This window comes from Hyla sarda, chromosome 1 (assembly GCF_029499605.1).
Source record: "Hyla sarda isolate aHylSar1 chromosome 1, aHylSar1.hap1, whole genome shotgun sequence".
Classification (NCBI taxonomy): Eukaryota; Metazoa; Chordata; class Amphibia; order Anura; family Hylidae; genus Hyla; species Hyla sarda.
The window spans coordinates 441,668,248-441,812,426 of NC_079189.1; the positions used below are offsets into that span (position 1 = coordinate 441,668,248).

Consider the following 144,179-nt stretch of genomic DNA (forward strand, 5'->3'; position numbering starts at 1 on the left):
GTATATATATATATATATATATATATATATATATATATATATATAATATTTTCCATATTTTCATGCACACACTGACCACTTTATTAGGTACACCTGTTTAATGGCTTGCTAACACAAATAGCTAATCAGCCAATCACATTTAAGTAACTCAATGTATTTAGGCATGTAGATGTGGTCAAGACAGCTTGCTGACATTTAATTTGAACATCAGAATGGAGACTTAATGGCAGACTTGCTAATCTAATTATTTTACAAATTGCTGATCTGCTAAAATTTTCACGCACTACCATCTTTGGGGTTTACAGAAAAAGAGAAAATTTCCAGTGAGCGGCAGTTGCATGGCCAAAAATGCCTTGTTGATGTCAGAGGTAAGATGAAGGGGCAGACTGGTTGGAGATGACAGAAAGACAACAGTAAGTCAGATCACCACTTGTTACAACCAAGGTATGCAGGATACAAGCTCTGAATGCACAATACATGTAGAGCCTTGAAGCAGCAGAAGACCATACCGGGTGCCACCCCTGTCAGTTAAGAACAGGAAACAATTCGCACAGGCTCACCAAAACTGGGAAATTTAAGACTGGATAAATGTTGCTTGGTCTTATTTTATTTTTTACGGTAATTTTTCATTGAGAAATTTTAGACAAGATTAATAAAGAACAAAACAAATAGACTGGTGTCCAGAGAATGTGTGGGAGCATCAGTCAGGCAGAGCATAAGGGAAAACATACCAAAAAACTAAAACTGACATAGTGCTACAGAGTCCCACAAGCGAATAAATTGTATAGGTTACAATGCCAAGGTTGCTAGGTCGTATGAGTCTCAATTTTAGCTGTGACGTTCAGATAGCAGGGTCAGAATTTGGTTAAACAACATGAAAGCATGGATCCATCCGGCTCTTCATGAAAGGTTTAGGCTGGTGTTGTTTTGTAATGGTGTGGGGCATATTATGGGCCCCTAAGTACCAACTGAGCATTGTTTAAATGCAACAGCCTACCTGAGTGCACCATGTCACTAAGCTCACATAATCTCAAACTGGTTTCTTGAACATGACAATAAATTCACTGTACTCCAGTGGCCTCCACACTCACTAGATCTCAATCCAATTGATCACCTTTAGGATGTGATAGAATTGGAGACTTACATCATACATGTGCAGCCAATAAATTTGCAGAAACTGCCATCATGTCCATATGGACAAGAATCTATGAGGACTGTTTCTAGCACTTTGTAGAAAATGTGCCACAAAGAATGAAGGCAGTGCTGGAAGCAAAAGGGGTCCAAAAAGTGGCACTAGCAAGATGTACCTAACATATGTATGTATGTATATGAAACTTTGGCCATATTTCACACTATTCCTACTGGCTGATGGACATGCTGGGTTGCCAAAGACTAAAAACAGCTGCCAAAATGTTAATGCATGTATGTGAGGCTGGGTACACACATACAGTTGTATAAATGAATTAATTATAAAAGAAAATCATGAAAATTGTCAGGGGTGCCTAAACATTTGCATACGACTGTATGCAAATGTTTTTGTAAATCTATAGAGTGTTTAAAGAGTACCTAAAGAGTCACCAAGCTAAACTTGTAATATATTGTTCCTTATGTAATTATAAGACACTTTGCTATTTACTTGCTTTTAAAATTCTCAACCTTTATATGTTTTTAATATGATTTAATGAGAAAAAAAAACAGCCACTAGGTGGCTCTATTCTGTTCCCTGTGCAAGTCAAACAGTTAGTTTGGGCTCCACCCTGACTTGCAAAAGTCCAAACTCAGGAAGTGCATGCGGGGCATGGTGAGGCACAGCTCTCGCAGGCTTCAGTGACGTTGCGCATGCTGGGGAACACCTACTTTCTCCTGCCGGGAGCTCAGACAATGTGAGCAAGGGGAAAAGTATGATACACAGCTTTTTAGAGCTTGGAACTTTTTTTTAGGGCAGGAGGGGGTGTTAGGAGTAGTTAGGGAATAAAATCTTAGTTAGTTTAGAAAATATGGTTTGATGACACGTACTCTTTAACTTACAACCCCAACATTCCAGAAGATATATTCTGTGGATTTACTTTCCTAAGCCACTATAACATTATTACTATTCTAGTTTTTTTTGTTATCCAGCCACCAGTGTTTAGAAAAATATCATGAACTCAATAGTATTTATGGTGGATAAATGGAGGAGCCCAAAGAAGAAACACCACATGGTGTTCATAGATCATGGTTTTCAAGATTATACATCATGGACATTGATAATGGATCATGGATATTTAATAATCATATTTATCGTGGATGAGACTAGTAAACATTGTGTGTGATACTTAAAAATTCCTGAGAAGGAATACCCATAGTTGAAAAAGGCCAGATTTACTGGTTACTGGGTACAAAGTCAGGTAGGGGTGCATGCACACCACGTTTTTGCAATACAGTTCCTGTATCAGGTTTTTGATGAAAAACGGATTCCTCAAAACCGGACTAAACTGTATCAAAACGTGTGTACAAATTTCAACCCGTATACAGTTAAAAACCGTATATGGTTACAAAAATGATGTTCGTTGCATCTGTTTATTAAGAAAAAACTTTTCACTCCATTTTGAATAAAGTTTCACTTGTTTGATTGAAATTGCAAGAAAAAAAACTGTGTAAAGTCAAAAACCGTATGGTGAAAACCGTATGGAACCGTACGCACATACGGTTCATTCTTGGCAGCACAAGGTCTTCGGCCGGCCCTGCTTCTATTAATATGGAGGGTAGCTGCTTAGTGTTATAATTGCACACAGATAAGGCAATATACAGGGTGCCTGTAACATGATAACGTGTAGTGCACCATGCTGGCTTACAACCTATACGCCCATACTATTCCATCAGGCGGACTGTTGAGCATCTTTTATTGCACCCTACAAAGTACTGACAACCCGGGCTCCCCCATCATCGCTAGGCAAGACCACATGATAAAAATATATACTCCAAATGATAAACATTAGGTATTAGTTACTATTATGGCCAAAATACGCAAGCTCACAACCCACGCCAAGGGACCTCAGTCTCTTGCGAGTCCCTACACTAACATTATAGAAAATACCCATAGTTGGCAAATACATATATATATATATATATATATATATATATATTTATATATATAATTTGCACAAATATGAGTAAAGTTGTGGTTCCTCTGGATGACATCTCTGTATCTCTGTTTATTTTGGACTGTTTATTCCTATTGTGTGTTTTGTCTCTGGATGCTAGGTTAACAGTACTTGACAGACAAGAAATATAAAATGAGGGCGTCATTCAGTACATGTAAGTGAGATTTAATACAGGAGATTGTACATACTTTGCTTAGTTAATCATTTAGATTGAGGAAAAGGTTATTTCAGGGCTCCCACTTCTGTTATTGAGTCCCTATGAATCCTCTTCATGGTGCTTAGCTATTTTATATTCTCTATATTTCAGGAGGCGGGGCTGTTCCCTGCAATACACACAACTTCCTTTACCTTACTTCTCTGACCAATGACAGGACAGTATCTACTCCTCTGCCATCACATAGTTCTGGAGAAAGTGTGCTGCACAGTTCTACAGCAGGGGAGAGAGGGGATTACAGTAGGATAAGGGTTACATCACAAAAGCAGCACTGGTCTAAGCAACGAACTGCTGCTGTTTATGATGATGATTATAACAAGTTACACAAGCGACAACTGCCCATAACTTTATATGTGGTCAAAAAATTGGGATGCCTTGATTTATCCCTCAGCCTGAGTAAAGACCCAGAGGATGAGGCATTTCCATAGTCTGGGCACTCTCCTATACATAAAAATATCTAAGCCCCACCCACACAAAACACGGGGAAACACAGCTCCATTAGTTAACTGCCGGTATTCACTAGAGTCACTCATCTCTAGAAGGGACTCTAACCTGCTGGCACTAAGACCACTCGGAAATGCCCCATCTGTGCATTTCTGTGCGGAGTACGCAGAAATAAAAGACACGTGTATCTTTCTGCGGACACCGGAATATGAATCTCCGCGCCAGATGTTTCCAACACAGAAATTCTGCTATGTAAACAGTGCAGCAGAATCCTATTGAAATCAATGAGACTCTGCTGCTATGGAATCTCCGCATTGGAATTCCGCACAGAAATTCCATCATGTAAACATAGCCTAAGGCCTGCTATAAGGCTAGCGTATTTTGCATCTGTAGTACATTCATTTTTATGGTTAAAAATATAGAGCTAATGTTAATTTGTGCTACTTTTATTTGTGTTGCATATGGAGAAAACTTACTGATGTCTGTGGAGAGGAATTAAAATACAGATGCATCCACATGTACCATATTTGATTCATATTGGATTAGTATGTCATCAGTATTTTATCTATTTTTCATATTTACTTCCCCCACATTTATCAAAAAGGTGCACATTCTTCATGAAAGTAGCTTAGATGTAGACAAATTTGTAAGTGTGGTCTAGGCTGGCATGGCACAAAGAATTTGAGTGTTTGAACACAAATTTTGCATCAATGGAAAGAAAAATCACATTTCATAAATGACTGTCCACTGTAAAAAGCTAAAAATGCCACACAACATTTAAGTTGTATTCTTGAATGAGTCTAAAAGAGTTACCCAAAAATGTGTGTTTAATACCAAAATAAGCAGGGTAATCCAATGGTAAATTCCTCTTATTATCTGTATTATGGATGTATACAAACACATTGGTAAGAAACAGTTCTATGGCTGGAATTCCACTTGGCAGTTTTTTGGAATACTATCACTGCAATTTTTGACCCATAGTCAGAAGTGGATGCAGCACGAAGAGAAGTGTAAGTCCTTCCGTTATACTTCCCATCCCTTTAGGATACACTGCTGGCTTCGGTTCAAAAACTGCAGTGGCAGTATTCCAAAAACTGCCAAGTGGAATTCCAGCCTATGGCTAAGTTTCCACTTGTTTATTTTTTCTGGCAATTTTTGGAAAACTGCCACTGCAGTTTTTGAACCGAAGCCAGAAGTGTATTCAATAGGAATAGGACATATAAATGAAAGACTTACACTTCTCCTCCCTTATGGATCCACTTCTGACTTTGGCTCAAAAACTGCAGTGACAGATTTCCAAAAACTGCCAGAAAAAAACCAAGTGGACACTTAGCCTTTGACTGTTCTTATACTGTGCAGGCTTGTTGCAGTTTAGCAGCAGCTTTAAAGCCAAAACTAGGCTCGTATCATGAATTAAATAGTATAACAGATGCTACTTCTATTTTTGTTTTCTTTTTGAATCCATTCCACACAAGGAGTGGATTAAAAAAGAGTAAAAGTGGCATCTGTTCTTAAAGGGGTATTATGGTGGAAATTTTTTTTTTTTTTTATCAACTGGTGCCAGAAAGTTAAACAGATTTGTAAATTACTTCTATTAAAAATCGTAATCCTTCCAGTACTTATCAGCTGCTGTATGCTGCAGAGGAAGTTAAGTTATTCTTTTTAGTCTAACCACAGTGCTCTCTGCTGACACCTCTGTCCATGTTAGGAACTGTCCGGAGCAGGAGAGGTTTGCTATGGGGATTTGCTTCTACTCTGGGCAGTTCCTGATACGGACAGAGGTGTCAGCAGAGAGCACTGTGGTCAGACTAAAAAGAACAACTCAACTTTCTCTGGAGCATACAGCAACTGATAAGTACTGGAAGGATTAAGATTTTTTAATGGAAGAATTTACAAATCTGTTAAACTTTATAGAACCAGTTGATTTGAAAAAAAAAAAAAAATTCCATAGAAGTATCCCTTTAATATTATCAAATTTATTATAATCCACACCTGGTTTTGGTTTCACAGCTGCAGCAAAAAACATGAAATCTGCAGCAAGTTTTGTTATTATTCACTCCAATGGGTCTGCCAGCAATCTGTAAATCTGCCACTATTGCAGATTTTACCCGAACCCAGTGAAGTGAATGATAGCGAAACTTGCAGTGGAGTTACATTCACCGCTGCGGATTTGAAGTTGCAGTTCTGCAACTGTAAAATCATCAGTTGCAGCTTTATCAAGGTAATCACTTTACTGAAATAAAAAATACGTAAGAATTACAATGTAAAATTTGAAGTTGCGGATCAGCTACTACGAATTTTGCAACTTCAAATCCGCAGCAGATCCGGTGTGTGGGAATGCACCCTAAGGGTATGTTCACACGTGCGGATTTTGTAATGGATTTTCTGCTGCGGATTGGGGCGGAAATCCGTTGTTATGTTGCTGACTTGTTTCTGCGTGTTTTAACCCCTTAAGGACTCAGGGTTTTTCCGTTTTTGCACTTTCGTTTTTTCCTCCTTACCTTTTAAAAATCATAACCCTTTCAATTTTCCACCTAAAAATCCATATTATGGCTTATTTTTTGCATCGCCAATTCTACTTTGCAGTGACATTAGTCATTTTACCCAAAAATGCACGGCGAAACGGAAAAAAAATCATTGTGCGACAAAATCGAAGAAAAAACGCCATTTTGTAAATTTTGGGGGCTTCCGTTTCTACGCAGTGCATATTTAGGTAAAAATGACACCTTATCATTATTCTGTAGGTCCATACGGTTAAAATGATACCCTACTTATATAGGTTTGATTTTGTCGCACTTCTGGAAAAAATCATAACTACATGCAGGAAAATTTATACGTTTAAAAATGTCATCTTCTGACCCCTATAACTTTTTTAGTTTTCCACGTACAGGGCGGTATGAGGACTCATTTTTTGCGCCGTGGTCTGAAGTTTTTATCGGTATGATTTTTGTTTTGATCGGATTTTTTGATCACTTTTTATTCATTTTTTAATGGTATAAAAAGTGACCAAAAATGCGCTTTTTTAGAATTTGGAATTTTTTTGCGCGTACGCCATTGACCGTGCGGTTTAATTAATGATATATTTTTATAGTTCGGACATTTACGCACGCGGTGATACCCCATATGTTTATTTTTTTTTTTTTTTACACGGTTTTATTTTTTTTATGGGAAAAGGGGGGTGATTCAAACTTTTATTAGGGAAGGGGTTAAATGACCTTTATTAACACTTTTTTTTAACATTTTTTTTTGCAGTGTTATAGCTCCCATAGGGACCTATAACACTGCACACACTGATCTTTTACACAGATCACAGGCGTGTATTAACACGCCTGTGATCAGTGTTATCGGCGCTTGACTGCTCCTGCCTGGATCTCAGGCACGGAGCAGTAATTCGCCGATCGGACACCAAGGAGGCAGGTAAGGGCCCTCCCGGTGTCCTGTCAGCTGTTCCCGACGCCGCGATTTCACCGCGGCGGTCCCGAACAGCCCGACTGAGCAGCGGGGTCACTTTCACTTTCACTTTAGAAGCGGCGGTCAACTTTTTTTATATGAGAAAAGGGGGGTGATTCAAACTTTTATTAGGGAAGGGGTTAAATGACCTTTGTTAACTTTTTTTTTTGCAGTGCTATAGCTCCCGCAGGGCCGGCAGCGTGTGACGTCACGCCTCCGCGTGACGTCACGCTTCGCCCCTCAATGCAAGCCTACGGGAGGGGGCGTGACAGCTATCACACCCCCTCCCGTAGGCTTGCATTGAGGGGCGGAGCGTGACGTCACACGGGGGCGGAGGCGTGACGTCACACGCCGCCGGCCCTGCGGTTGACCATAATCAGACCCCTATAAGATGTGTAAGCACCGGAGCACCCCTTTAAATGTCGCAATGGTTTTGCAGCTCCCAGTTTTTTTTTTTCTTCGGAAATGGGTCCAAGTGGCTCTTTTTGTCTGAAAGGTTGCAGACCCCTGGTTTAAGCAAACAGATTTTTTTGAATTCACACACAAACACTATGTTCATATCTAGGTCAGGGGGGCATGAAGGCAAGGTGAAGAACTCAACACACCCTACCTTGCCCATTAATTGAATGGTCAGGGTGCAAAAGCCTTATCCAAAAAGATCAAAAGACAAATGAGTAATAGTAAATATGTGAGCCCAAAAAAACAACATTCTTACTCACATAACACTCTGCTGGTATTTAGGAACTTCAATTGGTCAATTCTCCTTTTTGATGGAGAGGAACCACTTTTCTCAGCCTCATTTTGTTGCTTACAAAACTGGTCCCTTACCGAGCGCCAGCGACTTTTCACATCTTTCACTATGGGCAAAGTAAAAAAGGGACATACAAGAAAAGATAAGCAAACTTTAAGTTTATATACAAGGAAACAAGACCAAAACCCCAAACAAAATATATATAAACCTTTACCAAACCAAAAAAAAAAAAAGGTAAAGCATTGTCTACAACATAATTGAAAACACAATAAAAAAAATGCACATAAAGATAAAACATAGAACCAACATACACAAATCATCACAAACTTACTAATCTGAATCTGTAACTTTTCGGATAATTCATCCCATTCTGGATAGAGGGTGCAACAGATCCGGGTCCATATCTCAGCCTTTACATTCCGATTACGGAAGCCATCAGCAACTGGATCCCACAATGCAGGATTGGCTTCAATCTGGACACATCACAATAAAGATAGACACAATTTTAGAAACACAGTAGGTGTTTAACATACTTTATTTAACAAAAAAGGTTTTTCGAAGTGTTTCAAAAGATAAAACATGCACAAAAACAAAAAATATGTAAAAAAAAAAAAGTGCAGTACTCCAAAGTTATTGAAATCAAACACACAGTTAAATGTCACCATGTGTGTATACATCAATACTGGTAACTAATAACCAGTTACAAACAAAAAAAATTGGCTAATTAAGCAAATATAAAAATTAAAAACAAGCTGGAATGACAACCCTAAAATATAAAAAAAAAAAATACACACATTGCCACAAATGTGCCCCAAAGATACTCCTAATATAACATAGAAAGCTCTTATACACATTTAAATCACTCACCAACAAGATTAATTTGGGGACATTCAGGCTTATCCGACTGTAACCCCCATCATCTTAACAACAAGTTGTGAGGTAAACTTCTCCACAGATGCTGTGATCTTGTCTGTGAAGAAATGTGAAAAAAAACACTTCCTGCCCCAGCCAATGCAATAAACTTTATTTAAAATATTACAGAAATTACACAGCGGAAAATCTGCATTATAAAACACGCAAATAAAAGTTAAAGATCTTGCCCCATAGAAATGAACAGGGAAAATCTGCAATAAAAAACGCAGGAAACACGCAGCAAACTGGACGGAAAAAATGCAACAGCGTTTGAAAATACGCAACAACAGACAAATCAGCTGCGTATTTTACGTAACAAAACACGCTGGGTGTGAACAACCAAAAGTAAAAACACATTGACTTGGCTGGAAAACTCATCCGCAACGGATTTGACCCCGCCCATTCCGCAGCAGAAAATCCGCTACAAAATCTGCATGTGTGAACGTACCCTAAGGGTACGTTCACACGAGCGGACCCACAGAGTATTTTATGCTGCAGATTCGCCACTGAAGGGCCCCTGCATGGTGGCTTTACATGTGCCTGCTCAGAGCTGCAATATGCTGCTACGAGCAGACACACTGCGATGCGCGAGTCACAGCGCGCATGCACAGTATACTCGCACGTCGCGGCAGCTCTCGGCCTAGCTCATGGAGCAGGGGGAGTGGCCATGATGTGTGCGAGTACACCGCGCATGCGCGGCAACTCGCACATCGCATTGTGTTTGCTCGTAGCGGCGTTTTGCTGCACCAAGCAGGTACATGTAAAGCCACCATGCAGCGGTCCTTCATCGCCGGATCTGCAGCGTAAAATACGCTTTGAGTGTGCTCATGTGAACGTACCCTAAGGCTAGGTTCACACTGTGTTACCACCTCTCATTTGACGTATCGGTCAGCATATACCACCAGAATATACTGTAATGCAGGGCAGCTGATGCCATTTATTTCAATGTCATGTCGTATGCGCTACAGACAACGCAGCGCAGCAGTACACGCTTTTGACTCTGCTGTAAAAAGATCATACGGCCTGAACGTGACTCTGTTTGGGACATATGCGCTATTTTAAGCATGATCTGCTGCATTGTATGGTCTCCTTAAAATAGTTCAATTGCCCCTTATGGAGTCACGTTCAGGCCATTGAAACAGTCATGGCCGTAAATGTCGGCACCCCAGAAATTTTTCAAGAAAATGAAGTATTTCTCACAGAAAAGGATTGCAGTAACACGTGTTTTGCTATACACATGTTTATTCCCTTTGTGTGTATTGGAATTAAACTAAAAAAGGGAGGGAAAAAGCTAATTGGACATATTGTCACATCAAACTCCAAACTCCAACTTAAGCTATGTTCCCTAACTACATCTAACACCTTCCCTGCCCTTAAAATCTTTTTAAAGAGCTTTAAAAAGCTCTGTAACTTACCTATCTTCTTGCTCACTTAGTGTGAGCACCCGGCAGGAGGATGTGGGCATGCCCCTGCAGGCTCCGCGTCACTGAAGCCTGCTGGGGGGGACTGCTTCCGCCCTCACTTGGGGGGGGGGGCATGGGAATAGTATCTGCTTGTCCTCAGTGTACGGGGCGCCGCTTGTCCTCAGTGTACGGGGCGCCGCTTGTCCTCACTGCCCAGATGCCTGCTTGTCCCCAGTGTTCAGAGCGCCGCTTATCCTCGGTGTTCAGTGCCCTGCATGTGAGCACAGCACTCCCGCCTGTCTGATTGACAGGCGGAGAGCTGCGCTGAGCTGGTCACGTGCTCAGCCAGCACTGCGATTTCGGACTCACTGCCAGGCCCGCGTGAGTCCAAAATCAATGAAAAGATTGCGGCTAGGGAGACCCCTAGTGGCCACATTTTCAAAACTAAAAAACACATAAAAGGAAGCATTTTTTTAAATTAAATCTAATTACAAAGTTGTTCTATATACAATCAGCTCTAACATATCAAAAACATTTTTGATGATAGGTACTCTTTAACTTAATATTTGGTTGCACACCCTTTGGTAAAAATAACTGAAATCAGTCGCTTCCAATAAGCATCAATAAGCTTCTTACACCTCTCAGCCGGAATGTTGGACCACTCTTCCTATGCAAACTGCTCCAGGTCTCTCTTATTGGAAGGGTGCCTTTTCCCAACAGCAATATTACGATCTCTCCACAGGTGTACAATGGGATTTAGATGCGGACTCATTGCTGGCCACTTCAGAACTCTCCAGCCATTTGTTGCCATCCATTTCTGGGTGCTTTTTGACATATGTTTGGGGTCATTGTCCTGCTGGAAGACCCAAGATCTTAGATGCAAATCCAGCTTTCTGACACTGGGCTGTACAGTGCGACCCAAAATCCGTTGGTAATCCTCAGATTTCATGATGCCAAAAAAATGACACCTGTCAAACTTGGAAGAAAAAAAAAAGAGAGTTTGACGACTGTTTTTGACGAGGTGCAATGGCAGTGTGAAATAAGCCTAAGCCTGAAGCCTGTAATTTTAGGAAAGCCAGAAAAAAAATTGTGTTTTTCTCCGGCTTTTCCCTCCGAAAATAATGGCGGCTATAGAATACAATGGGGTCCATCAGGACCCATTATTTACGGGTATGCTCCGGCAAAATTGCCCAAAAAAAAAAAAAGGGAGTTTGACGACCGAATTTACTGGAGCATACCGGCAGTGTAAAAGGCGCCTTACACTGGGAAACGGATGACAAGACAACTCAACATACTGACGCAACATTTAAACAGTCCTATAGATTGACATCATCACAGGACCACAAAAAAGCGGATCTAATATGGATTTAAAGAGGTTATCCAGGAAAAAACTTTTTTTTTTTTTATATATATATATCAACGGACTCCAGAAAGTTAAACACATTTGTAAATTACCTTTATTAAAAAATCTTATTCCTTTCAGTACTTATGAGCTGCTGATATTGAGTTGTTCTTTTCTGTCTGGGAACCGCCCAGTTTAGAAGCAAATCCCCATAGCAAACCTCTTCTACTCTGTGCAGTTCCCGAGACAAGCAGAGATGTCAGCAGAGAGCACTGTTGTCAGACAGAAAACAACAACTCAACTTCAGCAGCTGATAATTATTGATTTTTTAATAGAAGTAATTTACAAATCTGTTTAACTTTCTGGAGCCAGTTGATATATATATATATATATATATATATATATAAACGTTTTTTCCTGGAATACCCCTTTAAGATAAGCTTGTGGGAAAATTCACACTGCATAAAATGTTATTTTTACATATTTTATGGCATAATTGTAATTCTTTGCTGAAGAAAATGAGCAAGGTAAAAGAAAATATGTCGGGAAACGCATCGTGGTGTGAACTTAGCCTATGGGAGGAGTTGGTCTGATAAAAAAATAAAAACACCTCTGCACATTCCGTTCCACATCTTGATACACTTGTGTGCCACCCCTGAAATACGGATGGTGAAGCCGCTCGTGTGTATGAGGCTTTTAATCATCCAGTGCCCTGTCACACATGCCCGCTGCCGCCTGTACCGGGAGGATCTCTGCGGATCCACCTTAAGCCGTCGGCAGGCGGAGGGCTGGGCTCGGTGGGGTGGGATTTCCTGTGCGAGCAGGTCAGCTGTTCTCATGTCTGTCTGCTCCCCCTCCCCATTCAGTGTGTGTGTCTCCCTCCTCCGTGAGTCGTGCGGTCAGTGCCCCTCTCTCCCCCCTGGTGCCTCTCTCTTGGGATCTGACTAGTGATGTGTAACCTACAGAATGCCCAGCAGCACTGGAAAAAGGTTTAAGCCTACGAAATACATCCCTGTGTCCACTGCCGCTGCCTTACTAGTGGGGTCCACCACTTTGTTTTTTGTTTTCACGTAAGTACAAGCTGGATGGGACCGGGGCTGCCGGCTGGGAGGGCAGCGCTGTGCCGCGGGTGGGGCATGGCATCTGGGCTGCAGGCTGGAGGACCACAGGCCTGGATGTGGGAGCTGCTGCCAGTCCTCCGGTGCTAGGCCTTAGACTAGGCACCAGGGCTCTGCTCCTGTCACTGGATGGATGTGGGGCTGCTAGGCTATATATATGGCCTATTGTTCCTGCAGGGTACTGAAGGGCCCTGTGGTGGGGGGAGGGTATGCCTGGCACTGCTTATTCCAGGAGTATGGATTCCCTGCTGGGATGGATACAGATGCCCTCACCTTCAGAGGCAGGGCTATAGCACTTTGGCCAGGCTGGCATGAACTCCAGATAAGATGGTGCCTTCAGGATAATATGGCTTGTGCTATGACTATAGATCTATTATAACACTATTCTCCTTTATTTGTGGTAGATGGAGCCATTGGCATTACATGCTATGTATACTATGATATCCGTATTCAGAGCGTCCACCTGATCCAATGTCACCGGTTTTCTTGATATGGCTCGAATCCTTTAGTGTTTCCCAGTGTGCCTCCAGCTGTCTGTTGCAAAACTACAACTCCCAGCATGCCCGGACAGCCTTCGGCTGGAGGCACACTGGTTGGGAAACACTGCTTAGTGACAAGTACCTCTTGGGGTTGATAACTTTTACCGGTTTGCTATACGAGACCAGGGTTCACGTGAAAAATGGCGCTTTTTGCAGGCATTGAAGAGCGTTGTGTTGATGAATTTATAGATAAAGTGTACGTAGGTGTATTTTATGACTAGCGCTACGGCCGCATGCACAAGACGTTTTTGCAATACAGTTCCCGTATCAGGTTTTTGATGAAAAACGGATTCTTCAAAACCTGACTAAACTGTATCAAAACGCGAGTACAAACTAAAACCCGTATACAGTTAAAAAACATATACGGTTGGAAAAATGATGTCAGTTTGCATCCGTTTGTTAAGAAAAAAACGTATACGTTTTTAACTTTTCACTCCATTTTGAATAAAGTTTTACTTGTTTGTTTGAAATTCCTAGAAAAAAAACTGTGCAAAGTCAAAAACCATACGGTGAAAACCGGATGGAACCGTACCCACATATGGTTCTTTACGGTTCCCATTGACTCCCATGTTTAAAAAAAACTGTATACGGTTTAATATGGTTTTTCACCCGGACCAAAAAAACGTGGTAGACTACAGTTTTGGGTACGGGTAAAAAAAACGGACAAAACTGTATAAGATGCAAAACGGACTAAACCAGATGATGCGTTTGACATACGGTTTACAATGTTAAGTCAATGCATACAGTTTTCTATACGGTTCCTTACGGTTTTTAACTTGAAACCGTATACGGGAACTGTATAGCAAAAACGTGGTGTGCATGCACCCTACCATAGCTCCACAGCCTAACACTAGAGATGAGCGAACTTACAGTAAATTCGATTCGTCACGAACATCTCGGCTTGGCAGTTGATGACTTTTCCTGCATAAATTAGTTCAGCTTTCCGGTGCTCCGGTGGGCTGGAAAAGGTGGATACAGTCCTAAGAGACTCTTTCCTAGGAATGTATCCACCTTTTCCAGCCCATCGGAGCACCAGAAGGCTGAACTAATTTACGCAGGAAAAGTCATCAACTGCCGAGCCGAGAAGTTTGTGACGAATCGAATTTACTGTAAGTTCGCTCATCTCTACCTCACACCTAGATCACATGTATTTCAGTATGTGTTTTATATAAAATGTTGTAGTCGCAGACTAGAGACTGGGGGCAGCTGGTCAGGTGACCAGAAGCAATGTTGTGCAAGGAAAAATGCAGAAGGGGATGGAACACTATACCAGCACTGCATTAGCTTCATTTTCACCATTATTGGGCATCCCAGAGATCACACCTCCACGGATCATGAAATCAAGGGCATATCCTAGCTATAGAGATGGGAAAACCACTTTTTTAAGGGTACGTTCACACGGGCGGATTACCTGCAGAATTTCCGCAGCGTATTTCCTGCAGAAAATCTGCTACGGATTTTGCTACCATTGACTTTAATGGGTCCGAAGGAAAAATCTGCAAAATCTACCTCTATTGCGGATTTTCAGCTGACCCATTGAAGTCAGTGGTAGCAAAATCCGCTACGGATTGTCCGCAGCCAAAATGCTGCGGAAATTCTGCAGGTGATCCGCCCATGTGAACGTACCCTAAAGGTAGGGTCACACATGCCGCATTTTGCTGCGTATTTTCTGCAGCTGATTTTGCTACCTATTGCGAAACTATTGAATGTCTAGAAAAATAAGTAGCAATATACGGAACATGTGACCCTACCCTAAGGGTACATTCACACATACTGTATCTGCTGCATATTTTTTCTGTTCTCAACTATTTATATTGATTTAACAGCATGAAATCGGCAACAGTGGATACGGTATGTGTGTATGTAGTCTAAAGGTGGAATAAACCTATAATAGCTGTCAGCGACAGTTATGTCACCTGATGTCCCTCATACACAATGGGAGAGGGGAGGTAAGCTGCTGACAGAGCTCCGGCGACAGCCTAATACACCCCCAACACCTGTCCCCGTCCCCCCACATACACACACACAGGGGGAGATTTATCAAAACCTGTCCAGAGGAAAAGTTAAGTTGCCCATAGCAACCAATCGGATCATTTGTTTCATTTCTGAAAAGGCCTCTGAGAAATGAAAGAAGGGATCTCATTGGTTGCTATGGGCAACTTTGCTCAGCAACGTTTTCTTTGGACTGGTTTTGATGAATCTCCCCCATAATCTGTATAAACAATAGTAATTCAGCAATGATGTTTGGCCACTGTGTTCTTCCATACCTGTTAAAGGGGTACTATCCAAAGGAAACGGGATAAGATGTCTAATCGCGGGGGTCCCGCCACTGGGAACCCCCACAATCTCTCTTGTAGCACCATGTGTCATCTGCTGCACAGAGAGAAGTTCGCTCCGTGCCTGATGACTGGCGATACAGGGGCCGGAGTATTGTGACGTCACGGCCCTGCCACCTCAATGCAAGTCTATGGGAGGGGGCTTGGTGGCCATCATGCCCACTCCCATAGACTTGTATTTATAGGGGAAAAGATGTCTATGGGTGGAGTACCCCTTTAAGACATTTAGGCCCAGATTTATCAACGTGACTGGAACAAAAACTGTCCACTTTTGCCTGTAGCAACCAATCACAGCTCAGCTTTCATTTTACCAGAACTCGTAATGATATGAAAGCTGGGCCGTGATTGGTTGCTACAGCCAAAACCTGACAGATTTGGTTCCACTCACATTGCTAAATCTAGGCCTAAATGCCTTATCGGGTATGTAAAAACACAGTGGCTAAATATCATTTCTAATAAATCTGGACCATTGCGTGTTTTCATATGTCATTGTTTTTACCGAGATTTTCCCAAAAAGACTACATTTTGGAAAAGAATGACTAAAACCCACACAATTACTGAGCTGTATAAATAAACCTGGTGATCTGTAGTTTCTGGGTTTAATATTTATTTCAAAGGGGAGAGAGTCCAGTTTACATCAAACATTTCACACCAGCTTTATGATAGTGTAGAAATCACAGAAATGGTTGTAGTTTTGTTTTTGTATGTTTTATTCTTAGTTTTTTTTTTTTTTGGGGGGTGGGGAGGTGTTTAAGTAATTTAGAAAAGAAATAATAATTATTGAAAAAATTTACAAAAAATATATATATTTGTGTATGTATGTATGTATGTATATATATATATATATATATATATTATAAAAATTATTCATTTTTTTTCTTGGTCACTGCACCTGCACTCACATTTAAGCTCAGACATTTTTTTATTTATACAGTAATCTCTTGTCTGGACACTAGTAACCATGGAGTATTTCATGATATGTTTCCACCAGAATTTTCTGGGATGTAAAATTTGGCGCAAAGAGCTGCAATTTTGGGGCCAAACTCTGCAATTTTGGTGCAAAAAAAAATCCAATATGGCTGCAACAAGAAACAAATTGGCACGAAAAAAACAAAAGTGGCACGAAAAAGAATTTTCATATTTTCAAAGCAGCACAAAAGACCTTTGAAAATGTGAGGAGAAAAAAAAAGGTGTGAATAATATCACTGGAACAGAAATGGCAGTAGTTTTTAAGAATCTCCCCCACAGGACCTTACCTACAACACAGTAACTCCACATGTAGTCAGTCCAAAATCTCCTCATAACAGGTCTCATAGCAACCCCCTTAGCTCCAGTAGTTCCAGAGTATAAGTCTAGATACAAAGTGAATGCTGACAATATACCACTACCAAACGTATTTAAACACTTGCAAGTTCAAAAGCCTAAAGAAAGGATCTTACCCTCACTCCTGAGTATGGATATCGCACTGCAGCTGCCGATCCAGGCTGCAGGTGCCCAATGCTCCTCATGCCCTCTCTTAAATATCCCCTAAATGCGTCACTTCCGGACGAGATGTATCACATGATCATTATGAAATCATGTGATCACTATTTAATCTACTAAGATGCCAATCGCGTAACCAAGGAAAAGAGCGCATCACGTGAGCGCTATAAGCTCCCGCAATCTCTGCACATTCTCTAACCAAATAACCATTGCACCCATTTAGGCTAGTTATGTGATCATATACCTGTCCCCATAATGGATGCAAACCAGGTTGTTTCCAATGCAGAGAGCGTCTACACATAGCTAATGATCTCCCAATTTTGAGTGAAAAAACAGGACGGGGGGAAAAAAACTATAAAATATTACAAGGAAAATATTAAGCTTGCCAATCAGGAAAACAAAATGCACATCATTTAAATATACAAAAATTCCAAAAAAGAAAAATTATACATGAAGGGAAAATCAATACAAAACAATATAACCAAAAATACATACGTGCCAATATAACATCATAGTAGTCAAATTACATATATAGGTGTTCAAAGAGAAGAGAAGCACACTTAGTGTGCGAAACAGGAGCTCGGTCGCACATCACTATCCCCCCACTACCCTCTCCCTCTGTTATATTGTAACGTGAGTATGCTTCAATAAAGAAGAACATACCAGCTGAGATGGTGAGTTGCCGATTTCTTCTCTTTGAATACCATATGAAAATCTCATTGTGTCAGAGCAGCACCCAGCTACACCGACGCATATCCAACACGTTAGTTTCCTCCATAAGCGCTGTGCCGTGCTACTTCTTGTATGAACTGTTACATATATAGGTGTGCAGCGAGATATAGGCTGACCAGGCGCTAGCAGGACTAAGGCGGTGATGTCAGTGATGCGAGGCAATGGTGGAGTGCGTGTGTAATCCCACAGGAATGCCGTTCACAGGTGGTGCAAAGTCCAAACATAGAACAGATGCAGAATATATCAAGAAAAGACAAAGACTGCACTCACCAACGGCAACGGAGCGTTTATTTCAGCATGTGAAGTAACAAACAGGTAGGTAGAGGGAGGCGGGGGACGTACGTCCCCCGCCTCCCTCTACCTACCTGTTTGTTACTTCACATGCTGAAATAAACGCTCCGTTGCCGTTGGTGAGTGCAGTCTTTGTCTTGATATAAATTACATATATACAGTGCTCATCAGAGCCGATATGTGCAAGGTTTTCTCACCTATTTTAATAAACATAAGGGTCAAAACGAAATAATGCCACAGACTCCATGATTCAACATATCAGTGAATGCGGCCATTGTTGGATAACTTGAAATATAAACATTTTGAATGAGAACAGTAGGAGGAGTAATGGTAGGGATGACTATACAAAACAGCCATATGTCAAACGTTCATTTAAGCCTAGTGGTGTTACAGACCCCATTCTGAAAATCCATTCCGACTCCTTTTGTAGGATACGTCTATCCCACGCACCTCCCCTCGGGGATCTCCGAACAACTTCCATTTCACAAAGAGAGATTTACTGGGGGGGAATTTATCAAAACCTTTCCAGAGGAAAAGTTGCCCATAGCAACCAATCAGATTGCTTCTTTCATTTTGCAGAGGCCTTGTTAAAAATGAAAGAAGCGATCTGGTTGGTTGCTATGGGCAACTGGGTAACTTTTCCTCTGGACAGGTTTTGATAAATCTCCCCCACGATCTCCCCCATGCATTTCCCATATGTGCTGTGATACAGGGGTGGCTCTTCTGTTCTGTATATCACATATATGTTCGCGGACCCTTTTCTTGAGGGCCCTCTTTGTCTTCCATACATATTGTAATGGACGGCTACATGTGCAAACATAGATTACACCTTCTGTATCACAGTTTACGAAATCACGGATCCAATATTCTCTCCCTGTTACCACACTGCAAAAGGTCTTGTTGGATATTGTTGCATGCCCTACACCTACCGCAGCGAAAACTGCCAACAGGTTTCCTCTCCAGCCAGGTGCCCTCTCTTTTCGGTCCTTGGAAGGTATACCCTTTTTATGGTGATGGGGATGAAAACTATCCCATCTTAGTAAACTGTTCGCCACTGTGGGCTTTCTGAAAGTGGTGGTTTCCAAAAAACCTGCATCCGCTCTTCTGATGAACACACCCAAAAATGGCAGTTCATGACTGTCAATCTCAAATGTGTATCTCAGACCCAATGGGTTGTGATTAAAGGGGTACTCCGGTGGAAAACTTTTTTATTTTTTTTAAATCACCTGGTGCCAGAAAGTTAAACAGATATGTAAATTACTTCTATTTAAAAACAAAACAAAAATGTTAATCCTTCCAGTACTTATTAGCGTCTGTATACTACAGAGGAAATTCTTTTCTTTTTGGATTTCTTTTCTGTCACGAACACAGTGCTCTCTGCTGACAACTCGTGTTCATTTCAGGAACTGTCCAGAGCAGCATATGTTTGCTATGGGGATTTTCTCCTGCTATGGACAGAGGTGTCAGCAGAGAGCACTGTGTTCGTAACAGAAAAGAAATCCAAAAAGAAAAGAATTTCCTCTGTAGTATACAGACGCTAATAAGTACTAGAAGGATTAAGATTGTTTAATAGAAGTAATTTACAAATCTTTTTAACTTTCTGGCACCAGTTGATTTAAAAAAAAAAAAGAAAAAAAAAAGTTTTCCACTGAAGTACCCCTTTATGGCCATCTACAAAGCAGGCTTCTTGTGAATCAGCCTGCTGTGTGAGCTGGGAGTGTATTAGGCTGGGTTGACACTACGGTTTGTAATTACGGTTCCCGTATACGGCTGGGAGGAGGGGTGGGCGGGGCTTAATCGCGCCGCCCGCACTCAGCCGTATAGGGAACTGTAGTTAATGTATGTCTATGAGCCGACCGGAGTGAACCGCAGCCTCCGGTCGGCTGCTTTTTCGGCCGTATGCGGTTTCCCGACCGCAGGCAAAAACGTGGCACAGGGTATAAAAGGGGGAATTAAATTATATTAGGGGGAGATAAGTGAAGATTAACCCCTTAATGACGCAGGACGTATATTTACGTCCTGCGCCGGCTCCCGCTATATGAAGCGGGATGGCGCCGCGATCCCGCATCATATCGCGTCGGTCCCGGCGCTCATCAACGGCCGGGACCCGCGGCTAATATCACACATCGCCGATCGCGGCGATGTGCGGTATTAACCCTTTAGAAGCGGCGGTCAAAGCTGACCGCCGCTTCTAAAGTGAAAGTGACCCGGCTGCTCAGTCGGGCTGTTTGGGACCGCCGCGGTGAAATCGAGGTGTCCCGAACAGCTTGCAGGACACCGGGAGGGCCCTTACCTGCCTCCTCGGTGTCCGATCGGCGAATGACTGCTCCGTGCCTGAGATCCAGGCAGGAGCAGTCAAGCGCCGATAACACTGATCACAGGCGTGTTAATACACGCCAGTGATCAGCATAGGAGATCAGTGTGTGCAGTGTTATAGGTCCCTATGGGACCTATAACACTGCAAAAAAAAAGTGTTAATAAAGGTCATTTAACCCCTTCCCTAATAAAAGTTTGAATCACCCCCCTTTTCCCATAAAAAAAATAAAACAGTGTAAAAAAAAAATAAACATATGTGGTATCGCCGCGTGCGTAAATGTCCGAACTAAAAAAATATATCATTAATTAAACCGCACGGTGAATGGCGTACGCGCAAAAAAATTCCAAAGTCCAAAAAAAACTATTTTGGTCACTTTTTATACCATTAAAAAAATGAATAAAAAGTGATCAAAAAGTCCGATCAAAACAAAAATCATACCGTTAAAAACTTCAGATCACGGCGCAAAAAATGAGTCCTCAAACCGCCCTGTACGTGGAAAAATAAAAAAATTATAGGGGTCAAAAGATGACATTTTTAAACGTATACATTTTCCTGCATGTAGTTATGATTTTTTCCAGAAGTCCGACAAAATCAAACCTATATAAGTAGGGTATCATTTTAACCATATGGACCTACAGAATAATAAGGTGTCATTTTTACCGAAATATGCACTGCGTAGAAACGGAAGCCCCCAAAAGTTACAAAATGGCGTTTTTTTGTCGATTTTGTCGCACAATGATTTTTTTTTTCCGTTTCGCCGTGCATTTTTGGGTAAAATGACTAATGTCACTGCAAAGTAGAATTGGCGACGCAAAAAATAAGCCATAATATGGATTTTTTGGTGGAAAATTGAAAGGGTTATGATTTTTAAAAGGTAAGGAGGAAAAAACGAAAGTGCAAAAACTGAAAAACCCTTAAGGGGTTAAACGACATTAGGAGATTCTACTGTAATATTGCTTTTTACTGTGTTTTATAGGTAATTAAACTCTGGAGTGAGTACAGTACAGTATTCTGTGTTAGGAAGATTTTTAAGCCTTTTTTTTCCCCCAATAAGGGACATCTCTCAATAGTGGACCCTTCTTTTATTCCCTGTGTCCGCTATTGGGAGATTCTACTGTAGTACTAAGAAATTTTAGTTTTGCAACAGCTGGATTCACCCTGGTCAGGAAACACTGGCTTATTGCATGGATGTGAGCACATGTGTGTTTCAATCGGTGAGGTGGCTAATGTGTGGGAGGGAGAAAAGTTACCTCATGCTTACAAACAAGGAATCATGGAACTTGAAGTTTAAGGGAATGAACTCTAACAGGAAATAGTCAGTTCACAATGAGAAAGCAGCAACGTTATGGTAATCTCACAACATAGCCAATTACCCCACAGATCTTTCCTAAGCATGTCCATTACTGTTTAGCAGGTACCGGTAGGTACTAAAATCACCTTCTGGTGGATAACCTCTTTTAATACCATCATTTATACAACAATGGAGACAGTCAAGATTGCAGCTTCTGCGCTTTCTATAGATTCAGTCAAGTGCATAGAAGTAAAACTTGTAATATACTTCTTTTTTGCATTTACCTTCTTTTATAAACAATGAAATAGACATACGTTTTACCAGTTTGCACTGTGCAGGTCTTGGCGTTTTCTACCCTCCAACAATTATGTTATTTTTAAGCCATTATCACTTTGTGTCTCTCTGTGGGATGTATCTGGATGATACATTGTGGTTGAATCACAGTAGTTTTTAAAAACTGTTTCTTGGTCCTTATGAAAGACTTGATTCCATTTTCTGAGCTCTATTCTGTACAACCACTAATTTAAGCCTGGCAAGACTAGAATACTTCATGGAGCAAAATGTTAGTACAGACAGTGACGTGTGAGGCCTCATACACACAGCTGTATTACCGTTTAGAAAGCCGGAATGGGGTTTCTTATTCTTGTACATGGGGCCTCTACTGTTCCTCTCGTTTTGTAAGTAGGGACAAAAAAGTTGACTGTGTACAGCCTTCTGGGTTGAAGTGACATGTTTTAGTAGCTTAATTTTAACACTGTAATCCTATTCTTGACAAGGAAGTTGACTTGAAAAGTGATTCCATACATCAAGAATGGACTATACTGTAATTTAGATGCCTTGTTCATGAATCCTGTCTGAACCTATTGATCGGTGCTGGTATAGCTTGGTAATTATCATGGTCATAACATGAAGACACCGGTCCTAGATTAGTCTGGCATACGCCATCCAGCCAGGAGTATTCAGTGAAGAGCATTTTCATGAGCCTTTTTAAACAAAAATAATTTAGATTAAAACCCTACTCTATTTTTATAAATTTTTGCTGTGATTTTAAAGAGGAAAATATCAAACCACTTGCAGTTTTTAGACTTGTATATATTCTTGTATATTGCCATGTGTGGTACAAACAGTCATAGCAAAAGCCAACTTAAGGGTTCACCTATAAAGTGTTTATTTTAAATTTAAAAAAAAAAAAAATTTCGTTGTTTTTCTTACGTTCCCCTGATCTGATCCATTTCCAAATCTGGCAGGAAAAAGGTCCTTGTTATATCAATCCAAGTGTGCTCCCTTAAGCCTCATCCTTAAAATACCCTATTCAAATTAGACATGTGTCAGTCAAACCCAACTCACCTCTGACAGACGATGATGTCAGAAAGAGGCTCAGCCATGTTAGATTTCAGCTGTCCAGACCTTTTTTAAGCCACCACCAGAGCGGTCTGGCAGAGGTGTACCCCTCTTCTTCTCATTCCAAGCACATATACACTTGGCCAAGCATAGAATTCATTTTTAGGAGGTGGTATGGCCATTTGTTTCCCAGGCCATTTGTTTTCCTGAAACCTGAAGCAATTGTGAGTTCTAAGCTGGTGAAATCCACGGCAGCCTACTCCACGGCCAGGCTGGACACCAGGTTTGACCCTTTTAATCCACATATGTAAGCATTGAAAGGATAGAATTTAACTGACAGCCGGAGAGTGAGGAGCGAGCTGCACTTCACCCGGCTGTAGCTCACTATCACAGCAGGTCTCAGGAGTGAGGTGAGATCTAAACATTTGACCTGTCTGGACAACATGCTATCAGGGAAATTCCAGTATTGTGAAGGAGGGAGCTTATATTACTGCTCAATAGATTTTAAGGTACATTAGTTTCGCTCAGAACAGGTTCACTGCAGTCTTTTCTGAGAGAGGCTTCCTGCTGTCTTAAAATCTTATGAGCAGTAATATGAGCTCCCCTCTCCATATTGCTGGTCTCTACCTGAGCAAACAGAATAGGGATGGAGCTCTTTTCTAACAGAAGTCACAGCTACAAGCCAGACAGCTTAACTCATGATGGAAGATTTGTGTAGTATGGCTAATAAAGCAATTTATACTTTTTGACACCATACACAGCATTTTAAACCTGTAGGTTCATAGTCCAGGCTAAACAAATGAATCACACTAGTCAGAATAAATACACTCATGGGGAAACCTCCCATGTTGATGTCATATCCTATTTTCAACACAAAATATGTTGTAACATTTTAAGAACCCCATATAGTGATTCACATATTGTTAAAAAAAATTCAGTGTTAGTTCAATAATTTAAGCCCTTGGGTATGCAAGTTTCCAGTAAGCCTCCCTCAGTAATAGTTGGTAAATATCTCCACCATCTTTTGTATGCTTCGGATTTTATACAGACTGGTCTCATTTTAAACTTTTACAACTTTTGCTGCATTAAAAAAACATTGTGGTCAAAGGTGTTTATTTTTTGTCAATTTGTTCCTCTTTAACAGGAATTGTAGTTTGTAAAGCTGCATTCTATTTCTAACATTATATAATGAATTATGCTGTTCAAGAAATTGGAACATTTGCTAGTTTTTCATCAACATATTCTAAAATGATCCTTATGAAATTATCTGGATCTATAATGATGAATGCTGCGGCCCCCTCCATTCTGGAATGGTAGGGGTCCCAGAAGGTAAACCCTAACATTGCTGTCATATCCTATCCAAGACATCCATGTTTTTTCTTGTAAACCCATTTAAGGCCATTTTCCTGTGCACATTACTTTCTGTGTTTTGGACCACCAGAACATAAACAAAACACAAAGCATGTGTTTTGAGTATAAAAAAAACACCACGGACTACAAGAATACCAAGAGCAAAAACTCTCTGGGCATTCTGCTATTTTAATGTAGACTTTAAACTGACATTTGGCTGCAGTGTTTTGGGCAAAGAAATACACAGATCAAGTCCACCAAATACACAGAAAACATGGCATGCTTGGTTCTAGCCTATAAAGTGTTTTTATTTTATTTTTATTTTTTTGTGAATAAAATCTAGTTTACTTTTATGTTTTATGTCTAATCCCGGTCAGTTTTATAGAATGAAAAAGAGTTGAGAATGTTGTTTGCCATAGGAGGGTCCCCAATGATAAGCAGGCAGCAGATATACTGGCAGAAACACCTCATGATAAAACCTTTTATAGTACCTGTTAACCCCTTAAATGGTCACTCTCATTAAAACTAATTTTTGCTATTGCACTCCTTATGGTAAATGAAAAAGATTTCTAATATACTTTGTTTAAAAAAAATTAAGTTTTCTATGTTTTATTTGTGCTTAAAAAAGCTCAAGAGCACATTTTCCCCATCTTATACACAGACTTAGGACCGAGGTCCAAACACAGGAAGTGCAGCCTGGAGTGCTGAGGGGGGGGGGGGTGTCCAACCAACAGCATATGGCAGTTAAGTGTGAGAGGAGCTATGATTGGATGAGACTGGACACGCCCCTCCCCCTCAGCACTCCAGACTGCACTTCCTGTGTTTGGACTTCGGTCCTAAGTCTGTGTATAAGATGGGGGAAAATGTGCTCTTGAGCTTTTTTAAGCACAAATAAAACATAGAAAACTTCATTTTTTTTTAAACAAAGTATATTAGAAATATTTTTATTTACCATAAGGAGTGCAATAGCAAAAATTAGTTTTAATGAGAGTTACCCTTTAACACAAATTGATATGGCTGGTGATGGGTTAACATGGCAGCCTGGTGCTTAATGGCGGCACCACTGCATTCAAACTATGGAGCTGTGGAAGATAGTCAAGTAAATGTTTACTAAATTATATTCAACAGTCTCTTAGCGTTTAAATGGAATGACAGCATACGTACTTGACTGCTGCTCCATTCAAACACGGCATGGTGGACCCCCTAGCTCGTTATTGGTGGAGTTCCAGCTCTCCGACCCCACTGGTCAGACGCTTATCAACTATTCTGTGGATAGGTGATATGTTTTTTTGATCAGGAAAACTCCTGTAAGACCCCATATAGGGTGTTCCTTAGGTTAGAGTACATGGCAACTTTGGCTGTGACAAGGGTCGTATCGCCAAAGATTGCCATGTTGCGCTTCAAGATTGCTGTCTGGCTGGGGTGTTGTGACCCTCCTCTACTTACATTAGCTGTGATGTAGCATAATTCTGAAGCAAATTACGGTGATAATTACTGGGGCCAAAGTTTCTGTGTAGCCCTAGAGTTATTGGGTTAAAATCAATATATGGTCTATGCTTTGCCTATTACACCAGCTCCCACCAGCCTGTAAATCCATAATATAGTTTCTAGACAACCCCTTAAGCTTATTAACAATCCTAGAAAAATGAAGTGTGGATTATGATTCCTATGGTCTACAACTGCTCTTTCTCTGTTTGTTTGGGGTACAGTTTAGTCTGGCTCCTTAATGTTTCTGTCAGATGAACAATGGACTGAACTCAGCTTGTTGTGTTATGGCTGCTTTGTTCTTCCCCCTGGGATACCCTTTGACCTAATGCATTGCAGGGAATGTTATCGACTGTCCTGGTTTACCATCGCAGCATGTCAGCTCTGTTCTAAGTATATTCATGTAGATAAGGCAGCATTCTGGTAAATTGTAAAATGCTGCATTGTTCGTACTGTACAGGCCATAGTATATTTTGCATCAGTTTAGGTAGGGAACAATGTGAAAGGATGCTAGTGTTTAGAATTCTATTCCTGTGACTGCAATCCCTGCTGCTTCATTGTCTTGATCTTCTAATTGTATAAACATCTCCCCACACATTAAACTAATAAGTAGTTAATCCTAAGTCTCAGGAAGATAAGAAGATCGCTCTGCCTTTTATAGCAAAGTAGACTGCCCAATACCCATGTAGTGGTTGGATTATACTTCATAGCTGAGGATTCTTGGGTTTATACTATAATGACTTAGAATAAGCCTAGTGGATGCACAGTGGAACATGCGCAAGGATTTAGAATGAGTTCATCCTAGATGCTATAAAGACATTTTTTGGATCTTCTTGAAGGAACCAATGGTGCTCCAGTTATAAAATTCCCATATGGTAAGGGCTTCCTGGAAAGACTTCTGTCTAGGGCAGCGAGGGCCATCATTACATTTAAAGGGGTTGTCCAGGAGAAGGTATTTTCCTGTCTTGCTCCCTGGCGCTCACTTCAGTCTTCCGCATGCCATGGAAGTTTACAATGCTGCCACATCCTGCAACTATTGGGCATTGCATACAGCCATGATTTTGCGTGCACAACATAATGGTCCCTTTAGACTAGTTGCACATTGGAAGGCTATACTTGGGATTTTCAGCTAAAAATAGCCAGCGTTTTCACATGTGCTTTCACAATGGCAAATGAACACAGTTGTGTGGAATTCATAAGGATTTATTGCAGAATTGCTGCTGTGGAAGTAGGTGCGGATTAAGCAAATGTGAAAACAAAAAAAAAATATTCATAGTTCTGCTGCTGCAACTATAGAGAAAGGGAGAGGGGGGGCTCAATCCACACACAAAACCCATACGGTATAAGTACGGGTGCTGACAAACTTCAAAAACAGCACTGAAATAGCAGAACACCAGAATTATAGTAATAAATAAATCTCTTTCAAATATATTACTGCGCTTCATTACAAAGAATTGCACAATCTCCAAATTGTGTAGCATTGGATTTTCTTCTGCAGCACTTACTGTACATCCCCGTGGGATGAAAAGCCTTGTACCGACATCAACGCTCTTCATGATCACATTCCAACTACTGGCCAGTCTCCAGTAAGGAAGACGACAGTCTAGTCTAATACACCTCTCTTACTGCCCTTTTCACGGAGACAGCTTTACTTTATGTGATCAGTTTATCATACAATCAGCAAGCGCTTCCCTAGAAACATTTCTACTATGAGCTATAATTCCTGCTAGGACATGCATATTGCCTTTTTATAGAATGCCTTAATATATGACATTTCTATGGTTAAAAGATGAACAAAAGTGTCTGCAAAAGTATAAAAGGCATTCGAATACGGAAAATGATTGAGTTTACAAGCCCAAAACCTACAACAACTCTGCTGTGTTCCCATGACAAAACTTCTGCTTATGCTAAGTTTCCACTTTTTTGGGGGCCCCAATGGCTTTTTTTAGTTGAAAAAACGCTGTGTACAGATGTTAGCTGTAAATCAACGAAAAGACGCAAAATTCTTTTTCCACTTTGCATTTTCAGTTTGGCGTTTTTTTTAAATCCTTTTGGCGTTTTTTTCACTTTTTTATTTTTTCGTTTTTCAGCATGTTGACCCTATGGCGTTTTTTTCCCCCATGAAATCGTGACTTATTTCTCCCATAGAAGTCTGGGAGTAAAAAAAAAAGCCAAGAAAAACACCATGTGGGTTTTAACTTTGGCATTTTGGAAGGTGGTTTTTATTCTTTTTTTGGACTTTAGTGACTTTTTTTTTTAGTGATGGAGATATCTTTTTTATTTTTTATTTTTTGTTATAAAATTTTGTAGGTTACCATTAAAAGAAGAGAAAAAAATACAGTAGTGATGGAAAAATAGTATTTAACGAAATGTAATCTTTTTTATAACATTTTTATTTTTAACCTCTGTACGCCCTGAGCCCGGTCCCGGTGTTTAAAACGAGGTCAGGCCGTGGTCGGTCCCGGCTGCTATTTGTAGCCGGGACCCTGGGCTAACAGCGCGTGGTACCGATCGGTGTACCGTGCCCTGTTAACCATTCAGATGCGGCGATCAAAGTGAAAGTAAACGCTTCCCGGCAGCTCAGTCGGGCTGATCGGGACATCGCGATAAAATCGTGATGTCCCAATCAGCTACGATGCAAGCGGAGGTCTCCTTGCCTGTCTCCGCGGCGTCTGATCGGGGTTTGATTGCTCCAAGCCTGAGCTACAGGCTTGAGCAATCGAGCCCCTATCTCGCTGATCCATGCAAAGCTATGGCTTTGCAGGGATCAGCATAAGAGATCAGTGTGTGCAGTGCTATAGGTCCCTATAGGAGCTATAACACTGCAAAAAAAAGTGAAGAAAAAAAAAGTTAACAAAGGTCATTTAACCCCTTCCCTAATAAGTTTGAATCACCCCCCTTTTCCCATGGGAAAAAAAACCCAGTGTAAATAAAAATAAACGTGGTATCGCCGCGTGCGGAAATGTCCAAACTATAAAAATATATTGTGAATTCGCACGGTCAATGGCGTATGCACAAAAAAATTCCAAAGTCCAAAATAGCGTATTTTTGGTCACTTTTTATATAATTAAAAAATGAATAAAAAGCAATCAAAAAGTCAGATCAATACAAAAATGGTACCGATAAAAACTTCAGAACACGGCGCAAAAAAGGAGTCCTCATACCGGCCCATACGCGGAAAAATAAAAAAGTAATAGGGGTTAGAAGATAATTTTTTACATATAAATTTTCCTGCATGTAGTTATGATTTTTTTTTCAGAAGTACGTCAATTTCCAACCTATATAAGTAGGGAATCTTTTTAACCGTATGGACTTACAGAATAAAAATAAGGTGTTATTTTTACCGAAAAATGCACTGCGTAGAAACGGAAGCCCCCAAAAGTTACAAAATGAAACTTTTTTTTCTTCAATTTTGTCACACAATTAATTTTTTTTTCCGTTTCGCCGTGGATTTTTGGGTGAAATGACTGTCACTGCAAAGTAGAATTGGTGGCGCAAAAAAATGAGCCATCATATAGAATTTTATGTGCAAAATTGAAAGTGTTATGATTTTAAGAAGGTGATGCGGAAAAAATGAAAATGCAAAATCGGAAAAACGCTGAGTCCTTAAGGGGTTAAACAGGGATCAATTTATGTGTGCAGGCAGGGCACTGAAAATGTAGCCAACAATTAGGGATGTCCCGATACCGATACTGGTATCGGGGCTGATACTACCCATTTGTATGGTATCGGGGACTCATTTAATGTCCCCGATACCATGTCCGATACCTGTTGCCACTCCGCTGCCCTGTTCTCCCATCCGCATCATGGTGTTCCATGGAGATGCATGTGACACACGCGTCACTCCAACTCCTCCCCTGCGCCCAGCGTGATGCTACGGAGGAAGCAAAGTGACGTTTATGTTGCATGCTCCTCCATAGGACGCCATGATGCGGACGGTAGAACGGGGCAGTGGAGCAGCAGCATCTGACAGAGCACAGCTGCTGGTGAACTGTCTGCAAGGAGGGGGCTGCTACGGGGGGACCTGCTGTCATCTAAACGGGGGGGGCCCTGCTGCTTAAATGGGGCCCACTGTCTACAGGGGCGCTTCTACTAATGTCGACAGGGGGGCTGCTCTTTACAAGGGGGGCTGCTGTCTACAGGGGGGCTGCTACTAATGACTACCAGGGGGCTGCTGGTAATGTCTGCAAGGGGATACTACCTACTATTCAAGGCAATCTTACAGCAGAGTCACCTGCACTAACTTGAATTTATATGTAGATAGTGCAGGTGACCTGGTTTCTACTGCTGCTCACCATGTGAACATCAGCGCAATGGCTCCGGAGACATTGGTCTCGCCGTCAATGAGAATTCCCTGTTCTGCCCAATGGAGGAGAGAGATCTTGGCTCATACTACAGCAGCCGTCTCCATTGTACACAACAAGGAACCCACATATCAGTACGGTAAGCAGCGCCAGAGACCGGGTCACCCCGGTGTCAGATTTAAATCGTAAGTACTCGTACTTGGTATTAGCGAGTACTAGAATTCAAGTATCGGCACTCGTACTCGGTCACCCGTGTCACTTCTGGGGTCCGTTGTGATCCTCCTGTATAATGTATAGATGCGGCTGGCCGCTCTTCTATGGTCCCCTGCACTGCCTTATATATACACCTATTCCTATTTCCCGCAGAGAGCTGTGATTGGCCAGATGTTCCAGCCAATCACAGCTCTCTGTGGGAAATATGAATGTGTGTGTATATATACGTCAGTGCACGGGACCATATGAGAAAGGCCGGCCGCATCTATACATTATACAGGAGGATCACAGTGCTCAATGCTGGGAGCTGTAGTACCTGCATTAATAGACAGATCACAACAGATGTCAGAAGTTACACTTGCTGCGATCTGTCTATTAATGCAGGTACTACAACTCTCAGCATGGAGCAGAGTGTGCTCCATGATGGGAGTAGTAGTATCTGCAGTAGAGGACAGATCACAGGGGATCTCACTCTTGACACCTGATGCGATCGTCCTTTCTATTGCAGAGATGCAGAGTGGCTTTCTACAGCGCTCGCATCTCTGCCCTATACTCTGGCAGGCCAGTGATATGAATAGAATATCACTCATTCATATTTCCCGCTGAGAGCGGGGATTGGCTGCAACCATCCGGCCAATCCCCACTCTGGGCGGAAAATATGAATGATGTTCTGTTCACATCAATGGCAGGTCCGGAGTACAGAGCAGAGATGCGAGCACTGTATAGAGCCGCTCCGCATCACTGCAATAGATAGGACGATCGCATTGGGAGTCAGTCGATATGTCTATTAGTACAGGTACTACTACTCCCATCATGGAACAGTCTGTTCCATGCTGGGAGTAGTAGTACTACCTAAAAAAGTGTAAAGAAAAAAAAATTGTGACACATACACACACTTTATTAAAAATGTATTACAATTTTGTTAGAAAAATTTCGTTAAATAAATTTTTTCCCATCCCTACTGCATTTTTTTTTTTTTTTGTATTTAACAAATTTTTTAAAAAAAATCGCCAAAGGGGCCAAAAATGCAATTTCCACTCAAGTGCAAAAACGCCAGGAAATTGCACTGGCGTTTTTTTTCTGGCATTTTTTTCCCTTACAAAACGCAGGGGAAAAAAAAAGTGGAAACTTTGTTTTAAAGGGGTACTCCGCACCCCTAGACATCTTATCCCCGCTGCTGGGGACCTCCGGGATCTCGGCAGCAGCACCCACCTGTACGGCTTTCACCTCGCATCGGCAACGCTGCAGGCTTTGGATCCCGTCCACAATGACGGACGTGCGTGACGTCACGACTCCGCCCCGGGTGATGTCACGCTCCGCCCCCTCAATGCAAGTCTATGGGAGGGGGCATGACGGACCTCCCATAGACTTGCATTGAGGGGGCGGGGTGTGATGTCACAGGGGGCGGAGTCGTGAGGTCACACTTGTCTGCCATTGTGGTTGGGATCCAAAGCCTCCAGCGTTGCCGGTGTGAGGTGAAAGCCGTACAGGTGGGTGCTGCTGCCGAGATCCCGGGGGTCCCCAGCAGCGGGACCCCGGTGATCTGACATCTTATCCCTTATCCTTTGGATCGGGGATAAGATGTCTAGGGGTGTGGAGTACCCCTTTAAGGACATTTGGGGGAATTTATCAATGCTTGCACAAGAAAATTGGTGTGAAAAAGTTGCAAGTTTTTTGTGCAAAACGCAGGAAAAGTAGCAAAATGAGGCCTGCACAAAAACGTGTGCCTATATGATGTCCGTTAACTGGTATGCATGCCTTAAAGGGGTACTCTGCTGGAAAACTTTTTTTTTTTTTTATATATATTTTTTTTTAATTAATTGATGCCAGCAAGTTAAACAGAACAGATTGGTAAATGACTTCTATTTAAAAATCTTAATCCTTCCAGTACTTATCAGCTGCTATTTGCTCCACAGGAAATTCTCTTCTTTTTGTATTTCCTTTCTGTCTGACCACAGTGCTCTCTGCTGACACCTCTGTCCATGTCAGGGACTGTCCAGAGCAGTATAGGTTTGCTATGGGGATTTGTTCCTGCTCTGGACTGTTCCTAAAATGGACACAGGTGTCAGCAGAGAACACTGTGGTCAGACAGAAAGGTAATCCAAAAAGAGAGCTTCCTGTGGAGCAAATGGCAGCTGATAAGTACTGGAAGGATTAAGATTTAACATTGTGGCACCAGTTGATTTAAAGAAAAATGTTTTCCAGCGGAGTTGCCCTTTAATAAATTCCCACTATTGTGTGGCATTCAATTTCTATATGATATATACTCTTGGGCTGCATTATTTATATGGGTATAAGACAATTACTGTAGCCTAGCACACACAAAAGTTTTTTTATTTTTTTATTTTTTTTTTTACTTGTGCCAGTCAACAGTATTCCTTTGTCTGTGTCCATGTTATGCTTAGTAAACTGTTGGCTGGCACTTGTAAAAAAAGAACCTTTTATGTCTGCTAGAGTACAGTAATTGTGTTATGCCCCTATAAATAATGCAGGTTAGGAGTATGTATGATATTGAGTTTTGAATGCTTTAGCTGTCAGATCCCACTTACTTTGTTTATTTTAGAAACTGTACATATGTGTATATTTATAGAAACTGTACATATGTGTATATTTATAACCTGTAGCAGAATGAACTGTCAATTTTAATGTCTACATCCAAAAATAATGTTTTATCTGAGCAGCTGTAGTTCCCTGCAGCCTAAAGCATTGTAATCATAAGTATGATCAGTGATCATTCTCTATCACATCCACCACTAATTTTAACCTTTTAGTAGATGTATACATTTTAAATTATGTGTGTACATGTGTCCTTTCCTGTTATGGGCATCTTTAGACTTGTTTCACACGAGCATATTACATGTGTGTTTTTGGGTCAGTTTTACAGCCACAAGTCCTGTTCTGGCCACTGGTCTGATGACCCAAACTGCTAGCTGTCACTTCAGATCATTATACCAGCAGTCAGGTCAGGACTTGCAGCCATAATACAAATGTTAAAATGTATTTGTAATATGCCTGTGAAATATGTTTTTTTCTGGGGAGGGTCACATGTAGTGCATCCGCAGTGTGAAATATGCTGCGGATGTGCTGATGCCAGTCACTAGAACAAGCTCTCTGTTGCGGCTGCATGTCTGCATGTAGCAGCTGGTTTCCCGCTGCAGATCTGCTACGAGCAGACATACAGGGCTACATGCCCGCAACAGGGAGCTTGCTCCAGTGACTGGCATTGGAGCATACGTAGTGTGTAATATGCTGTAGGTGTGCTGTGTGTGACCCTTAGGGTGTATTTACACACACCAGATCCGTTGCAGATTTGCAGTTGTAAAATCCACAGTTGCAAATTTTGCAAGGCAATGACTTTATTAACATGGCAGTCAAACATACATAAGAATCGCATTGTAAAATCGGCAGTTGTGGATCGTGTGTGTGTGTGATGCATCCTCAGAGTAAGTCCACATATAGCCTATTTGCAGCACAAATCTGGACCTAATATGGATTTGTAGTGAATTGTCTGCTGCAGATTTTCTAGGAAATTTATGACGAAAATTTGTCTATTTTAACCTCCATGTTAAAATCAGTATGAAATATCCCAATGAATCCACATAAATGGATATACCATGGCACTGCAGGTCAATATCCATGCGGAAAAGTGAAATATCATTCATTTTACCATTGTTGTATTACACTACAGATTTTCCATCCACTGGAAATCCAAAGCAAATCTGCTACATGTGAACTTAACCTTACAGTGAGGCCTTTGTAGTAATGTGTAGGCTTTTGGCACTGGCGACAGTAAAAGCCAGCTACTGTTGCCTAGACAAGGGCATGCTGTGTTCTGACTCTCTATGATGGATTGTCCTCATCTGGTTTAGGTTGACTTTGTTGAATTTGATTCCACCCCGGGCAGTCCCTTTATATATAGTAGCTGCATTGCTGAAGAAGTCTCAAAATAACCTGTTAGAAATGGGCATGAGGAAGACATGCTGCACCCATTCTCCGTTGTCTCTCCTCCGCCATGTAGGACGCAGGAATGGTTTAATCTCCACTCTCTTTATAGTTACAACAGGTGCTTGTTTTGCGACAAGGAATTTCCCTTATCCATTGTGGTAATTCTCCCTTCTAATTGAAGGCCTTTTTATTGCCATGTTTTGGTTCATGGCAACTGGTATGGGCATAGCCACCCACTTGACTTATTACTGCGTGCTTCATCCTGATGGGGCTGTAATAAAAAGATATAACTGGCTTCCACGGCAAATGCTTCTGAACACAGGATCACTCCTGCTCCGAATATAGAACACCATTGGGAGTGAGGTGCTTTTCTTATCTATTTACTATGTGGACTGATATTTTGTATGTGGGGTGGAGCTATAGCCTTGCATTGCGTTGTTTTGTTTACAAAAATTATTTTCTTATTATATTTAAGGGGGGTTCTGTGGTTGTGTACATGAAGCTTATTTATTCAAGAATGTAAAAAAATAAATATTGAAAGTAATGAATAGTCGGCGACTCACCGCTTCTTCTCCGTCTTCTTTATTGTAGAAAATACTCACAATACTCACATAACATACACGGTGGGGAGGGACACAATAGGGGGGGGGGTAGGTAGAAGGAGACAGCAGCCGTTGTTTCGCACGGGTTACGTGCTTCGTCTGGCCCTCGGCCAGACGAAGCACGTAACCCGTGCGAAACAACGGCTGCTGACGCCGTCTACATACCCCCCCCTATTGTCCCTCCCCACAATGTATGTTATGTGAGTATTTTCTACAATAAAGAAGACTGAGAAGAAGCGGTGAGTCGCCGACTATTCATTACTTTCAATATTTCTGCTTTATATCACTGTGCCCAGCCAGAGCACCACCGCTACTCTAGATGCAACCACCAACTCTACACCTGCACACCTAGATCCCTTATACTCGGACCCAAGCACACTTCTTGGGACTGTGTACAGTGATCCCTCAACTTACAATGGCCTCAACATACAATAGTTTCAGCATACAATGGTCTTTTCTGGACCATTGTAAGTTGAAAACAGACTCAACATACAATGCTACAGACAGACCAGATCTGTGAAACTTGTCAATGAACTGACCAATCAGAATGGGCATTCACTGGTAAAACTCCTGTATTACTGAAGCGTATGCACTGACTGGTGTCTGGTAGCGCCCCCTACAGTACAGGGAGGTATTACATGTTCTGTACTACTCTTTGGGCCAGGGTTACCTGCTCCTTTGGACACCAGGTGAGGGCGGCTCCATGTTACTTTTTTTTAGGACATTGCGTGTACTGTACAGGACCCCGAAGAAGCTCTTGTCCTCTACATAGACCAGTGCTTCCCAAGCAGGGTGCCCCCAGCTGTTGCAAAACTACAACTCCCAGCATCTGGGAGTTGTAGTTTTGCAACAGCTGGAGGCTCCCTGCTTGGGAAACACTGACATAGATAGTGATTTACAGCTCCCAGCAGCTCTTTCTTACTTTTATATGTAAGGACTTGCTTTATCTATATTAGTTATCTACTTATTTTTCTATAATTCTCACTTTTTCCTATTTTTGGATGACATTTAGAACCAATTACCAGGTTTCCATAGAGTTATGGTCTCAACATACAATGGTTTCAACATACAATGGTCGCCCTGGAACCAATTAATATTGTAACTTGAGGGAACACTGTATAAGGGATCTAGGTGTGCAGGTGTCAAGTTGGTGGTTGCATCTAGAGTAGCGGTGGTGCTCTGGCTAGGCACAGTACTCTATATATGTCTGTTTGCTGTCAGTGTATAGAAGCATTGTTTTTTAGCCAGGGAACCTGTGCAGACATCCAGTCTAGACAATCCTCTGTGAGCTAAACTGTATCGCCTACTAATGATTTGCTTGATTGTATCAGGGTAGATGTAGTACATCAGCCAGGCTGTCCTTTCCATGTAGTGAGGAGGAGAACCAGCTTTATATCAATGCACTGGTGACAAAGTACCATTTTTTTTGAGAGGAGAGGATTTTGTAAGCGACTCATTGATGATCATTGATGTTTTACCATTTTGCCTTTTGTTTTCCCCTAGAGACAATAGCTCGCATGCAAAAGATAAGATGGAAGAACTGGGTTCCATTAACCACATGCAAATTCAGAGCATCTGTCACCTTTGGCTAAAAATAGACTCTTGTAGCAGTGCCTGCACTCTGTCAGAGGCCATCACATGGGACTCCTGTTTGTCCACACAGAGGGTCACCATACATTGTATTCTTAGTTAATAGCCCTTTAGACCTCATTCACACAGGGATGTTGGGTGTGTTTAAGAAACACCTCAATTAGCACTTTTTTTTTGTTCTTGTTGTTTTTGTTGCATTAGAAAACAGTACTGCCAAAAATATCCCCTAAGTCTTATTTCAATGTAACTTAAGGAACCTCTTTTACTACAATTATTAGTGATATCCTGCAACTGAACATGTTTTTTTTTTTTCTGTCCCTGCCTATTGGCCACCTATCCCTAACCCCCTCCCTGCCTTTAAATTTTTTTTTTCTCCACTATATTAAAAAGGCCTTTTTGTCTGCCTGGTAGTGTCCTCACTACCAGGCAGACTTTCCCAGCAGGCACGACGTCACTGATGCAGTGTGCCTCCAGCTGTTTCACCACTACAATTACCAGCTTGCCCTGACATCTATTGGCTGTCAGGGCATGCTGGGAGTTGTAGTGAGGAACTAACTGGAGGCACCCTGTGGTGAAAACCGCTGCCACACATCCCGCTCCCCCGAACCCCGCCACGCAACCCGCTGTTTCACCACTACAACTCCCAGCTTGCCCTGACATCTGTTGGCTGTCAGGGCATGCTGGGAGTTGTAGTGGGGAAACAACTGGAGGCACACTGTGGTGAAAACATCTGCCGCACATCCCGCTCCCCCGAACCCCGCAACGCAACCCGCTGCCACGCAACCCGCTTCCCACCCCGAAAAAGAATAAAGAGAAGTACAGGGCAGTCCTACCTCACTCCGGGAGCCGGGGCCGGCGTACCAGGCCAGGGAGCTTGCGCACATCCTCTAAGTTCAAAGCGCTTGCTCCCGCCTGTCTGATTGACAGGCTGGGAGCGAGCACAGGCTGAATGAATTGGGGAGCAATGCCCGGCCGGCATCGGTTCCGAATTCATGCGTGCCGTCACGCCAGGCTGCAGCCGGCCACTAGGAGGGAGACCCCCTAGTGGCCGGTTTTCAAATGTAAATGAAACAATTTTAATGAAGAAAAAAAATTATTAATGTATATTAGAGATATGTTGTAGTACATAAGTACTACAACATATCAAAAAAAAAAGTTTGGTGACAGTGCCCATTTAAATCTACTGTTGTCACCTTTCATTGTAAGAGTTTGTTCAACATGTACATGATCTAAGCGGAATTTAAACCCCCTAATACTGTACATGAATACACTTTCCAGCAGCCTGTTGCTGATCAGACAGTACAGAAATTCTCGGCTTAGTTTTAGGGTGCGTTTTTTACCCCTAGAGAAAGCAGTTAAAGGGGTTATCCACCATAAGGTGATTTTAATACGTACCTGGCAGACAGTAATGGACTTGCTTAGGAAGGATCTGCACTTGTCTTGGGGCTAAATGGCTATATTGTGAGATGACCATAACACTGTGGCTAGCTTTTTGTGAATTGTGAACTGGTATTTCCTGTTTGACTTTTCTTTTTTTGACTACAAATCCCACAATTCGATTTTCCTCCCTCCCAAACATCAGCCACCTCACCCAATGAAACATAAATGAGCTGCATCCATTCAAATCAGTGTGGTTTTCAATCAGGGTGCCTACAGCTGTTGCAGATTGATCTCTCTCCCACCAAGTGATCCCTCCACCCATTAAAGCAGACAGGCTCCCTGTCATCAGCTGACTAGTGAGTCAGGTCTCGGCCGCATTGCAACCTGGGTAAAATCTGAGACAAGTCATTTTGTAAAAATAAATATTGGAGTGAAAATCACAGAAGAATTGTGAGAAAACCGTTGCACACAGGTACAGACACAATATTATGAACTACACTAACTTTACAGCCCCTGTAGCATAGTCAAATAAAAAAATTCTGGAATACCCCTTTAACCACTTAACCCCTTAAGGACTCAGCCCATTTTGGCCTTAAGGACTCAGACAATTAAATTTTTACGTTTTCATTTTTTCCTCCTCGCCTTCTAAAAATCATAACTCTTTTATATTTTCATCGCCAGACTAGTATGAGGGCTTGTTTTTTGCGCGACCAGTTGTCCTTTGTAATGACATAACTCATTATATCATAAAATGTATGGCGCAACGAAAAAACACTATTTTTGTGGGGAAATTAAAACGAAAAACGCAATTTTGCTAATTTTGGAAGGTTTCGTTTTCACGCCGTACAATTTATGGTAAAAATGACGTGTGTTCTTTATTCTGAGGGTCAATACAATTAAAATGATACCCATTATTACATACTTTTATATTATTGTTGCGCTTAAAAAAAATCACAAACTTTTTAACCAAATTAGTACGTTTATAATCCCTTTATTTTGATGACCTATAACTTTTTTATTTTTCCGTATAAGCGGCGGTATGGGGGCTCATTTTTTGCGCCATGATCTGTACTTTTTTTGATACCACATTTGCATATAAAAAACTTTTAATACATTTTTTATAATTTTTTTTTTAATAAAATGTATTAAAAAAGTAGGAATTTTGGACTTTTTTTTTCGTTCACGCCGTTAACCGTACGGGATCATTAACATTTTATTTTAATAGTTCGGACATTTACGCACGCGGCGATACCAAATATGTCTATAAAAAAATTTTTTTACGCTTTTTGGGGGTAAAATAGGAAAAAACGGACGTTTTACTTTTTTATTGGGGGAGGGGATTTTTCACTTTTTTTTTTACTTTTACATTTTTTTTACATTTTTATTTTTACACTTGAATAGTCCCCATAGGGGACTATTCATAGCAATACCATGATTGCTAATACTGATCTGTTCTATGTATAGGACATAGAACAGATCAGTGTTTTCGGTCATCTTCTGCTCTGGTCTGCTCGATCACAGACCAGAGCAGGAGACGCCGGGAGCCGCATGGAGGAAGGAGAGGGGACCTCCGTGCGGCGTTATGAATAAACGGATCCCCGCAGCAGCGCTGCGGGCGATCCGATCATTCATTCAAATCGCGCACTGCCGCAGATGCCGGGATCTGTATTGATCCCGGCACCTGAGGGGTTAATGGCGGACGCCGGCGGGTCCCTGGCTGCGATTAGCAGCCGGGATCAGCCGCGCATGACACGGGCATCGCTCCAATGCCCGCGGTTATGCTTAGGACGTAAATGTACGTCCTGGTGCGTTAAGTACCACCGCACCAGGACGTACATTTACGTCCTGCATCCTTAAGGGGTTAAAGGAGTACTCCAGCGCAAAATAACTTATCCCCTATCCAAAGGATAGAAAATAAGTTATAGATTGCGGGGGGTCCGAGCGCTGGGGCCCCCCGGGATCTCCTGGACGGGGCCGCGGCAGTCTGCCGGAAGTGAAGTTTCGTCCCCAGCAGAAAGCCGCGGCATACACTCCCCCTCCATGTATCTCTATGGGATTCATGGAGGGGGCGTGTCGGCCGCCGCGTTATGCGGGGACGAAACACCCCCTTTCCTGTATATTGCCGCGGCCCCGTACCGAAGATCGTGGGGGGCCCCAGCGCTCGGACCCCCCACGATCTATAACTTATCCCCTATCCTTCGGATAGGGGATAAATTATTTTGCATTATAGATGTCCTTTAAGGACCAAGGACGTACCGGTACGTCCTGAGTCCTTTCCCTTTCTATAACGCGGGGCCACAGCCTCTAACAACGGCCGGGACCCGTAGCTAATAGCTCGCAGCACTGATCGCGGTGCCGAGCACTATTAACCCTTTAGACGCGGCGTTCAAAGTTGAACGCCTCCTCTAAGGTGAAAGTAAAACCATGCCGGGTAGCTCAGGGAGCTGTTCGGGATCGCCACGGCGAAATCGCGGCATACCGAACAGCTTACAAGACAGCCGGAGGATCCCTACCTGCCTCCATGCTGTCCGATCGCCAAATGACTGCTCAGTGCCTGAGATCCAAGCATGAGCAGTCAAGCGGCAGAATCATTGATCACTGGTTTCCTATGAGAAACCATTGATCAATGTAAAAGATCAGTGTGCGCAGTGTTATAGATCCCTACGGGAGCTATAACATTGCAAAAAAATAAGTGGAAAAAAAAAGTGAATAAAGATCATTTAACCCCTCCCCTATTAAAAGTTTGAATCACCCCCATTTTCCCATTTAAAAAAAAATAACAGTGTCAATAAAAATAACCATATGTGGTAACGCCGCATGCGGAGATGTCCGAATTATAAAAATATATAATTAATTAAACCGCACGGTCAATGGCGTACGTGCAAAAAAATTCAAAAGTCCAAAACAGTGCATTTTTGGTCACTTTTTATATAATCAAAAAAATGAATAAAGAGTGATCAATAAGTCCGATCAATACAAAAAATGGTACCGCTAAAAACTTCAGATCGCGGCGCAAAAAATTAGCCCTCATACCGCCCCATACACGGAAAAATTAAAAAGTTATATGGGTTAGAAGATGACAATTTTAAACGTATACATTTTCCTGCATGTAGTTATGATTTTTTTTCCAGAAGTACGACAAAATCAAACCTATATAAGTAGGGAATTATTTTAATCGTATGGACCTACAGAATAACTATAGTGTCATTTTTACCGAAAAATGTACGGCGTAGAAACAGAAGCCCCCAAAAGTTACAAAATGGCGTTTTTTTTATTTTTTTTTTTATTTTGTCTCACAATTCTTTTTTTACTGTTTCACCTTAGATTTTTGGGTAAAATGACTGATGTCATTACAAAGTAGAATTGGTGGCGCAAAAATTAAGCAATCATATGGATTTTTCCCCCTTTTAGGTGCAGAATTGAAAGAGTTATGTTTTTTTTTTTTAAATGTAAGGAGGAAAAAATTTATTTGCAAAAAACGGAAAAAACCCTGGTCCTTAAGGGGTTAATTTACACCCTGGCCGTCTGGTAAGTGGCACACCAGGGAGTACATTTATGCCCTGCGACAAGCCCAGGAGCTGCGTTCACTTTATAGATTGCAGGTCTCGCCACTTATGTTGGACATAAGATGCCAGTCATTAACCCTTTAGATGCTGTGATCAATACTGATCAAGGCATCCAATGTAGTTGTAGTTCTTAGATACACTCATGAGTGAAAAAGGCAGTTGGAGGTTCTTACCTGCCCCATGTCGCTCTGCTGCCATCCACATCTATGGTCAGTATTCTGGCATGATATGCAAGTTGATATTACTGATCAGTGAATAAGTCCTTCCTCCAATAAAAAATTTAATCTCCCCCTTTTCCTTCTTTACAAAAAAAAGGATCTTAATGATGCCGTAAGAAGAATGGCATAAACATAAAAAAAATTGATGAATATTTATTTTTGTTTTGTTATATGACATCCCAGAAAAATTGAAATAAAAATTGATCAAAAAGTCACATAAAAGTGTTGCCAATAAAAACAGATCATGGCATGAAGAAGAAAGAGCTCTCGCACAGCTCCAAATCTGGAATAATAAGATAGTTATAGGGGTCAGAAAAGGGAATTGCCGCGGAATTTCCGGGCGGAATTCCGCAGTGTGAACTTTAACATTAGTGTGGACGGGTCTCCGCGAGACCCGTTCACACTGCGGAATTTCAGAGGCGGACATTTCCGCCGCTGAAAGTGTTCCCCGCAAAGAAAGAACATGTTCATTCTTAGAGCGGATTCCGCGAGCGGACCATAGCCGTCAATGGTGACGGCTTGGTGCCCCGCGGCCCTAGCGCCGAAATATCCCCGGCAGCGGCCGCCAGGCGGAATCTCCGCTCGTGGAATTCAGCCACGAGAATTCCGTAGTGTGAACGGGGCCTTATTTATTTTGTTTAAAGCTTGACAGTACAATAATAGAAAAGCATGTAAACATGGGTATAATTTTAATCATATTGAGGGACATTTATCAATCTTTGCTTATGTATTCTTTTTTTTTTTGTAATTTTTTCCTTACTTTTTTTTTGCTTATGTGTGACTTATTTATCATTTGCTTTCAGCCTGTTGATAATTTTCTTTCACGTAAGCAATTTTTCCTTTTTTACTTTGGTAGTAGCTTTTTCTGCTCCATGTTTGAGCTGGAGTAAATTTAGTCAATTTTTAACGCTGTTGCGACTTTTTTTTGCGCAGTTGCGACTGTCGCAGTTAATAAATACCAGACTACCCGTAGTCCATTTTAAAATTATTACTACGTTGTTAATTTTTGGAAAACTTGCTTTTCTCGCTTTCCAGTCAAAATGTCGCACGGAAAATATCGTAGTCGCAGTTGCGACAATTTTGCAACAATTAAAATAAAGAAAACCTGATTAAACCCATTGATAAATGTCCATAATTGACCCTCAACAAAATGTAAACATGTAAGTTTTACAGTAAAGTGCACTGCACCACCTAACCGCCCCCCCCCCCCGCCAATAAAGAAAAAATAGAAAAAACTTTTTTTTTTTTTTTATTCCCCCCACAAATAATATAAATAAAAAGAAAGCTAAAAGGTGTCCCTACAGAGTACACCTGATTGCACAAAGGAGGCCTAAGCATGGGATATTAGTTTTCATACCTTGGAAAACACCCTTTAGTAACAAACAGTCTGTAGATAGTCTTGGGATTGTATTATCCCCCATCAAACTATATGTAACATTTTATTGTGTTATTTTGTATCATAAATTATGATGTTTGATGCAAAGACTTCCTGTATACAGAAGGCCTCGATCTAGAGCCGTATTCACATGCGCTGAATGATCTATGTCTGGCTCTCTGCACATGTGCACACTGTACATGCTTGGCGCATAATAATGGGAGGAGGTCCCGGGGAACATGGATTGTGGGAATATAAATACAAAAATTTCATATATGACAGGGTGAAGGAGTCATTTATTTTACTAATGTAGTGTTCTAAATTATCAGATGACATCCTGAGCTGTTTGCTTACTATAATACACAATTACATTTTTTTATACACTTGCAGCAATGACAGGGTTAATAACTGTAATGGTTAGTCCATTTCTATTTAACAAGCTGTGAAATATTCCAGACAGTCTAGGATTGGGTTACAATGAGATCACAGCAGCTGCTAAGTAAAATTAACCCCTTCATTGCTGCTACAATTGTTTCTACCCATTGGGTGGCTGTCCACATGCAGTAAATTAGCAAAATCATACCAGAATTTTTTTTTTTTTATGATAAAAACTATGCAGTACGTGAATGAGATTGGAGAATTTTATCCACTTGGCTGGGACTGTAATCTGCTGCAGATTTTACCTGTGATAATCTGCAGTGAATCTCATGGATAGCAGGGTGTAACGGGTATTAAAGGGGTACTCCGGTGCTTAGACATCTTATCCCCTATCCAAAGGATAGGGGATAAGATGCCTGATTGAGGGAGTCCCGCCACTGGGGACCCCCGTGATCTTGCACGTGGCACCCCGTTTGTAATCAGTCCCCAGAGCGTGTTCGCTCTGGGTCTGATTACCGGCGACTACAGGGCGGGCAGCTTGTGACGTCACGCCCTCGTGTGATGTCACGCTCCGCCCCTCAATGCAAGCCTACGGGAGGGGGCATGATAGCGGGGGCGTGACGTCACACGCCGCCTGCCCTGTAGTCGCCGGTAATCAGTCTCGTAGCGAACACGCTCCGGGGTCTGATTACAAACGGGGTGCCGCGTGCATGATCCCGGGTGTCCCCAGCGGCAGATCCCGGCATCTGCGGCAGTGCGCGATTTGAATGAATGATCGGATCGCCCGCAGCGCTGCTGCGGGGATCCGATCATTCACAACGCCGCACGGAGGTCCCCTCACCTGCCTCCTTGCGGCTCCCGGCATCTCCTGCTCTGGTCTGAGATGGAGCAGACCAGAGCAGAAGATCGCCGATAACACTGATCTGTTCTATGTCCTATACATAGAACAGATCAGTATTAGCAATCATGGTATTGCTATGAATAGTCCCCTAAAAATGTAAAAAAATGTAAAAGTTAAAGTTAAAAAAAAGTAAAAAAAAAAGTGAAAAATCCCCTCCCCCAATAAAAAAGTAAAACGTCCGTTTTTTCCTATTTTACCCCCAAAAAGCGTCATTTTTTTTTTATAGACATTTTTGGTATCGCTGCGTGCGTAAATGTCCGAACTATTAAAATAAAATGTTAATGATCCTGTACGGTGAACGGCGTGAACGGAAAAAAAAAAAAAGTCCAAAATTCCTACTTTTTTAATACATTTTATTTAAAAAAAAAATTATAAAAAATTAATAAAAAGTTTTTTATATGCAAATGTGGTATCAAAAAAAAGTACAGATCATGGTGCAAAAAATGAGCCCCCATACCGCCGCTTATACGGAAAAATAAAAAAGTTAGAGGTCATCAAAATAAAGGGATTATAAACGTACTAATTTGGTTAAAAAGTTTGTGATTTTTTTTAAGCGCAACAATAATATAAAAGTATGTAATAATGGGTATCATTTTAATCGTATTGACCCTCAGAATAAAGAACACATAATTTTTACCATAAATTGTACGGCGTGAAAACGAAACCTTCCAAAATTAGCAAAATTGCGTTTTTCGTTTTAATTTCCCCACAAAAATAGTGTTTTTTGGTTGTGCCATACATTTTATGATATAATGAGTTATGTCATTACAAAGGACAACTGGTCACGCAAAAAACAAGCCCTCATACTAGTCTGTGGATGAAAATATAAAAGTTATGATTTTTAGAAGGCGAGGAGGAAAAAATGAAAACGTAAAAATTAAATTGTCTGAGTCCTTAAGGCCAAAATGGGCTGAGTCCTTAAGGGGTTAAACATCTTAATCCTTACAGTACTTGTCAGCTGCTGAATGCTCCACTGGAAGTTCTTTTTTCTTCTTGAATTTCTTTTTTGTCCGACCACAGTACTCTCTGCTGACACTTTTTTTTTTATTTTTTTTTTAAGTTTAAACGATACACATTAACCCCTTCCATATTAAAAGTTCAAATTACACCCTTTTCCTATATAAAAACATTTAAACATATAAAAAATAAACATATTTGGTATCGCTGTGTGCGTAATTGTGCGAATTATTCAAATATAACATTATGTATCCCGTACAGTAAATGATGTAAATGTAAAAAAAATACCGAACCACAGAATTAACTATTTTTCTGGGATTATTATGGAAATAGCAAAAGCTATTAAAGTCGGATCAATAACAATATGGTACCGATACAAAAACAGTTTATGGCGCAAAAAATGAGCCCTCATACAGCCTGGTATGCTTAAATAAAAATAAAAGCTACAGAAAATTGCAATTAAAAAAAAATCGAAAGTTCAGAATTATTTTTTTTTTAATTAGTAAAACATGACAGAAACTATGCAAATCTGATATTGCTGTAATTGGTCTAAAGTATCAAAATAACACGTTATCTCAACCACAAGGTAAATGGCGTAGGAAAGAAAACCAAAAGAAATCTGCAAAATAATCTTTTACTATTTCAATTTCACTTCACCAATATTTTTGTTTTTGTTTCGGAGAATGTATTATGGAAAAATTAAAAGGTATCTTTATAGTAGTTATTTATGGGCTATTATAGGGCAAGGAGGAAAAAAAGAGTGTAAAAGTGAAAATTGGCCCGTACAAGTAATTCGTCATGAGGGACAAGTAGATTTTGCTCCGTTTTAGTCCCGTGGACAAGTAGTTCTTTATTAAATTTCCACACCCCTGAAACTATAATGCAAAGTTTTGTGCGGTCTTTAATTCGTTCTCCATGGCACACTTTCTACAAGGTGCTGGAAACATTAATCTGAGATTCTGGTCCATATAGACATGATGGCAGTTACTTCAGATTTGTTGGCCGCACATCCATGATGCAAATCTCCCATTCCATCACATCCCAAAATTTTTCTATTGGATTGAGATCTGGTGACGGTGGAGCCCATTGGACGACTGTAAACTCGTCATGAACCCAATGTGAGTTGTTGTGAGTAGAGATGAGCGAACTTACAGTAAATTCGATTTGTCACAAACTTCTCGGCTTGGCAGTTGATGACTTTTCCTGCATAAATTAGTTCAGCTTTCAGGTGCTCCGGTGGGCTGGAAAAGGTGGATACAGTCCTAGGAGAGAGTGTCCAGCCCACCGGAGCACCTGAAAGCTGAACTAATTTATGCAGGATTAGTCATCAACTGCCGAGCCGAGAAGTTCGTGACTAATCAAATTTACTGTAAGTTCGCTCATCTCTAGTTGTGAGCTGCGTGACATGGTCCATTATCCTGCTGGAATTAGCCATCAGAAGATGGGTACACTGTTGCTTTAAATCTCAATTGGTATTAAGGGGCCCACATTGTGTCAAGAAAATATCCCCCACACCATACCTCCAACAGCAGCCTGAACAGTTGACCCAAGACAAGATGGATCCATGCTTTTATGTTGTGTACCCTACTATTTGAATGTCACAGCAAGAATCGAGACTCATCACACCAAGAAACATTCTTCCAGTCTTTCATTGTCCAATTGAGCCTCTGGTCAACTAAGAACAGAAATCTGGGCCTACGATTCACAGTGGCACCCTGTATGATCCTTCTGCTTCAACGTTCTGATATGGTATTCTTTACCAGCCTATTCTTTGTCTTTCTGCCCATTCTTCTTTATATCTACAAGGCATTTTATTCCACACAACTGCCATTCACTGAATATTTTCTTTTTAGACCATTCTCTGTAAACCCTAGCGATGCTTATAGGTAAAAATCCAAGTAGATCACCAGTTTCTGAAATACTCAGACCAGCCCGCCTGGCACCAACATCCATGCCGCATTCAAAGTCACTGGAATCCCCCCTTTCCATGTGATTGGCTGATAAGCTATTTGTGTTAACAAACAAATGAGCAAGTGTTCTAATAGAGTGGTGAGTGAGTGTATAGTCACAAAATATCTCACATATACAGTGGTCCCTCAAGTTACAATATTAATTGGTTCTAGGACGACCATTGTATGTTGAAACCATTGTAAACTCATCGTCATGAACCCAATTTGAGATGTTGAGACTAGAGATGAGCGAACTTACAGTAAATTCGATTCGTCACAAACTTCTCGGCTCGGCAGTTGATTACTTTTCCTGCGTAAATTAGTTCAGCCTTCAGGTGCTCCGGTGGGCTGGAAAAGGTGGATACATTCCTAGGAAAGAGTCACCTAGGACTGTATCCACCTTTTCCAGCACACCGGAGCACCGGAAAGCTGAACTAATTTATGCAGGAAAAGTCATCAACTGCCGAGCCGAGAAGTTCGTGACAAATCGAATTTACTGTAAGTTCGCTCATCTCTAGTTGAGACCATAACTATATGGAAACCTGGTAATGGGTTCTGAAGCCACCAAAATGTCATCCAAAAATAGGAAAAAGTGAGGATTAAAGAAAAATAAGTAGATAAATAATATAGATAAAGCAAGTCCTTAAATATAAAAGTAAGAAAGAGCTGCTGGGAGCTGTAAAGCACTGTCTAGGTCAGTGTTTCCCAACCAGGGTGCCTCCAGCTGTTGCAAAACTACAACTCCCAGCATGCCCGGACAGCCGTTGGCTGTCCGGGCATGCTGGGAGTTGTAGTTTTGCAACAGCTGGAGGCACCCTGGTTGGGAAACAATGGTTTATGTAGAGGACAGGAGCTTCTTCAGGGTCCTGTACAGTACACAGTGTCCCAAATGGAGCCGCCCTTACTTGGTGTCCAAAAGAGCAACTAACCCTGGCACAGGTAAGGAATAGTACAGAACTTGTAGTTCCTCCCTGTACTGTAGGGGGCGCTACCAGACACCAGTCCGTGCATACGCTTCATTAATAGAGGTGATTTACCAGTGAATGCCCATTCTCATTGGTCAGTTCCTCCAGTTGTGTCAAGTTTCACAGATCTGTACTGTCTGTACATTGTATGTTGAGTCTGGTTTCAAGTTACGATGGTCCAGAAAAGACCATTGTATGTTGAAACTATTGTATGTTGAGGCCATTGTAATTTGAGGGATCACTGTATTGTGGAAGCTAGATAAGTTCTTCCTGCAGCAGATAAAATCCATAGCAATTCCGTTCTGTGTGAATTTATCCCTAGTATTCCACTGAGTCTGCTGCCCTTTCGAGAACTTTTTATTCTGTCTGTGTTTTTATAAACTGATGAATGCAGAATCGGTCATGTGGGCCGGAGTCAACTTATTTCTTAACCCTTCCATAGGAAGTGGATACTTTTAAGAAAAGGCTTGTTTTTCTGCATATTTTCCTTCATATTCAACAGATGTACAGACAGGAAAATTGCTTCCATTAACTGTATCAAGGCAAATTAATTCAAGTACTCTGAGAATTACAAAGGAAAGGCCTAGGGTCAAAATGGTGGTGTTAACCCCTTAAGGACCAAGCCCATTTTCACCTAAAGGAGCAGAGCGTTTTTTGCACATCTGACCACTGTCACTTTAAGCATTAATAACTCTTGGATGCTTTTACTTATTAATTTGATTCAGAGACTATTTTTTTCGGGACATATTCTACTTTAACATAGTGGTAAATTTTTGCCGATACTTGCATCATTTCTTGGTGAAAAATTCCAAAATTTTATGAGAAAATTGGAAATTTTGCATTTTTTTTTTACTTTGAAGCTCTCTGCTTTATAAGGAAAATGGACATTCCAAATAAATGTATATATTGATTCACATATACAATATGTCTACTATTTGTTTGCATCATAAAGTTGACATGTTTTTTTACTTTTGGAAGACAGGGACCAGTTTAGTTTTGAAGTGGATTTGAAGGGCCTTCATATTAAAAAAAAATACCCAACAAATGACCCCATTATAAAACTGCACCCCTCAAAGTATTCAAAATGACATTCAGTAAGTGTGTTAACCCTTTAGGTGTTTCACAGGAATAGCAACAAAGTGAAGGAGAAAATTCAAAATCTTAATTTTTGACACTCTCGTGTTCTTGTAGACCCAGTTTTTGAATTTTTACAAGGGGTAAAAGGAGAGAAATCTTCCTAAAATTTGTGACCCAATTTCTCTCGAGTAAGGAAATACCTCATGTGGATATTAGTGTTCGGCGGCCACAGTAGAGGGCTCAGAAGGGAAGGAGCGACAACAGGATTTTGGAGAAGAGTGAGTTTTTCTGAAACGGTTTTTAGGGGGCATATCACATTTAAGAAGCGCCCATGGTGCCAGAACAGCAAAAAAAAAACACATGGCATACTATTTTGGAAACTACACCCCTAAAGGAACGTAACAAAGGGGTACAGTGATCCTTAACACCCCACAATGCTCAGAAGAGAAGGAGTCACATTTGGCTTTTGGAAAGCAAATTTAGCGGAAATGTTTTTCGGGGGGCATTTCCCATTTAGGAAGCCCCTATGGTGCCAGGACAGCAAAAAACAAATGGCATACTATTTTGGAAACTACACCCCTCAAGGAACGTAACAAGGGGTACAGTGAGCCTTAACACCCCACAGGTGTTTGACGACTTTAGATATGTAAATGAAGAGTAGGAGCACAGTCAGGGGCCTTGAGTTTCTACATAGCTGCCTATGGAGCCAGAACTGTGGTACCCCCCCCCTCTCCCCCCCTTCAAAGAGCGTTACATGGGGTAAATTACTAAAATGGGGTACAGTGGGACGTAAAATTATAAAACAGGTTATGTTTCCAGAATGATGACCCAGAGCAAAACCAAAACAAAAAAATATGCCCACCCCAAACCCTATACTCTAAATCCTCATTCTGGGAATGTTATGTGTGTGGCCGTACCTAACCTGTTGCCTCAAATGCACACCCCACTCAGGTGGAGAGAGAGGCAACATAAAAAAGTCCCCGATAATAGTGACTCGGTGACTTATGACCCAGAGAAACAAAATACCCCCAGAGGTCTTATCAGGTTTTTTTTGTTTTTTTAATGAGTTTTTTGGGCAATTTAGTGGTTTATGGGGTTAAAACTTGGACTGGACTTGGTACATTGGGGTAAAATTATGGAAAATTAAAATGAAAAGGGAAAATTTTGTACTGCATGGAAATGTGATACTCCCTGAAGCAGTTTTTAAGGTAGAGGCCCGGATGATCGGGGCAAGTGTCACATTGAGTGGTGGTGTACTTCCATATCCCCCTCTTGTGACACACACTGCATTTTTTCTGGGATCGTCCCTCTTCTTTCCAGTGTGGGGGACTTCACCTGGAAAGTCCTGGCCTGGGATGATCCTGGCACCTATATTTCCAGTTCTTGGGAACACCGGCCTGTTCTTTCCCGGTCGCCAAAAATCAGGTCCTTTAGGATGAATTCTTGGAACTGGAGGAATGTTCCTGTGTTGCCAGCATACTGGTACAGTACAAAAGAGTTGTACATGGCAACCTGTACCATGTAGACCGCAACTTTTTTGTACCATATTAGTGTTTTCTGCATGGCCATGTATGGCTTGAGGACATGATGAGAGAGATCAACTCCCCCCTCCCCCATATACCCATTGCAGTCCAGAATACAATCGGGCTTGAGGACCATTGTTGTGGTACCTCGCACAGGGACAGGTGAGCTGCCGTTACCATGAATTGTGGTCAGCATAAGGACATCCCTCTTATCCTTATACCTGACCAGCAACCGGTTTTCATGGGTAAGGGCATGGGACTCGCTCTTAGGCATAGGTGTCTGGATAAAATTTAGAGGGAGGCCTCTCTGGTTTTTCTGCACGGTCCCACAAGCGGACGTGGATCTGACGGCAAGGCATGTGAACAGAGGGATGCTGGTATAAAAGTTTTCCACGTAAAGGTGGTAACCCTTATCCAGCAATGCACAAGCTCCCAAACTATTTTCCAGCTAACACTCAGAGTGGGGGGAAATTCTGGGGTTTCAATACGGGAATCTCGTCCCTCATATACTCTAAACTTGCAAGTGTACCCGGAGGTACTCTCACAAAGTTTGTAGAGTTTCACGCCATACCTCGCCCGCTTCGAGGGAATATACTGGCTGAAGATGAGTCTCCCTTTTAAAACTATTAAGAGACTCATCTACTGAGAGCTCCCTGAGGGGTACATACGGCTGCCAAAATTTGGCCCCAAAGTGATTGTAAAGCCGGTCATAGGCGGGATCACCTCGGGGGCATAATGCAGGCATTTCCGAATGTCCTCAAACCATACCGTAGAGTGGGGTCTGATGGAGGATTTACCCACTCCAGTACTGCCTCGCACTTGGTTTTTTGACCAGGCCCATATGCAGCACGAGGCCCCAAAATGTGCTCATTTTGGCTGGATCAATGGCGTACCATCCATTGGGCCTAGCCTAAAAAGAATCAGGGTGGTGGGCGATAACTGTTGGGCATACAGATGTCTTCTCCCCCATTAGATTGACAAAGCTGTCACTGAAAAAAATAACTAAAATTGTCAATTGCAGTGTATCCGGCTGTGTCAATCCGGATTCCTGAAGGGGGGTGTCCCTGGCTCCTTCTCACAGCCTTGCCCGCTGACTTGAACTCAGTGGGCTAGCAGAGATGCGAGGAGGGGGATGTTGACCCCTCCTCTGCCGGCTGCTATTGGTCGGACTATTGGTCCGGCCAAAAGCAGCGCTCCGGGGGGGTTGACAAAATCCCCACCTCCCCATAGATACAGGAGGTGATTTGGGGTGTATTCTACACCCCCGATCACCATGTATTTCCTGCTCTGGACAGTTCCCGACAAGGATAGATATGTTAGCACAGAGCACTGTGGTCAGACTGAAAGGAAATTCAAAAAGAAAAGAACTTGCTTTGTAGTATACAGCAGCTGAGAAATACTGGAAGGATTAAACATTTTTAATAAAAGTAATTTACATCTGTTTAACTTTTTGGCACCAGTTGATTTAAAAAAGGTTTTCCAGCGCAGTATCCCTTTAAAGATTTGTTACAGTGGAGGAATGTGTTACTATAGGGCTACATGGTGACTTAGGAAGCGAAAAATGTTGCACTGCCAAAGATCTCCATGTCACACTTCCTTAGTCATGCTGTATTGCACCACAACTAATGCAAATTAATCCTGGATGGATTTCGGGCATTTGTTGGGCCATGGTTGTACCCAATTGCAGGTCAGCAATGCAATGTCGTTTATTTACACTGGCTAATAAAGAAGTTTTAGTCTTATTGGCTTACCCACTGGGACAGGCATTGTTCTTGTTGCACAGATGAATTGCTGTTACAGGGGAGTATTATCCTAACCAGGAGAATCCAGCATGGTAAACCAATCTTAACATTAGACTAGTACCACACTGGGATGGTGATTCCTTTAGATGTAGCTTTGGCATCCTGGCAAAAAAATAAAAAAAATTCATTGGACATATGCGCTATTTTAAGCAGTATGGACAGCGCAGAAGACATTACTTTTGAATCAGCTTAAAATAGCGTAAATGTGACGAATGAAGTCACCAAATTAAATGAATGGCATCCGTTCATTACAGTGTACATGGGCAACCTGTTTTCAGAGGAAATGTTAATAAATAAATAAATCTGATGGAAGCACTAATGCAGTGTGGATCTAAAAGTATGTTCAGACCTGCTCTTAGCATTTATTTCTTTTAAACAATGAGAGTCTCTGACATCTCTAACGCATTTCAGACCTGGCTAGGCCTTTATTCATAAACATTACGCGGTTCCTATTCAATTAAAGGGATTGTCTTAAATAATGAGATGCTCATTGTATTTGTTTTGACTTTGCCAAAAGTTGAGGGAAGGGGGAATTAATTAAAGGGATTATCCACCATAAGTAACTTTAGTACTTCTCTGCGAGACAGTAATGTACATGCTTGTCTTGGGGCTAAATGGCTGTGTTGAGTCCACCATAACGCAGCTGCTTTCTTTTTGTGAACTGATCATTTCCTGTTGGAGTTTCCTCCCTCCAACTACAAGTTCCAAGGTCCCTTGTTTATAAGTGTGAGGTCACTCTTCTCCCACCCACACATCAGTCACCCCACCCTTTTCCAGCACACCTAAGCTATGCATGTTTTTCGTGAAACTACAATTCCCTACAGCCCTGTGGAGCATGATCTCCTTCCCACCCAGCGGTCGGTCCACCCATACAGGCTCCTCTCAACATTTGACTAGTGATGTAATGTTTAGGACAGCACTGCAACCTGGGAAAACCTGAGACAACACTGCCACAAACAGCATAAAAAAATCAAAGATCATATAATAATTGCATCAAACACAGGTACATACAGTGATCCCTCAACTTACAATAGCCTCAACATACAATAGTTTCAACATACAATGGTCTTTTCTGGACCATTGTAACTTGAAACCAGACTCAACATACAAGGCTACAGACAGTCCAGATCTGTGAAACATGTCAACGGCGAAAGAACTGACCAATCAGAATGGGCATTTTACTTGTAAAACACCTGTATTACTGAAGTTTATGCACTGACTGGTGTCTGGTAGCGCCCCCTACAGTACAGGGAGGTATTACATGTTCTGTACTACTCTTTACCTTTGCCAGGGTTAGCTGCTCCTTTGGACACCACGCGAGGGCGGCTCCATGTTACTTTTTTAGGACATTGTGTATTCTGTACAGAACCCTGAAGAAGCTCCTGTCCTTTACATAGACCAGCATTTCCCATCCAGGGTGCCTCCAGCTGTTGCAAAACTACAACTCTCAGCATGCCCGGACAGCCTTTGTCCGGGCATGCTGAGAGTTGTAGTTTTGCAACAGCTGGAGGCACCCTGGTTGGGAAACACTGACGGTGATTTACAGCTCCCAGCAGCTCTTTTTTACTTTTATATGTACGATTATATGTACTCTCTTTCTTACTTTTATATGTACTTTATCTGTATCAGTTATCTACTTATTTTTCTTTAATCCTCCACGTTTTCCTATTTTTGGATGACATTTGATGCATGTTTGTTTCTTGGGGAAAAAGGTAGTAATTTTTTTTTTCTTTTTACACTGCTGATGAGGAGTTAGCTGGTTGGGAAGTGGCCTTCTGTGGCATGGCTTATTTACTATAATTTCTTTGCAAAAGTGGTGTAAATTGAAGCTTAAATCTATATCAGCTAATAGAAATTGGTGGTATTGCAGCTTGGGACAAGGCACAGCTCCAACTGTGTGTGTTTGGTTATTTTTTTTTTTTTTTTCAAATGTATTACAATGATTTATAAAAATGAGAGAATGAAAACATCATAAATAGAGGCAAATGAAATAGAATACATCCTTATCACATGACTTTGTGCACCTGACAGCTTTCAACAGTATAGGGAAAAACTATTAAAGGGTGCCAGAAAGTTTAACTCATTTGTAAATTCTATAAAAAAAAATCTTAATCCTTCCAGTACTTATCAGCTGCTGTATTCTCCACAGGAAGTCCTTTTCTTTTTGAATTTCCTTTCTGTCTGACTACAGTGCTCTCTGCTGGCACCTCTGTCCATGTCAGGAACTGTCCAGAGTAGTAGCAAATCCAATAGCAAACTTATCCTGCTCTGGACAGTTCCTGACATGGACACAGGAGTCAGCAGAGTGCACTGTAGTCAGACAGATAGGAAATTTAAAAAGAAAAGTACTTCCTCTGGAGCATACAGCAGCTGATTTTTTAATAGAAGTAATTTACTAATCTGTTTAACTTTCTGGCATCCGTTAATTAGTAAAAAATAAAAAAAAGTTTTCCAGTGGAGTACCCCTTTAACATTATAGCTTCACAAAGCTTTGTATTGAGGAAAAAAAATGTCATGGACATAAGCTACAATGTATACATTACAGATATAGCTGAACACAGATCACAAAGAATACAAAGTTGGTATTGTTGGAAGGCTAGAGAACAGAAGCATAGCCTGCTTTATGGTTGTTATTTCAAAAATATCTAAACAGATGGAAAAATGCCTGTTTATAAGCGAATAGAAACTGCATAAAATACTGTATGCTTTAGACTTTAAAAACCCATAGGAATTTTACATTCAAAAAAAGTTTACTTTTACATTCTTGTTTGAATAGTTTTTCTTCATATTTAAAAAATATGTGGTGGGTTCACACCAATACAGTTCCCGTATACATTTTTAATTTGGGAACCGTATTTAAAACCGTATGCATTGACTCTCCATTGAAAACCTTATTCCAAAATATGCATCAGGTTGTGTCCGTTTTGCATCCTGTACGGTTTAAATTATTATTATTATTTTTTTAACATGGGAGTCAATGGGAACCGTACAGAACCGTATGTGCTTATGGTTCCTTCGGGTTTCACCATACGGTTTTTGACTTTGCACAGTTTTTTTTCTTGGAATTTCAATCAAACAAGTGAAACTTTATTGATAATGGAGTGAAAAGTTAAAAACGTATACATTATTTTTTCTTAAAAATTGGATGCAACCGGACATCATTTTTCAAACCGTATACGGATTAAAATTTGTACACACGTTTTGATACAGTTTAGTCAGGTTTTGAGGAATCTGTTTTTGTATCAAAAACTTGATATAGGAACTGTATTGCAAAAATGTGGTGTGAACCCAGCCTAAGGCTGCATTTACACCATAACAGTCACTTGCATAATGTTAGTGAGTAGGAATTTCGGATTTACCCGTAATAGTATGTGATTTTATGGAATGACTTTATTCTATTCATGTATTTTATTTATTAATTTATTTTTTAAACATTTTCTACATTTGCTACAGCCCCCCAGTGTGGCATGGTGTCTGAATTGATGTTGCAAGATTACATAAAAGGTCCCAATAAATCTTTTGCGATTATGAGAATACATACAGTATTAGGTTCTGCTCACACTTGGCATCACAGCATTTGTTTTTAACGGAGCCATGACAGCTGTGACAGGGATCAGTTTTCAGACAGATCCCAGAGAATCCACTGATGTATAATGGGCTCTGATAGGTTTCCATAAGGGTACTGTTTAACAGCAAGAATAGCTCTGCAGACTAAATTATTCTTGCTGTCAGAAAGCAACAGGACCCTGATGGAACAGGAAAATACCACGGTGAACCGAGCTTTACCAGTAATTTCGTGACCTGAGGATAAAGGAAAGGGATATACACGCCAGACTGGGATTATTTTAACCTGTAGACTGCAAGATTCCTTTGGATTAGTACTGTTTGCAGAAAATCATTTAGAAAAGCCAATGTGTGTTCATAGTGAGACTATAGAGGTTAATGAAAGGATATGCCTGGTTACTCAATCTCCCTTTAGGGTGACCGCTCAGTATTAATCCGTTAGGCCTTGTAATGTAGCGAGACAGTGTGTAGGATCCGCCTGCACATGTATTGTCTGCTCTGTGTGTGGGTTGCTGGCCTTTCATAGGAGGGCTTTGCTGTTCTGTTCTCAGAGTCCTTAACTCATTCAGCACTTTGCACAGTACATTACATTTATAACAAATATGATAGCGGGACTGTTTATGTATCTGACATGGGTTTTTCTTTGGCCGACAGAAGTTTTCAATTTGCTAGATCAAGCAAACAATTTTCCAGTCTTCTATAAATAAAAGTGAACCTGTCACAGGTTATGCTGCCATTACTGAGGGCGGGATAACCTGGGGACAGACGTGCCGTTTCTAGTATATAGTCCATTACACCGTGATGTTTTTCAGGTTTAAAAGGGGGAGAGGAATTTACACTGCTCCAAAAAATAAAGGGAACACTTAAACAACACAATGTAACTCCAAGTCAATCACACTTCTGTGAAACCACACTGTCCACTCAGGAAGCAACACTGATTGACAATCAATTTCTCATGCTGTTGGGCCAATGGAACAGACAACAGGTGGAAATTATAGGCAATTAGCAAGACATGCCTAATAAAGGAGTGGTTATGCAGGTCGTGACCACGGACCGCTTCTCAGTTCCTATGCTTCCTGGCTGATGTTTTGGTCACTTTTGAATGCTGGCGGTGCTTTCACTCTAGTGGTAGCATCAGACAGAGCCTACAACCCACACAAGTTGCTCAGGTAGTTAAGCTCATCCAGGATGGCACATCAATGCGAGCTGTGGCAAGAAGGTTTGCTTTGTCAGTGTAGTGTCCAGAGAATGGAGGCACTACCAGAATACAGGCCAGTACATCAGGAGAGGTGGAAGAGGTCATAGGAAGGCAACAACCCAGCAGCAGGACCACTTCCTCTGCTTTTGTGCAAGGAGGATCACTGCCAGAGCCCTGCAAAATGACCTCCAGCAGGCCACAAATGTGCATGTGTCCAGTCAGTCAGAAATGGACTCCATGAGGGTGGTATGAGGGCCCGACATCCATAGCTGGGGGTTGTGCTTACAGCCCAACACCGTGCAGGACATTTGCCAATCTTTGTGATCTCTGGCAAATGCCAAATTTGCCACTGGCTCCCTGTGCTCTTCACAGATGAAAGCAGGTTCACACTGTGAGCACGTGACAGTCTGGAGACTCCGTGGAGAACGTTTTGCTGCATGAAACATCCTCCAGCATGATCAGTCTGGTGGTTGGTCAGTAATGATTTCGGGTGGCATTTCTTTGGGGGGCTGCACAGCCCTCCATGTGCTTGCCAGAGGTAGCCTGACTGCCATTAGGTATGGAGATGAGATCCTCAGACCCCTTGTGAAACCATATGCTGGTGCGGTTGGCCCTGGGTTCCTCCTAGTGCAAGACAATGCTAGACCTCATGTGGCTGGAGTGTGTCAGCAGTTACTGCAAGAGGAAGTCATTGATGCTATGAACTGGCCCGCCCGTTCCCTAGACCTGAATCCAATTGAGCACATCTGGGACACCATGTCTCGCTCCATCCACCATGCAGTTGCACCACAGACTGTCCAGGAGTTGGCGAATGCTTTAGTGAAGGTTTGGGAGGACATCCCTCAGGAGACCATCTGCCACCTCATCAGGACATTGCCCAGGCATTGTAGGGAGGTCATACGGGCACGTGGAGGCCACACACACTACTGAGCCTCCATTTTGACTTTCTTTAAGGACATTACCTCAAAGTTGGATCAGCCTGTAGTGTGGTTTTCCACTTTGATTTTGAGTGTGACTCCATATCCAGACCTCCATGGGTTGATAAATTTGATTTCCATTGATAATTTTTGTGTGATTTTGTTGTCCGCACATCCAACTACGTAAAGATGAAAGTATTTCATACGATTAGTTCATTCATTCTGATCTAGGATGTGTTATCTTAGTGTTCCCTTTATTTTTTTGAGTAGTGTATTAAAATTCATGCAGAGAAAAGTTCACTTATTGCCCATAATAACCAATCAGATTGCTAATTTGCTTCTTTTTTTCCAGAGGTCTTTTAAAAAAATGAATCTGGTTGTTATGGGCAACTGCACCACTTTTCCTCTGTATGGGTTTTGATAAATCTCCCCCAAAGAACCTACATCCGACAGAAGGTGGCGCACAGAATCACTACAGAGTCACTACTGCCCCACTCACTGATGATTGACAGATTTCTCCCTATGCATAGTGATGGAGCAGGTGCAACAGTGTCTTTTTATTTTATTTTTCTGTTTTTTCTTTCTTTTTTTTTTTTTTTTTGCCGGTTCTGCCTTCTTTTGGGTTTAGGTTCTCCAAAGCTATAGTACATCCCAGTGTAATGGATAGATGGATAAACATAATTTGACAGCCCCTGTGTTATGCAGGTTTCCTTTAGGGTAGGGTGACACGTGTCATATTTAGCTGTGGCTTCAGAAAATACTTAGCAAAATTTAGCTAGTGTGACCCTACCCTAAGGGTAGGGTCACATGTAATGCATCCGCAGCGTATTTTACGCTATGGATCTGCCAGTGACCCGACCCATATTGTTCCTCCAGCTGTTACATGCGCAGTGTACTTAGACATCGTGGCTCCTCCGTGATTTCTGAATGCACTCGGCGACCCGCGGGCCCCAAGTGTGGCTGCTCGGAGTGGCAGATTGGCACTGCGAGCAGGCCAGGGGCGATTGGTTTCGGCAACAGCTGGAGGCACAATATGGGTCTGGTCACCGGCAGATTCTGCAGCGTAATATAGGCTGCAGATCAGTTACGTGTGACCTTTTTTAAGTGCATCGCCTACATTTCCTTTTATTAAAAGCAGATACTGATACATCCTCTATCGTTTTATATTATCTAGGTGTTGCGTCTTTTTTGCTGACATTGTTTACCTGTCCTCGTCACACATTAGACTATGGTCTCTGCACTTTTCATAAAGTATTTCATTTCAGTAACCAGTACAGATTTACATGGAGGCAAAATAAAACCCAGGTTTTACTTTTGGTAAACGTAAGTGCTGAAAATGAATCCTCAAGATAGACCATAAATATTTAACTGGTGGGGTGCTGACACAGGGCACCCCCAGTGATCACCTGTTCTGAAGAGCTGCTGTGACCAGATGTATACAGAGAATGGAGCTGGAAGCACAGTGAGAGCTGAGCTGCAAAAATCTGGTATGGCCACTACACAATGAACAGAGCCGTGTGCTTCCGGCTCCATTCACTGTAGACATCCAGGATGGTGGCTCTGTAGGACAGCTGATCGGCAAGGGTGCAGAGAGCCTGCATCCCACCAATCAGATATTGGTGGGCTCGGCTGTCAGTTACAAAATCCTGGAAATCACTTTCACTACTTGCTAACTAACAATAAGGATGCTCTTTCAATTGTTCTGATATTTAGATATGACTTTTTTTTTTTTTTTTTTTTGCAATGTTTTTGAGCATTCCCATTGAAGAGCATCCAAACTGGAAACTTGGCTTCTTTTGGTATTTCTTTTACAAGCTATAATTGGAGCTGCTTGTGCTGCTAATGTACAATCTTATAAAGAAACGCCATTATGTTATAGTTAATGGACCTCTGTTAAAATGAAACTCACGTTGTCATGGCCAAAAACGTCCTGGTTCTCAAGTCATTGACGTTAGATTCAGCCTCTAAATAGGATTTATTTATATAATCATAACGTGGGGGAATTTGCTAAGCATTTATGTATGTCTGTGTTCATCACATTCAATGATATTTTTATTATTTTATTTTTATTTAAATTTTTATGGATTATGTATAAGTGCATGGAACATAGGGTGCATGCTGAATAATAAATGAGGAATGGCGATTGTAGGGGTGACTAATAAAGAAATATGGTAAGCTTGCTTAAATAATTAGTTTTTAGGACACGATTAAAGCTTTGGGTATTGGGAGTCTTAATTTTCAAGGCATTGCATACCAGGGAACTAGTACAGCCTTAGTACAGTCTTTGAGACAAGAGTGAGAGGTTCAGATTTTGAAAGATGTTAAGTCCTGTTGGCCAAGATTGTTGGCAGAATGTAGAGGCCGGGTTGGGTGGTAGACTGAGATAAGGAAGGAAATTTAGGGAGGTAAAGCACTGTGGCGAGCTTTGTGGGTAAGTAATGATTTTACATTGCATTCTAAATTGAATGGAGAACCAGTGCAGCGAATGGTACAGGGGACTAACATCAGTGCATTGGCTGGAAAGAGAAGCCTGGTTGCAGCATTTAGAATGGACTGGAGAGGGTGAGCGTTTAGAGAAGGGAAGGCCTATTATCACTCAGTAAAGTGTTTTTTACATGGGATTTTTATCAGGCAAATGAGCATTCCTAAGAAATCCTCCATCATTTCTGATAATTGACCCATGTAAAAGGGCCTTTACTCTTTACCAATTGGTATTCTCAGTTTGAAGCTTTTTTTTTTTTTTTTTACTGCCATTTATATTCTTGTTTAAACAAGGGGTGTATGGCTGATAATGATGCATTAAATGGTCGCACAATTGATTGAGTCAAACAATAAAGGTTATACAAATGGGCACCAATCTTGCTGATCAGCGCTCTTTTGCTGCTTCTGGTCAGGCAGTCTGACAGGGCCCTTACAGTAGTCAAGATGAGAAGGAAAAAACAATTAGGGCCCATTCACCTTGAGGATATTTGGGGAGACAATTTTCTCAGAGGATCTGCCCGCAATCTGCGCTGAATTTGTGTGAAATTTTACCGGTGGAATACTATTCCGCATCAGAAGTTCAGCTACAAACGTACGACGTGTGAATAGAGCATCAGAATCCCTTAAAAACAATGGGAGGCTTCTACAAGCGAATTGTCCATGATGTACAAGAGCCTTCAGTTTTGGCTGATTTAACAGCAAGGAAAGCACAGATTCTAGAGATTAAGGACTCCGTTTTTCCGTTTTTGCACTTTCGTTTTTTCCTCCTTACCTTTTAAAAATCATAACCCTTTCAATTTTCCACCTAAAAATCCATATTATGGCTTATTTTTTGCATCACCAATTCTACTTTGCAGTGACATTAGTCATTTTACCCAAAAATGCACGGCGAAACGGAAAAAAAATCATTGTGCGACAAAATTGAAGAAAAAACGCCATTTTGTAACTTTTGGGGGCTTCCGTTTCTACGCAGTGCATATTTCGGTAAAAATTACACCTTATCATTATTCTGTAGGTCCATACGGTTAAAATGATACCCTACTTATATAGGTTTGATTTTGTCGCACTTCTGGAAAAAATCATAACTACATGCAGGAAAATTTATACGTTTAAAAATGTCATCTTCTGACCCCTATAACTTTTTTATTTTTCCACGTACAGGGTATGAGGACTCATTTTTTGCGCCGTGATCTGAAGTTTTTATCGGTATGATTTTTGTTTTGATCGGACTTTTTGATCACTTTTTATTCATTTTTTAATGGTATAAAAAGTGACCAAAATACGCTTTTTTGGACTTTGGAATTTTTTTGCGCGTACGCCATTGACCACGGCTTAATTAATGATATATTTTTATAGTTCGGACATTTACGCACACGGCGATACCACATATGTTTATTTTTTATTTTTTTTACACTGTTATTTTTTTTATGGGAAAAGGGGGGTGATTCAAACTTTTATTAGGGAAGGGGTTAAATGACCTTTATTAACACATTTTTTTTACATTTTTTTTGGAGTGTTATAGGTCCCATAGGGACCTATAACACTGCACACACTGATCTTTTACACAGATCACAGGCGTGTATTAAGACGCCTGTGATCAGTGTTATCGGCGCTTGACTGCTCCTGCCTGGATCTCAGGCACGGAGCAGTAATTCGCCGATCGGACACCGGGGAGGCAGGTAAGGGCCCTCCCGGTGTCCGGTCAGCTGTTCGGGACGCCGCGATTTCACCGCGGCGGTTCCGAACAGCCCGACTGAGCAGCCGGGTCACTTTCAGTTTCACTTTAGAAGCGGCGGTCAGCTTTGACCGCCGCTTCTAAAGGGTTAATACCGCACATCGCCGCGATCGGCGATGTGTGGTATTAGCCGCGGGTCCCGGCCGTTGATTAGCGCCGGGACTGACGCGATATGACGCTTCATATCGCGGGAGCCGGCGCAGGACGTAAATATAGGTCCTGCGTCGTTAAGGGGTTAAGATGCCGGTGACAATAGCGTCAAAGGGTGAATGACAGCTTAACACGAAAACGTCAGGTTTTGGTGTTTATAGTTTGGTTTTGAAAATAATCCATCCTGTTGTTTGTTGATATTAGAGATGAGCGAACTTACAGTAAATTCGATTCGTCACGAACTTCTCGGCTCGGCAGTTGACTTATCCTGCATAAATTAGTTCAGCTTTCAGGTGCTCCCGTGGGCTGGAAAAGGTGGATACAGTCCTAGGGGACTCTTTTCTAGGACTGTATCCACCTTTTCCAGCCCATCGGAGCACCTGAAAGCTGAACTCATTTATGCAGGATAAGTTATCAACTGCCGAGTCGAGAAGTTTGTGACGAATCGAATTTACTGTAAGTTCGCTAATCTCTAGTTGATATGTAACAGCATACATGCAAAACAGTTTATTGTCTATATTTACTAGTCTGCGTAGCCAACCAGTGTTGAGTACTCTCAATTATGGACATTTATCAACGTGTTTAGTCAGGTTTTCTTTACTAGAATTGTCGCAAAATTGTCGCAACTGCGACTACGCGATTTTTCGTGCGACATTTTGACTGGAAAGCGAGAAAAGCAAGTTTTCCAAAAATTAACTATGTAGTAATAATTTTAAAATGGACTACGGGTAGTCAGGTATTTATTAATTGCGACAGTCGCAACTGCGCAAAAAAAAGTCGCAACAGCGTTAAAAATTGACTAAATTTACTCCAGCTCAAACATGGAGCAGAAAAAGCTACTAGCAAAGTAAAAAAAGTAAAAATTGCTTACGTGAAAGAAAATTATCAACAGGCTGAAACCAGTTGATAAATAAGTCACACATAAGCAAAAAAAAAGTAAGGAAAAAATTACTAAAAAAAAAACAATACATAAGCAAAGATTGATAAATGTCCCTCAATAAGATTAGAAAGTTGTATGTATGTGTTCTTTTGAGTTGGCAAATTATGAAAACTCCTCTTCGCTTGTAGGTATGGTTATTTTTCATTAATCTTTTTGTAACTTACACATGTATCTAGATACAGGGCTGATGTTTAGTATTCTCCTCTATTCTGTTTCGGTCTCCAGCGCTGATGTCATGGAATTAGTATGTTGATACTTTGTGTAGCAGTGTTTTCTCCTGCAAGCATTCAGTTTGTTTCAAGGGCAGTAACGTTTGGAAATGTTCTGCTCCACATTGGTGTAATGTGTGTCTAGAACATATGATACTTACGGTGACTGGAATACCACATGCAATGTTATCTGAAAAGCAGAACGTGTGTTACCAATGTCAGGGATGTTCTCTCTGAGTAGCAATGCTTCTAGTGGGAAAAAAACACTTATTTTAGTAAATCATTCTACTTTTTTTTTTTTTGGTTCCCCCCCAAAAGAATGAGGCAGAGGCACGTCAGCCTATGGGGGCCCTATCATGTCTCTGTACAACTCAGAAGCTGCACATATCCATAATATGGCTTTATAAATGTAGAATTAGGGCAAGGAAAATGTTTTCCTCTGATAAATCCTCTTTCTGCTCCTTGATAAAATTATACAAAATTGGTGCTTATTTAGCGTGGAATTTGGCACCGATTGACCTTTTTGGATTTTTCTTAAGGATTCGGGCAGAAGAATGGACATGTCCATTTTTATAGCGTAATTCAGATTTGTGTTTAAAATTTCTGAGCAGAAATGTACTTGTGTGAGTAATTCAAGGCAGCATTGCGTATTTCTCCTGAACCAGGCTGCACAGTCTGTTGCACTGGAATCTCCAAGCTGAATTTTTTTTTTTTTTTACGCTGGTTTCACCCATAAAAACTACCCTGTCATTTTGCACTCCCAGGATTCAGTTTTTGTGGAATTTTTTTTCAAAAATAGTAGGTTTTAAAGGGGTACTGCAGCCAGAGTTAACTTATTCCCTATCCACAGCTGATCACGGGGGCCTGTTTGCTGAGGCATGGAAACTCAACCGTGGCAGATTCTACACCTTATATTGCAAATTCTGACCCCTCTTCCCTCCCCCCCCCCCCCCCTATTAAAGTCAATAGGTGAACTCCTCAATAACACAACAATTGACATACTGCAGAATTTTTCTCCAGTGACTTTATGATTTTGATAAATCTGCTGCAAATCCACCACATTTGGCCATACACTAATAGTGTCTGTCAGAGAAGAGGAACAGTCAGACATGCTTGAGGCTTGTCCATGCAAGCAAAGATTTCTTTCAATATAAGGCTGAGTTCACACCACGTTTTGTTAAATACGGTTATTTAATGTATGTCTATGAGCCGACCGGAGTGAACCGCAGCCTCCGGTCGGCTTTGTTTTCGGCCGTATGCGGTTTCCCGACCGCAGGCAAAAACGTGGTCGACCGCATTTTTGCCTACGGTCGGGAAACCGCATACGGCCGAAAACAAAGCCGACCGGAGGCTGCGGTTCACTCCGGTCGGCTCATAGACATACATTAAATACGGTTCCCGAATACGGTTGAGTGCGGGCACCGCGATTAAGCCCCGCCCCCCTCCTCCCAACCGTATACGGGAACCGTATTTAACAAAACGTGGTGTGAACCCAGCCTAAGCAGACTAGTCCTGACACTAGTTCACACAGATGAATCATTATCAGGCCTCAAATCTAGCCTTAGACCAGCAAGCCTGAGTTCACACTGTGTGTTTTCTCATTCGTGTGTTGTTTTTGTTGATGAACTCACATTGAGAGACATGTGCATTCACCAATAAAAAAAAATGCATGTTAAAAATGCAACAACTTATAGAATGAAAAGTTATAACATTTTTTTAATGTACATTATGCAACACTACCGTATGCTTTTCAAGAACTATCCCTGAAGTCATGAAATGTTTACCTTCGGAGTCTGAAAGCCGCCCTGATCTTGTCTTGCTCACGTAGTTGTTAGGCCATACTGTATATCTTTCTCATCTATAGAGCAGGGCACTGGTTTGAATAGGTGGGGTTTTAATACCTGAATGTAAACAAGAATATTTCAATTCTCTGGTGTTCTTGAAAATATCTGCTTGCTAACAGTATATTTGAAAGTAGCAGAACTACATTATATAGTGAGTGAACAAGCTTTGTCCCAGATTAATCAAACTGTGTGAGAGAAAAAGTGGAGGGATTTTCCCACAGCAACCAATCACTGCTCAGCTTTCACTTTACCTCAGCTTGTTAGCTGAGCTGTGATTGGTCTCTGTGGGAAAATCCCTCCCCTTTTCTCTCTCACAGTTTGATAAATCTGGGCCTATGTACGTAAAGCAAATAAGATGCCTGGAATTGCTTTAAGTGCAGTCTCCAAACTCAAAAGGTCTAAGAAAGGTACATAAGGGGAAACGCATGTTGTTACACAATCACTGTGCACTCATTTAAGGGAAGCCTGCTGGGATTTCACTGTTCTACATATTAGCAAATGTTGGAGTGTGTTTCTCTCAGAGCTTAACAAACTGGAACGCATTGTTCAATCTACGGAAAACGATGTGTAGGCAGGAAAAAATGTTTTGCAGTCCGTCACTCTTGCGTGTGTGCGGAGCATCAGTGCGAGGTCAGAGTTTCTTGTGTTTCAGATTGTAAAGAAGTATTTAAAAATGGAGGAGACTGATGGTAGTTACATGTTTGACGGTATTGTAGAAGTAGGCTATAGGTTTTGAAGTATCATTAATACAGGTGCCCATATTACCACTTCAAGGGGCTTTTTGTATACAGAAATCCCTGCTGATGTTCAGATGTCTTCTACACTTACAGTATAGATACAATATAGCTTGTATTCAAAGACCTGGAGGAAGAACCGAGAACAGTGGATTTGGCTCAAACAGCACTAGGTAGGAGACCTGTGATTTCGAGGGGAAATAAATGAGGAATTAAAGAATTGGACACAAGTTCCAGACCAGACGTCCCCTCCATTTCACAACATTGTACAGCACAAAGATACAGTAATTTCTGCTTAAATAAGGTCACAATAGTAGACACATACTACACAAATATAGACACATACTACAGATAGCAGCTAGAGATGAGTGAAGTTACAGTACTTCGATTCGTCACGAACCTTGCGGCTCGGCGGTTGCTGACTTTATCCTGCATAAATTAGTTCAGCTCCCAGGTGCTCCGGTGGGCTGGAAAAGGTGGATACAGTCCTAGGAGACTCTCTTAGGACTGTATCCACCTTTTCCAGCCCACCGCAGCACCTAAAAGCTGAACTAATTTATGCAGGATAAGTCATCAACTGCCGAGCCGCGAGGTTCTTGCAGAATCGAAGTACTGTAACTTCACTAATCTCTAATAGCAGCATTGGGTTGTGTTTAGTGTACTAAAGGCTCTCAAGGTTATTTTTACCTGTCATCACGTTCATGCTGCCTTACCCACGAATCACCTGGGTCATCCCTGGTGCCTTCTTTCCACTCCATTAGCCTTCATTGATAGATCGCTCCCTAAACCCAAACAGGTAGACATCTATCTATCAAGCTGGCAGGGAGAAGCAACCAGGGACTCATAGTTCAGACAGCATAAAAGTGATCTTCCCTTTATCTGTTGTGTGGTGGACATAAACTGGCTATTCAGATTAGATAAATGTCGTCCAATTCCTTTTTTATTGTCAGGACCAGGCAGTGATGTATATAGCAGCATCCCAACTATCCTCAATGACAAATTTTGAGGAGCTGCAGAGAAATATGGCTTGTTTGGTTTTAATGTCATGGGAGGTAAGCTGCAGCCAGAGGGGTCAGAAGCTCCCTTATTCTTTCATTGGAATAAACATGAAGTGTCCGCCAAACAAACGTCTGTGCAGCAGTCAGGAGAAATAGCTGGACAGCCATCTAGTGTATGGCCAGCTCTATACTTGTTTTTTTTGTGGTTACCTACACAAAAAGTGGCTTCTCTTCAGTGATGTTGTTCCTCTAATAGACACCTGTCCTCCAGTGTTTGACCCTTGGCTAGCAGTGTGCCTTGTGTATTCGTATTGCAATTTTTACCTTCCTGCGTGGCTGTCAACATTCATATGTTATATTCAATCTGAGGATAGGCGAATGGGTCGCTTTGCTTTGTCCTTGAGGGACCGTGAGGCATTTGTACTGCTATGAGAAGGTTACAATTGTCACAACCATTTAGTTCAGTGACCACCCTCCTGCGGGAGCTTTTAATTGCCTTTGTACTGTAACTATACCAAAGATCTGTGCTCAGTTACATGAACAGCAATCCCAGGTCCCTCAATCTACCAGCTACAAAAAATAGAAAACATATGTTTGTGGGAACCACGGAAGAATTAGCATGAGCGGGAGAAAACAGGCTGTAGAGAACCTGAGGCTTTGTGCTGTGATGGAAATACAAGTCTCTCCTTTAGCTGCCAGACTAAGACAGGCTCCGACTTGTAGCTTCACCATGAACAGACAGATGTATTGTGCATCTTATTCTTTATGGTTGGAGAGCAATATATAGTGATTGATTGAATGTATGTATACCTGTTTCTAGATAACCAGCAGGTGCATTTCATCATCTGGAAAAGAATGTATATACATATATACACACACACACGGTACAGACCAAAAGTTTGGCCACACCTTCTCATTCAAAGAGTTTTCTTTATTTTCATGACTATGAAAATTGTAGATTCACAATGAAGGCATCAAAACTATGAATTAACACATGTGGAATTATAGACATAACAAAAAAGTGTGAAACAGCTGAAAATATGTCATATTCTAGGTGGAAAGTGTCCCCAAGTGCAGTCACAAAAACCATCAAGAGCTACAAAGAAACTGGCTCACATGCGGACCACCCCAGGAAAGGAACACCAAGAGTCACCTCTGCTATGGAGGACAAGTTCATCCGAGTCACCAGCCTCAGAAATAGCAGTTTAACAGTAGCTCAGATTAGAGACCAGGTCAATGCCACACAGAGTTCTAGCAGCAGACACATCTCTAGAACAACTGTTAAGAGGAGACTGTGTAAATCAGGCCTTCATGGTAGAATATCTATTAGGAAACCACTGCTAAGGACAGGCAACAAGCAGAATAGATTTGTTTGGGCTAAAGAACACAAGGAATGGACATTAGGCCAGTGGAAATCTGTGCTTTGGTCTGATGAGTCCAAATTTAAGATCTTTGGTTCCAACCACCGTGTCTTTGGGCGACGCAGAAAAGGTGAACGGATGGACTCTACATGCCTGGTTCCCACCGTGAAGCATGAAGGAGGTCTGATAGTGTGGGGGTGCTTTGCTGGTGACACTGTTGGGGATTTATTCAAAATTGAAGGCATACTGAACCAGCATGGCTACCACAGCATCTTGCAGCAGCATGCTATTCCATCCGGTTTGCGTTTAGTTGGACCATCATTTATTTTTCAACAGGACAATGACCCCAAACACACCTCCAGGCTGTGTAAGGGCTATTTGACCAAGAAGGAGAGTGATGGGGTGCTGCACCAGATGACCTGGCGTCCAAGGTCACTAGACCTGAACCCAATGAAGTCAAAAGGGCCAACAATTGCTAAGCATCTCTGGGAACGCCTTCAAGACTGTTGGAAGACCATTTCAGGTGACTACCTCTTGAAGCTCATCAAGAGAATGCCAAGACTGTGCAAAGCAGTAATCAGAGCAAAAGGTGGCTAGAACCTAGAATATGACATATTTTCAGTTGTTTCACACTTTTTTGTTATGTCTATAATTCCACATGTGTTAATTCATAGTTTTGATGCCTTCAGTGAGAATCTACAATTTTCATAGTCATGAAAATAAAGAAAACTCTTTGAATAAGAAGGTGTGTCCAAACTTTTGGTCTATACTGTGTGTGTGTGTATATATATATATAATAAATATATATATATATATATATATATATATATATATATAATATATTTATTTATAGTAGATATGTATCTGGTGGCCTAAAAACAAAATTTCAATCATGATATCTTAGGCTTGTTTCACACTACAAAATTACTCCGTTTTACAGATTCGTACGAAGTTCCGTCTGAAAATCAGCATAAAGCGGCAGTGACAAAATCCTATACGGCCGTTAGAAAATCCCATTATAGTCTATGGGATTTTTCTAATAGCCGTTTTAACCCGTTATAGCCCATTATTAATAACGGCCGTTATTTTGTGACAGAAGATAGTAACGGGAGAAATAGTGCATGCATTATTTTTCCCATTACTATCTTCTGTCGCAAAACAATGGCTGTTATGAATAACTGGCTATAACAGGTTAAAACGGCTATAAAAAAAATCCCATAGACTATAATGGGATTTTCTAATGGCCGTATAGTATTTTGTAACTGCCTTTTACAGCTGATTTTCAGACGGAACTTCGTACGTATCTTAAAAACTGAGTAATTTTGTAGTGTGAAAGGGACCTTAAAGTTATCTTAAATGTAATTCAAGTTATCTTAAAGTTGTCTTTCCTTGTCTGAATTAGCACATAGTTGGGAACAATAGATTGCACTTAAAGGGGTACTCCACTGGAAAACATATTTTAAATTATCTGGTGCCAGAAAGTTAAACAGATTTGTAAATTACTTCTATTAAAATTTCTTAATCCTTCTAATTCTTATCAGCTGCTGTTCCACAGGAAGTTCTTTTCTCTTTGAATTTCCTTTCTGCCTGTTAACAGTGCTCTCTGCTGACACCTCTGTCCATTTTTGGAACTGTCCAGAGCAGGAGAGGTTTTCTATGGGGATTTGCTCCTACTCTACACCGTTCCTAAGATGAACAGAGGTGTCAGCAGAGAGCACTGTGGTCAGGCAGAAAGGAAATTCAAAAAGAAAAGAACTTCCTCTGGATCATAACAGCAGCTGATAAGTACTGGAAGGATTAAGATATTTTAATAGAAGTAATTTACAAATCTGTTTAACTTTCTGGCACCAGTTGATTTAAAACAAAAAAAAGTTTTCCAGTGGAGTACCCCTTTTAAGTGTTTCTGCTCTCCATTTCCAATTTATCTACAGTGTCCATTAAAGACACCTTTGGTAAATGTCCACTACAACCCCATTGTAATTGTTTCATACTATGGATGATTGGATCTGTTGCTAATATGCTGGTGCAGAGTCCTTGGCAGGTCAGAGCTGTTCTTTAATAAAACAAAGGCAACCTACACCTAATGTTATAGCCGGTATGTGTATATATACTAATGTGCTTATATAAAACTCATTGGGGGACATGTATCATTATTTGTGTATGGTAGAAGCAGTTAACCCCTTTTGCCGAATTCTAAATTATGCGCAGAATCGCTAAATTTTACAATCAAGCGCAATGAGTTTCATAAATTGCGGGCAAATATAGTAAACTCCTCATACCTCCACTCTTTGAAAAATGAAATCGATGATTTAGAGCATCTTGCTAAGTGCAGTCCAAGATGGCTTATATTTGCATTAAAAATATGGCAGTTGATGACTTTTCCTGCATAAATTAGTTCAGCTTTCAGGTGATCCGGTGGGCTGGAAAAGGGGGATACAGTCCTAGGAGAGAGTCTTCTGGGACTGTATCCACCTTTTCCAGCCCACCGGAGCACCTGAAAGCTGAACTAATTTATGCAGGAAAAGTCATCAACTGCCGAGCCGAGAAGTTCGTGACGAATCAAATTTACTGTAAGTTCGCTCATCTCTACCAACAAGGATTAGGAAGGAAAAACCGGGCAACGCCAGGTACTCAGCTAGTAGTAATCTAATATAAATTGACAGATTAGCATATGTGAGGCATTAATTCTATGCTTATGACAGTGTTTGCCAACCAGGGTGCTTCCAGCTGTTGCAAAACTACAGCTTCCAGCATGCCCGGACAGCCAACGGCTGTCCGGGCATGCTGGGAGTTGTAGTTTTGCAACAGCTGGAGGCACCCTGGTTGGGAAACACTGCCTTATGGAAATGCCCACTTTTGGGTTGAACTTTCCTATACCCTACCTCTTTTGCTATGTTTTTAGGATTGTCCTGCCAAAAACCAAGACTGTTAGAAAATATTGATTAATGGTATGTTTACACATGCATATTTTTGCTGCAGAGTTTACTGCCCATTGACTTCATTGTGTAGCTAAATCTGCTACAGCAAATCTGCACACGTGTGAACGTACCCTAAAATGTATTATATGTTACAATTTTAAATAAATACAATGTGTTTTATGCAACATCATTTTTTTTTCCCCCCTTTCAGGTGCCCCTGGTTGACTAGAGAAATCTCCCCAGCCATCCCAGTGTACAATGGGCTCATGTTCCTCTTTGTGCTGGCAAATTTCAGCATGGCAACCTTTATGGATCCTGGTATCTTCCCAAGAGGTAACTGTTCCTAGCGACTTTCCTTTGGGAATATAGTAATTGTTGCTCTGCAGATGGAATGAGGTTTATAGTGTAGCTGAAGCATCCATTTTTAGCTCTAGCATTTATTATTACTGTGTCGTTTTGAATCTTCTAGTGTATATTAAATATTTATCTGTACGGATTGTGGCCGCCGACTCCCATCAGCCTTGTATACTGACTTGCAACAGATCTAGCATCACAGAGAGACCTCGAGCTGAACCCATCGCTGGCTCCATGCAATCAATATTAATAAGACAACGAGACTGTGAGATTAGCCGAGCTGGGCAGGACGCAGGCCTTTGCTCAGCACAAAGAGAATAATTTTGCCAAAGTTACCTTACGTAGCAAGTCTTTTCCTGCTGAAGATTAACCCTATGTGGCTACGATGTGTAACAAAGAAAGTTTAAAGAATAACTAACAAGCTTATAAAAGAAAACACAAGCCTTCTACAAAGTATACTGCCATACTCAATGGGAAAAACATTGTTATATTTTGTATACACAATCAGGTTTTTTGTTTTGTTTGTTTTTAAATCAAATTATGAATATGTAACATAAGTACTTCTGGAGGGAATACAGTAACTGCATTAACTGTTAAAGTATACTGTGTAAGCGAATACTGTCATAAACACAAATGGAATGAAATGGTGACATGGGAATAATTTTTTTAAATTTAATTTACAGGTGCAAATACAATTTTTTTTCAGTCTTTGACATATGATGATTACAATTAGCAATTCTTAAGATAGGTCATACATTGTAGAGGGCAGCTCTATCATAAAAAGTAAGAGGTATTTCAGAGGCCCCCCCAACTCTTTCTCAAGGCTTTGTTAACTGAGCATGCTTGGTGAATTGTTGTGTAATTCTAAAAACAAAGATTCATTGTAATCAAATGACCAGAATTGTCAAATATTCATATTTTTTTTTAATCTTAATTCGCCATTGTTCACAAGTTCCATGTTGAATGTCACACCTTTAAAGAGGTAATCCGCTGTCCCATCGTTTGAAACATTATGTTCCCACGCTTGGAGCGGGCGGCAGGGGTCGTGATGTCACACCCACACCCCCTCGTGATGTCACACCACACCCCCTCAATGCAAGCTACACCCCCTCCCATAGACTTGCATTGAGGGGGAGTGGTGTGACATCACAAGGGGTGTGGTCGTGACATGACCCCCGCTGCCGGCACTCAGCATTCTAAATGAATGCTGGGTGCTGCACAGAAATTGGGACCCCCCACAATCAGACATCTTGTCCCTTATCCTTTGTCTAGGGGCGGAATACCCCTTAAGCCCTGACCTAATCTGCTGGAAATTCCACAGCAAATTCAAGTAAATGGAGTATTTTGTATCCCATTTAAATGCAATAGGGAAAATATTTTTTATAAGGGCCATGCATTTTACAAGCAGAACTCTGCTACGGAAAATACGGTGCAGCAGCCTCCCATTTCTATTAATAGGATTCTGCTGCTTCATTTACACTACACATTTTCCGTGGCGGATGTGCTGTAGAAATCCCAGACCCCCAGACTCTGCCCTGTCATATGCATGAGGTCATATTTTCTTTGGTCTGTTGTGATCTCCCTTTTTCATTCTTTTATTTGGCCTAATAAGCTGATGAAGATGAAGACAAGGATGATGACTTCAGAGCTCCCCTCTACAAGAATGTGGAGATCAAAAGAATACAAGTACGGATGAAATGGTGTGCCACCTGCCACTTTTATCGGCCCCCTCGCTGTTCACATTGCAGTGTCTGTGATAACTGTGTGGAAGTAAGTCTTAAGTTTTAATTCCTGTTCCTCTCTTGTGTGTGAGTGTATTCTTATTTGAAGATACCTTTCAGGTGTATTGTACTGCACTAAATTTACACATGCCGTATCTGCTGCAGATTTGCTTCAGCAGATTTCATGCTGTTAAATCATTTCAAAGAAATCGTCAAACACACCAGTAGAAGAGCAGTAGCGGATACTGTATGTGTAAATGTACCGTAATGGTATGTTCACATGTACAGGATCTGCTGCATATTTTCTGCCACTGATTTTGCTACCCATTAAAGTGGGTTGGAAAATCAGCTGCAAAATATGTAGCAGATAATGTACATGTGAACATACCCTAACAATGTGGGCTTATTGGTCTGAGATAATCGCCCTTAAATATCAAAATGTGTGAGAGAAACTGGAGTTGATTTTTTTCTAAAACAACCAATCACAGCTCAGCTTTCCTATCTTAACGAGCTCTGGTAAAGTGAAAGCTGGGCTGTGATTGGTTGCTGTGGGCAAAATATCTCCAGTTGTTCTCACACATTTTGATAAATAAGGGCCATTATTGGTGTCTGAATAGTGTGGGTCCAACCATTGCAGAATAGCACAATTTTGGAATCCAAACATTAATATCCCATGTTCTAGTTTTATTTCCGGCATGGTGCCGTTAAGGGTATATGGAGCTTAGTATGCAAGTGATGAAATGCTGTCGGCACTGCTGTGCTCACCTTGTATATGGAAAAGCAGACCTTCCTTAAGGACCTCAGCTAGAACCACCTGTGGTGCTCTGTTTGTAAGCATAAGCTTGTAGTGATGCGTAAAATGAAGTAGTAGAATTATCAAACGGCACTCACTTCTCTGCTGTAACTTTGGGTTTATTGGGACAAACTGTTTACAACAGCAACGGGCATGGCCGACGGGCCGGTTTCGTGCTACACAGAGCGCTTAGACGTGACCTCGTATATGGAGCTTAGTGTTTACACTACCTAGTGCATTGCTCCTAAGTGGTGTAACCCACCAACACCTTCGTACAATGTGGTATTGCTGGAGGTTTTTTGAGTGAAAGAGAGGCGGAATTTATATTTGTGCCACATTCAACTACCGCAATCTACCACTCATTTCCAAAAGTGCATAAACTTATTTTTCCTCCACCCATGCGACCAATTGTTGCCGGCATCGGTGCACTTAACGAAAACATGTCTGCATGGGTGGACAGCCTCCTCCAAACCCTTATTCCAACCATTCCAGGCTTTATCCAGGACACCAAACATCTTCATGGTCTTGACGACATAGTATGGCATGAGTCCATGTCCTGGATAACTTTGTATTAGGTGATTCCACACGACAAAGCCCTAATTGCTCTCAAATGGTTTCTTGGTACGTATTCTCCCTATCCCGCTGATCTGCAGGTGTACATCCTATTAGTTATTGACTATCTTCTCACTCACAATTTCTTTATTTGACGGGATGTACCCACCATCCAGGATTATGAACATCCAGTGGTCAGGAACAAGAGTAAACTGAAGTGGAGATTAACCCAATATAGGGCAATGATGTACCTTTATCCATGGTCAATGTGATGTAGTACTATTTGGGACATTATTTAGAAGTTACTTGTAGAACTTCTACACTATTGTTACAAGGGATTTAGCTCTTTGGCTCATTTTAGTCCTGTCTTGAGGTGGCACATTTAGTGGCGACAATAAATTTAATTTAATTGGATGAGTTCCTTCTCCTTTTTATTCATTTTTTGAGGATACAACTGGAGACTAATAATGTAAGCAGTTGGGGCCATTATGAAAGAAGGACAGACATTCGTATCATGTGTACTTCCTGCATCTAATTGTTGATGTAAATTTGGTCTATTTGAAGGAGATGGAACTTCAACTGAAGGACACTCACTGATTGCCAGATATACTGGAGCAACGTGTTATCCTCTTCTTCTTGCCTTGCTTGCTAGCTATGTGCTTTATTTTGTGCTATGTCTGTCATATATGTGCTATGTATGCCATTTCTGGATATAGAGTGGAATAGTGTAGACAACTTCTATAATAATTATTTACTGTAAAATTTCTCTCCATTCTGTCTCCGTTCATAACCCCTGATGAACCGTACTTTTATCTATGTACGGGGAAACGCGTTGGGTATAAAGTAGTGAGAATTGACCCAATAGAGTACTCTGTTACTGGAGACTCTTTAACCTGAATGACCGATTGTTAAGACTTTTTTGTAATTTTTGATATAATAAAGTTTATAATTTTTAGCTATATGGTTTGGTATTCTTGAGGTAGAAATTAGCTAAAGTGGACGTGAGTCCAGTTTTTTCAGTGATTGATTTTGATGGGATGTACTACCTGCAGATCAACGGGGTGGCCATGGGGGCCAAATTTTCCCCATCTTTAGCGAATATCTATATGAGTTGGTGGGAGATGCGTTTTTTGTTTTCTGAAAATATTCTGTATAAGAAAAACATAATTTATTATGGTCGATATATAGATGAGATACAAAACCTTGCAGCATATCTCAACAATAACCCTGACAATTTACCCTTTACATTAGCCTCTCACAAAAACACAGTAGCATTTTTGGACTTAAATCTAAGAGGTGATACATCTAGCACCAGGGTTATATCCACTACCCACAGAAAAGAAACTGCAGTTAAAGGGGTATTCCAGGCAAAACCTTTATATCAACTGGCTCCGGAAAGTTAAACAGATTTGTAAATTACTTCTATTAAAAAATCTTAATCCTTCCAATAGTTATTAGCTTCTGAAGTTTTCTGTCTAACTGCTCAATGATGATGTCACGTCACGGGAGCTGTGCATGATGGGAGAATATCCCTTGCATGATGGGAGAATATCCCTTGCATGATGGGAGAATATCCCCATAGGAGCTGGACAGCTCCCGGGACGTGAGTCATCAGAAAGCAGTTAGACAGAAAACAGCAACTCAACTTCAGAAGCTAATAACTATTGGAAGGATTAAGATTTTTTAATAGAAGTAATTTACAAATCTGTTTAACTTTCCAGAGCCAGTTGATATATATAAAAAAAAGTTTTTGCCTGGAATACCCCTTTAACTCAAAGCTACACGCGACTCCTTGTCACCCATTTCACTTGATGAAAAATTTACCCGTGGGTGAGGCTCTTCATGCCCGCCGAAACTTCTCCGAATTTTCGGATTTCATGCGTGAAATGGATGATCTAGGTGTTCACCTGAAAAAGATGGGATATCCTGACTGGATGCTCAAATAAGCCTCTAAAATTGTATCTAGCAAAAACAGGATGGACTTGATAAAAATTGGTCCACCCAGACGTACATCAAAACCAGTCTCTCCCAACCCCATCATGGTCCCTACCCAATACAGTGCACACTTTGGCGGGATCTGTAAAATTGTACACAAACTTGTGCCACTCATTCTCACAGAACCCGCTTTTTCAGAGGCTCTAACAGGCGGCTATAGATGCATAGCCAGACGAGCACCCACATTGGGACAATTACTGTCACTTAGTCTGTTTTCCAGCTCCACCAAACGTGACTTACCATGGCTAAGAACACGGGTACATTCAAATGTGGTCATAGTATTTGTACTTGCTGTTCGGTTTTCAGATCTGGTAACAGTTTTACATCTTATTCCACAGGTAAATCGTACAATATCAAACAATATGTTAACTGTAACACAACTCATGTTATATACCACATCTCATGTACCGACTGCAAACTACAATACGCTGGGTGCACCACCACTCCATTAAAAGTCAGAATTAGAAAGCACCTATCCGATATTACACATTTCAAGACCCGTAATACCTCAGCAGTATCCATGCACAGTGCCATGCTGGCACCACAGCATCCTTGTAAGTACAAGGAATCGAACGTGTGACACTTCCACATAGAGGTGGGGACTTGAGACAGAAAGTACTTGCACAAGAAATATTTTGAATCATGACACGAGACACGTGGGCCCCTAGGGGACTCAACAAGATACAGGATACATTACTTTGTTACCAATAGCCTATATCCACATCTCACTGAGTCTCCATCTGTACAGTTATACTTCCAATATTCCATGAGCATAAATAAATTTATATATTGATCCATGCTTCAATACTATTATGCATTGAGAATCTCAGCTTTTTGATATATATGTACTATTTCACTTAAAGTGAAAGCAGAGCACCGATGGTTGCTATGGCAACCGGATGACTGACAGTGGCCTCCGTTGTCATGGCAACATGAGTGATCAGTTCTTACCTAAGGTAGGGACTGATCTATCCTATGCCTGTCAGTACTGACAGACATAGGCATAATTCAATGGAGTACATATGTGTACTCCATTGAATTATGTGTATAATAGTAAAAAATAAGTGTGGAAAAAAAGTGAAAACAAAATAAAATTAAATATTAAAGGAAAAAAATTTGAAAAAGTATAAAAAAATTATAAAATAAATTCTATGTGTATAATACACCATCAAAAATAGTACCCCCCCCCCCCCCCCATGAATCAACATGTCCGGCAAAGAAAAGTCCTCACACATTGCGTCAGTGAAAAAATGTTAAAGGTTGCAGCTCACAGAATACGGTGACTTACAAACATGATTTAAAAAAAAAAAAATGTTTTAAATAGTTTTTATGCCATGTCATTAATTTGGTGCGGCATGGCTATTTATCGTACGAGCAGAAAATATAAAATCTAGAAAAATGCAAATTTTTTTTTTTTTTTTTACAACATTTAAAACATTTTTTTACATAAAAAGCTAAATATATCAATCAAAATTTACCACTAATGTAAAGTACAATATGTCATGAAAAAACGATCTCAGAATCGCTTTCATAAGTAAAAGTGTTCCATAGTTATTACCAAATAAGTGGTCATTAAAGCCTTGGTCATTAAAGGTCTAAACAGGCTGTTGAGTAAAGGGGTTAATTTTTATTATTAATCAAACAAAAGTTACTTTTTATCTGGCTAGAGGGAGAAGGGTATTAGTGCCAAATGGGCATATGTGGTGGTGTATTTTGGGGCACCCCCCTTAGCCAATGGGCAAAAATCAGACTACCCCTAGCTGATTTCCGTAGCAGGGGGCTGCTGCTAATGGCCAACATGTGGTAATCAACCCAGACGGCTATTAACCCTTAAGATTGCTACTGTCAAAGTGTACAGTATCATCTTAAGGGATAGTGAAGTGCTCCCTGGTTGTCTAGTGGAGTAAATCTATTTGGGGAATCTAAAGATTCCTCCTAAGGTTTCCCTAATGTGTTCAAAAAAACAAAAAAAAACAAAAAATGTAAAACACATGCATTAAAGGGGTACTCCACTGGAATTTTTTATTTTTTTTAAATCAACTGGTGCCAGAAAGTTAAACATATTAGTAAATTACTTCTATTAAGAAATCTTAATACTTCCAGTACTTATCAGCTGCTATGATCCACAGGAAATTCTTTTCTTTTTGAATTTCCTTTCTGCCTGACCACCGTGCTAACACCTCTGTACGTTTTAGGAACTGTCCAGAGCAGCAGAGGTTTACTATGGGGATTTGCTCCTACTCTTTACAGTTCCTAAAATGGACAGAGGTGTCAGCAGAGAGCACTGTGGTCAGGCAGAAAGGAAATTAAAAAAGAAAAGGATCATAACAGCAGCTGATAAGTACTGGAAGGATTAAGATTTTTAATAGAAGTAATTTACAAATCTGTTTAACTTTGTGGCACAAGTTGATTTAAAAAAAAAAAAAAAAAGTTTTCCAGTGGAGTACCCCTTTAAATTCTTCCTTACTAGAAGTTAAAATCACCCCCCTTCCCATTTTCCATAAAAAATATGTAAGCATAATAAAAATAGGCAAATATGGTATCACCTCGTGTGTAATTGTCCAAACAATTAAAACGTAACATAATTTATCCTGTACAATAAATGGAATAAACATAAAAAAAACCTAACCCCAGAATTCTGGGTTTTTCTTAACACGTCATGTCCCAGAAAAAATGCCAAAGAAAAATGCTATCAAAAAGTCTGATCAATACCACAATGATACCATTAAATAAGACGGATCACAGTGCAAAAAATGAGCCATCATACAGCCCACTGTACAAAAAATTTTGAAGTTATAGGTGTCAGAAAATGGCAATTTAAAAAATAATATTTTCTAAATGTTTTTTAGATTTTTTTTTTATTTTTTTTAAATGAGTAAAACCTGACAAACTATACAAATTGGGTACGGTTATTCGGAGCATATGTTTGTAGAAAAATGAAGGCAGTCATTACAAAGTACAAATGGTCCCGAAAAAAACAAGCCCTCATATAAGTGTGTTGATGGGGAAAAACAAAAAAAACATAATGTAAACTTTAATTTGTGCTCCAGAAGTCCATGTGAAATTTCAGTACAAGACATAAAGCACTTACTTGTTGTGTCCACTATTCGTACTAAATCCTTTTTGCATGTATGCACCATATAGAACCAGAAAATGTTAACATACTGCTATACAATATCTCCTACAATACTGTGGTTTATGTAAACCCTTTTTTCTTTCGGTAGGATTTTGATCATCACTGTCCCTGGGTGAATAACTGCATAGGGCGCAGGAATTATCGCTATTTCTTCCTGTTCCTGCTGTCTCTGAGCACACACATGGTTGGGGTCTTCTCATTTGGCCTCATATTTGTCCTGCACCATCTGGAGGTTCTGGGAGAAGCCCACACCAGTATTACGTATCCTTTCAGTACACAAAAATAGATGTAAATTCTCATTAACCTTTTGTTGCTATTGTGACAAACATAATTAATATGTGATACTAGTGAGTGATCTTGCATTATTAGTTTATAATGTCAATATTTTTTTTTTTACGTGGATTTCTGCCATGTTATCAGAGTGTCATAGCCAAAAATGGATAGTTGCATTGCTCTGAAAATTCCATTCATGTAAAGATATGATCACTTGCGACAAATCCACACGTTTTAGGTGGGGACAGATTTAGATTGACCACTTCTGATTTGTTGCAGGTTTTACTTTCTTTATAGCCGGGAACCTTTCTAGTGTGTGGATGTAAGATTTCAAAAAGCAGATCTACTTTGTTGGTAACTGTAATCTATTGCGGCTTTGCCATGCAAATTTCCACATGGAAAAGCCGCAGCAAATCTATCTAATGTGCATTTACTTTACAAGTGTGATACTGTATTGACAAAAATGGATAGATCAACAGATCATCTTGTATGCGAGAGGTTTATGCTAGTCAAAGATCTAGCCGGCCTTAAATGGGTACACAAAATGTTGCCCTGTTTAATATTATAATCCAAATAACTCAATAATGGAAAATTCTTCTGAATGTTCCAGGAGGCAGTTAACTTGTCTTCATGCCCATCTCCTACCATGTAAAACAAAGAAAAACCAGGCGCTCCCTTGTGGAGAATCAACGGGATCACAGGTGTGTGGGAGGGGAGGGTAAAGGCTCACCCTGCCAGGTTGTGTGCACTCCCACACAACCAGGATATGCGTTTGATAAGATGATCCCGGTCTGCAGCCTTCCTAAAAACAGTAAGGAGATGTATGGCAAACTTCGAGGAGGATAGGAATTGCGGCGCTGACCAAGGAGGGGACAATGGAGCCAGGTGTGTAACGAACAGATTTAATCCGATGCGACGCGTTTCACCGCGCAAGCGCGGTGAAATGCGTTGCATTGGATTAAATCTGTTCGTTACACACGTGGCTCCATTGTCTCCTCCTTGGTCGGCGCCGGAATTCCTATCCTCCTCGAAGTTTGCCATACATCTCCATCTCCTACCATAACACCTGCCTTGGAAACTAACAGCACTGTTCTGTCTGATAACCAATGGGTTAACTGAGCAAGTAGTGTCTAGGCACAAGTGGGGGATTTATCAAAACCTATACAGTGGAGCAGTTGCCCTTAGCAGCCAATCAGATTTCTTCTTTTATTTTTAAAGAGGCCTTTGAAAAATAAAAGAAGTAATCTCATTGGCTGCTTTGGGCAACTGGTTAACTTTTCCTCTACACAGCTTTTACAAGGGAAGTTTGCAGTTTTTTTTGGGGGGGGGGGGGGGGGTCAGATGAATAATGGATGAATAAAGAAGTAAATAATTTTTGTACTGTTCTTTTTCAACATATGATACATTTCCAGACAAATCCGGTCCCTTCTTCTGACACTTACACTTTTCGTGTGCACAGGTTTTGATAAATCTCCCCCAAAAGAGTTTGTAATCCAATGTAGTGCAAGCATGTTGCAAAAATAAATAGGATGTACCTGATCTGGTTAAAGATCTTACCGTGTTTCTAAGTTATGTTAGTAAAAACTATGTGGAGAGCAAAAATCCTTAGCGCCTGGTTCCAGGATATCAGTCATGTGTGTGGCTGGCCTTTTTTTCATTCCGGTTATTGGTCTCACTGGCTTTCATATTGTTCTTGTTGTGCGAGGTCGCACCACCAATGAACAGGTAAAAAAATTGTTTTGAAACATTTTAAAAACTTGGGAGGTACTACCTCTAAACTCAATTTTGTTAAACTGCACCTACAGTGTTAGCTAAATATTATGGGGGAAAAAAGAGTTCTTATGAATAGCTGAAGTACAGTTTATCAGTTTATTATTATTATTATTATTATTATTATATCTGCATTACATGTTGACGTCTTTGAGGAGTCCTGCTAGTGCTAGCCTTCTACCTCAACCTATAACTGTTGATTAAAGGAGTAGTCCAGTTGTGACCCAGTGGTGAAAAACTTATCCCCTATCCAGCGGTCGGACCCCCCGCGGTCTCCTGTACGGAGCCCCGACAGCCCGCGGGAAGGGGGCTTGTCAACCTCCACACGAAGCGGCGGCCGACACGCCCCCTCAATACAGCTCTATGGCAGAGCCGAAGCGCTGCCTTCGGCAATCTCCAGCTCTGCCAAGGAGATGTATTGAGGGGGCGTGTCGGCCGCTGCTTCGTGCGGAGGTCGACACCCGCTATCTGGCCGGAGAGCCTGGCCCCCGTACAGAGAGATCGCAGGGGGCCCCAGCGGTCGGACCCCCCGCGATCTCAAACTTATCCCCTATCCTTAGGATAGGGGATAAGTTTTTCACCACTGGACTACCCCTTTAAGTAGCAAAGCATATAAAAAAGTTAAGTTAATCCAAGATAAAACATCTACATTATATTTTCATTGTTTAAGAATTTGAATTTCATTTTTACATACGGTACTAACATTTGTAACATTTTCATAAGGTGACAGGGAAATTTCGAGGAGGAGTTAATCCTTTCACCAGAGGATGCTGTGGGAACATACAACATGTTTTGTGCAGTCCATTATCACCAAGGTGAGAAGTTGATCTTGATCTCCTGTGTTTCTAGTGTTGCCGAATCATAGATGTCAGATGTTAGAGAGTCACGTTAGAGCACAAGATCTGTCCCAGAGAGGATTTACCTCTTTTAATGCAAAATCATAGAATGTCAGAATTATCACTAAATCTACTACTTTACAGTGGCCCATTATCACTCACATTTACTGCATGTTATTGGGGATTGTCAGTTGCTTCTTATCATCTTATTGGCAACAGACTACTAACTGTCAGCTATCATTCACTGTAATGTAAATAAGTAATAGTTTGTAGTCTGTTGCCAAGGAGACAGTGGAAGCAGCTTGCAGAATTTTATGTGACATGCAACACGCCTACACTTTTAAGGTGGTTGTTGTCCCATGAATTCATTTAAATTTACTCTGTTAGGCTGCATTCACACTACGGTTGCTGGATCCGGCTGGGGGAGGGGAAAACCAGGTGCTTCCGTACCCTAGCCAGACCGGCGCTGCAGTCGTGGTGTGAATGCATCCTTAGATCACACAAAACATAATTTTTTTGGAATAATAAAAAAAAAAAAATGCTCCCATATCTACATTTAGCTGTGTAGACTTCTTATAGACTTCCTCTGAGAATGCCCACCTAATGTGTCCAGTGCTAATACATGCTCAGTAGCTCAATCTAGCTGCCCAGTTCCTCTTTTACTTAGTGCTGGTATAAGTATTACATTAGTATTAGTTAATGAACATTTAATGATGAAATATATACTTTCAAGATGTGTTTTTTTGTCAAGTTATTTTAGATATATGCCATTTCAGATAAAATTAAAAATATTGTAGAAAAGGCCAGATTGTAATGACTGAAGATCATATGTGTAAGTATAAATAAAGCCTCTTAGTCTGCGTGTATACTTAGGAGATCCCTTTTTGTAGTAAAAGGCATTCATACCGCTGTATAGAAAGTGTATCCTGCAAGAATATGCGGCTTGGTATAGTACAGTATCAACAGGTTCTAACAAAATATTGAAAACCAAAATGCATGTAGGCAGAAAAGGAGTAATAATGTAGATAAACATAAAATATGAAGGAACTGAAAATTCCTGCAGATATAAATAGGTACCAAAGAAAAAGTATGCAGAAAAAACTGTAAAACTACAGGTTAGTGCAGGTCAAAAAGAATAGGTAGACCTGGAAGTGGTAATGACCTAGATGACGGGATGTCAAATGTCTAGAGCAGTGTTTCCCAAACAGGGTGCCTCCAGGTGTTGCAAAACTACAACTCCCAGGATGCCTGGACAGTAAAAGGCTTTCAAAAGCTGTCCAGGCATGCTTTGAGTTGTAGTTTTGCAACAGCTGGAGGTACACTGGTTGGGAAACACTGCTCTAGAGTCTTAGTCAGTTTCTTGCAATCACTTTTTGCATAGAACACATCCTGTGGATAGGGGATAAGTGTCTGATTGTGGGGGTCTGATTGCTGAGACCCCCACAATCTTAAGAACAGGTACCCATGTCTCAGTTCACATTGGAGAAGTGAGTTACACATGTGCACCATTGCTCCATGCATTCACCAAAGATGGCTCATTTTTAAAATCACGGGGGTTCCAGTAGTTGGCCCACCTTCCTGTAGATGCACGTACAAGTACAAGTGTTGTAATTTTAAAAATCCTTTTAAGAAATATAATTTGTTCTCAAAATCCCAACTTGGTGAGGTATGACCTCATATATGATGATAAAAGTATAAAAAAGTATATTTGTGAGAGTCTTAAACCACATTCATTGGTCAATACACATTTGTGAATAATTAGCAAATCACACCCACCCTTTCTCATTGGTTCAGAGTGCTCCAAGACAAATCGTCATAGCAACCACTATAGTATACAGGAACAAAATATCCTTAAAAATCCAGTAATCATATAAATACACATATGCCAATACATTAAATATGCCAGCATACCTGCTAGGTAACAGTCATCTCCATTCATATATGTTCGGTCTTCAGATCTACTTGTTTAATTATGCATGTATTGGAATGCTGACCGGCTGGCTTGTAAACAATTCATGTGCGCAGGCGCTGGGCGTCACTTCTGCTCCGGTCCCGTCGGGGCATACTGCATCATGCCAGTGCCTGAACTATACACATATACTCAATTCTATATCCTATGATGATTTGCTGGACTGGCAGTCCAGGTGACCATGGGCACATTGGATGGGTTCAGTGCTGTTTTCCATCTACTCCTTATACCAAAAGGAGTTATCTGGTGGGAGGGGGGATTTAGAACAATTCCTAATTTACAGTCTATAAAAAAAAATAAACCAGTACTCACCTCCAGTGCTCACCTCACTGGCTGAGACAGGACATCCCACCAGATAAACCCTTTTAAAGATATGTGTGCATTAGAAGTCACCTTCTGTCTTATTTGAATTGGTTCATATCTAGAATCTATATAAGAAGCCCTGATCATCTGCAATGCATGAGATTATTTGTAACTGACTTCTGTTTAAAGGTGTTCTTAGATTAAATAATCACATTACAGCCTATTTGAAGTGTACAATAATACAATATACTCACCTTGCTGAGGCCAGCATTGGTGCTTCAGTCTACCTTAGTGCCTCTGTTTTATTTCCTGGGTTTTCTGAACACAACACAGCAGTCAGTCACTGATTTTGTCCATTTTATAACAATCAATAAACAGATTTACGTCATTGTGTAAAACATCTGCTCATAGTCTGTCCGTATATTGTCTAACGGGCGAACCTCTTTTCCTTACATAAGGTATGTGGTTGAACCAAAGAAGAGGCCACAAATCACACTCAAGCCTCCATTTATACGTCAAGATCTGTCAGAAAGGCAAATAACTGTAAAGATAAGTGACAATGGTATCCAGGCTAACTTACACCACTCCAAGGTGACTATCAGACTCTGTGAAATGTCTTCATTTCTCAATCTTCTATTATTCCATCTCTTAATTCATTGTTTTTTCTTTCAGTCCAAAGGAAGTCTAGAAAGTATGAATGATAAATCTCTGGATATACAGCCACCTCTACCTCCTAAAGGAGACCCCACCAAATATTCTGACATGAAGGCAACACTGGGAAGTGGTGAAGGTAAAAGTAAGAAATGTTAAGGTCACTGATGGGAAAACAGATTGATAACCTCTCTATTTATTATGCAGTAGAGCTTCCTTTCTTGGCAATCTCCTCGGAGAAGTGCTTCCTGTACAGTAGCTACTGAACAGCAGACTATAGCAGTCAGAAAGCATGTGCCTTTTAGGTTGTTTTTTCTCTGTTTTAGATAATAGCATTGCATTGGTAATTGTGGTCACAATTTATAAACATTCTGAGAAAAAACATTTCTAATGTTGTTGTTGTGTTTAGATTGTTGTAGTGTTTCGCGTGGCAATTCCTGATGAATAGATAAGAAAAAATGTTTTATATGGTAGCATCTCTAGGTAACTACGACAAATGTAAGAGTGCGGCATGTTATCACTGTGCTATCACAATTCTAGCAATTTATAAAAAAGATTAAGAACAGTTACTGGAATTTTGCACAACTGTTTGGTATGTAGTTATGGAAATGTAACGTATTCTCCTACAGACAGTGGACTATCACCAAAAGTGATCAGTCCCCCAACTCCAGCCATGTATAAATACCGACCAGGATTTGGAGCAAATCCCAAAGTACACTACCACCCAGCTACAGAACAGGTACAATTAAAAGCCTCTGTTGTATTGTATTTTCTCTCCTTTGCTGTTGGCGTTTTGTGTTAAAATAAGAGTTAAGAACAATCTTCAGTGTGTAATAGGAAAAAATGTGGTAATCAATTATAATTAATATATACATGACATTATTATGTAGAAAGTAATGTAAACGAGGAGACTGTCGAGTCTTAACCCCTTATAGGGGTATTCCGGCCTTATAAATCTTATCCACTATCCAAAGGATATGGGATAAGATGTATGATCGCAGGGGTCCCGCAGCTGGGACCCAGGCAATCTGTGCGGCCCCCAGCACGGCCCCTTATACGCCCCCTCCCATAGACAGGAATGGAAGGGGCGTGGCCGTGACGCCACATCTCAGAGGCAGTGCCCAGAACAGAATGCCGGGGGCTGCACAGAGAACACGGGGGTCCCAGCGGTGGGACCCCTGCGATCAGACATCTTATCCCCTATCCTTTGGATAAGGGATAAGATGTATAAGGCCAGAATACCAACGTCCATTGGGACCACCCCGCTATGACGCAGGGTCAGCTTGTGTACCTGCGTCATAGAAGGGACGAGGGCATACAGGTACGCCCTTCGTCCTTAAAGGGGTACTCCGGTGGAAAACTTTATTTTTATTTTTAAATCAACTGGTGCCAGAAAGTTAAACAGATATGTATATTACTTCTATTAAAAAATCTTAAACCTTCCAGTACTTATTAACTGTTGACTAGTACAGAGGAAATCTCTTTTCTTTTTGGAACACAGAGCTCTCTGCTGAATCATGAGTACAGTGCTTTCTGCTGACATCTCTGTCCATTTTAAGAACTGTCCAGAGTAGGCGAAAATCCTCACAGCAAACATATGCTGCTCTGGACAGTTTCTAAAATGTCAGCAGAGAGCACTGTGCTCGTGATGTCAGCAGCGAGCACTGTGTTCCAAAAAGAAAATAATTACCACCGTAGTACCCCTTTAAGGCAGCTGTTCATAAAATGGCATACTACCAGACTTTGCTCCCTTTTGGGCAGCTTCACACCATTCCTATTCTTTCATTATGTAAACACTCTTTTTTTTTTTTTTTTTTTTTTGTGTGTTACATTTTTAAGTTGAGATGTAAATGTTGCAAATGCTGCCTTTTTCAGATTGCTATGCATGAAGGACTAAAGGACAGTGTGTTTTTGGAGGAAGACTGCAGGAACCATGATTACCAGTCAGAGCCCAACCTAGATTTTCAGGAGTACCGCAAGAATTCCCTCCACAAGTCCTACCAGTCATCTCCGCTGCAACTTGACAACTTCACTGCCAACTCGCGCTCACTGAGCCTGAAGAATTCTGTGCGTCGTGAATCAGAGAAAATTCCTCTTCAGATGGTGAAATCAGAGGGTGAAACTACTACACCGTACAAAAGTGTTTTTTCCCCTAACGCCTTGTCTAACCGTAATGGAAGTTTATCTTATGACAGTTTACTCAACCCAATGGCTTCAGCATCTGATAAATGCACTGCACACACTGCCTCTGGTTCTGTGGGATACCATTCACCATATATGTCTGCCAAAATGTGCCATCTAAGAGGAGCAGAGCGGCAACCAGCTCAAAGTTTCAGTCCTGTATTAAACAGGGCTGCTGGACATCAAAGAGATCCTTCTCCCGTGCGCTATGACAACCTTTCCAAATCCATTATGGCCTCAATCCAGGAAAGGAAGGAGATGGAGGAAAGAGAGAAGCTGCTACATTCTCACACAGATTCAGTTTTTGCAGACTCAGGGGTCTATGATACCCCGAGCACATACAGCTTACAGCAGGTCAGCTCACTCTCAGAGAACCCACGTGCTACTGCAGGCCGCTATGGTTCGAAGGACAATCTTTTGGGAGGGGCTACAAATTTTAGCTCCAGGAACCCTATTCTACAGTCCTCTCTATCCTCCCTTTCTAGTGCAGTCTCCAGAGCTCCTAGGACTTCCACCACATCTTTGCAGGCTGACCTGGCCAATAACAATATCCAGAGTCATCAGCCCTTGCAAGGACGAGTTAGTAATGGGTCATACAAGTCCCCTGGCCATCAAGTTCCATCTTCGCCATCTGGAATACCCAGGTCGCCCTCTTATGGGGGAAGTAAAACGGTCACATTTCTTAATACCATGGAATTTGTAGAAGGAGCTTCCATGTCAGTTCAGAGGTAAGAATATAATTATGCAAAATACTTACAAAATATGTGCTTCAAGTTTTTTATGACCTTTACAGTATAGAAAAGTTTAAATCTGATTCTAATTTTCCTTCATTTTGTTTTATAGAGCATTATCCAATGTATAATACCTACACTTTTCCTCTGAATATTATATAGAAAAACCAATAGAAAAATGGTAACAAAACTCCTATAATAAATACTCCTACAATTGTCACCTCAACCAATAAACAATGATTGCAAAATCTATACATTTTATTGAAAAGTTAAACCAACAATAACAATACAAAAAAGGACAGACAACCCCCACCCCTAAAAAACATGTACCCCAGCAATAGCACCGGTTCCCTGGTCCTGGATTAAATCAATTCACAATAACAGGAACAATGCACAATAATAATTATTCCCTCTTAATAATAGTCTGGCAATGATAACATAATAATCACATATGAAAATAATACCATCATTCATTACCTATAACAGGCATGTTCCCACAAGCCATCCAGGGACACCGTGCACCCTCAACGGACGTCGTTTCGTGGGTCTCTCCACAAAATATATTAGCTTGAATAAATGTATAGCTCAAGCAAAACATGTAAGGCTTCACTCACATCACAGCTGAACTCCGCTAAATGGAGCTTCGTAGAGAAAAAAAACACTGCATGTCTTGTATTTGTCTCCTCTCAACTCCCCTAAAATAACAGACACCCAAATGACCCAATTCATGGCAATAGGATCTATTGGGACCCAGTGGTTTCAGTTGTGCCCTGACCCATTCAGGGTCCATTCAGTGTGAAAAGAGAGCCAAACAGGCCCTGGACAGGACGGAGCTCAGCGGTGTGAACTTATAATAAACAGTTTTCTGGTAATGATATAGTGAAGCAACAGAATGCACTTTTGAGGAGGTTATCCCATGAAGCTTTTTTATACCTAGTCCTTAAAGGCTGCTAATAGTTTTAAAGTAACCTGACTTTTTTTTGCCTCAGCAAGAAAAAATCCATTTCTTGTGGCTTCCTTTTAAGATACTGCTGCAATTCTGTGCTGCTGGGGGCTTTGGACAGAGCTCATCCCCTTCCCCTTTTGGCAATGTACAATATAGTCCCTTCTAGGGATCGAACGATATCGTTTTATTAGGGCCAATACCGATAATCGGTGGAGGTTAGGGCCGATAGCCGATAACTTATACCGATATTCCGGTATAAGTTATCGGCTATTCATCCCCCCGCGACACTGCTGCAGATCATTGATTTAAATCAATGCACTGCAATGGCTTTTGCGGTGCCATAGGCCGGCGCTGCCACCACCCGCTTCTCTCCCCCTGCCTGTCCGGGGTCCTGAGACCTATCACCGCCACCGCACCGCGCCTAGGGGGGCCTCCAGCTGTTGCAAAACTACTACTCCCAGCATGCCGGACAGCCGTTGTCTGTCCGGGCATGCTGGGAGTTGTAGTTTTGCAACAGCTGGAGGGCCTACTGTAGGTATAGTATATTATACAGACCCCTGTCCATCCCAGAACCCTGACTCACCTTCCCAGTTGCTGCAGGGACCGTCCGGGGAGGGTGGTCCGGGCCATCCATCCTTCCTGTAGTGTCCGGCGGCATTCCGGGTGGAGGGTGAACCGGTCTGGGCTGTCCTTCTTCTCCGGGGGTCCTCTTCTCCACTCCGGGCAGGCTCCGGCCTAGTAACGCTGCATAGACGCCACTGCGCAGCAACGCACCTGACATCAAGGCGTAGCGGCGTCTATGCAGCGTACTAGGCCGGAGCCTGCCCGGAGTGGCAAGAGGACCCCCGCAGAAGGACAGCCCGGACCGGTTCACCCGCCACCCAGAATGCCGCCGGACACTACAGGAAGGATGGATGGCCCGGACCAACCCCATTACGGGTAAGTTTAATTTTTTTTATTGACTCGGAGGGTGGGGGAGGGGCCCGACCGGTATAGCGGTATGGGCAAAAATCCATACCGGTATACCGCCCAGCACTACAGTGGGGGGTGCGACGCGGTGGGTCGGGGGGGGTCGCCGTGCGGGGCATTATCGGCAAGGTAATTGCCGATACGATAATGCCCAAAATCGTGATTATCGGCCATACCGATAATCGGTCGATCCCTAGTCCCTTCTTACTTTTCCTGGCAGGAGAAGTCTCCTCAGTGTTACTACAAAGTGTGGAGTCCCTCCCTAAAAAGTAATCCAGAAATCGATTTTCTGTTGACTGCTCTGCAGCGTACAGAGCATCACTATGCAGAGATCTGGTTGTGGGGAGAGTGACTGTGTGTTCTCCAGCATTCCACCCATTATGTGGATGTGCAAATCGCTGTGCAGGTTGAACACTAGGTGGTGCTTCCCTAGGTAAGGGCAGAATATTACAGCCAAGGTCTGTACACTTAAAAGCCAAAAACCTTTTTTGCTTATTGGCTCATAGGAGTGCTAAAAGAATAGGGGACTGATACTGATATGTCTACTGTATTTATGTTGGAAGGGACCTGTTTGTGTGTGTGTGTGTGTGTGTGTGTGTGTTTTGGCTACTAGGAGTATTGACTTGTAACTGCTGACAGATGTGTTTAACAGCATGCAGAGGCAAACATTGTGTGATCTTTACAAGTAATATGATATTTATTGTTGGGAAATCTCCTATAATAATTTGTATTCTAGGAAAGGTAACCTAAATACTTCAGCCAGGCCATAGAACTCTAAAACTACTATAAAGGAAAATGTTTCATCTAATGAACTAAAGGATTTTTTTTTTAAATATTAAAGTAATTCTAAAGACATTTATGAGAAAATCTGATCTGCATATTATTTAATGTAGTAGATTCTGATATGTTCTGCCAGCAAACCTGGGTCATAGTTTTTATTTGTGGTTACACAGTTCAGTACTGATAGCAGATTAAATAATTCCTAGCATAATAGTGGGTAGGCCACTGAATATCTTTCATCTTTTCAAGCTTTTAAGTGTTTTGTTAATACTGCCTTAAAGGAGTACTGCAGCCTTTTACTGCAGGATAGGGGATAATTGTCTGATTGCAAGGAGTTCAAACCCTGGGACCCCCCGCAATCTCCTGTACGGGCCCTGGCTCTGCCGTGGATCTCCCCATGCAGGAGGTGTGTCGGCCGCAGCATGATGCCGCGGCCGACACCCCCTCCATGTATCTCTATGGAAGAGGCTGAGATGCAGCGTTCATGAATCTCCACCTCTCCCATAGAGCTGAATGGAGGGGGCGACCTCTTAGTGAGTCCCGGGGCCCCCAAAAGGATGATTGCGGGGGTCCAAGCAGTCGGATTTCCCGCGATCAGACACTTATCGACTATCCTGCAGATAGAGAAGTTGCATGTGTCTGCAGTACTCCTTTTAAAAGATTTCTCTGTATGTAAAGATTATACCAAAAATATAACTAGGCTTTTCCTTGGAGCTTGACTAAAAAGTGAATACTTGCCTTCCATGCTGCATTGACTGGATGCATCAGTGTACCCCGCTGGTCTTATGGTTCTCACTACATTCCGCTTTCATCTGCCTCAGCACCCGCTCGGTTTGTTTTATACAGGCCAAGCATAAATAGTGGAATGGATGCATTGTGGTACCCTGGCCGATACAGTAAAAGAAGCATGGAAGGTAAGTAATGCCATTTCTTTCAAATCATACCTGGATAGGTTGGTTTTTATATTATAATCAATGCCAGATTCTGTTCATAGTAAGTTACAGGTATAGAAAGCAAAATGTAGAATGTTTTAATAAGCCTGATATAGGTGAATAATTTTCTTCCCCATTGCTGTGTACCCATGCAAATGCAAGCATTCCTGTGTAGGGCAATGGAAAATTTGAAAAATATATCGGTAAATTCTTAAAAAATATGTTTAACATAACATGACCTAAACAATAGGTCAATTTCTGATGACATATTCCCTTTAAAGTATACCTGTGATATCACAGAAAAAATATGGCTTATATATTTTACTCACTAGGTCATGCAGATTTTTTACACGTCTTTTTTGTATGTCTAGCTTTCTGTATTTGGCTTATAATTTACTCTTATTTATTTAGCTGCATCATATTCTATAGGTCTTTACAACCAGAGGAGGCAGCATGGCAAAAGATGATTAGCCCCTTAAGGACACAGCCCATTTTGACCTTAAAGGGTAGCTCCCACCATCATGTTTTTTTTTTCTGTCCCTGCCTATTGCCCTTCTATCCCTAACACCCTCCCTGCCTTTATTTTTATTTTTTTAATATTTTAAAAATGGCATTTAGTCTGCCTGGTAGTATGCTCACTACCAGGCAGACTTCCCCAGCAGGCACCACGTCACTGATGCCTGCTGGGGGCCAATTTCCGCCCTTAGTTCTCCTAACAGGGTGCCTCCAGCTGTTTCACCACTACAACTCCCAGCATGCCCTGACATCTATTGGCTGTCAGGGCATGCTGGGAGTTGTAGTGGGGAAACAACTGGAGGCATACCGTGATGGCCCATCCCGTTCCCGCCGCGCAGCCCACAACCCCCCTCGCCCCGCTGCGCCGCACAACCCACTACCCCCCCTCCCCCGCAAAAACATTCAGTAACAGACACAACATAGATAATCTTACCTGTCGCCGGGGCCTGCCAGGGAGCCTGCGCGCGTCCTCTTCATTCAAAGCGCTCGCTCCTGCCTGTCTGATTGACAGGCGGGTGCGAGCGCCGCAGTGAATGAATTCCGACTCGTTGCCAGGCTTCAACGAGTCGAAATTCATTAGTGACGTCACTGCCCAATGCATTTGGCCACTAGGAGAGCGACCCCTAGTGGCCGAATTTAAGTGATTTTAAACTAATTTAACAAAGTGATTTTAAAACAAAGTATATTAGAGATATGTTGTAGTACTTAAGTACTACAACATATCAATTTTTTGTTTTCATGACCGTGCCCATTTAAGGACCGGGCCAATATTTGTTTTTGCACTTTTGTTTTTTCCTCCTCCCCTTCTAAAAATCATAACGCTTTAAATTTTGCACCTAGAGACCCATGTCATGGCTTGTTTTTTGCGCCATCAATTGTACTTTGTAATGACATCAATCATTTAATAACAAAATCTACAGCAAAACAAAAAAATATATTTGTGGGGTCAAATTGAAAAAAATAAGATGCCATTTTGTAACTCTTGTGGGCTTCCATTTCTACACAGTGCAATCTTCTGTAAAATCTTTATTCTGTAGGTTCATACAGTCACAAGGATACCCAATTTATGAGAGGGTATAAAGGGAATAAGGGAGTGCAAAAGCACTGGGTGTGGTACCAATGTGTTATAAGTTTAGAATGCATCTCTTTATAGGCCATAAACTGGAGTGCCGCATCTCTACTTATCTGGATATTTTTGAATTATAAGGCCAGGAGTCAGGCCTTGGGAAGCAGAGCACCCACCTTGTGATTAATGCAGTGCTGGTTTCTTTTATGGTTTTGGATTTGGCTATGTAGTTCCAGATAAAGTTTAAAAAGTGGGCCTGGAGTGAGCAGAGCTCTGTTAAAGGAACTTTAACGGGAAGGTTTTCTAGGAGGTACAAGATTTTGGGAGAAAGGACATTTTGATGGCCAAGATGCTAAAAACAAAAGAGGAAGTGAGTCTTCCACATATCTAGAAGGGAACAAATCTTGTGAAACAAGGGGGAAAAGTTGATGCCATACAAAGGAGGTCCAAAGTATGTCAGAGTAGGTTTGCCATTCATTCCTAAAGTTACGCTTGAGGAGAGTAAGTGTGTATTTAAGGTATATTGAGTGGAAGGGCATCTGTCTTAGCAGTGTTTTACCTTTATAACCTGACAACATGATTGTCAGCCCCGATGTGTGCCATTATAGAAGAAGTATGACTTTTCCTATTCCATCCTGCCCGGGCTGCAAAATAGGAGAAAACAAACTTTCACTTACCTTCCTACTTTCCCCCTGGAGCTCCACTACAGCTGATTGGACGGCCGGGCTGTCTACTACCTACCTTCTTTAGCCCGGTACGTCACACGGCGCTTCAGCCTAAAACCGGCCGCAACGATGTCCCACCTCGGGCGGTGATAGCAGTTTCACCCAACTGCTTATAGTAACTTTTTGTATGTTTATTTATTTAGCATGGTAGCACTGTAATAATCTTATTATCTTTTCTTCAGGTCAGATGTAAAGACACTTCATGGTAAGATAAATGGACAGCCAAAGGGATTATCAAGACCTGAGTGTCGACTAGGATCCAAATCTAGTCCACAGAGCACTACTACAGTGAGTCCTTCTCGGCATTCTAGTGTAAAAAAGGTGTCTGGAGTTGGAGGCACTACATACGAAATATCAGTGTAGAAGTCCCTGCTTTGAGTGCCTTGAGCACTCAGAACGCTGCAGGTAATGAACCAGTAAAGTACAAGGCGTTTTTTTTTTTTTTTTTTTGAGGGCCGTGCGGAAAAGAGTACGGTCAATGGGAGCTTTAAGTCGTGACTGAAGGACCTCTAACAACAAGGAGGACATTGGTTACATGATGAAAAGAGCAAAATAAGCCATTGTACATGTGTGTCTGTCCATGAAAAAAGGAAGAAATGTTTTAAAATCTGTGATGTAAGCGCAGTGGGACAACATTTTATATTTTATTTTGCCATATTTTTTTTAATTTGTGAGTTGCAGAGTCTGAAACTATTGGGCCACAATAAAAGAATCAAGCTCTACTGAGAGAATAAATCCCAGGATCAATGGATATGAACAGAAAATAAAAAAATAAGCCCCCAGATCTCCTATTTCTTCTTCACATAGTAACTTTGATTAAAAGAGTTGTTTGTATGGTATGTGCTTGAGATAACAAATTTCTTGCGCTGTCAAAAGTTTAGAATCTGATTCCCCCCCCCCCCCCAAAAAGAAAAAAAAACTCATCCACTAAATTGTAACTATCTGTATTAGCTGCATGCACTATGGTTTAGGCATAATATAGAAGAATGATGCATCTTCATGCGGTGTGTCTAGTACTGCAGCCTAAGGTGGAAAGTAGCATGACAACTGTTCAGCTTAAAGTTTCAAGAGGAAAGAAAAGCAGGTTGAATGTAATGTAGTCATGTAATGTGTGATAGCCTGGTTCTATGAACTGTATGACCAACCACAATAGGTTTGTCAAACATTGTTTTTAGCATCCAGTTTGTGTCAGAATACTAAATTCAATTGCAACTCTGCCTTCTGCCTTGAGCCAAAAAAAACATCCCTGTTAGAACTTAAAAATCTGGCAATGCTTAAAGGCTATAGACACTTTTAGAATGCTTTTTTTTTCCCTAAATAAGTATTCTTGCTTTGTACTTATTAGGGTCCAAATGCATTCCCTCCATAGGTCTTTATTAAATATTTTGCTCCCTTTCCTTTCTACAGCCTTTGCAGCGTCCTTTTATCAATGAAGTCCATTAGAGAGCCTTTTTCTTGACAGTCTCTCATCAGTTATTCTCTTTCTGGCTATCAATCGGCTCAGAAGCTCTTTCAGGAGAGGAAAGATAAGACCTATTTAGGCAGCTTGTTTGATGGACATAGTAATTAGCTGTAGAAGAAAACCTATGAAGAAAATTGTTTTTATGTACCCTAATAAGCACAAAGCAATAATAAAACATGCATTCAAATGTAACTATAGCCCTTAAACCTTGCCTGTCTTTTACCGTGGTATTAACCATAATTATAACCATTTTTTAGGTGGAGACTGCAATACAGTGTAAAATGTGAATGGGTCATTAAGGATTCTGTTTCAGCTCCTGGAGACCAATGTTTATACTTCACTCCTGTAAAGGTCCATTAAAATCTTGAAAGTATTATGTGAAGAAAAAAAAGAAAGTTTATCTGTGAACTGCAGCTTATTTTTATTCTTGGGTCAAGTTTTTAGAATTTTACATTGATTTTATATCAAGTTTAGGTAACATGTTATTAAATTTGTCCTTTTGTCATTCTGTTGCCGTGGTGCATCAGTGTTATTATTCATGTGGATGTTTTCTTGCCTTAACCTTCACCTCTGAACAGGGGTTAAGCAATGTGGTGCTGTGTGGCTGCTAATATTTGTAGTGTAATGCCCTACACTTTGTCAGTGTAACTACCCCAATACACCTTATAGGCAGAGGAGTAACCCTTGTGAGTGACTACAATGGGATAATGTATTCATGATGGTAACATCCAGCCACATGGCATTAGGTTTTATTAGTTAAATGAAAAATATGTGGAATTATGAAAATCTATATTTCAGTGAATTTAATATGTAATAATAAACAATATGTACACCATGGCACAGAAGCAGGAGGTATGTTTGTTATATCTCTATGGGAAAGGCCAATTTTATATGTACCCTTTACAGGTTAAAAAGCAATGCACTGTTTTTATTTTACTTTTTTTTCTGTATTCCTCTTTTTGTTACTAGCCTTCTGTTGTAGGAACAGAGTATGTTTTACAGGTCCTTTTTATCAAACCTTTTTCTATATTTATTTTTTTAATGAAGGAAATATCTTGTCTTGTGTGTCTTTTGATGATATAAAGGCTAAGGTGTGTGAATGTTCAGAATACACAAGGACAATAGACATGGGGCAAACAAAAGCTTGCCCACTCTCATTGTAGAAATGCTTGCTGATACCCAATTATTTAAGTGTCTGTAAATTTTCTCCCAGGTATAATCCAGTCGACTCTTTCCTATGTGAATATTTGCAGCAATCTTAGACATTTCATGTAGCGTTTTTAAAGGTATGTCGTTAGAATATTGAATTTGGAGTTATTTGTGAAAATAAGAGGTGTTGACATATTTCAGCTTCTATTTTTCTTCCATAACTTTGATTGCAGAGGACCTGCTGTGCACATTCGTCTTTACAATCTTACGATCATTAAGAAAGGCTTATAACATGTCATGCCAATATACAAAAGTTTTGATTGGTCGGGGTATCTGTGCTGTGACCTCCACAAATTCTTGATATAGCCAACTGAAGCATGTGGCAGTGTGCTTCCCTTCTCAGCTCACCACTCAATTTGTCATGTGTCAGGGGAGGGGCTTCATAGACTATAATGGAGCCCATCTCCTGCAGTGAGCGCTGAGCCAGGAAGTAGAGCGTGCTGCTGCCCAGCTGATCACCTGGATATATCTAGAGATCAGTGGAGGTCTTAGCACTGAGACCCAGACTGATCAAGACTTTTGACATGTTGCTGTGACTTGCCAAAAGCCTTTTTTTAATGATAGTAAGGCTTTATTGAGCACATAGGGAGAGATTCATAAAGACTTGTGCTGAGGAAAGGTTGACCAGTTGCTTATAGCAACCAATCAGATAGCTTCTTTTATTTTTTAGAGTCCTTTTAACCACTTGAGGGATGCAAAACGCTTGGAGAACACATTAAACCGGTGGGTCCTGACTGCTATGAGCAGCCAGGACCCAAGGTTAATGCTGGACATCACCGATTGGGCCGATGCCCGGCAGTTACCCTTTAGACGCCGCAATCAAAGTTGATCGTGGCGTCTAAAATGAAACTGAAAGCATCCTGTCAGCTCAGCGGAGCTGATCGGGACAAAATCGGAAGGTTCCTTTACCTGCCTCCTCGCTGTCTGATGGGTGTTCTATTGCCCTAAGCATGCTGTGCAGGCTGGAGCAGCAAAGCACCGATAACACTGATCAGTGCTATGGCATAGGATTGAACAGTGTATGAAATCAAGACTGCATGGTATAGCCCCCTATGGGGACTAAAAAAAAAAATAAAAGTTTGAATCCCCCCATTTTTTAAATAAAATTATGTAATAAAAATAATCATGTGGTACTGGCGCGTGCGTAAATGTTCAAACAATTAACCCCTTAAGGATGCAGGGCGTACCTGTACGCCCTGGACCGCTCTCTTTCTATAACACAGGGCCACCGGCCCGGACCCGTGGCTAACAGCGCGCGGCACTGATCGTGGTACTGCGTGCTATTAACCCTTTGGACGCGGTGCTCAAAGTTGATTGCCGTGTCTAAAGTGAAAGTGGGCTGTTCGGGATAGCCATGGCGAAATCGCAGCGACCCGAACAGCTGGCAGACACAAGGAGGGTCCTTATCTGCCTCCTGCGTAGCCAATCGCCAAATGACTGCTCAGTGCCTGAGATCCAGGCATGAGCAGTCAAGCGGCAGAATCATCGATCAATGTTATCCTATAAGATAACAAAGATCGATGTAAAAGATCAGTGTGTGCACTGGGGGCTATAATACTGCAAAAAATGTTATTAAAGATCATTTAACCCCTTCCCTATTAAAAGTTTGACTCACCCCCCTTTTCCCATTTAAAAAAGAAGCAAACAAAAAAACTGTATAAATAAAAATAAACATGTGGTATCACCACGTGCGGAGATGTCTGAATTATAAAAATATATTGTTAATTAAACCACATGGTTAATGGCGTATGCACCAAAAAATTCCAAAGTCCAAAATAGCGTATTTTTTGGTCACTTTTTACATAATGGAAAAATTAATAAAAAGCGATCAAAAAGTCTGATCACTACAAATATGGTACCGATAAAAACTTCAGATCACTGCGCAAGAAATTAGCCCTCATAACGCCTCGCACGTGGAAAAATAAAAAAGTTATAGGTCAGAAGATGACAATTTTAAATTTTCGTGCATGTAGTTATGATTTTTCCAGAAGTACGACAAAATCAAACCTATATAAGTAGGGTATCGTTTTAATCGTATGGACCTACAGAATAAAGAGAAGGTGTAATTTTTACGGAAAATTGTACGACGTAGAAACGGAAGCCCCCAAAAGTAACAAAATGGTGTTTTTTTCGCAGAATGTTTTTTTTTTTTTTTTTCTCATTTCGCTGTAGGTTTTTGGGTAAAATGACTGATGTCATTACAAAGTAGAATTGGTGGCGCAAAAAATAAGCCATCGTATGGATTTTTAGGTGCAAAATTGAAAGAATTATGATTTTTTTAAAGGTAAGGAGGAAAAAACGAAAGTGCACAAACGGAAAAACCCTGAGTCCTTAAGGGGTTAAAATATAAGGTTAGCTAAACCGCACGGTCAATGGCATACACGTTAAAAAAAAATACCAAAGTTCAAAATGTTGCTTTTTCGGTGTAATGAAGTTGTAATTTTTACCAGAAAATGTACTGCGTAGAAACAGAAGTCCTAAAAATTAGCAAATTGGCGTTTTTTTGTTTTTGTTTTCTTTTCTCATTTAACCCCACAAATAATTTTTTTTTTTTTTTTGTTTCACCACAGATTGTTATAAAGGAAGTGAAGTCATTACAAAGTAAACTTATTGAGGCAAGAAACAAGCCCTTATATGGGTCTGTAGGTGCAAAATTGAAAGTGTTATGATTTTTAGAAGGGGAGCAGGAAAAAACTAAAATAGGCCTTAAAGGAGATATCCAGTGGTGAACAACTTATCCCCTATCCTAAGAATAGGGGATAAGTTGCAGATCGCGGGGGGTCCGACCGCTGGGGCCCCCCGTGATCTCCTGTATGGAGCCCCGACAGCCCGCGGGAAGGGGGCGTGTCGACCTCCGTGCGAAGCGGCGGCCGACACGACCCCTCAATACAACTCTATGGCAGAGCCGAAGCGCTGCCTTCGGCAATCTCTGGCTCTGCCATTGAGATGTATTGAGGGGGCGTGTCGGCCGCCGCTTCGTGCGGGGGTCGACACCCGCTATCTGGCCGGAGACCTGGCCCCCGTACAGAGAGATCGCAGTGGGCCCCAGCGGTCGAACCCCCCGCGATCTCAAACTTATCCCCTATCCTTAGGATAGGGGATAAGTTTTTCACCACTGGACTACCCCTTTAAGGTGTTGATAAAAAAAAAAAATATATATATATATATATATATATATAATATATATATATATATATTAAAGAAGCAAACTGGTCAACTTTTGCTCTGCACAAGCTTGCTGTAGTCATAAACATCAAAGCAGAGTCCTGCAGCCATCCAGATCCTGGCTTGGGGACTGCATTTTAACAAGATGCCCTTTTCAATGTTGCAGTACTTTAGCACTAATTTACAGATAGAGAATGCAGAATTAAAGGGTTGGTTTGTCTGGTTACAATTCATAACATTGTTTTCATGAATAATCTCCAATTTGGTAAGGAAGGAAAAGCTAAGTTAGATACTTGTCTTGTTCAGACCATTTTGTTTTTATAAACATTTTGTATTATTATTTCTTTATGGTCCCACTTGTGCTCTGGACCTTGAAGAGTTATAGCGCTCTTTCTTGGCACACGTTGGCATGTATTTATAGAGCCCTGTGTCTAGACCTAAGCATGAACTCCTTGTGAGGTCTGTAGATATGTACTTTAGCATTACTACCTCTTCCTGCTGCTAGCACCTCTGCACAGCCAGTCCCTTTCTAGGCTTCCACATTGCTTAGAAACCTTGCATACCTCTCAGTGATTTTCTAAAATGCCCTAGCTGTGTGTACATTTAGGCCTGCTTCTTTATTTTTCCCCTTTAGTACTTCATGACATTATTTTGATGCTTTTTATTTATCTGGTTTATTTCCTGATTGGGGCAGATATATTATAACAGCATTGAAATGAATAACTAATAGAAGGGTAGTGTCAAATTGTTACAAATGTGCAACGTTAAATGTGTGGTTGACATTATAAAACAGTTTTCCAGATCAACCCCTTTAACTGCATCAACTATTATTTTCTGGAAATGTGCAATATACTCCTTCATTGCTACTAGGAATGTATCAAAGAGTACAGTGATTGTATACATGTCACACAGCTCAGTAGCAATGAAAGTAATCAAACACTATCCAACAGTTGGACTTCTATTTATCTTGTTGTGGTTGGTGCATCTGTGCTGCTTTTTGTTTCAACTGATCAATTATATCAGGGTTTTTCGACCCCCTAATTTTATCAGAAACCACCATATGTCGAAAATTATCTTGTATCCTGCCATGTCTGTAATGGATTCTAAAGTGCCCTTTAATGTATGTAAAATGACTTTGTAAGTCTGTGAGTTATATCTTCATTTTAGCCTTTGATCTGTTAGGTGAAGTAGCCCCCAAAGGAGCTAAGTGAGGTGTATGGGTTGAGAATCTGAGATCTGGACAGTTTGTGTACCAAATATCAGGAGTGATCTAAATCCTTACGATGTTTCATCTCTCTTGGAAGGTTTAAGAAAAGACCTTTCAAAATCTGCGAGGTTTTATCAAACAGTTCAATTATAATATTACCAAATGCAGTTTTTTTTTTAAAGTTATATCTTACCCTCTACATCCGTGGTATTCGGTCAAGTGTCTCCCGAACCCCTTTTTGTTATTGCACGTGGAAGGTTTTAAAAAATATACCTGCTGGCTGTTTAAATTTCTAGTTGCGCCACCTTCGCACTGTGTATGGGTAGGGATACACAGTACATGCAGACTGCATCCCCACTTTCCACAAAGGGCAGTGTAGAAAAAAAAAAAGCTATAACTGTTCTATATTAAATAGTGCACTCTACCGTAACAGAATATATAGTGCAGACATTTTAATATACCACACCTTTTTTTGAACCCTGATCTAGAACTCCTTTTAGTCTTAAACCACCTTCTGAAATGTTAGCCGATTGGCAGAAAATAGCTTGCCCCATGTGCTAATAAATGTCATTGCTTCCTACCTGTCTTTGACCTGTCCATGATCCCTCATAGGCACCAGAACTGCTGGTGTGGTTGGTGGCCATTATGTGTGCCAGCTCACTAAAAAGTTGATATCCACTAATGCATAGAATGGTTGTGAGATACAGTCAGTAAAGTATCTTTTTCTAAATCTTGTGTTTAGAGTTAAATGTTTTCTTCCTTGATTAAATATTAAAGGGAAAATGTCAGCTCTATTCGCTGCCAAGAGCTGCAAACACTGTTGAATAGCAGTTGGGGTCTAAAAGTAAACCTTTCCTGGAATTGATGGTTGCCTAACTTATAAAAGTACCTTTCTATTTCTAAGCCAAGTGTCAGAGGAGGAGCAGAGTTTCTCAGGTGCCACAGCTTGGCAAACCTCCTTGCTCACCCTCACTTCTCAGCCCCTCCTTGATTATGCATGGGGCTTGGCTTTTTACTAAGGAGGTGCTGGCGAGCTAGGAGGTATGCCAGGTTGTGGCACTTAAGCAGCTCCTCCTCCTTGACTCTTGAGGTATTAAAAGGTGATTTTAGAAGTTTAGCAGCCTCAGCTTCAGGAAAGGTACAGCTTGCTTTTATACTCTGTTATCCAACAATGTTTTCAGTTCTTAGCATCAAGAACAGCTGACAAATTCCCTTTAATTTACTTTGTTAGATAAAGCAAAACATATTTTCAGGTGGAATCATGTGCATAAAAAAAAATTCTACATCTATTACGGTACTTGCTTGTTATGGTCTCCCCTGGTGTTTTCCTTCCTTCTCTGAACATTTACCTAATATTTCTAGTGTTGTAGCCACACAATGCTCAGTAGCTCAGTCAGACCACCTTGATCCTCTTGTGGATGGATGTTTAGAATTATTTTTGCTATCGTGAAGGCCAGCTAATAAGAAAGCTTCTGGTCAAAACTGCTCACAATAAGGGAGCATTCTAAAAGAGAATAAAACAAAGGGCCATAACAAGTTAGTATTTCGTTTTTTTTTTTTTTTTTAAAGTTCCAGTTGAAAATTTGTTTTCGGCGGTCAAAGGCTAGGTTCACACATTTTAAAAGCAAAGAAAAAAAAGCTTTAATATAGGTATAAGATAAAACTGCTTTATTTTATAATTCATAATTATTTAAGTCTATGGAAAAGTGGCCATCAGTGTAAACATTGTTTAATGCCGGCATATAAAACAAAAACCCAAACTTAACTGCCGCTGCTCCTGCTGTGTTCTGGTGTCGCTGCTCGTTTCCTCCTGCCCCAGGTCTTCCTTTTGGTTGCCGATGGTAATGTCAATCTGCGCTCAGCTTTTTACCGATCACAGTGATGCCCCATTTCTTCTGGTGATTGATTGAGAGGCAGTGTGAGTCATTGAGCCCCAGCACCAGTAAGAAGACCAGTTCTGGCAAAGTCACACTGCTGCTCAGCCAATCTCCGAACACGGTGGGACATCACTCTGACCAGCAATTAGCTGAGTGCAGTTTGATGTGTCAACCACCAGCAACCAGGAAGAAGACTGCACTGGAGGACATAAGCAGCAATACCAGAGCACCACGGGAGCGACTGCAGATAAGTCCAGAGTATATGTTTTATATGCCGGCAGCCTGGGAATAAGGTTTAAAAAAAAAAAAAGTTTGACAGCAGAGTACCCCTTTAATCATAGTACAACCCCGTTAATGAAAAATGATGGTATCCTTGGTTGGACCCAAACATTCAGTTGGCATTAACTAGAACGTTTTGGCATTCCAGGCTCTTTTCAACCTCTGTCTTATAAGGTAAGGTATGTAGGTATACCTGTATGTGCGTGTGCTTGCAAGGTGCCAGGATCCTGTATGGTTTATCTTGCTGCTTTAGTGGGTTGTTGCACCTCTATCTTCATTTTACAGATAATTCTATGTTTTGTCTGTTGCAAAAAAAAAGACATTGTCTAGACCTTTTTTCCACAGTAACAGTAGAATCATGCATCTTGTGGGCAGAATGAGTATTTTACATGAATGCAGCTGTTGAGGAACCAGTAACATTGCTGGAACAACTTGCTATTGGGTTTTATGTCTTCACAATACAGGTGCATTTTAGGGTTTGTATTATAACTACAGCACGCAAATAGGAGTTGAATGGTGATGTAAGTTTAGTTTACAGTAACCAGATGTGAAACTTTCTTTTAGATGTGTGGTGGTTTTTGCTGAAACACAAACCATTTTTTTCTACTTGATTCACCGTGCAAAATGGCTTTTTAATTCAAAGGGTACCTCTAATAAAAACTTAACAAATGACATGTATTTTAAAATTGGCACCTAAACGCTGGAATAAGGCTCGTTCTCCCCGCTCCCCACCACATATTACAATTGAGACCGCTTTCTGCTCCGTCCCCAGTGCGAAACCCAGCATAATGCTATTCTAGAGCACTGGATCTTGTGCTGGAGACAGCTGCTATAGAGAAAGCGGTAAGCTCCGTCTCCTAATGTAGATGGGGAGTAAGAGGTTAGGAGTAAAATTTTAAATACATGACAATTTAAAAAAATGTCAACTTTTTTTTTCCAGAAGATTAGCAGTACGCTTTTTAAAAATAATTTATCCATAATAGCCAACCTCTCTCCATCTGGTAATGAGTGTCTGCTCAAATGACAAGCAGGAAAAGCTCAAAAATGTTTCATATAAACACTCACTATTTTATGGTTTACCCTACCTTGGGAGAAATAACATTTTCCATGTTACAGTCATTGGTCTTTAAACATACATAGGAGCATGTCCCCCCCAGGTAATGTAAGTGTATGAGGTTGTTCTAACTATGATGATACCTTTATTCATTTCACACAAATGTTGCCAGCTGGATAATCCCACCATGCCCAGTGGACTGCAGTCATAGGTGGATCAACCTTCCCATTGTAGGGGGAGTAACTGTTACCCTGTTTTTATGGGTCCTGATGAGGAAAAGTAGACAGACATGGTTGTAAAATGTGAGCAGCAGTATCATAAATTGGTGTGCCCTACAACAAGGGTTTCCTATGAATTGTGTGTATGTGTAAATAAGAATTTGCATGAGCTAATTTAACTGTTAAAAGCAAGATATTTATTTTTTCTTGTATTAAAGAGCAAAAAGCTTATTTGTTTTTTCAGTATATGTAATAACATTGACAATGTATTTTAATTTCTGTCGTTTCCCTGTAATTCTTTTTTTAAATTTATAAAGTTATCTGTATTTTTCAGTTACTCCCACAAATAAATTTTTTTTGCCTTTTTTCCCCTCTTATGTCATTATTTGTCTATGCCAAAGCTTCTGGTCATCCTAAACTAGTACACATCAGGGAAAATGTATCAATGGTTTTGTAAAGGTTGCAAGTTTTTGAGCAACTGCTTATTTGTGCAAAAATTTGTAACTTTTCCTGGGTTTTTCAAAGTGCAAAGTGTGCAACTTTTTTTGCATTCTTTTTCTGATCAAAGCATTGCTACATTTTCCCCAATGATTTGATTTAGTACAGGATAACAACCTCCATAATAGGTGCTTGTCTTCACAAAGCTAAATCCGTTGTGCAGCCAACCACTTGAACGGTCACCGATCTCTTGTACGGCCCATTAAATTGATTGTCTGCCACGCATTTACCATTTACACACGGCGATGTGCGACCCATGGCGATAATTTATATGGCTGCATCAAAGATCCAATCATCCAATGTACTAGCTAGTTCATTGGCTCATTGCTGTCCCTTTTACACAGAAGACGTCAAACCTATCAAGCATCTTTCTAAAAATTGGTATATATTTGAAATCTGCAGTAGAGGAAAGTGCGAGACAGATGGACTCTACAGTAACCACAAGGTATGTAAAAAGAAAAGCATAACATCATTCCATGAAGGAGGATTGAAGGACGGACCTCTAGCTGAGACATGAGTGAAAAAGAAAAGTTCTAAGAAGCAGATGGTTGGCCAGTGCAATGAAGAGTTTGGTGAGGCAGTGGCTACAGATCAACAAATGGTTGTTAGTGACCAAATGGACAAAATCCATTTTTAGCCACTTATTTGCTTTTGGCAATTACTTTTCTGCTGCTTTTAAGCCATAAAACAGCGGTTTTATGGCTCAGAAGGAGGCCAAATGTACTGAATGTATAGACTTAAACAAAAATTGAATATTTGAAATGGATAGTCACATAGAAAACAACCATTTTTATAATTATACATTAAATTGTGAATGGAAACACATACATATATGGAGAGGTCACTGCAGGTAGCACCAGATTTATATACACCCCCTCCCCCCTTCTTTCATATCACACAGAGCCTTAGGTGTTCAGGCACCCTGTGCGAGCTTACCTTGTTGCCCCCCCCCCCCCAATTACCCCCTAAACGTACACAAAGAGCGAAAAATATCTTTGTAACAATCTTTTATTTTTTTATTTTTATTACAGATAATTTAAGTGCAAGTGCAAACAAGTACAATAATAAAAAACTGGATTGACTGGTAACAATCATGTATATTTTTATGTCCCTATATGAGCCCCGTGCATTTCTGCTTCCCTGTATAGACCCCGTACATTTCTACATCCCTGTATGAGCCCCGTGCATTTCTACATCCCTGTATGAACTCTGACACAGAAATGCACAGGGTTCATACAGTGCTGTTCACGTCCTGTACAAACCTCATGCATTTCTATGTCCTCTTTATGGGGCTAATGAACACCCCATGAAAAAGCAGAAACCAGCCCGTGCAGTTCGTCCTCCCCCTTGCAGCCCGAGGAAACCTGCGTTATACACAGCACACTAATATTTTATATATATATATATATATATATATATATACACACACATATATATTCAGAGTTATACATAGCACATATATATATATATATATATATATCTCCACACACAGCTTTATACACAGCACACCAATATAACTCAGCCCTGGTTGGGATACACTGTCATATACACACACAAAAGGGACTACAACTCTCAGCATTCCCTGGTTGGGAACCACTAGCATACACACACATAACAGGGACTACAACTCCTGGCATACACACACACACATAACAGGGACTACAACTCCCAGCATACCCTAGTTGGGAACCACTAGCATACAGCCACATAACAGGGACTACAACTCCCAGCATGTACCCCCCCCCTTTCTCACATAGAAATCATCCCCAGTCCCTGCAGTGTATGAATCCCCAGCCCGTGCACTTTGTCATCCTGTTCAGTAAACACAGACAGGGCTCAGGCAGGGGAGATGAGGAGCACTGCTCTGGCTTCTTTCTCCCCATGCAGACCTGTGTCCTCTGAGGGGAGAGGAGATGCAGGAGCCGTGCTCCTCCTCTCTCACCCTGCTCTGGCTTTTTTCTCCCCGTGCAGACCTGCGTCCTCCCGAGCTCAGGGAGGGGAGATGAGGGAGGGGCGTGTTCCTCCTCTCTCCCCTTGCTCTGCCCTCCTCTAGCTTCGGAAATCTTCGGAGAGCTGGGGGAGAAGCGGACGAAAGACTGCACGGGGGCACAAATTTTCACCTCACACCGGCCTGTTACGCTGCGAGCACACCCCCAAAGGCCGGCCCTGTTCACCATGCACTGTGACATCACCTATACACCGTGAATGGAGTAGATATTCATTCAGTGTCACACAGAGGATTCCTGTTCTCATGATCAGTTGAGGTCATAATGGCCATTACTGTATAACCTATTCTGTGGATAGTTGTGATGAGTTGTTACCAGTATCTTTCTCTGTCACATGTACACTTTGCCTAGCTGCGTATGTTGCTTTGACTCAAAAATTATAGTGGCAGTTTTTAAATTAATCCCCCCCCCCCCAAAAAAACTGCCATGTTTAAGAGCAGCCTAAGTGTGCATGCACACCACATTTTAATTATATGGGGACTGGATCCGGCTGGGTTTGGGAAAACCGTACCCCAGCCGGACCCGACCCCCTTCTCATTCATTTGAAAGAGCCGACTGGAGTCAAACAGTGACTCCGGTTCACTAATTTTTCACCCATATCCGGTTTTGTGACCGGATCTAAAACTGCAGCATACCACGGTTTTAGGTCCGGTCACAAAACAGGATACGGGTGTAAAATGAGCTGACGGGAGTCACTCTTTGACTCCGGTCGGCTCATTCAAATGAATGAGAAGGGGGCCGGATCCGGCTGGGGTACGGGAGTGCCCGGTTTTCCCGACCCCTGCCAGATCAGGTCCCCGTATAGTTAACATGTGGTGTGAATGCACCCTAACTGTGCATTACATTTCTTTGACCAAAAATCTATACATCTGACTACATCTTTTGCGTAGTCTGCTTCTGGTTGCCAGCTGCAAAATATAGGATACCTATCCAAAAAACTGGTGATAGATAGCTGATCAGTAGGGGTTTAATCACTAGGATCTTCACCACTCATGAGGACTGAGTTTTTTTTTTCTTCCTAATAGAGTAACATTCACTGTCCAATGGAGTTACGAACATAGCTAAATACTATCTTTGGGAGTACCAGAGCATGAATAAAGCAGAGGCTGAAATGCATGCTGCTGGTCTTATTCGTACAAAGACAATGGACCTCCGTTTTCGTGATCTTTTATGAGCTAGTTATCACCAATCTTATGGATAGTAATTATACTGCTCAAAAAAAAATGAAGGGAACACTAAATCTGAATGAATGAACTAATTGTATGAAATACTTTCATCTTTACATAGTTGAATGTGCTGACAACAAAATCACACAACAATTATCAATGGAAATCAAATTTATCAGCCCATGGCGGTCTGGATATGGAGTCACACTCAAAATCAAAGTGTAAAACCACATTACAAGCTGATCCAACTTTGATGTAATGTCCTTAAAACAAGTCAAAATGAGGCTCAGTAGTGTGTGTGGCCTCCACGTGCCCGTATGACCTCCCTACAACGCCTGGGCATGCTCCTGATGAGGTGGCAGAAGGTCTCCTGAGGGATGTCCTCCCAGACCTGGACTAAAGCATCCGCCAACTCCTGGACGGTCTGTGGTGCTACGTGGCATTGGTGGATGGAGCAAGACATGATGTCCCAGATGTGCTCAATCGGATTCAGGTCTGTGGGATGGACGGGCCAGTCCATAGCATCAATACCTTCCTCTAGCAGGAACTGCTGACACACTCCAGCCACATGAGGGGTAGCATTGTCTTGCATTAGGAGGAACCCAGGGCCAACCTCACCAGCATATGGTTTCACAAGGGGCCTGAGGATCTCATCTCGGTACCTAATGGCAGTCAGGCTACCTCTGGCAAATGCCAAATGTCCTGCACTATGTTGGGCTGTAAGCACAACCCCCACCTGTGGAGGTCAGGCCCTCATGGAGTCGGTTTCTGACTGAGTGGACACGTACATTTATGGCCTGCTGGAGGTCATGTTGCAGGGCTCCGGCAGTGCTCCTCCTTGCACAAAGGCGGAGGTAGCGGTCCTGCTGCTGGGTTGTTGCCCTCCTAAGGCCTCCTCCACGTCTCCTGATGTACTGGCCTGTCTCCTGGTAGCGCCTCCATGCTCTGGACACTTTGCTGTCAGACACAGCAAACCTTCTTGCCACAGCTCGCATTGATGTGCTATCCTGGATGAGCTGCACTACCTGAACCACTTGTGTGGGTTGTAGACTCCGTCTCATGCTACTACTAGAGTCAAAGCACTGTCGGCATTCAAAAGTGACCAAAACATCAGCCAGGAAGCATAGGAACTGAGAAGTGGTCTGTGGTCACCACCTGCAGAACCACTCCTTTATTAGGCGTGTCTTGCTAATTTCCTATAATTTCCACCTGTTGTCTGTTCCATTTGCACAACAGCATGTGAAATTGATTGTCAATCAGTGTTGCTTCCTGAGTGGACAGTGTGATTTCACAGAAGTGTGATTGACTTGGAGTTACATGTGTTGTTTGTGTTCCCTTTATTTTTTTTGAGCAGTGTATATAGAAGCTTGGGCGGCACCACAAAGTCGCCACACGGTCATCATATGTAGCACTACGGCCTTAATCAGCAGGTAGATGGGGTTATCCAATAGTAGAGTACTACAGAGGTGATAGGAATAATATGAATCACTAAGTACAAGTAAGATCTGTGTAATAACATGAATCCTGCACTCCAAACATGGAGATACCAGAGGATGAGGCTATCACATCTGCGTGCGTCGTTCAGAGGCGTCTGCCGGCGGTTTCTGCCCACATCATGGCGCTGTGCTGTGTGTTTATAGTGCAAAGGTCAGATCCAGCCGATCATGTGATGTGTCATCCCATAAACCATATAGGGAAGAAAAAAGACAAAAAAAAAAAAGAAATAAGGAAGCTGAATTGATTAATATCTGGGTAAGAAACTTACTTGATTTAAAAAAAAACTACAGAAATGGGGCCATATCTAATTTGTCATTAACCCCTTAAGGACCAAGGACGTACCGGTACATCCTGGGTCCTTTCCCTTTCTATAACGCGGGGCCACAGCATGGTCGGGCCTGGCCTCTAACAACGTCCGGGACCCGTGGCTAATAGCGTGCGGCACAGATCGTGGTGCCGTGCACTATTAACCCTTTAGAAGTGGAGTTCAAAGTTGAACATCGCATCTAAAGTGAAATAAACCAATCCGGTTAGCTCAGGGAGCTGTTCAGGATTACCACGGTGAAATAGTGGCATCCCGAACAGCTGTAGGACAGCAGGAGGGTCCCCTTACCTGCCTCCTCTTGTCTGATCGCTGAATGACTGCTCATGCCTGGATCTCAGGCACTGAGCAGTCAAGCAGCAGAATCATTGATCAATGGTTTCCTATGAGAAACCATTGATCAATGTAAAAGATCAGTGTGTGCAGTGTTTATAGCCCCCTATGGGAGCTATAACATTGCAAAAAAAAAGTGAATAAAGATAATTTAACCCCTTCCCTAATAAAAGTTTGAATCACCCCCCTTTTCCAATAAAAAAAAAAAAAACTGTAAATAAAAATAAACATGTGGTATTGCCGCGTGCGGAAATGTCCGAATTATAAAAATATATTGTTAATTAAACCGCACAGTCAATGGCATATGCGCAAAAAAATTCCAAAGTCCAAAATAGTGTATTTTTGGTCACTTTATATCATGAAAAAAATTACTAAAAAGTGATCAAAAAGTCTGATCAATACAAAAATGGTACCGCTAAAAACTTCAGATCACAGCGCAAAAAATAAGCCTTCATACCGCCCGTAAGCGAAAAAATAAAAAAGTTATAGGGGTCCGAAAATGACAATTTTAAACGTATACATTTTCCTGCATGTAGTTATGATTTTTCCTTATCGGCCATGATGGCACCTTTTGGAGAGACCGCCTCCTTCCTCAGGACAGGAAACAGGAATTGGAAACAGTTTGCATATAAGGACCATAGGAGCTTCTTTGAAAAATTTGCATGTAAGTATGGGGACTGTGGGGCCCCTGGTCTAATTGGGACATAAAGGGGACCTGCAAGCGGCTTAAAGACCTTAGTATGGGGGCAGACGCTAAGTATGGGCAACCTCTCCCCGTTTCGCGCATGGCGCGCGTCTCCCGGACCCTCTCGCTCCCTCCGGCAGGTGCATGCAGCCTTCTCCTCCTCTTGCGACGCGGCCTAGCATTCGTGATCCGGCGGCGTTCGCTTCCGGGAAGAGGGGGGGCAGAGTCTGCGTGCGTACGTATTCAGCGCACGTCACAACAGTTCGCTTTCACCGGGAGGAGAAAGGGGGCGCTGCAGCCTATTCCAAGTACCCGGAGAGGGAAGGGCGGAATCTGGCGGGGGATTTAAAATGGAGGGGCGCCCAGCCAGTCCCGTACCTCTCCAGGATCCAGGAGAGGTGCTTGCTCCAAGTCAGTGACTTATGGAACAAGCGACCCGCATTGAAATGGAGCCTGCTGTAACAGCCTAACCGGTACTATGGTGGGGTGAGGGGACACCTGTCCCATGAAGTTTTTTTTTTTGCAACCTTTTAATAGTAGTTTTTTTTCATTTGTTTTAGGCTAAGGAAACTCCTAGGAAGGCTAAATATAATAGTAAAAAGTGTGTTCTTTGTAGAAAGAAGATGGATCCAAATTATTTAAGTTCACATTGTGAAGCCTGTGTTAAAAGGATTGTGGAGGATGTGTCTCCGTCTTTCTCCAAAAGTATGCAGGAGGTAGTCAGAGAAGAGCTTAAGGCCTGTATGTCCACTTGGTCATCCGTGCAGCCAGAGCCTAGTTATTCCACTATAGCCATCCATTCTGCTGTACCTGTTTTTTCAGAGCAAAGAGATTTTTTTTTTTAATTGGAAGAAGGTGATTTGGATGAAGAGTCAGAAATTTTGGAGGAGGTTCATAGCGGTGCTCTTTTTCCTACTGAAAATGTGGACGGTCTAGTCAGAGTGGTCAGATCTACCATGAAGCTTGATGATAGGATTGAGCCTTTATCTGTGCAAGATCGCATGTATGAAGGCCTTACACCCCGCAAAATGATTGGGTTTCCAGTGCATGACTCTTTGACCTCTATTATAAAGTCTGAATGGCAAAGACCAGATAAGAGCTATGCTATAGTACCGAGCATTATTAAGAGAAAATATCCTTTTCAGAAAGAATTCACCATCAATTGGGATAGGTCCCCTAGCATTGATCCACCTGTAGCTAAGATGTCTAAAAAAGCAGCCCTACCATTTGAGGATGCCAGCTCTCTAAAGGAGCCAATGGACAGAAGGGCTGATGGATTTCTTAAAAGAGCCTGGGAAGCAGCAGCAGGCTCCTTCAGACCAGTTATTGCTACCACAATCAATCCCTACCTTGGCAGCAGCTGCAGACTTTATATCGGATGCTTCTGCAGACACCCTAAGACTATCCACTAAAGCCTCGGCCTGTGCCAACTCTGCCAGACGGGCTATTTGGGTTAAAGGAGGTGATCTTGCCTCCAAATCTAAATTATGTTCACTACCCCTGAAACCTCCAAGAAGTCCAGTCAGCAATGACTTGAGGTTCCAAGTGGGGGGCAGGTTGTCTCATTTTCTTCCCCAATGGGAGAACATTTCTGCCACTGGGTTTTGTCCACAATAAAAACCGGTTTAAAAATTGTTTTCTCAGGTCTCCCGACTCCCAGATTTGTTCCAACAGATCTCCGAAAGTTTCCAGAGAAACAAGCTGCCCCGGAGAAAGAAGTTTTCTCTTTGATTCAGAAGAGAGTTCTGGTTCAGGTTCCGGAAGAAGAGCGAGGTCTGGGATTCTACTCCACGCTCTTCCTGGTAAGAAAGCCCAATGGCTCCTTCCGCACTATAATAAATCTCAAGCTATTGAATCGTTTCCTGAAGTACCAGAAATTTCGGATGGAAACGATTCAATCAGCTATCCTGAACCAGAACTGTTTTATGGTCACCTTGGACTTGAGGGACACACATTATCATGTCCCGATTTTCCAAGGTCATCAAAAATATTTAAGGGTGGCGGTAGTCTTGGGAACCTGTCTGTTTCACCTCCAGTTTCAGGCTCTTCCCTTTGGCCTATCACAGGCTCCCCAAGTCTTTACCAAACTTATGGCCGAGGTGATGGCCCATGTAAGAGAACAAAATATAGTCATAGTTCCGTACTTAGATGATTTCCTTTTGGTGTCAGACTCGGAGGAGCTCTTGATTCGGCAGGTTCTTCAGACTCAAAAAATTCTGTTGAAACTAAGGTGAGAAGTGAATCTAGACAAATCCCACTTGGTCCCTTCTCAGGTATGCACATTCCTGGGGATAGGCCTGGATTCCACCAGTCAAATCTCCTTTCTTCCCCAATCCAAGGTGATTTTGGTCAGGCAGAAAGTGTCTCAGCTACTGAAGCTAAAGGAGCTCCCCATAAGGGAGGCCATGTCTGTCCTGGGCATGTTAACTTCTTGTATCCCAGCGGTTTTATGGGCTCAGTACCATTCGAGAAGGCTACAGGAACAGATCCTGAGCCAGTGGGATGGAGTCCCCGATTCACTAGACACTTACATGACCCCTTCAGCCCAAGTAAAGAGGTCCCTTCTCTGGTGGTTAAATCCGGCGAATCTAGAAAAGGGCATTTATTGGGTAAAAAAGAACGAATTTTGCCTTACTACAGACGCAAGCCCCCGGGGGTGGGGAGCCCACGGAGAATCCGTAATCCTTCAGGGTCAATGGAGTCAGGAGATTTCCAGAGAATCTCAGAACCTAAGGGAATTGAAGGCATTCCTGTTCGCCATCTGTCAATCAGTTCCTCTGCTTGGCGGAAAAGACCTAAAAGTTCTGTCAGACAATTCCACAGTAGTTGCCTACTTAAATCATCAGGGGGGTACCAGATCCCCTTCCCTCATGAGGACTTGTCATCACATCTTCAGACTGGGAGAGATGCATCTCAGCTCCTTGTTTGCTCTCCATCTAAAGGGGTCCCAAAATCAGGTGGCGGACTATCTCAGCAGACATCGCCTGAACCAAGGGGATTTAGAATTAGATCAGAAGATTTTTCTCCAGATTTGTCAACGTTGGGGTACTCCCCGCATAGATCTGTTCGCCTCAAAGGCCAACAGGAAAGTAAAGGATTTTTTCTCACTGTCACCAGCGGATCAACCCCTAGGGATAGACGCTTTGTCACAGAGTTGGTGCAGGGGACTTCTTTATGCCTTCCCTCCGGTCAGGTTACTTCCAAGAGTCCTAAGGAAGATCAGAGAGCACAGGGCGAGAGTAGTAGTCATTGCCCCATTCTGGCCCCGCAGGGTATGGTTCACCTGGTTGAGGAAGATGTCAGTGTCAGATCCCTGGATCCTTCCAGAGTCCCCGAACCTTCTACATCAGGGTCCAGTTATGCATGCCGAGACCTCCAATCTGCATCTGACGGCATGGCTGTTGAGCGGAGCATCTTAGAACAAAGGGGTCTTTCTGATCGTGTTATTACTACTCTGTTGGCGAGCAGAAAAAAGTTAACTTCTCAAATTTATTTAAGAACTTGGAAAGCCTTTGGTAGATTCATGCAAAACCCTATTGATGTTCTTAAAACTCCTGACATCCCAAAAATATTAGATTTTTTGCAAGCGGGTCTAGATAAACAGCCTAGACCCAGTACTTTAAAAGTTCAAGTGTCAGCACTTAGTGCTCTTTTTGATTATAAACTAGCGGAACATCCCTGGATAAAAAGATTTTTATCAGCAGCAGTCAGGATGTCTCCGGTGGTTAGACCATTGGTTCCACATTGGGACTTAAATATTGTCCTAAATAGTCTCACTAAAACTCCCTTTGAGCCATTAGTTGAGGTTCCCTTAAAGATTCTTAACTTTAAGCTTGTGTTTCTTTTGGCAGTCACGTCTGCCAGGAGGGTTGGGGAAATTACTAGTTTCTCTATTAACCAGCCCTATTTGTCTGTCTTTAATGATAGAGTGGTGTTGTCTCCTGATCCAGCCTTTCTCCCCAAGATAGTCTCTGACTTCCATAGAACTCAAGTTGTGATTCTACCTTCCTTCTGTGAAAATCCTAAAAATGACAAGGAAAAATAATTCCATTGTCTAGATGTTAGGAGATGTCTTCTTCATTATTTGGAGATATCTAAAGATTGGCGCCTATCGCCTAAGTTATTACTTCAATTCCAGGGGCCGAATAAGGGTAGAGCAGCTGCTCCTAGCACTGTGGTGAGGTGGATAAAACAATCCATCCAGCTAGCATACACTTCTGCAAATCTAAATCCCCCTACAGGGTTTAGTGCTCATTCTACCAGATCAGTTTCTACATCCTGGGCAGAAAGAGCCTCAGCTTCTATTCAGCAGATCTGCAGAGCAGCCACCTGGAGTTCACCACATACCTTTTACAAACACTACAGGTTGAATCAAATGAGAGATGAGGAACTTTCATTTGGTCGTAAAGTTCTCCAGGCAGTAGTCCCGCCCCTAATTATTAGTCTAGTCTACTCACTCTCCAAAGTTGCCATCATGGGCAATAGGGAAAACATAAATTACTCTTACCGGTAATTGTTTTTCATTGAGCCCATGATGGCACATACTAATTCCCTCCCATGTTATATGTATAAAAAAAAAAAGTGGAGATATATTAATATTTCCTAGCTATGTATGTAGGTTATGGTTGATTATTATTCATTGATAATTCCTTTTGGGTTGTTACTCCTTGATACTTGCTTAAGAACTGGGGAATAGCAGCTCCTATGGTCCTTATATTCAAACTGTTTCCAGTTCCTGTTTCCTGTCCTGAGGAAGGAGGCGGTCTCTCCAAAGGTGCCATCATGGGCTCAACGAAAAACAATTACCGGTAAGAGTAATTTATATTTTTCCAGACGTACAACAAAATCAAACCTATATAAGTAGGGTATCATTTTAATCGTATGGACCTATAGAATAAAGATAAGGTGTCATTTTTAACGAAAAAATGTACTGCGTAGAAATGGTGTTTCTTCAATTTTGTCAGATTTTTTTTTCCGTTTCATCGTAGATTTTTGGGTAAAATGACTGATTTCATTACAAAGTAGAATTGGTGGTGCAAAAAATAAGCCATCATATGGATTTTTAGGTGCAAAATTGATAGTTAGGATTTTTTAAAGGTAAGGAGGAAAAATTGTGCAAAAACGGAAAAACCCCTGGTCCTTAAGGGGTTAAACGAGAGAGGACCCTGGGCATCGGACCGCATAATCCAATGAGCCTCTGCTTGTATGCTTGTAGATATCGGATATGCCTATCATGACCATAATTGTGGGTATTAACCAGTTTTTGGGAATCTGTGCAACCTTCATGGACTTTTAAAAAATGTTGGATTAGACGAGGGGCCCCTTTGCCAATTTTTATGGAATAAAGGTGCTCACAGATTCTAATCCATAACTGGCGTAGTTTTTCCTATATAGAACCTCAGGCAGCTACAGGTAATGAAATAGACCACAGAATAATAAATACTTCCAAGTCGACCATGGCTTGTGGATATGTTGTATTTACATTGTGGGCAACTACCACACTTCTTGTTGCCTTTAGGTATGCATTGATTTAACCAAGACCCTTGCTTTTTGTTGGTCTCCCTTGCACGGATCTTGGAATTAAGTAGTTCACCAGCAGTAATATTCTTACGGTAATAAACAAGCGGATAGGGGATAAGTGTCTGATTGTGGGATGTCAGACTATGGAAGAAGTAGAAAGACAAGCGCTCCATAGGGTAATATTGTTAAGCCCCAGTGTGAGGTAGAAAACTGTGTAGCTTCATACACAACAATGATGATAGCATCCAAATAGTATGTCGTCTGCTTCTCTCCGGTCACTGGTATATGCAATGGACAGGGGTGGCTTCGTGGAGGGACCCGACTCGAACGGCGCTGATCAACAACGACACATTAAGGAGGATAAAAGAGGATTTTATTGACCAAGATGCAATGCTTTTCACTGCGCTTGTGCAGCTTCCTCAGGCATGACAAAGGAGGTACAAGAGCATGTTTATAAAGGGTAAGAATTAACCCCTTCTTTAACAAGGCAGGAACCAGACACAAGACAACAGGAGAAATTAACCCCCCTGTGTGTCTAATATTACCCACATTGCGAGTTGCCACGGGCAGTCGCATAATGCGAAACCCATGGAAAATCGCAATGTTCAGTTAACACGAGAATTAACACCAATATATGAAGTTACAAAAATAAAATACAAAAATTATTATAAAACATACATGTATTTTTATAAAATATACATACATAAAAAATTATTATACAAAAAAATCCCCCCCAAAAAATTATACAATAGGAATTAACCCCTTAAGGACCGGGGGGTTTTCCGTTTTTGCATTTTCGTTTTTTGCTCCTTGCTTTTAAAAAATCATAACTTTCAATTTTGCACCTAAAAATCCATATGATGGCTTATTTTTTGCACCACCAATTCTACTTTGTAATGACGTCAGTCATTGTGCCCAAAAATCTACGGTGAAAAGGAAAAGAAAATCATTGTGAGACAAAATTGGAAAAAAAACGCTGTTTTGTAACTTTTGGGGGCTTCCGTTTCTACATAGTACATTTTTCATTAAAAATGACACCTGATATTTATTCTGTAGGTCCATACGGTTAAAATGATACCCTACTTATATAGGTTTGATTTTGTCGTACTTCTGGAAAAAATCATAACTTCATGCAGGAAAATTAATACTTTTAAAATTGTCATTTCTGACCCCTATAACTTTATTTTTCCATGTATGGGGCGGTATGAGGGCTCATTTTTTGTGCCGTGATCTGAAGTTTTTAACGGTACCATTTTTGCATTGATAGGACTTATTGATCGCACTATTCTGGACTTTGGAATTTTTTTGCGCGCACGCCATTGACCGTGCGGTTTAATTAACAATATATTTTTATAATTCGGACATTTCCGCACGCGGCGATACCATATATGTTTATTTTTATTTACACTGTGTTTTTTTTTTTTTTTTTTTTATGGGAAAAGGGGGGTGATTCAAACTTTTAATAGGGAAGGGGTTAAATGATATTTATTCACTTTTTTTTCTACTTTTTTTTTGCAGTGTTATAGGTCCCATAGGGACCTATAACACTGCACACACTGATCTTTCACATTGATCACTGGTTTCTCATAAGAAACCAGTGATCGATGATTCTGCCGCTTGACTGCTCATGCCTGGATCTCAGGCACTGAGCAGTCATTCGGCGATCGGACAGTGAGGAGGCAGGTAGGGACCCTCCTGCTGTCCTGTAAGCTGTTCGGGATGCCGCGATTTCGCTGCGGCTATCCCGAACAGCCACTGAGCTAAACGGCATGGTTTCAGTTTCATTTTAGACGCGGCGTTCAACTTTGAATGCCGCGTCTAAAGGGTTAATAGCGCGCGGCACAGCGATCAATGCCGCGCGCTATTAGCCACGGGTCCCGGCCGTTGTTAGAGGCCGGGCCCGACCCGCTATGACGCGGGCCATGCCGTGGCCCCGCTTTATAGATCGGGAGCGGACACATGACGTTCCAGTACGTCATGTGTCCTTAAGGGGTTAATCATGCAAAACATACCGCTACTAGAACTTATTTTAAGTCAGTAGACGTTAATGGTTTTCTCAATTATGAAAGTGCCCACTATCCTTCTTGGATGAGGAGTGTCCCCTACGGCCCATACCTGAGGATACGAAAAAACTGTACCTCAGATGCCGACTTTTAAAAATCAAGTGACTATCCTTAGGGGCCGCTTCTCAGCCAAGGGATATCCAAGAAACCTCCTTAGTAGAGCTTATCAAAAGGTAAAAAAAACATTAAACAGACTGAGCTTGTTACTCCAAAAAAGAATGAGAATAAAGATTTAAATAATGCCACTATTAATAATACCATGACAACAAAAAGGAGAAAAAGTTGATAAAAAATGTTTTTTTAAATACAAATAAAATTAAAGACCAAAATAAATTTATGTATAATTTTATAACCAATTATAATTGTGGAGCTACTGAGATTCGAAGTATTTTGTGGCGTAATTGGCCTATTATTTGAAGTGACCGTTTTTAAAAGATATTGAGGGAGATTTATCAAAACCTGTCCAGAGGAAAAGTTGCTGTGTTGCCCATAGCAACCAATCAGATCGCTTCTTTCATTTTTCAGGAGGCTTTTCAAAAATGAAAGCGATCTGATTGGTTTCTATGGGTAACTCTGCAACTTTTCCTCTGGACAGAGTTTGATAAATCTCCCCCATTGTGCCTGCGACCCCTGAAGTGACATTTAGGTGACCCAGAAATTTGAAAAGTTTAGTAGCCCTGAATAGGTAAAAAAAAAATAGCATTGATGAGATCCAAATTTCTTCTAAATCAACAATGGTGGGTTGGTATCCCTGTAATAAGGTACGATGCTTATGCTGTTCCAAGATTGGTAAACCCAATACTGTGTTTGATTCTTTTCAAACTAACCGAACATTTTCTATTATTCATAGGGTGAGTTGGGATACTAAATTCGCGGTATAACTGTTGTATTGTAGCTGTCGTTTGTAATAAGTGGGTTGCACGATTCAAACTGTGCGATCATGTATGTGCAAACACAGATCCAATATTAAAAACAACTTCTTATTACATAGTGTATCCCTTCATTTTTCTAGTGTACATAATAATGACATTAATGATTTACATCTTATCATTTTAGAAACTATCCCAGAAATAACTCTTAACCGTTATCAAAAACTAACTGTGAATCCTATTGGATTTTCAAGCTTGCCTCGTTGACCCCCCCAGGGGCTTAATGAATCAACAGAGAATGTCCGGTGATAATTTACAGTATTGCATACATTTTTCATGTTTTTGTTGCATGTATTGTATGTATTGTTAGGAATCACGGCAGGAGGACAGCAGGTGGTGGATCCTCTGGGCCTATGTGAAAGGAGACTTGAGCTGTGCCAGGGAGCAGGGTCTAAGGTGCCACTGGTTTTCACCAGAGGTCGCTACCCCCTGGCATGACTCATCCACACAGGTAGATGGGGGGTGATGTGGCACACACAGACTTGCAGGACAAAAGGACAAGGCGGGAACAGGACAGGCCGGAACTAGGGACAGGTACAGAGACACTGGAACAGGACTTGACTCAGGCTTGGACAAACTAAGACAGACAACAAAGATCCGCCCCAGGGAACAGGGAGGAGCAGATACTTATGGAGCAGGGACAGGTACAAGCACTTTAACTAATTAAGTACTGGCCATTTAAGAAAGTTAACTGTGCGCGCATGCCCTAGTAGGCAGAGGCACGGGCATGGAGCTGCGGGAACACAGAACAGAAAGCGCGGGGACAGAAAGCACTCATGGCCGGAGCGAAACTGTAACAGTACCCCCCCCCCCTTTGGTCTCCCCTCTTCTTTGGAACTAGAAGAGTTCCCCACTACCTGAGACCAGGGGGTTACAGGACTGGGCAAAGGCTGAAAGGAACTAACAGACTTCTGGCAACGAATCCTCCATCATCTAAGATGACCACCTGGAGAGGAAAAAGAAACAACAAAAAACTAGGCAAAATACAAGACAGTCCACATCCATAGCCTCTTCGGCAAGAGGCAAAGTTGGTAGCAAGGAAGGATGTTGGGACTCCAGATGAGCTACAGACAGTCATGGCTGGGAACCAGGAGACACTGCAGGAGCCAGACGGGGCAAATGGTCCACATCCAAGACCTCTTTGGCAAGAGGCAAAGTTGGTAGCAAAGAAGGATGTTCAGAGCACACTGCAGGAGCCAGACAGGTCAAATGGTCCACATCCAAGACCTCTTCAGCAAGAGGCAAAGTTGGTAGCAAAGAAGGATGTTCAGAGCACACTGCAGGAGCCAGACAGGTCAAATGGTCCACATCCAAGACTCCTTCGGCAAGAGGCAAAGTTGGTAGAAAAGAAGAATGTTGGGACTCCAGAAGAGGTACAGACAGGCATGGCTGGGAACCAGGAGACGCTGCAAGAACTGGTAGTGGGCCAGATTGTGGTACCTGCTGCTGTTGCAAGGCCAAAAGCTGTTGCATCATCGCTGAAAGTAACTTCAGTTGTTGCCCTTGACGGCCTACGACAGTGGGAAGGACTTCTGACAGAGTTACTTCAGCAGAATCCAAGTCCGAATTGAAAAGACACGAAAAATCAGACAAAAGTGCCCCAGCGGAATCCATGGCCGGATCTTACTGTTAGGAATCACGGCAGGAAGACAGCAGGTGGTGGATCCTCTGGGCCTGTGTGGAAGGAAACTTGAGCTCTGCCAGGGAGCACAGCCAGGAATTTATGTTGATAATTTTAAAAGCAAGTGAATGGGAAAGTGTCTGCTAATTATACAAGGAACACTATATTAAGTTTTATTTGGGAACAGGTACTCTTTAACCCCTTAAGGACCCAGGGCATATGGGTACGCCCTGGCTCCCTGGTGGTTAAGGGTAGTTACCTGTACGCTCGTGGGAATTCCGGACCGGGTTGACTCTGATATCTATCAGCAGGCATACCGTACAAATGTCTAAGGGGGTCCTGAGCCCCCCCAGGTCGGCAATCACTGTAAATCACCGGCCAATTCAGATCGGCGATTTACTGCGATTCCAGGTCAATCGGGTCTCTGGTGACCCGGAAAAAAAGGGTGAGTGGGGCTGTCCGAGACAGCCCCATTCACACTTACCTAGCAGAAGTGAGGTGGCACGGGTGCCACCTCACGATCACGTGATTGATCAGTGGGAACGACCGATCAATCACTGTAATGCTGGGTGGAGATTGGGGTGGAGATCGGCGCTGGCGGTGGTCTCCTACCTTTCCCTGGTCCGGCGGGGGTCCTCGCAGGAGCGGCGATGGTCCCTGCGGCAGCAGCAGTGATGGTCCCGGCAGGATACAGCAGGAGGTGAGGCCTGTTCACCTCCTGCTGTTGCTTAGCAACAACTCTCAGCATGCACAGCCAAAGGGCATGCTGGGAGTTGTAGTTTTGCAACAGCTGGAGTTCCAACTACAACTCCCAGCATGCCCTTTAGTAGTCTGTGCATGCTGGGAGTTGTAGTTATGCAACAGCTGGAGGCACATTTTTGCTATGAAAAAGTGTACATCCAGCTGTTGCATAACTACAACTCCCAGCATGCACAGACTACCAAAGGGCATGCTGGGAGTTGTAGCAGTGTGCCTCCAGCTGTAGCAAAACTACAACTCAGCATCCCTTTCGACTGTCAATGCATGCTGAGTGTTGCAGTTTTGCAACAGCTGGAGACACATTGGTTGTGAAACAGAGTTTGTGTCCTAACTCAGTGTTTCGCAACCAGTGTGCCTCCAGCTGTGTCAAAAATACAACTCCCAGCATGCACTGAGAAACTGTACATGCTGGGAGTTCTAGTTTTGCAACAGCTGGAGGCACACTAGTTGCAAAACATTGAGTTAAGTAACAAACTCTGTGTTGCGCAACCAATGTGCCTCCAGCTGTTGCATAACTACAACTCCCAGCATGTATGGTCTGTCACACGGGAGGGTTTACAGTGAGTTTTCTGCTGCAAGTTTGAGATGCGGCAAATTTTCCATCGCAGCTCAAACTCCCAGCGAGAAACTCACTGTAAACCCCTGCCCGTGTGAATGTACCCTAAAAACACTACACTACACTACACTACACAAAATAAAAAGTTAAACACTACATATACATATACCTTTACACAGTACCCTCCAATAAAAAAATAAAAAATAATAAAAAGTCTTGTACGGCACTGTTTCCAAAACGGAGCCTCCAGCTGTTGAAAAACAACAACTCCCAGTATTGCCGGACAGCTACTGACTGTCAAGGCATGCTGGGAGTTTTGCAACACCTGGAGACACCCTGTTTGGGAAACACTGCCGTAGGGAATTTTGGTGGCGGATGCAAATCCCCAAAATAGACCTCAAATGCACACAGCACTCTCTCGCTTTGGAGTCCTGTCATATTTTAAGGAAATAGTAAGTTTAGGGCCACATATGGGGTATTTCCGTACTCGGGAGAAATTGCGTTACAAATTTTGGGGGTCTTTTTCTCCTTTTACCCCTTATCAAAAGGTAAAGTTGGGGTCTACACCAGCATGTTAGCGTACATTTTTTATATTTTTTACACTAACATGCTGGTGTTGCCCCATACTTTTTATTTTCACAAGCGTTAAAAGGAAAAAAAGACCCCCAAAATTTGTAACGCAATTTCTCCTGAGTATGGAAATACCCCATATGTGGGCGTAAAGTGATCTGTGGGCGCACAAGGCTCAGGAGTGAGAGCACACTATGTACATTTGAGGCCTAAATTGGTGATTTGCACAGGGGTGGCTGACTTTACAGCGGTTCTGACATAAACGCAAAACAATAAATACCCACATATGACACCATTTTGGTAACTACACCCCTCACAGAATGAAACAAGGGGTATAGTGAGCCTTAACACCCCACTGGTGTTTGACAAATTTTCGTTAAAGTTGGATGTGAAAATGAAAAAAAATTCACAAAAAATGCTGGTGTTACCCTAAATTTTTCATTTTCACAAGGGAGAATAGGAAATAAGCCCCCCCCCCCAAATTAGTAACCCCATTTCTTCTGAGTAAGAACATACCCCTTATGTGGATGTAAAGTGCTCTGTGGGTGCACTACAATGCTCAAAAGAGAAGGAGCGCCATTGGTATTTTGGAGATAGAATGTGTCCGAAATTGAAGGCCATGTGTGTTTACAAAGTCCCCATAGTGCCAGAACAGTGCCCCACCCCCCACATGTGACCCCATTTTGGAAACTACACCCCTCACAGAATTTAATAAGGAGTACAGTGAGCCTTTACACCCCACAGGTGTCTGACAGATTTTTGGAACAGTGGGGCTTGAAAATGAAAACTAAAATTTTTCATTTGCACAGCCCACTGTTCCAAATATCTGACAAATGCCAGTGGGGTGTATATGCTCACTGCACCCCTTAATAAATTCTGTGAGGGGTGTAGTTTCCAAAATGGGTTCACATGTGGGGGGGGGGGGGTCCACTGTTCTGTCACCACAGGGGGCTTTGTAAACCCACATGACCCCCGACTTTTCCTCTATTCCAATAGACTTCTCTCTCCAAAAGTTCAATGGCGCTCCTTCTCTTCTGAGCATTGTAGTTCGCCTGCAGTGCACTTTACATCCACATATGGGGTAGTTCCATACTCAGGAGAAAATGACCCCTAAAATTTGTAACCCCATTTCTTCTTTTACCCCTTGTAAAAATGTTAAATCTGGGGAAACACCAGCAATTTAGTGAAATTTTTTTTTTTTTTTCATTTACACATCCAACTTTAACAAAAAGTCGTCAAACACTTGTGAGGTCTTAAGGCTCGCTGTACCTCTTGCTGCGTTCCTTGAGGGATGTAGTTTCCAAAATAGTATGCCGTGTTTTTTTTTTTTTTTTTTTTTGCTGTTCTGGCACCATAGGGGCTTCCTAAATGCGACATGCCCCCCAAAAACCATTTCAGCAAAATTTGCTTTCCAAAAGCCAAATGTGACTCCTTCTCTTCTGAGCTTTGTAGTGCACCAGTAGAGCACTTGACATCCACACATGGGGTATTACCATACTCAGAAGAGATGGGGTTACTAATTTTGGGGGGCATTTTCTCCTATTACCCCTTGTAAAAAAAAATGGGGGGAAAACTAGCATTAGAAAAAAAAAATTTACACATCCAACTTTAACGAATAGTCGTCAAACACCTGTGGGGTGTTAAGGCTCACTGTACCCTTGTTACGTTCCTTGAGGGGTGTAGTTTCCAAAATAGTATGCCATGTGGGCTGTTCTGGCACCATAGGGGCTTCTTAAATGTGACATGCCCCCCAAAATCCATTTCAGAAAAACTCACTCTCCAAAATCCCACTGTCGCTCCTCACCTTCTGAGCCCTCTAGTGCACCCACAGAGCACTTGACATACACATATGAGGTATTTCCTTACTCGAGAGAAATTGGGTTACAAATTTTAGGAAGATTTCTCTCCTTTTACCCTTTGTAAAAAAAAAAAAAAAAAAAACTGGGTTTACAAGAACATGCCAGTGTAAAAAAATGAATATTTTGAATTTTCTCCTTCAATTTGCTGCTATTCCTGTGAAACACCTAAAGGGTTAACAAACCTTTTGAATGTAATTTTGAATACTTTGAGGGGTGCAGTTTTTATAATGGGGTCATTTATGGGGTATTTCTAATAAGGCCCTTCAAATCCACTTCAAAACTGAACTGGTCGCTGAAAAATTTTGATTTTGAAGATCTTGTGAAAAATTGGAAAATTGCTGCTATACTTTGAAGCCCTCTGATGTCTTCCAAAAGTAAAAACATGTCAACTTTATGATGCCAACATAAAGTAGACATATTGTATATGTGAATAAATATATAATTTATTTGGAATATTCATTTTCCTTATAAGCAGAGAGCTTAAAAAAATGCTACATTTTCAATTTTTTCATCAAATTTTGGAATTTTTCACCAAGAAATTATGCAAGTATTGACAAAATGTTACCACTAACATAAAGTAGAATATGTCACGAAAAAACATTCTCTGAATCAGAATGAAAGGTAAAAGCATCCCAGAGTTATTAATACTTAGTGACAGTGGACATGTGCAAAAAATTGCCGGGTCCTACACTGAAAATTGGCTGGGATCTTAAGGGGTTAATATTAGGATAACCCATTTAAAGAAACTTATTCATCACTTTCATGTTTCCTGAAGTCATTAGGGTTGTGCCTGATGGTTTCTGCCTGTTCCGTTCTCCTCCATTGATAGATCTCTCCCTATATCCAAACAGAAAGAGATCTATCATTAAAGGGGCAGGGAGAAGCAACCAGACACCGCCTTAATGACTGATGGTTCAAGCAGCATGAAAGTGATGACAGGTTCTTCCTATAATTGCAGTTGCCCTATTACTGACTAATATCTGCAAATAAGAAAGTTGGGTTTGTTTTTTTTCAGTTATAAAATAATTCTACTCAAATTTAAGGTATATTCATGAGTGGCATTCAAATTTCCCTCTAACAGTGGGCAGGAACTATAAGCTAGTGTAGTGCTGTCACTATGCTGCCTTTTTCCTTCCATGATTTAGTGGCAAAGCAGTGGGGTAGAAAACAGTGGATACTCTACTCATAACAGTGGTATAAGTAAGATCTGGGTAACCTTCCTCCTGAATTGGCTGTACTTCTAACAATTGGTTTGTGGGAACTAGGAAGAACTGGCAGGATCCCACGTCTGGTATCCCTTTTAGCCCTTGTGTGGCCATATGCCATGTAACTTATTTGTTGGGCGGTTTGAAGACAACAAAATATACACTTTTCCATCACTGTATATAGACTGCAAGAGATATATAGATGATATTTTTATTATATGGGACGGCTCCCCTGCTGAACTGACAACATTCTTAAAGGACATGAACACTAACGAATGGGGCTTAAATTTAACTCACAAGATAAAAATATGAACAATGCAGAATTTCTTGATGTCTGTGTATTCCACACAGATAACAATGAACTTAAAGGGGTACTCCGGTGAAAACCTTTTTTCTTTGAAATCAACTGGTGCTAGAAAGTTAAACAGATTTGTAAATGACTTCTATTAAAAAATCTTAATCCTTCCTGTACTTATTAGCTGCTGAATACTACAGAGGAAATTCTTTTCTTTTTGGAATTCTCTCTGATGACATCACGAGCACAGTGCTCTTTGCTGACGTCATTATAATAGTAATAATAATAATAATAACCCTTTTATTTATTGTTGTCCTTAGTGGGATTTGAACCCAAGGCCCTAGCACTGAAAGGCAGCAGTGCTAACCACTGAGCCACCATGCTGCCCTTGGCATACATCTGCTATGCACGGTTGCTAAAATGGACAGAGATGTCAGCAGAGAGCACTGTGCTTGTGATGTCATCAGTGTTCCAAAAAGAAAGGAATTTCCTCTGTAGCATTCATCAGCTAATAAGTACTGGAAGGATTAAGATTTTTTTAATAGAAGTAATTAATTTACAAATATGTTTATCTTTCTGGCACCAGTTGATTTAAAAGAAAAAAGGTTTTCACCGGAGTACCCCTTTAACACCAAAACATTTTTTTTTAAATGTTGACGGTAACAGCTATTTAGATTTCAGAAACTGTCACTACAGACAATGGATTTGTACCCTACGGACGATTTAAAAGAATTCGCAGAAATTGCACTTTAAATTCAGACTATCTGAAACAAAGCAAAATACTGACCGGCAGGTTTTGGGCTAAAAAATATCCCAAAAACCTAATCACTGCCGCAAAAAACGCGAGCTAGCAATCTAACACAAAGAGAGTGCTTATCCAAAACCACCAGTAAAACCACTATATCTGAAACTTCCCAAAACTTATTGTAATTTTATCACAGCTTTCTCCAGGAACAACAAAGATATTAAATCTATATTGGCAAAACATTGGCATAGCCTTCTAAATGATCCTTACTTCAAAATTGAACTTCCAATAAAACCACAAGTTACATTTAGACGAGCACGCTCTCTTTAGAACATCTTAGCGCAGAGCAATCTCAAAACGGTGAAATCCAGCTCCTCCACATTTCTTTAAAAAAAATGGGTGTTATAAATGTAACCACATACGCTGCAAATGCTGCTCAAATTTAACACACAAAACCACAGAATTCCAATCTCGGGTAACCAAGGAGATTTTTACCATCAAATCTTATGTCATGTGAATCTCAATACGTTATTTATTTATTACAGTGCACCTGTGGCCTCCAATATGTGGGCCGGACCACACAGTGCCTCAGAAATCGTACCAACAAACACCGGAGCAATGTGATGTTGAGATATCAACTACACAGCGTATCACGCCATGCTTCCACACATCATGATGGGAATTTTTCAGATTTCAACATAACAGCTATTGAGCACATAAATAAAGACGTTCCTCAACATTATAATTTTTCAAATTACGGACTTTACAGCCTTTAGATAGTCTAAACGGATCTATTGAGAGTAATTTATAATAATACAATAATACATATGTGGTTTTCCATTCATTGCCTTCATTATATGTAATTCTTGACTATTTTCTTTCCCTCTTTTCCACTTTGTTTTTTATACTACTGTACTAATCAGTCAAGTCCATAAGGTATTTTTTAAACTTTTTATTCATTTTTCATACTCTTGTTCAAACAATTTTAGTTCATACATATATATATATATATATATATATATATATATATATATATATACACACACACATTTTTATTATATATCTACAAGCCATTTCATGACATTTTTTATGCCTTTCATGTTCCTTTAAATGTATAGCTATGTGCAGAAAATGATATTTACCGGAATTTATACTACCATGCACCATATCTATTTATATATCCCCGCTTTATCTATTTATTCATATTCATTTACCCATATACCCTTTTTTTTTTTTTTTTTTTTTTTTTTAAATACTACAGTGATCAGATGTGTGGTTACATACATGGCACTAATTGCGGAACAAGCCTCTCTTTGATCTACACCCGGATGAATTTCAATATGTTCTTCTGAATACACTATATTATGCTAACTAACACAGGAGTGTTTTTTGCATTTTCTAAGATGATTCTTGATGCTTCTATTTATACTATAGTTGGGGGACGATCCTCCGTGTTTTATGTATTTTGCTGTTTTAATTGTTCATGCCCTTTTGACCTTTGATCTGGTCACCATTTTGGTTTCCATTAGTTTGCATATAAAAAGCCATGATATGCATGTTATTGTATGAATTTGCCTAATCTGAAGAAGGGGTTTGTACACCCTGAAATGCGTCATTTCTTTTTCAATAAACTTGCAACTTCATTTCACCTCCATGACCTGGTTGTGACTTGTTCTGTGGACACCTGAGCGCCTGCCTTGAAGGTCATCTTTCTTTTTGCTGCACCTAATATGCCATGTAAGGCTGCTCTAAGGCTATGTGGAATATCTGGTTCACACCTAGCGGCCACAGTGCCATGCCAGAAATAAGCACTGCCTGTTGTACAACATAATTAGTACTTAATAAATCATAATTGTTCTTTGACTGCCACACACACACTGTGCCCCTGGTATAATACTGCCACACACTGTGCTCCTAAATATAATATTGCCATATACTGTATACCTAAATAGAATGCTGTCAAACACTATGACCCTGATATTATACTGCCACACACCTGCCCCTAATATAATACTGCCACACACCTGTCCATGAGTATAATACTGCCACAAATTGTGCCCCTGATTATAATACTGCCACACACTGTGCCCTTGAGGATAATACTACCATACACCGTGCCCCTGAGTATAATACTGCCACAAATTGTGCCCCTGATTATAATGCTGCCTCACACTGTGCCCTGAGTATAAAACTAACACATGCTGGGCCCCCAAATATTATATTGCCACTGTGCCCTGAAGCGAATTATACCTCTGTGTCCCTTTAAAGCAATTAATGAGGTGCCCACCCCCTCATATGAACTCTCTAGCTGTTGCAAAACTACGATTGCCATCATGCAGACAGAAGAGCATGATGGGAGCTGTAGTTTTGAAACAACTGTAGAGATAAAGGTTGGGAAACTCCTGTAATACACATACAGTACTTCCAGGGCCGGACTGGGAGCAAAAATAGGCCCGGGCATATTAGACTATGCAGCCCATTTTTTTTTTTTATTTTTTTTTTATTTTTTTACGGTGGGTGTCTGAGAAGTCAGAGACCCATTAAAATAAAATAGGCTATAGAATGGCAATGGGGTCGGGGGCGGGAATGGGTTGGAATGTAGGGGCAGCTCGTGTTAATGTTTATTTTATTTTTTGTGTTTTCTATGTTTTTCTTTGAACTCTTTCACCAATCCAGGGGATTGTCCTGGACCGGGATGTCTTGTTAAATATGATAAAATTAATAAAAATCATATGTTAAAAAAATAATAATAATAAAATAGGCTGCATACATTAAAATCACCTTGGTTTAAGTGGCCCTCCAGCTGTTGCAAAGCTACAACTCCCATCATGCCTGCAAAGCTTCAGGCCTTATGGGAGTTGTAGTTTTTTAACAGTTGGAGAGCCACAGATTGGGGTACAGTGTCACCCATCATCACTGAAGAAATTTCAAGTGACTCCAGCTCTAATGGGACAGTCAGGAGAATACACAACTGTATAATGACTCACAGGAGACGTCTTCTCTGTTGTCTTTACTTTTCTTCTAACTCTGGTCTTTGTCTTCTTTCAGCTCCATCTTCTCTTAGTCTGATGCCTGGACATCATTGGTTACTCTGTTAGCAGATCCTCATCCTCTGTATGACAACAATAATCATTATAACCTTGCCGGACATCATGACCCCTAAAAATAATACTGCCAGACACTGTTTCCTTTGTCAGAATCCCACCGCTGTACTCCTCCCAAACCCATTTTCCCTCCTCCTGCAGACCCCTTAGGGCTTTTCCACACTGTGGACATTTAGTCAGTGGAATGTCAGCTTGCTGCAGGCGCTACCGAAGCCATTGGCGGTAGGACTGCATGGATGTGTGCCATCTCTATAGATGACAGAGCAGTCCGACGGAATTCCACCAGCAGAATGAACGTCCACCTAAAGGATAAACATGTTCGTTCTTGGGGTTTATGTCCATTCTGCTAGGGGAATTCCACTGTGGCGATTCCACAGTATACACAGAGCAGCAGAAAACCATTGAAAACATTTGGACTCTGTTGCTAGCAGATTTCCGCCGGAGGAATATCTTCAATGTGGGTGGGCCTTAAGTCCCCCCAGACCCCTAGGTCCTCTTCCAGACCCATCTTTCACCCCTTCCTTCAAATCTCCCCAGACTCCTCTGCCCCCCTGACCCCTAAGTCCTCATCCAGACTCCTCTGCCCCTCAAACCCCTGCATCATCCTTCTTTACATTTTTCTGTCCCCCCCCCCCCCAGACCCCTCTATCCCCTTCTGCCCTAACACTCCCTACCTGCCAAGATTCCTGCATTATCTTCTTTAAACTTTTCTGCCCCCCCAGACCCCTATGTCCCCTTCTGCCCTAATACTCCCCACCCCCAAGACCTCTGCATCATTCTTCTTTGCACTTTTCTGCACCCCAGACCCCTTTATCCCCTTCTGTCCTAACGCCCCCAAGACCCCTGCATCATTCTTATTTTCACTTTTATGCCCTCCAGACTCCTTTATCTCCTTCTGCTCTAATACCCCTGCATCATTCTTATTTTCACCTTTATGCCCCCCCAGACCCCTTTATCCTTCTCCCCTAACACCCCCCAAGACCCTGCATCATTTTTATTTTCATTTTTTTTTATTTGAGGGGGCGTGTCAGTTGCCGCTTCCCGCTGTGGTCAACACGCCCCCTTCTCGTGGTCAACACGCCCCCTTCCCGTGGTTGGTCTGGGGCCTGTACAGGAGATGTAACACCCCAAGACCCTCTAGTGGCTATAGCACTGCACACACTGATCTTTTACATGCAATCTCTTTTAATCTTATAGCATAATATTGATCGATTATTCTGTCGATTAACTGCTCATGCCTGGATCTCAGGCACTGAGCAGTCATTCAGCGATCGGCAACGCAGGAGGAAGGTAGGGTGCCCTCCTTGTGTCTGCCAGCTGTTCTGGACGCCATGATTTCGCCCGAACAGACTGCTGAGCTAGCCGGGAGCGGTTTACTTTCACTTTGATCAACTTTGAAGGGTTAATAGCACGCGGCACCGCGATCAGTGCCGCACGCTATAAGCCACGGGTCCCGGCTGTTGTTAGACGCCGTGTCCCTGCGTTATAGAAAAGGAGCGGATTCAGGGCATACAGGTATGCCCTGCGTCCTTAAGGGGATAAAAGGGTGCTCCACTGGAAAACTTTTTTTTTTTTATTAAATCAACTGGTGCCAAAAAGTTAAACATATTTGTAATTTATTTCTATTTAAAAATCTTAAAGGGGTACTCCACTGCTCAGTGTTTGGAACAAACTGTTCCGAACGCTGGAGCCGATGCTGGGAGCGTGATGTCATGAGGGGGCGGGGCTATTATATCACAAACTCCCGGCTCCAGCGTTCGGAACAGTTTTTTCCAAACGCTGAGCAGAGGAGTACCCCTTTAACCCTTCCTTCCAGTACTTATTAGCTGCCATATGTTCCAAAGAAAGTTCTTTTCTTTTTCAATTTCCTTTCTGCCTGACCACAGTGCTCTCTGCTGACATCTCTGTCCATTTCAGGAACTGTCCAGAGTAGGAGCAAATTCCCATAGCAAACCTATCCTGCTCCGGACAATTCCTAAAATGGACAGAGGTGTCAGCAGATATCATTGTGGTCAGACAGAAAGGAAATTCAAAAAGAAAAGAACTTCCTCTGTAGTATACAGCAGCTGATAAGTACCTGAAGGGTTTAGATATATATAGATATATATATATCTATATATATATACTCAATTATGTGTGTGTGTGTGTATATGTATGTGTATGTTCCAGCATCACATCCAAACGGCTAAAGATATTAACATGAAACGTTTATGTCTACAACAAACATAGGATAGGTGATTTAACCCTTACTCACCCCCATTTGCCAGGCGCGGGGTTTATGTTTAAAGTCATATACAAGTCTATGAGAAATATATGTTACTGCATAACTTCCAAACGGCTGGAGATATTTTGCTAATACTTGGTCACATGTTACTTATATATCCACTTAAAATATAGGATAGGTAATTTAACACTTAATTACCCCCATTTGTGAGGGTCGGGGTTTTTGTTTAAAGTCCCATGCAAATCAATGGGAAATGTATGTTCCCACATAACTTCCATACAGCTGGAGATATTTCAATACCTGGTACACATATTACGGGTCGGGATAGGAGATCGGGATATGAGGACAGGATAGGAAGTCGGGATAGGAGGACCGGGATAGGAAGTCGGGATAGGAGGATCGGGATAGGAGGTCCAGATAGGAGGACGGGATAGGAGGTCGAGATATAGGGTTGGGATATGACAACAATATATGAGGACGAGATATGAAGTCAAAAGCTTCCTCCTTTTGTTTATTTTCCTTCCCAACAAGGATTAGGAAGGAAAAACCGGGCAATGCTGGGTACTCAGCTAGTTTTTATATAAAAGTAATTTACAAGTCTGTTTAACTGTCTGGCACCAGTTGATTTAAAAAAAAAAAAAAAAGTTTTCCAGGGGAGTACCCCTTTTTAACGGGTAGGAAAATACGGCACGTGTGACCCAAGCCTTAAAAATGTTTACATTATATTATTTCACTTCAACGTTTCTCCATTTGCATGGGAAAGAAAATAGAGGACTCCCCCAATTAAAAAAATAAAATAAAAAAAAATTCACAGAAAAAAATATTGTTCAGGACAGATTTCCCATTGTAGAAGAGACCGTCATATAACGACCAATCAGGAGATAGGAAAACGGGCTCTGAGGGCTGTGCTCAGGAATTGTTGAACTCCTGGCGCCATCTGGTGGTCAGAACGTTCCACAGCAGCCGTTTAGCACCGTTGTAGATGGTTCTGTTGGTAATAACATCTAGAGCTCACACACATCGGTTCGGTCTGGTGACTTCTTGTCGTCCTGGTATCTCGTTTGCAGGAATCCCGCGTTCATTTTATTAACCAATCAGGGAGTCTGCAGCCAGGAAGCGTCAAAACTACACTTCCCACAATGCCTGTGGGCTCACTAAAGCAGCTGTATAAAGTGGGCGGAGTAGTGACAGGAGGTTTGCGCTGTGTGTCGGTCCATTGGTGTCTACATGATGTATCTGCGCAGAGTTCTGCTAGGAGGATCCGCTGCCACCGCCGCAATCTTCGCCGCCGTAGCAGTTGGTAAAAACGGAGGAGACTCTACTTTACCGGCGCCGGCAACACCCGGGCAATGGAATCGAAACTGGGATCGGTGAGGCTGCCTGTGCGCATGCGTGGCTGGGCTGTAGTGCAGAATGTAAGCGGCGTGTGTAGATCTATGGGGGTGCTCCATTATCCTGGGGGTGTAGGCTTGGAGCTGGGCTGGGGAGCAGCCGTGTTCTAGACAAATCCTATTCTTTGTCTTCTGGGAAGGGAATTTTCCTTATACACCGTTGTATGAATTCTCCATGGTCTTTAAGATCTCTGCATGCAGTCATTGCATGGCAATATTTATTGTTTACTCCCAAAGCCATGTTCACACACTATTTTCCCTCCAGCCGATTGTAAATCCAATCTGGCCTTTTATATGCTGTGTGTACATAGCCAACTTGTAAGGCTTCTTTCACACTACAAAATGAATGAACTATTTTCTTCCGTACTATCCTCCGTCACAAAATAACGTCCGTTATCAATAACGGACTATAATGGATTCAAACGGCTATTAGAAAATCCCAGAGACTATAATGGGATTTTCTAACGGACGTATAGGATTTGGTTACTGCTGTTTTCAGATGGAACTTCATACGGATGTTTAAAGACTGAGAATTATGCAGTGTGAAAGAAGCCTTAAAGGGTAGCTCCCACCATCCTATTTTTTTTCCTTCTGTCCCTGCCTATTGCCAATCCATCCCTAACCCCCTCCCTGCTTTAAATTTTTATTTTTGCTATATTAAAAATGCCTTTTGTCTGCCTGGCAGTGTGCTCACTACCAGGCAGACTTCCCCAGCAGGCACCACGTCACTGATGCCTGCTGGGGGGGACTTCCGCCCTTAGTTCATCTACACAGGGTGCCTCCAGCTGTTTCACCACTACAACTCCCAGCTTGCCCTGACATCTATTGGTAGTCGGGGCATGCTGGGAGTTGTAGTATTGAAACAGCTGGAGGCACCCTGTGTAGATAAACTATTAGTTACATGCGGCGCTAGCCCATCCCCTCCGTCTCTTCCCCCCCCAATACCCCATTCCCTCCATCACAAACACCCCCGTTCCCTCCATCATTCCCTTGGACTAGGTGAGGCTGGTTTTCCACTATGTTTTCTCCCATACAGGAGCGCATACAGCAGGGGAGAGCTATAACCTCGCGCTCCCATATGCCTTCATATGTAATTAATTTCAATGAGCCGGTCGGAGTGAAACCTTCGGTCGGCTCATTTTTGCGCCGTATGCGCTCTTACAACCGGACCTCAAACCGTGGTTGACCACAGTTTTAGGTCTGGGGAAAAAGCGCATACAGCGCAAAAATGAGCCGACCGAACGTTTCACTCCGACCGGCTCATTGAAATGAATTACATACGGGAGCGCATACGAAGGCATACGGGAGCACGAGGTTATAGCTCTCCCCTGCTGTATGCGCTCCTGTATGGGGAAAACGCGATGTGAACCCAGCCTGGATACTAATTTTACTTTATAATGTATACAATTTTAATAGTGTTACAAAATAACTGTCTGCGGTGTAAGTTGATTTTCTGCGGAAAAAAGCCCTTTTCAGTGTGTCTCTCAAATAGACCAGAGTTGTGTATATAGTAGCATCCTTTTATTAAAGGGGTACTCCACCCCTAGACATCTTATCCCCTATCGGATAGGGGATAAGATGACTGATCGCGGAGGTCCCGCTGCTGGGGACCCCCGCAATATAGCATGCGGCACCCACCTGTTTCTGCTCCAGAAGCGCTGGAGGGTCTGGGTACTAACCACGGGAACGGAAGATCGTGACGTCATGACTCCGCCCCCGTGTGATGTCACGCCCCGGCCCCTCAATGCAAGTCTATAGGTGGGGGGGGGGGGGGTGACGTCACGGACTTCCGTTCCAACTCTTTCTGACAAGAAACAGGTGATTGCTGTATGCAACATTGCGGGGTCCCCCGCGGTCAGACATCTTATCCCCTATCCTTTGGATAGAGGATAAGATTTCTAGGGTGGGAGTACCCCTTCAAAAGCATTCAGCCTTAGGAAAGGGCCCTGGGAATGCCTGAGGAAAAATCCAGTTTGTATATGCAGTATAAAACACACACAGAAAAAAACGTAAATACAATCGTGACCCCTACTGGTCTATTGGGAGAAGTGCCCTGAGAATGTTTTTTTTTTTAAATTTTTTTTAATTTTTATTTTTTTGCGGGAAATCCATCTGCAGCACTTTCTGAGTCACTTCACCGACTGTACCACAAGGCAGCTGACCCATCCAATCTTTGAGGGAGACTTCTCAAAATCTGTGCTGAGGAAAATTTGACCAGTTGCCCATAGCAACCAAAAAGAGCACTTTTTTAATAGGCCTCTGAAAAAGTGCTCTGGTTGCTATGGGCGACTGGTCAACTTCCCTCTGCACAGGTTATATGTCTACAGAGGTGCTCGGAGTGCAACATCATTGGATAAGAAGTAAATCTTTATTATCCTGTACTAAAAAGTTATGTTACGGGCCCTGCTAGGTGCACACATTCTTGTTTTCCTCCTGTGCTATATTGTTTGCAGTGTAATGTATTTTAGGGCTCAGTCACATTCCCATATACATGTCCCATTTTCTGATGTTTATGTGCATGGCAGGCACTGTCCCCACTGACTTTATTGGCCTCAGCATAGTCATCTAGGGACAACTTGTGTAAATGCATGGATGTTTGGGAAATTACACGAATGTAGACACTAGTTGACTATGTTTGGGCCATTAAATATACTGTATTCCTTAAGAGTCATTGAGGTGGTCCCTGATGGGTTTTCCCCGCCCCACCAGCCTTGATTGTTAGATATCTCCATATACCCAAATAGTGAGAGATCAATCAATCAATGCCAGTGGGGTGAGGAGAACCTGATGACTCGGCTGTTAAAGGGGTACTCCAATGGAAAACTTTTTTTTTTTTTTTTTTTTTTAAATCAACTGGTGCCAGAAAGTTAAACAGATTTGTAAATTACTTCTATTAAAAAAATCTTAATCCTTCCAGTACTTATTAGCTGCTAAATACTACTGTGGAAATTCTTTTCTTTTTCGACCACAGTGCTCTCTGCTGACATCATGACCACAGTGCTCTCTGCTGACATCATGACCACAGTGCTCTCTGCTGACATCATGACCACAGTGCTCTCTGCTGACATCATGACCACAGTGCTCTCTGCTGACATCATGACCACAGTGCTCTCTGCTGACATCATGACCACAGTGCTCTCTGCTGACATCATGACCACAGTGCTCTCTGCTGACATCATGACCACAGTGCTCTCTGCTGACATCATGACCACAGTGCTCTCTGCTGACATCATGACCACAGTGCTCTCTGCTGACATCATGACCACAGTGCTCTCTGCTGACATCATGACCACAGTGCTCTCTGCTGACATCATGACCACAGTGCTCTCTGCTGACATCATGACCACAGTGCTCTCTGCTGACATCATGACCACAGTGCTCTCTGCTGACATCATGACCACAGTGCTCTCTGCTGACATCATGACCACAGTGCTCTCTGCTGACATCATGACCACAGTGCTCTCTGCTGACATCATGACCACAGTGCTCTCTGCTGACATCATGACCACAGTGCTCTCTGCTGACATCATGACCACAGTGCTCTCTGCTGACATCATGACCACAGTGCTCTCTGCTGACATCATGACCACAGTGCTCTCTGCTGACATCATGACCACAGTGCTCTCTGCTGACATCATGACCACAGTGCTCTCTGCTGACATCATGACCACAGTGCTCTCTGCTGACATCATGACCACAGTGCTCTCTGCTGACATCATGACCACAGTGCTCTCTGCTGACATCATGACCACAGTGCTCTCTGCTGACATCATGACCACAGTGCTCTCTGCTGACATCATGACCACAGTGCTCTCTGCTGACATCATGACCACAGTGCTCTCTGCTGACATCATGACCACAGTGCTCTCTGCTGACATCATGACCACAGTGCTCTCTGCTGACATCATGACCACAGTGCTCTCTGCTGACATCATGACCACAGTGCTCTCTGCTGACATCATGACCACAGTGCTCTCTGCTGACATCATGACCACAGTGCTCTCTGCTGACATCATGACCACAGTGCTCTCTGCTGACATCATGACCACAGTGCTCTCTGCTGACATCATGACCACAGTGCTCTCTGCTGACATCATGACCACAGTGCTCTCTGCTGACATCATGACCACAGTGCTCTCTGCTGACATCATGACCACAGTGCTCTCTGCTGACATCATGACCACAGTGCTCTCTGCTGACATCATGACCACAGTGCTCTCTGCTGACATCATGACCACAGTGCTCTCTGCTGACATCATGACCACAGTGCTCTCTGCTGACATCATGACCACAGTGCTCTCTGCTGACATCATGACCACAGTGCTCTCTGCTGACATCATGACCACAGTGCTCTCTGCTGACATCATGACCACAGTGCTCTCTGCTGACATCATGACCACAGTGCTCTCTGCTGACATCATGACCACAGTGCTCTCTGCTGACATCATGACCACAGTGCTCTCTGCTGACATCATGACCACAGTGCTCTCTGCTGACATCATGAGAGCACTGTGTTCCAAATAGAAAATAATTTCCTCTGTAATATTCAGCAGCTAATAAGTTCCGGGAAGGATTAAGAATTTTTTTAATAGAAGTAATTTACAAATCTGTTTAACTTTCTGGCACCAGAATTTTTCCCCCGGAGTACCCCTTTAAAAAATTGACGGGTTCCCTTTTAAGTCATTGGGACCCTTGCCTATCCATACATCTATATGTTGCCATCCCATTTTAATATTTTGCTGGCATATACTTTTCAGAAAATTTAAGGGGTCCCCCCCCCCCCCCCCACCACCATTGCAATAAAGTGCCTAAACAGAGTTTACTCCGTAAATCAGCAAAATTTAAATCTCTGCTCTATACTACAATACTACCAAAAACTCAGTATCAGAAGAAAATAGATAAAATAAAGAACACTAGCTATAGAAACATGATATCAGTTTTACTTTACCATCATGTTATTGTAAAATTGAGTTGGGCTATCGGGATCCAGGCTGGGTGGGTTTTGTTTATCTTGCTGGGGCTGCATATAAAAAAACTGGTGTATATCTAACCCAGCCAGCTCCCTCACTGCTGCCAGTTTCCCAAATGTTCAGTCCCTGGCACGGTCCTCTTGTGGTTGCGATAATGGGTAGACAGGGAATGTAACGGCATGTTAAAGGAACCTGAAAGATGAGGACTGTGGTGGGGACTGGATGCTGGGGAAACAAGCAGGGGTAAGTATGCCTTTATATTTACTGCAGACCCAGCAACATATACAAAAACAATCAGGATGTCCTCATCAGTTTCACACTTTTCATGTCTCATGCAAGTGAATTGTTTTGTGTTTTATTTATTTTTTTTCTTACATGCTTTTGAAAATATCTACACATTCTACACAGATTTGTCCCGTGTGTGGATACAGTAGCATTAATCCGAATGTCAGCCTTGGCTTTCTGCCGCCGGTTCTTTCATAAACTCATTGGATTTTCCATAAGCAAATCCATGATATGTGAACCTACCATTCTAGAGTATACTTTAGAGCTCTTTAGTGCCTGCTGCATTGTTTCTTCATGAGTCGTGTTTTTCTTTTGTTATATTTTATAGTCGAGAACCAATGTCTCTGGTGAATTTGAGCAAGATCAATGGGGAGACTGGAGAGGAGGAGCTCAATGTACAACTGAATAAGCACAAGGCAAAAGCCACTCGCCACATCTTTCTTATAAGGCATTCACAATACAAACTGGATGGCAAGACTGATGTGGACCGGGTCCTTACCTCCCTTGGTTAGTATTTTTATGAACAGGTAAAAATAATTATAAGGCTTCTTTCACACTGCCGTTGTGACCCGGCAGTGTGACATCCGTTGGGGAACCTGGGGAGAATTGCAGGAGAAAAAAAAATACATCATGTGACGTTTTTTTCATCTCACTACTCCCATCAGAAAACAGTGGCCAATGGACCCCATAATAGTAAATGGGATCTGTCGGACCTGTTGTGCCCTGTCAAAAATAACATCTGTTAAGGCACAAAAAAAAGTGCCCGACGGACGTGTGAAAGGGGCCTTATTGGCGTATGGAGTTTCTTCTAAATACAAGCCTATCCTGTGGTGAACTGGTGCACAGCACTCAATACTTTTTATTATGTATAGTGTTCTAAAAGAATAGTAAGATGTGCCTATCTGGGAAGGGTTGTGTCTTGGGCCAGAAAGGGGCATGGTTTAGAATTCAAAACCCTGCACCCTGGTGTCTGTGCTAGCTTTTATTATGTAGCAGAAAAACGCAAACCCTGAGTGACACTACAAGATTAGAGGCCAGAATGAAGCTTTCTTTTAAAAAAAAAAAATTTATTGGTCTATGGATAAATTCTTTTTAGCAGTTTGTGAGCTTCCAAATAAAATACCCTTTTAGTTTGTTGCTAAATATTTTGGACTATATTTCCCTTAATGCACTGTGAAATGCTACAACGGTATTTAAGCTCTTGTCTCCATTTAAATCAACTATAAGGCTCTTTTCACACCAGTTTTGATGCATGCATCAGATAATGCAAATATAGAGCACTGATCTAGGAAAGGACCTGCCTCTCTGATTTCAGCCTTTTACCCTAGCAGGTTTTTATGGTTTCATTGGATGTGCTATAGCAGGGGTCTCAAACTCAAATTATCTGGGGGCCACTGGAGGTAGCAGCTGGATGAGGCTGGGCCACATGTGACCCTCACATAGAATGCCCCCATCATGCGCCCCTCACATACAATGCCCCCATCATGCGCCCCTCACATATAATGCCCCCATCATGCCCCCCTCACATACAATGCCCCATCATGCGCCCCTCACATATAATGCCCCCATGATGTGTCCCTCATAGAATGCCCCTCGCATATAATGACCCCATGAGGCGCCCCTCGCATATAATGACCCCATGAGGCGCCCCTCGCATATAATGACCCCATGAGGCGCCCCTCGCATATAATGACCCCATGAGGCGCCCCTCGCATATAATGACCCCATGAGGCGCCCCTCGCATATAATGACCCCATGAGGCGCCCCTCGCATATAATGACCCCATGAGGCGCCATCAAAGCCTAGAGCCTGTAGCTTACCAGAGTCAGTCAGGATCAGTCTGGCTAGGTAGTTTGCAGGCCACTTGCTGTGAATTTGCTGCAACGTTTCTGAGGCGCACCAGATCAGTATGGACGGCACGTCATGTCGGCGCCACTGATGTCCCGTCACGCTAACCCCTGTTGTGCCGGATTGCAACTGAAAGAGGAGTACGTGGGCTTGGTGGAAGGAAGGATAGTGTTTGCTAGCCGGGCGATTGCTGATAGAATCTCGCTGAGGAAGGGGTTGCTAATTCAATCTTACCGATGTGTGGGCATGGTGGTACGGTGGGGGGGAGGGGGCAGCGGGCCTCAAAATGTCGTTCTGCGGGCCGGGAGTTTGACACCCCTGTGTTATAGGCACACAGCTGTTGCTGAATTTCTAGAGGTCAATGTTGCTCTCTGCCCACTGACCCTAAACATCTTGTAAGAAAGTGTTCAGGAATGTACCATAACTTTAAAGAAGTGATTAGATTGTTGTTAATTTGATTACTGTATAGTCAAAAAATCTCAACAATCTTCAAAAGCATGCAGTAAGGACGAGAGAGGAACGCAGTAGATAGGTGACCACTTATCCTTTTGTCTGCTGCAGGTCGTGAACAGGCTGAGCTAACTGGGCAACGGCTGGCAAGTCTGGGACTGAAGTATAGTCAGATTGTTCATTCATCTATGACAAGAGCCAAAGAGACAACAGAAATTATCAGTAAATTCCTGCCAGGTAAGATTATCCATAATTCTGTTGTTGATTCTCTAAATCTATTCTTTAAGCCTCCAAGGCCTTTACAGTCTGTCTTGTGCACAGAATGTCAGGGTACTTTTTATTTATTAGAGGGAAAACCCATGAAAGGCTTTTATAAATACTTGGTGTTCACTGCTAAGCCTAGCCTCCAAGGATGTGTGTTAAAGTGGTACTCCACTGGAAACATTTTCTTTTAAATCAACTGGTGCCAGAAAGTTAAACAGATTTGCAAATTACTTCTATTAAAAAATCCCAGTTCTTCCAGTACTTATCAGCTGCTGTATAGTACACAGGAAGTTTTTTATTTTTTAATTTCCTTTCTGCCTGACCACTAGTGCTCTCTGATGACACCTCCTGTCCATGTCAGGAACTGTCCAGAGCAAGAGAGGTTTGCTATGGGGATTTGCGCCTACTCTGGACAGTTCCGTACATGGACAGAGGTGTCAGTAGAGAGCACTGTGGTCAGGCAGAAAGGAAATTCGAAAAGAACTTCCTGTGTATTATACAGCAGCTGATAAGTACTGGAAGGATTGGGATTTTTTAAATAGAAGTAATTTACAAATCTGTCTGGCACCAGTTGATTTAAAAGAAAATGTTTTTCCAGTGGAGTACCCCTTAAAACATAATGACCACAGTGCTCTCTGCTGACATCTCTGTCCATTTTAACCTCTTCAGGACTCGGGGCGTATGGATATGCCCTGCATCCTGAGTCCTTAAGGACGCAGGAAGTATGGATACGCCCGTGGGAAATCCGGTCCCCACCGCTAGCCGGTTGGGGACCGGAGCCGGATGCCTGCTGAAATCGTTCAGCAGGCATCGCGGCATATCGCCCAGGGGGGTCATGATGACCCCACCCCCCATGTCGGCGATGGCTGCAGATCGCTGGACAATTCAGCCCAGCGATCTGCGGCGGATCTCCAATCACCCTGATTCGTCGGCCGGTTCGCCGGCCGACCAATCAGGGCACCTGCTGCGGGTGTCACTCCCGCAACCCACTCCGCACCTCTTCTGGAGGACGTGAGCGGGTGCGGGAAGTGGACCCCGGCAGCTGGGGACCCCGATCCCCGGCATCCCTGTTTGGATTGGGGCCACAGTAGTGGCGGCGAGGGACTGACCTGAAGCGGCAGCTTGCAGCAGTAAGAGGTGAGTGAGAGCCTCCTGCTGTTGCTTAGCAACAGCTCCCAGCATGCAAAAAGGGCATGCTGGGAGCTGTAGTTATGCAACAGCAGAAGGCAGACCACCATAACTCCCAGCATTCCCTTATGGGCATGCTGGGACTTATAGTTTTGCAACAGCTGGAGGCACATTTTTTCTATGGAAAAGTGTACCTTCAGCTGTTGTATAACTACAACTCCCAGCTTGCACAATCAGCTAAAGTGCATGCTGGGAGTTGTAGTGGTGCATCTGCTGGTTGCATAACTACAACTCCCAGCATGCCTGTCGGTTGGCTGTTGGTGACTGCTGAGAGTTGTAGTTTTGCAACAGCTGAAGGCACACTGGTTGTGAAACTCAGTTTTTTTTTTTTTACCTAACTCAGTGTTTCACAACCAGTGTGCCTCCAGCTGTTGCAAAACTACAACTCCCAGCATGCACTGATAGACCGTACATGCTTGAA

The 144,179-nt window shown here is 41.8% G+C and overlaps 2 protein-coding genes across 8 annotated transcripts in view; both read left to right on the top strand.

Annotated features, from left to right (window-relative positions):
* The first annotated feature begins 343 nt into the window (after positions 1-343).
* On the top strand, positions 344-97,233 carry ZDHHC8 (zinc finger DHHC-type palmitoyltransferase 8). Of its 5 annotated transcripts, XM_056532664.1 has the most exons (12): positions 12,505-12,729; positions 71,947-72,068; positions 73,702-73,859; positions 80,375-80,547; positions 82,182-82,284; positions 83,053-83,144; positions 85,896-86,028; positions 86,110-86,233; positions 86,718-86,827; positions 87,964-88,997; positions 92,542-92,609; positions 95,117-95,257. In XM_056532664.1, the coding sequence occupies exons 1-12, from the start codon at positions 12,626-12,628 to the stop codon at positions 95,125-95,127; spliced, it is 2,232 nt and encodes a 743-aa protein (XP_056388639.1). In that variant the 5' UTR covers positions 12,505-12,625; the 3' UTR covers positions 95,128-95,257. The 5 variants fall into 5 exon arrangements, with proteins under 5 accessions (XP_056388657.1, XP_056388639.1, XP_056388624.1 ...); XM_056532682.1 differs by lacking the exons at positions 12,505-12,729; positions 92,542-92,609 and adding an exon at positions 344-368 and having other exon boundaries at positions 95,117-97,233; XM_056532649.1 differs by lacking the exon at positions 92,542-92,609 and having other exon boundaries at positions 12,506-12,729; positions 95,117-97,233.
* Positions 97,234-134,281: 37,048 nt separating this feature from the next.
* Positions 134,282-144,179, top strand: part of PGAM5 (PGAM family member 5, mitochondrial serine/threonine protein phosphatase) — a 35,258-nt gene continuing 25,360 nt past the window's right edge. The window contains exons 1-3 of one of the 3 annotated variants that reach the window (XM_056532750.1): positions 134,282-134,732; positions 140,337-140,515; positions 142,418-142,543. In XM_056532750.1, coding sequence (XP_056388725.1) covers positions 134,590-134,732; positions 140,337-140,515; positions 142,418-142,543 — 448 coding nt within the window. In that variant the 5' untranslated portion in view covers positions 134,282-134,589. Of the gene's footprint in view, positions 134,778-140,336; positions 140,516-142,417; positions 142,544-144,179 lie in introns of all 3 variants that reach the window. The other 2 variants (XM_056532759.1, XM_056532764.1) reach the window with 2 other exon arrangements.

Coding starts and splice junctions, on each gene's coding strand:
- ZDHHC8 (XM_056532649.1), top strand. CDS start 12,626: ATGCCCAGCAGCACTGGAAAAAGGTTTAAGCCTACGAAATACATCCCT. Junction 83,145..85,895: donor TGCAGTCCATTATCACCAAG/GTGAGAAGTTGA, acceptor TCCTTACATAAG/GTATGTGGTTGAACCAAAGA. Junction 86,234..86,717: donor GGGAAGTGGTGAAGGTAAAA/GTAAGAAATGTT, acceptor ATTCTCCTACAG/ACAGTGGACTATCACCAAAA.